The sequence below is a fragment of the Gorilla gorilla genome, chromosome 1, assembly GCF_029281585.2.
Source record: "Gorilla gorilla gorilla isolate KB3781 chromosome 1, NHGRI_mGorGor1-v2.1_pri, whole genome shotgun sequence".
Classification (NCBI taxonomy): Eukaryota; Metazoa; Chordata; class Mammalia; order Primates; family Hominidae; genus Gorilla; species Gorilla gorilla.
Genome location: NC_073224.2, coordinates 90,598,838 through 90,743,016, shown reverse-complemented (window position 1 = coordinate 90,743,016; position 144,179 = coordinate 90,598,838). Strand labels below are relative to the sequence as shown.

General features: G+C 45.1%; 1 protein-coding gene across 2 annotated transcripts; it reads right to left on the bottom strand.

The window, feature by feature from the left end:
- Positions 1-25,534: 25,534 nt before the first annotated feature.
- On the bottom strand, positions 25,535-138,012 carry FAM78B (family with sequence similarity 78 member B). 2 transcript variants are annotated; one of them, XM_031011927.3, is made up of 2 exons: positions 136,997-138,012; positions 25,535-32,193 (listed from the first exon to the last, which is right to left on the bottom strand). In XM_031011927.3, the coding sequence occupies exons 1-2, from the start codon at positions 137,257-137,259 to the stop codon at positions 32,139-32,141; spliced, it is 318 nt and encodes a 105-aa protein (XP_030867787.1). In that variant the 5' UTR covers positions 137,260-138,012; the 3' UTR covers positions 25,535-32,138. The 2 variants fall into 2 exon arrangements, with proteins under 2 accessions (XP_030867787.1, XP_004027877.1); XM_004027828.5 differs by lacking the exon at positions 25,535-32,193 and adding an exon at positions 41,492-42,240.
- Between the last annotated feature and the right edge of the window lie 6,167 nt (positions 138,013-144,179).

Below are 144,179 nucleotides of genomic sequence, written 5' to 3'. Positions count from 1 at the left end.
CAGAGCTGGAGGGAAGTCTTTGAGAACAACCTGTCCTTGGAGGAAGGTAGATGTTGTTAGCAATGAGCTGGAGCCACAGGGTCAAAGGATACTAGAGCTAACTGGAACCTCAACAGACAACACGACTCTAACTCCCCCACTTTCCAGGAAAGAAAATGAGCTGGGGGAGAATGAACATTTCCCCCAAATCACTGAGCTATGTCATGGCAGAGCTAGAACCAGTGTTTTGGGCTGCTTATTTCCAGGGAGGCAGAATACGTGGGAGAAATAGCCAGAGCTTTGAAGGCAGGCAGGTCAGGATTCAAATCCTTGTTCTGCATTTCCTAGCTGTGGAATTGGGCAGGCTTTTCAATTGTATATATTTTGTGCCTTCGTTTATTCATCTGTGAAGTGGGCCTGGTAAATGAGATAATGTACGTGAGTCCCTGTGGCACAGCAGGGACTCAATTAATATTTCTTTCCCTACTCAGGACCCAATCTTTTTATTGACTGTATTCGTTAATGTACAAATCACACCAAAACGTAGTGACTTGAAACAACAATGATCATTTACTTTCTCTAACAATTGCTGTCGGTCAGGAATTTGGGAGGGGCTTGGTTGGGTGGTTCTGGCTTGAGAGTCTCTCATGAGGTTGCAGTCAGATATCAGCTGTGACTTGACTGAAGAGGGAACATTCAACATTAAGAAGTCTCACTCCTTAATGGCAAATTGGTGCTGGCTGTTGGCAGTGGGGCAGCGGGGTGGAGGGAGGTGTCTCAGCTCTTGTCACATGGGCCTCTCTATAGGACTGCCTGAGTAACCTCACAACATGGTGTCTGAATTCCCCTGGAGTGAGTGATCCAAGAGACCAAGGTGAAATCTGCAATGCCATTTGTGATTTATCCTTGACATTCACATACTTCTGCTATATTCTATTGGCCACACAGGGCCAATCCTGATTCACAGGGTGAAGGGACCATACAGGGCACAAATATCAGGAGAAGAGGATCACTGGTGGCCAGCTGACATACTACCCCACAAATGAGGGCCTATTCCTCAACTCACAATCATGCAAGGGTGTTATGTCCCCACTTGACTTTCTGTGTCTTGAGTGTTGTTAATATTTTCAAAAGTCACCCATAGATCCTCAAGGAAGACAAAGGACTGTACCCTCCTGAGCGTGTTCTGGAGTTCTGGGAACACTGCTTATAATTAGCCAAGCAATAATTCCCACTACTGAGCTGACTCCAAGGCTCATCTGCTTGCTTCTCTGGAGGTTTTTAAATAGACAGGGATGTGTTAGTGACACAGTACATTATCTGTCTGTTACCATTTTGGCAGGCAACGTAGAAACGTGACTTTTTAAAGGAAGAGTTAATCAGTGTTAAGGCAGCTCCAAAGGCACAGGCATGCAGCAGTGCTACAGCCTGCCTGGGGAGGCTGGGGCTGCAGAACACCAGGGCCCTAACGTCATGCCCTTTGACTGTCCCCTGGGCATGACCTGGAAGCAGAGCTGGATGAGACACTGCTGGAGCTCCTGGTGCCCTGGCTCAGCTGGGCTCATTACTACTGACATCTTCCCACTTCCTCTTCACTTGGAAAGCATTGAATCTGCTCCCAGATTCAGCATCATTCCCAAGGACGAAGCCTGTGAAGTGCGATTCTTGCTTATTTGCTGATGACTTTCAAATCTGTATGTCTACTCCGCCCCCCCCCCCACCAAATCTATCTCTTGAGCTCTAAACTACTCACTGCTCATTTTCATTTGGATGTCCTACAAGCATGTTGAAAGCTGAACTCATAATTTTCTTCTCACCCAAATTTCCAAATCCTCCTGTGTTTTCTACCTCAGTAAATGACACCACCATTCTTTCCGTTGCCTAAGCCAGAAACCTAAATTGTATGACATGATGATTAAGAGGGAAGGATAAGAGGATTGGAGCTTTTGTGCCTGTACTGAATCTCAGCTCTGCCATTTATAAACTGGTGGTCTTTGGAAATTTGCTTCGCTTAATGTCTCAATTTCTTCTTTTGTGGAAATGGAGATAATAATAGAAATAATCAAAGAAAATGGTTAGGAGAATTAAAAAAGAAAGGTGCTTGGCATATAGCAGGAACTCAAAAAGTGCTCTACAAATCATTAGACTCTTTGGATTCTATCTCCTAAATATTTCCTGAATTCACTCACTTCCTTATATTTGCCATCCCCAGCCTCAGGCACCATCATTGCTCAGCTGTACAATTGCTTGTTGATAAGAAGAATCTGCAGCCAAAGAGATAGTTCAAAAGTACAGACATGGGAGATGTTACATCCCAGCTCAGCTCCCACATGCCCTTTTTCTTAGGATTTGAAACAAATTCTTCACATGGCCCAAAGGGCTCTGTGGGCTTTGACCCTACTTCCTCTCCAGCCTCACACCCTTTCCTTTTACTGACCTTCTTTCATTTCCTCTGATGGAGAATGCTGGCTCTTACCTTCAGGCCTCACACTAGCTCTTTCCTCTTCAAAGAAAAATTCCCCCTGTTAAGCCCTTTCTCAGCATTCACTGTAGATCTTATTGTTGAGAAAGAAAGGGAGAGGCAGGTAGAGGTGAATCAGATAAAGATGTTTATTGCTTCCTTTCACACTACTCCTAGGCCTTCTTAGTTGATTTTTGACTCTTAGGTTTCTCAGTTGTCTGAACGGCTGTGGATGGAGGATTCCTTAGGTCCGATCTTGGGTTTTCCTGGATGTACCCTGTGACACCTCTGACCCTGCCCCCTCTGCCCGGCTCTCATTCCTTTTCATCCTTTAATCTCGGCTAAAGATCACCTTTTGGGAAACAGGTTCAGATCTGCTGGTCTTGGCCAGGCTCCTCTCATCTCCTACCTCAGTCTTGCTGGTTATTCTTTCCTCACCTCCTCCCTCAGTCTTGCTGGCTATCCTCTCCTTACCTCTTCCCTCAGTCTTGCTGGCTATCCTCTCCTCGCCTCCTCCCTCAGTCTTGCTGTTTATTCTCTTCTCAACTCCTCCCTTAGTCTTGTGACTAATCTTCACTCACCTCCTCCCTCAGTCTTGCTGTTTATTCTCCACTCATCTTCTCCTTCAATCAATAAGGCTTTGCTGAAATGACTTGGTCATCCACAGCTCAGGCTTACCTCTATGTCCTCTGTGGCTATGTAGTGACTGGTGCTTAATAAACATGTGTTGAATTAATACATGAATGGGTTGCTACAACTTTTCAAGTCTATGTGCTATGAATATCCAAAGGGCTACCAACGCTGCCTCTTTCTAATATTTTACTCTTATTTAAGAAGTGGGTACACAAATCAAATTCTTAGCTTGAGTGTGTTTGACAATTCCCTGAAAAAAAAATGACATCCAGAATTCCTGTTTTTCACCCAGCAAATATTTTTTGAGCATTTCATATGTACCAGGAGATACTGAAGATGTAAAGTTGAATATGACATAGTCTCAGGCTTCCTTTTGTCACAGAGTTTTCAGTCAATAATTAAATGAGGTATTGGGCAAACATTTGTTGAATGAATGAATAAATGATGAATAAAAGTATTTAATCTTAAAAACAAAACATTTTAACTTTATAATTGTTTAAAGACAACTGAATGTGTGTTGCTATTGTGCAGTTGGAAACCTATATTCAAATTCATTCATTCATTTATTCATTCATTCAAATTATAGTTATTGAGCATCTGTTACATTTTGAGTACATGAATATCTACTGGTTTCTGGATTTGAGCCATTAACCCCGCCCAAACTGGAAAAATATTATGGGCCCTTCAAGACCAAATGAAATGTCAACAAAAAAGAGCTATTTGCAATGCAAATGTGAAGTCACCAGTCTTTGTAATAAACAGGCTGAGGAAAAAAAAAACCCTGCAAGCTTCTTGGGAGATCAGGCTTAGTAGTTTTGATGAATTACAAAAGCAGTGAAAATCTGGGAACTTCTAATTTGTTTGTCTTCATATCTAAGGTCAACAGCATCAATCTGTACTTGGGCAGGCCTGCCAGATCATTAGGCCTATCTGTAAACCAACCAGTTTCTGCCTGTAGGTCAGTGATTCTTAGCCTTTTATAGGACACACACCGTTTGGAGGATCTGCTGAAAGCAACAAATCCTCTCCCAGGAAAATGTAGGCTCTTATTGTCTCAAGAGCTGGAAATCTCCATTTGCGTCACCTTTAATCACAGCCCTTCTCTCTGCAGGAACCTGGTACAGTTTCCTCAAGGGGCTGAGCTAGAAGTTAATTTGAGGGATTCTCCATTCGCACTGACTCCATCTTACCATAGGTTCTTTCCTCAGTGGTGTTAAGAGAACTTGCAGTATGCATTTCCTCCAGTTCTTTGGTGGGGGAGGACTGTCTTAGAATGACGTGGTTAGATGTCAGTCCACCCTATATGGTCATTGTCTTAATCAAATCAACCAAACCCTAGCTGTCCCACCCTTCATCCTAGACAGATACTGTGGATGTGCCAGGAATGGGTCAGAGGCACACAGGCATGTCATTGTTTATTAAAAACCCTGATTGCTCTGTGCCTGATTTGTATCTGAGCCCTCCTGATGTCTTCTGTCCCTGAAATCCCTAGGAATTTTCCGGCCTGACTCAAAATGCACAGTAGCTTCGGTGACATGCTGTTCCTGGCAGACACTCTGACACCTCACTCCAGGTGGGAGGACCTCAGGCCAGGGCTGGCAAAGAGCCACTACCAGCTGGAGCTGCCAAGGTCAAGGCCTGTGAACATGCCCACCCGAACTCTGCCAGCCCTAGGCTTTCACAATTCACCATTTTAGCTCCCCAGGGTTTGACAAAAACCCAGCTTTTACACTGCAAGCGTTGCATGAAACTGCCTGTTTGAAATATATTAGCAGCTGCTGTCATATCCAGCTGGCAGGGTGCCAGAGAAGGAAATTAAACTGCACTTCCCCAGCCTTCCCTACCTCCTGTTAACCAATCGATTCTGTTCAGTGTGCGCCTGAGAGTGCTAAGTCTTGCCACTTGCCAGGACCATGGTGCTTGGAGTTCTCGGTGAATTCAGATGCCCATTGAGCCTCTGCCAACTCACTGATGGGCCCAGAGAGTCTAACATTATCCCATGGAGAAGGATCCTAGCCTGCCCAGTGTTGGACCCTGAAGTGAGAGGGGCCTATGGAGAGAAAAAGAAGGGATGTGGTTGCCCACATCCCAACTGGACTTTTCAATGACAGGGAGGAAATAATTTATAAAAGTCAGAGAAGTGATATGTAATATATGCCAACAGCTTAAAGTGAGTAAAAAATTATGGTTCTATCTATTCTATAACAATAAAACTAAAATCTTTCATTGAGAGAAAAATAACAAGTATATTAAATGTCTTCTTATGGAGACTCCTACTACTACCATGCCCAAGGAATCCGTCCCTCTTTTCCCAACCATTTTACCCAGGTCTGCTGGAGGCCACAGTGGCATGGAAGGCCCCTCCTGGCCACTAGTTTACCATCCGCTAGGGGAGACAGCAGCCATACACATTATGCCTGCAACACAGAATGTGATAAACACTTGCTTAAGAGAAGAAGTATTTACACTGAACACAGGGGCACAGCTCACACCCATCCATTTGTCCAGCAGACTTTTACTGAGCTCTTACCATGTTCCCAGAACGATTATTGCATTTGGGATTCAAAGATGAAAACAAACACGTAGTCTCTACCCTCAAGGAATTTATAGTTAGTATGGAGATAAGAAAAGAATACAACTTTTGTAGAGAAAGACTTGGGTTCAAGTCCAAGCTATGCTTTTTAGCAGCTGAATAACCTTGGGCAAGTCACTTTTTTATTCTCACCCTCCATTTCCTCATTAACAAAATGGAGGAGTATGAGAAAAACCTCAAAGGGGTGGTGAGGATGAAATGAGATTAGGCATGTGTGAGGTTTTGTAAGAAAGTGGTAAAGCACTGGATAAATAGGAGTTATCTTGGCCCTCCGGTGGGTTGAGAGCTTGGCAGGCTGATGGAGGTCTCCTGGCTTGGACATCTCTCTCTGTAAGACCTGACTACTTCCTCTGCTGGGATCTGGGGATCCTGCAATCTCAGGGCTGCAGGGAGAAAGCCTGGGCATACCACCCATTTCTCTGCCTGCTGGACATGCCTTTTGGGGAATAGGACCTCCTATCTATACAGCCAACCTAATTCTCCTTGTTAAAACATCTAGAACCCTGGGAGGGTCCTACCAAGATGTGGTGTAAAACCTGCTGAGAATCTGGCCTCTTACTTATTTATTATTTTTAACTTTTATTCTGGAAAATTTCAAATATATACAAAGGTAGAGAAAATAGTGTAATGAACTCCTATGTACCCATCCTGTAATGCCAACAATTATCAATACATATGAAAAATTGTTTCACCCATAACCCCACTACTTGTTCTGTACCTTGGATTATTTTAAAAGAAAGCATTTTAGAAAACATAATTACATAAGAGTGTTATTGCACCTAAAATTAAAAAAATTCTTTATACTATCAAATATTTTGTCAGAGTTTACTTTTCCCTGATTGTCTTATAAATGGTTTTATGAGGTATATTTAAAAAAATCAGAACATGAATAAGGTCCACACAATGTATTTTGTTGCTATTTTGGCATGTGTGTACGCTGATGGAATGACCTGGTAGGGAGGAGAAAGCTGTAGATGCAGGAAAGTGAGAGGATAATTCAGGATTAAAGTGCTCTTGAATATGCCAGGTCCAGAGCACAAGTGGAGAAGCTGACTTTAGAGACGAGTGGAGATACTTTTCCAACTAAACAAAGGAGGAGACAGGGTATGCAGCTTTAGAGGCAGGCAGATGGGAAGGTGGGGCAATTCTTATCTGATGGCTTTTATTTTCTCAATAAAGTATGATGAGAATAAGAGAATTGATTTGACCTGACAAGAGTGAGAGGACTACTCAGAACCATCTTCATTTGATAAATAAAGAAAGCAAGGGCCAGAGAAAAGATCTGCCCAAGGTTCCAGAGCTCGTTAAGGACAGCCAGAACCTAGGTCTCCTGTTCCCATGGCTGCGTTCTTTTTACTAACCCTGTTTTTTTTGTTTTTTTTGTTTTTTTTTGTTTTTGTTTTTTTTTAAGATGGAGTCTCACTCTGTTACCCAGGCTGGAGTGCAATGGTGCCATCTCGGCTCACTGCAACCTCCACCTCCTGGCTTCAAGTGATTCTCCTGCCTCAGACTCGCGAGTATCTGGGATTACAGGTGTGTGCTTCCACGCCCAGCTAATTTTTGTATTTTTAGTAGAGACAGGGTTTCATCATGATGGCCAGGCTGGTCTTGAACTCCTGACCTTAGATGATTCACCCTAACTGCTAATAAATAGGAAAGCACATGGTTCTCTGGCCTTCCTCTAGTGATGGGTGGCTAGGCTGTGGTGGACCAACAGGGGGGGGCATGTCCCTGAAGATTGTCATTTATATTCCCAGGATTGGCTTGGGTGAGTCCAGACATTGAGTAGCATAAATGCAAGAGCTTGGTCAAGGATGGGGCTTGGAATTACAGAATTTCAGACTTAAAGAGAAATCTGAGATCCATGCTTGCTGCTAGAATGTCCCCTTCAATCCTCTTAAAGGAAAATAGCATCCTTTGATCCTCTGTAAAGGAAAATAAAAAAATCTCAGGACCCCCCAAACTCTTTATGCAAAAGGGAAGGCTAAGCCTGGAGACTGAGTCATGCAACACCCTCCTCCAAATGAATAGCTATTACTAGCATTATGCATCAGCAGGCGACTCCCAAGACCCATGCTCCTGGCCAGAATGTTCCTTACAACATGCTCCAATCCTCCAATGAGTGGCCCTCCAGCTACTGTTTGAGCATGCACAGTGCCCGGGCACTCACCACCTCTCAAATGGTGTACCCTACTGTGAGACATCTCTAATGGCGAAAAAACATCAGGCTAATGTTGTATTGAAATCAGCTTCCCTATAATTTCTACCCACAGAGCCTAATTCTGCCTCTGAAGCTACACAGCGAGACTCATTTCTCTTCCTCCTGACAGCCCTCCAGTGACTCGAAGCTGCCTCTCAGGTCCTCCTGCTGAGATGTGACACAGCTTCTGAGCCTTGAGAGAGAGGCTGTCCCCAGGACAGAGACTTCTCAGTTTTTGCTACTTGCTCTGTGGATTCCAGGCAATACCCTCTGCTGTCTGTTCCATTTTCTATTTCTTAAAAGTGCTTTCTCTTTTCATTTCAGTACCTTGGGACCCAATCAAAGTTCCCTACTACATCCTGCTTCTCTTCCAAGTATCTTGCCTGTTTTCCCTTATGTGCCCCAGGCACACCCCAGGGCCTGCTAGAAAGAGACATGCTTCTTCTTTCTACGTTAGAGCCCCACAAGGAGCTCCAGAGTGCCAGTCAGGAGGCTCCTACTCCCCTGACTCATGACAATCAGGAGTCCTTGGCTTAGGAAATGCCCCTCAACGCAGCAGACACAGAAGTGCAATCTTGACTGGAATCCTTACAATTACTCCTCGCAATTCAAATCCTCCCCACACGTCAAGGTTTAACCTCTGGTCCTCTGCATCTGAGAAGCCTTACCAACTACGCTAATCTATGCTAACTTCCTCTTCTTTGGCAATCTTATTCTTAACGTGAGAGGTATATGAGGAGAGAGAGGGTGCCGCAGGGCTTCTGTTCCTGTGAGGAGGAATATTTTATCACAGATAATAAGAGTTGTAAAAATGGTGATAAGAAAAAGCAGACCTCCACTGAGTCACCCTATTGTTTCTAAATCCTCAGTGCACACTGTACCCCCTTATTGTGTGCACTGGGAGGGATGGGTGCTCCAGTGCACCCACCTGCTTGGCACACCATGGCTTCACAGTGACTCACAGCTTGCCATGTGGTTTCTGCAACTGTTTCATGTGCCTTAGTTTTCTTCCCCTAGTGAGGGATAAGTCACTGATGGCTGGGATGAGTCTTATAGTTTTTACCCGCTCCTTCTGAGCCTGGCCCAATCCTGGGTTCACAATCGCCACTTAACAGAGAATTGCCTGATTTCATGAGTTAATAATTAGAGTGATCCTCCTTTCCCAGCAATTCCACAGCAGTGCTCTTCCCTTGAAGTCATCCCTCCTGATCAGCTTTGAGGAGAGGGATTGGAGTGTGTGTGTGTGTGTGTGTGTGTGTGGATAGTGAAGGAAGAGGGGTCATGTGCGTGAGTCGCACCTGCACACCCACTGCTCCTGACTGTAGGAGGAGACAGAAATGGGCTGTTATCTGGCAGGCTGGGTCTGCACCTACCCAGAATTCCACAATCTAATAAGGGCAGGAATTTGATTTTGTTCCTCTTCTCTCATCCTTTCCCCTTCTCACCCCAACCTTCCTTTCCTAATTACTTTGATGGGATTTCAAAGACCAGAGCATCCCTTGCCTGACCTCAGCAGTCCCTTTGATTTCATTTTGATTTTGCTTTGATGGGGCTTTTAACCTGTTGTAATTATTTTCCCAAAATGCCTGCAGTCCCCAGTGCTCACAAGCTAATTATCTGCAGAGCATGTATGGAGTGATCTGTCAGCTGCTGATGGATCTGGGACTCTGCAGGCCCTTGTCTATTGGTTAGGTACTAGGGGCTCTGGCTGAACAGCTTTGCATCACTCATTCAGGGTTTTGGCCTGTGGGAGGTTTGGTAAGGGCCTCATCCCTTACTAAGGCTGGTTGTCTATGAGCAACACCCAATAATCAAGAGTAAGCTCTTCTTGGATATTCATTCCAACCACATGGTGGTTAGTCTGCTTCCTGGGAATGAGGCCATGATGGGAAATAATTTAATTCATGTATTTACTCAATTCATTCCTTCATCTATTCAACATCTTTTGACTGCCTACTATGTGCTAGGCTATGTGTCTGACATAAAAATGAATGACAAACAGCTTCTGTCCTCAGGAAACTTGGTCTGGTTGAGGAAATGACAAGCACACAAGAAAATTATATATAAGGGAGGCATAGATAAAATGCTACAGGAGTTCATAGATAAGAGGGGAAATTTACTTTTCAATAGGGGAGCAGGATAGTCTTCTTGAGACAGGACATGTTTAAGCTGGGCCTGAAGAATGGGTTTAATCTGGACACAGGGAGGCAGGGGCAGAAGAAGCCCTTTGCATACACGAGTCTGAGGACTCTCCTGAAGGCCAATCAGTGGATCTGGCTTCTTCAAGCCCAGCTGCAGGGTCTCTCCAGAAAACTTTGCTAACTTCCTGTCTGCCACCCAAGTCCTCACTCCCTCCCTACTGGAGCAATGCTCTTCCAAAAGCTGATGCTCAAGGTCAAGGTCATGGCGTGTCATAGGCCCGTGGTTCCACATTCTTCTCTTTTCTAGCCCAGCTCACAAAAACTGAGGAAATGCCTTATTTCCAAATCCCACCCGCTTACTTCCCACCATGCCCTCCACAGGGACTGGATGGGTTGCTCTGACATTTCAGCGATGTTGCCACCACAGACTGAGGGCCTGCAGCACACCCACCCATGCCCCGCCCCTGCTCCTGGGCCAGGCCCTGACCAGTGCTACTTCTCAGCTTTGTTCCTTTGCTTAGCCTCTCACTCCTTTTGACAGCTGACTCCTTACATCCTTCAACACTCAGCTCCAGTGCTGCTCTGCTTAGGGATTCTTCGCCCTCAACCCAGGCTGGTTTACGTGGCCCTCTTAGGGTTCCCATAGACACCATCATTGCCCAGAGCTGCAACATGTTCAGATGATCGGCTTGTGCTGGTCCCTCTGTACTGTCAGGTCTCTGAGGCCAGGAACTCTGTATGTTTGCATTCCTGGTGGATACACAGTAAGTGCTTAATCCGTGTACGTTGGATGAAGAAATGCAGGTAGGACCCTCTAAAGCAGGTGCCTCTATAATATATGCACAACATTCTGGGATTAGGCATTGAAGAGAAGGACTTTCAAATTTTTCTTCAAGTTTTCATGATATTCAACAGATGTCTCTGCTCCGGCCATATTCTGGCCGGTCAGAGGGCCCTGGGAACAAGCTCAAAAGTGAGAAAGGCTTCCTGGTTGTGATAAGAGGCAATGGTGAATAGTGGCCTATAGGCCTGGGGGCTGGGAGACCTGCATTCTCATTGAACTCATCCCTTACCCAGATGTGTGGACCTGGGTCTCAAGAGACTTCAGGAGGGTGATAAACTAGTTCAGTGGTTCTCAAAGTGCAGTCTCCATATCTCAAAGTGCTGTCTCCAGACCAGCAGCATCAGCACTGACTCAGAACTTGTTGGAAATGCAAATTCTCAGACCCCACCCTAGACCTTCTGGATCTGAAACTCTACAGGTGGGGCCTGGCAATCTGTGTTTTAACAAGTTGTCTAGGTAACGCTGATACACACACACATTAAAGTCTGAAAACCATGGGACTAGCTCAGTGCTCCTGAAACTGTAACGTGTATAAGAATTATTCAGGGAGCCTATTTAAATGAAGATCCTTGGACCCTACCCCAGAAATTCTAGTTTGGAAAGTCAGACGAAAGCCCAGGAATCTGCACCTTGAACAGATTTGCCCTGGGAGATTCAGAAGCAGGTCTACAGATGGTATTTTCATCACTGATGTAGGAGATGACCTCTGGGTCACTATGACCCCTGTCACAGTGATGGTCTCTGGTACTGATTGGCCAGGAGCTGTGGGTACAATGAGCAGCAGAAAGGCAGGCCTGGGGGCGGATGCTCAACCTGCCTTCCAATTGCTTGGGAGAGGCCCTCAGTCATAACAATGGGGACTGCGTGCCATGAGACAGGACTACCTGAAATGAGGCAGTCTTTCCCAAAAATAGCAGAGTGGTACCAAAGGGAAGGGTGTAGGACTTCCGCCCCTTTAAACACCCTTGTAATTTACATTTAAAAATAGAAAAAGCTCATGAATAATTTGTGAGTCATGAGCAAGCCCCTTCAAAATACAGTCATGAATAAAATATCCCGCTTTGCCTCCTCTAATGGCACTGGCCTTTGATGTTTTATTGATGGATTCCTTGCCCTGAGTGCTAGAAGGCTCCTGGATTTATTCAAGGCACTGGGGCCCTCCCACCTGGAAGGTCCGTGGGCTTGCCCTTCCTGGCTTTCTGGCTTGCTTACACATAAATACACCACCTTGTTTCAGGCAATTCAAAGGAGTGGCCTCAGATTCCTTTGGAACAGAAAGCATAATTACAGGGATGTGGGAACCCCCGACCTGGGCCCACTGAGAGGGTGGGAACCAAGTCACCAGCCTTTGTTTAAAGCCAGGTGAATTTTTAGAGCAGCTGCAAGTGTATCTCCCATTTTATTGCTTCTTGAGAGGCTAGGAATGGAAAGCAGATATTAAAAAGCTGTAAATAACAATCTCCTATAGGCAGAGCAATGCCCCAGAGACACAGGCCCCATCTAAACAGAGGCTTCTGCCTGCTCTGAGAGGCTTTTGTGTGAAACAAAGGCAGAAACCCCAAGAAAGAGCTATTAAAGACAGTCCCTAATGAAGGAGGGTGTAGAGGGAGGTGTGGCTCTGTATCCACCTAGGGAGTCTGTAGACCCAGGCTGCTGCCAGAGCCCGTTTATAGGCAAAGCCCGAAGGCTAGAGTAAATGTGGTCTGCACAGGTGTAGGAAAGAGTGTGGGAGAGGAGGAGGGGACAACCTCATGCCTTTCTTTATTAAAAACACATCAAATAAACCTTATAAAATGAAAAAGTTCCATGGATAAAAAAGGATAGTGAGAATGAAAGACTCAAAGGCACTGGATGTAGGTGTCTTGACTGAGATGTTACCCTACCTTCCCAGAAGATGACCTCGATGCACTGGGAATTCATCTGAGGCAACAGGGAGCTGAGGTGCCTTGGGTCTGTCCTGGGACTCTGAGTGATTATTGGAGGGTTGGATAGTTTTGGAGTGGGCACCCTACAAATGCCTGTAATGTAGGATCTTGGGTCATGTCTTGAGTTTTTTAAGAAAGGAAGCTATAAGAATCAAGGAAGTGGGGAGTGGGCAGAGAGAAAAGAGAGAGAGAGACAGAGAAAAAGCAAGTGTACAAAGCCACCATTCTGGGAACCCTACAATGGGAGTTGTAACAGATGGAGACAGCCCTTCAGAAGCTTGGCCATGTCAGTGTTGATAACTCTGGTCATCACTGTGGTTCTGAAGGGGACAACACCAAATCTAGTGGTGATGAGAAGAGCCAAGGGATCCCAAGTGCATGGCAGAAGCCACTAAAGGCAATCAGGCTGGGGCATGAGATCGCCTGGACCTCCAGAGGACTGTGGTGGTCAAAAGGAGACTGTGTTGGTCAAAAGCTCCCTTGGACCTGCTGAGAAGAGAGGAGGTTTGGAGGTTTTGCATTACTGGGATTCACCTGGTGGGACCTAGAGCCAGTGCTTTTTCTGCTACCATTTATGTGGCAGGGGGAGGGTTAGCCACAGCCCTCGGTTGTTTATGGGAAGGCTTGTCTAGCCTGGTGAATTGAGGGTCAGGCAGGGTGTACAGTCCCTGGACACATACAGGCATCTTCACTCTCTCAGGTTAAGCTTTTTGCCCGCTGGGCATTCAGGGATAAGCAGGGGCACTCTCCATTTAACACCTTAATCCCAATGCCCTGAGGCCACCATTAAGTCAAATGCCCCTGTAATCTGCAGGTTTGTAGGCACTGTTCCTGGGCCAGGCTTCCTTAATGGGTGTCAGTTCAAGGTAAGGAGAAGAGGCCCTTAGCACCAGAAGGCGTTGAATAGTAGTCGCACTGCTCCATAGTTTGATCCAGGGTCTTTCAAAGGTCCCTGGAAGGGAAAAGGGGTTCTGGAGAGAGATGAGGACTGTTTTACACCTGTTTCTCACTTTAGCATCTGAATTCTGTCAACACACCTGGAATGTTTGCTCCTTCTAGGATTCTTTAAAAGTCATCAGGGCCCTCAGTCTACAGCCATACCTCCCTGAATGCTCCTGATCTCAGAAGCTAAGCAGTCAGGTGTGGTTAGTACACAGATGGGAGACCACCTGGGAATACCTGGTGTTTTAGGCTGAAAAAAAGAAGTCATTAGAATCTAGGTGGTCAAAGAAAGACAAACTGTGAGTATTAGAACAAGCCTAGCTTAAGGTAAAACTGTAAAGGTGTCAAAGATTTTTTTACTCCTCTGTTCTTCTTTTTTCTTTTTTTGAGACAAAATCTTGCTTTGTCACCCAGGCTACAGTGTAGTGGCATGATTTTGGCTCACTGCAGCCTTGACCTCCTGGGCTCAAGCCATCCCCCCACCTCAGCCCCTTAAGTAGCTGAGACTACAGGCATGCACCACCATGCCTGGCTAATTTTTTTTTTTTTTTTTTTTTTGTATTTTGTGTAGACATGGTGTTTTGCCATGCTGCCCAGCCTTGTCTCAAACTCCTGAGCTCAAGTGATCCACCCACCTTGGCCTCCCAAAGTGCTAGGATTACAGGCATGAGCCACTGTGCCCAGACCCCTCCATTCTTCTTTAGAACTTGCTTTGCCCACTTTCCTGGCCATCAGAGCTTCTGGGTACCCCAGTTCCTGAAGCTGCCCACAGGTCTGCAAACCTCACATGCAGTGCCCAGACCTCTCACCAACCCTCCTTTTCCATCAAAACTGATATGTCCCTTTGCCTCCTGACCTTTATCTCTGTTAGAGAGAATCCAGTAAATAGTTCTAGTGAACAAGTTATTGATTGAGTCACACCTACAGCCCCTGCTTATTGCCTGTGCTTTGTGCTCTGAGACACCAGTTCCCTGACTTCTCTGGTGGTGAGGGGGTTCACCTGATCTAAGGGCAGCCACTATTGGCTAGCCTACCATCACTGACATGCATCAGCCAATCAGACAGGCTTCTCCCAGCAAATCAAAAGGGAAATACAGAGGGCAGGTGGCAATCAGGAGTGGGAGCTGAAGCAGAAAGGTCATGAGGGAACCAAAGGAGAGGGACCAGAGAGGTCACGTAGTCAATGGGCAGATTGAAACTAAAGGAGCAGACACACTCAGCAGGAGAGAGAACAGAGTACACCCTTGAAAAGAAGAGAGAGGCCATGAAAGAAAAATATTAAGTAGCCCATGAAAGAGGTAAAGTAGGCAGTTCCCAGAGCTTCTGCAGAGCAAAAGAAATAATCAACCGGGTGAACAGACAACCTATAGAATGGGAGGAAATATTTGCAAATGATGCATTTGACATGGGACTAATACCCGTAATCTACAAGGAATTCCAACAACTCAACAAGAAAAAGCAAATAATCCCATTAAAAAGTGGGCAAAGGACATGAACAGTCATTTTTCAAATGAAAACATACAAATGGCTAGCAAGCATAAGAAAAAATGCTCAATATCAGTAATCATCAGAGAAATGCAAATTAAAACCATAATGTTACCATCTCACACCAGTCAGAATGGCCATCATGAAAAAGTAAAAAAAAACAAAAAAAAAAAAAACCAAAAACAGATAATGGCAAAGATGTGGAGAAAAAGAAACTCATACACTGTTGATGGGAATGTAAATTAATATAACCTCTATGGAAAACAGTATGGAGATTTCTCAAAGAACTAAAAATAGAACTACCATTTGATCCAGCAATCCCACTATGGAGTATTTATCCAAAGGAAAATAACTCATTATATCAAAAAGATACCTGCACTCATATGTTTATTGCAGCTCTGTTCACAATCACAAAGACATGGAATCAACCTAAGTGTCTGTCAATGAATGACTGAATAAAGAGAGTGTGATTATACATACCATGGAATACTACTTGGCCACAAAAAAGAATGAAATCACGTCTTTTGCAGCAACATGGATAGAATTGGAGGCTACTATCTTTTATCTTTTTTTTGGGGGGGGATGGAGTCTCACTCTGTCACCCAGCCTGGTGCAGTGGTGCGATCTCAGTTCACTGCAACCTCTGCCTCCGAAGTTTAAGCAGTTCTCCTGCCTCAGCCTCCTGAGTAGCTGTGATTACAGGCGCGAACCACCATGCCCGGCTAATTTTTGTATTTTTAGTAGAGACAGGGTTTCACCATGTTAGTCAGGCTGGTCTTGAACTCCTGACCTTGTGATCTGCCTGCCTCGGCCTCCCAAAGTGCTGCAATTACAGGCGTGAGCCATGGCACCCAGCTTGGAGGCTATTATCTTAATTGAAATAACTCAGAAAGTCAAATACCATATGTTCTCACTTATAAGTGGAAGCTAAATAATGCAGACACATGGACATAGAGTGTAGAATAATAGACATCAAAGTCTCAGAAAGGTAGTTGGGTGGGAGTGGGGTGAGGGATGAGAAATTACCTAATGAGAATAATGTATAATATTTGGGTAATTGCTACACTAAAAGTCCAGATGTCACCACTCTGTAATATATCCATGTAACAAAACTGCACTTGTACCCCCTAAGTCTATAAAATAACTTAAAAAAATAAACGTAGGCAGCCCCCATGGCTAACTTGGTCCCTGAGATGTTTCTAGTTCTAATTTTGGTTCCCATTCATATGGCTCCTTATTGTAAACTCTTCCTTATTTGAGGCTACTTGAGCAAATCTCTGCTGTAACTGAGGGAGGGAGGTCTCAACAAAATAGTGGCATAGTGTGGATAACAGCTCCAGTCTGTCCTTTGTCCTCTGCTCACAGCTGGAACACCCTGAGGAAATGCTTATCCTCTTTCTCATCCATTCAACTATCATTTTTTGAGTACCCACCCTCAGGCATTGATCTAGGTGCTTGGAATACTGAGTGAAAAAAACAGAGAAAGACTTTCTTACAGAACTCCCCTGCTACTGGGATGGGGATGGAGATGGAGATACAGGACAATAACAATAAACAAATTATCTGTAAGTTAGAGATGATGGGGGCCATGGGGGAAAGTGGAGCAACGTGCTGAGGATGAAGAGTGGTGATTATACTTTTAGTGAGACTGGTCAGGGCCAGTCCCATTGAGAAGGTAACATTTGACCAAAGACTTGAAGGGGAGGAAGTGAGCCATGCTGGGATTTGGGCTGTCCAATCAGAAGGAACAGTAGGGGCAACAGGAGAAATGATTGTTATGTCTTCATTTCTGTAGGAGGGGATAAAGATAGCATATGCCATGAAGACTGAATGAGGTCACCTATCAAAACCTTCTGCTTAGAGCTGGGTGAATGTTAACAACAATTAGATTAAAAGCCAGTTAACATTAGTGTCCCTGTTTCCAACATAACATTTAGATTTGATGCCTTAACCCAAAGGCATGAGCAGGGGGAGAATTCTGGGCCCTCTGGTGAGGCAGGAGTGAGATGCTTTGGTGCCTTGAAGCCTTTCAGGCCTGTGTCTACTCTCCATCCACACAGGCCAGAGAGACGCTTTCCAATAGAAGTGGGGCTGAGGGCTATGGGGAGCTTTTCAAAATGCATGGGCCTGGTTCCTCTCCTCCTGTGTCGGTGGGAAATTTAAGTGAGGGGTCCCAGCTTTGAGTATTTTGAAATACTCCTCTTCCTCCTCCTCCCCCTCCATGATTCTGATACATTCCCATGTCCTTCTCCAATCCCTGCTCACTCTGAGTGAGAAGTCCTGGGCTAGCGTCCCCAGGCAAGGTCTCCTAGAGAGAGTTCAACCCTGGCTCCAGTTACAGTGCGGAAAGACGACATCACACCCAAAGTCATATTCCTGTGCTCGTAGACCTAATTACACACTCATGGTTTCATCTTAGGAGCCCCATGACTTATAGAGGAAATGCAGGCTCCATGAACCTTGTCTGCCCCATTCTCTTCAGAAACCCCTGAAGAAAGAAGAGAATGGGGCAGACAAGGTTCATGGTGCCTGCATTCCCTGTATAAGTCAAGGCAGCAAAGGGTCAGGATAAAGTGGATTCTGTCCTGTTGGGGGTGAGCAACACCAGTGCTAGACCTTTGCCATCTGCCATAAAATTGTCACAAAATATACAAATCAATAATAATTACAATGTAAATGGCACCCTTAGAGTTGTGTGGTATACGGACTGCAGAACCAGGCATGCAGCTTGAGTGGTGGTGGGAAAGGGGCTGTCTTGCTATGGCATCAGGCTGTCCTTCCAGGGGGAAGTACATTCTAACACGATCAAAGCCTCAAGCAAAAGGAAATCCTGGCATTGCCCACTGAGAGTAGTTTCTTGGGGGATAGTTGTGCTGGAAGTAGCATTTTCTGGGGCTCCTAAGATGAGACCATGAGTGTATCATTAGGTCCATGAACACAGGAATATGGCCTTGGGTATGCAGGGCTTCACTATGACTCCAACTCATTCATTCTGCCCCTACCTATCCTACCTATACTTGGGCAAATGGTTCATTCCAGTCTCTAGGCCTTAGTGCAGGGCCAATATTCTGGTGTAAGAGTGTTGGTTTGACAGTTTTGAAAGTTGATGCAGAACGTGTGTGTGTGTGTGTGTGTGTGTGAGAGAGAGAGGGGGGGGGGCGGTAAGGATCATGGATATAGGCTTGAATTATGAAACAGTTAACACTCACAGGTGAGAAGAGCTCATTGCTGTCTTGACCAGGGTCTGAGAGACAATGCAGCATTAGGTATTGCTGAGACTCGGGAGGAAACAAACACCAGAAGGGAAATGGCAGATGGGGAAAAGGGAAGTGTTATTTCCAAGACAGAGGAGGGAGGAGAGGGTTTGATTTCATCTTCATGCCTCTCAGTCAGTATAAACAGAGCATCCTTTCTCTGGAACCTTCCTCCTAATCGAATCCACACCTCCTTGGTTCAGGGTATAAACAGAAGTCAAGAACAAGGTCCAATATGGGCTTTGCAGTGTGATGACCTGGATTTTAAGTACAATACTGCCACTTACCTAGTGCATTGGAGTGAGTTAATGTCAGTGAGCCTCAGTTTCTTCACCTATAAAACCTATGGTCATTCCATTCCCTTGCAGGGTTTTCATGAAGATGAACTGAGGAAGGTTGAAGCAGTTGGCACTTAGTAAGCTCAGTAAGTGTAGTGTTTGCTGCTTCTTGAACGGGAAATACACAGGAGCAGTATAAATACCCATATCAAACGTGGGAAAGGGTGTATATAGTCATAGGATGAGTTAAAACTTTTTGAAAAGTTATTACACATACACAGAAACAATTCAAATACGGAAAAAAGGCATCTATAAAAAATGGATCTCCTTCTTACCCATCCTCCTAGTTCCCAAGCCCCCTCTCTCAAAAGATAATAAGGTTAGTCCCTCCTGTTTGAAGAGCTACATTGCAGAATCTCCTTTATTTCATTCTTGTGCTTTAATCATCTCAACCTCCAAAATTTTTTATGTTGCTTTCTCTTGCCTGAGAGCCAGTTTTACAGAAAACATGATTTGAAACAAATAAAGAAGCATTTCCCACATTTGTTCTACAAAGGATTTGTTTTCTCACACCCTGATGCCCCAGACAATTACATCTGCCTTGCTAGCACCTTGAGTGGCTGCTGGTGTGCTTCTGTGTGATACTGAGAGGCAGAAGCCGGAGCTGCGAGTTATGAGGTGTGAAAGGTGCCATGTTGAGGTGGGCTTCCGTGGGCATTTGAGGAGGCTGTCACTGCACCTGCCCCACTGCCTTTTCTCACTCAAGTGTGACTTACCCTGGTAATTGGCTCCTGCAAAACAGCCTTTAGTGACAGGGGCATTTGAGAGCAAGCCTCTGGACCCTTGGGGTAGCAAATGTCACAGCTGAAATCTCTGGCAAAAGATAAGCAGCCAAATCCAAGGAACATTTCCTCTGGGTCCCTAAAAATGCCATTGATGTAGCTTCCTGCTTGGGTTCATCTTACGGGGACTTAGTACCAGTGATGGGACCCTTTCCTCCTTCCCCAGGAAAGGCTCAGCCACATGACTCCTGCAAGGTCCTCATGAAGACAAGGAGCTTGGTTGTGTCCAGTTGATTCCAGCCATGGGAAGGTGTTGCTCCACTGCAAGCGTTTCAAGTCCCAACCTACAGGGAACGGGACTGACTGACTGTTTCAAGGGCCCTATGCCAGCCTTGTCTGTCAACTCACAGAGCCGATGAGAAGGAAAAGTAACTCCAAAAAGGAACTGTTTTGCCTTGTGTAGATGCTTCCTCCACGCGACTGCAACAATTGCCCTGACAGCACAGGTTCTAGGCTCTTGATTCTAGAATCTCATTTCCATTTGCTCAATGGACATCTCTTCTGAAGTCCAGGGGATATAGTATTGCTCCTGGCCTCAGGAACTGTAGCAAACTGCAGAACAGTTACATGAGTGCAGAGGTATGTGTGAGTAGACGGAATGGCTGAGCCCTGCAGCATGAGCTGGGGCAAGGGGAGGAAGGGGCATCCACAGAGGGCACAGCTTGTGCAAAGGCCTGACGAGAACAGCACAGCATGTGCACAGAACTTAGTTCTGTCTACACATCCACAGTCTTTCCAATATTCTGAGTGTCCTATAATTACTTTTCCTTATTTTTTCCCTTCCTTCCTTTCTTGAATAAGAGTTCTGAACTCATTACCTCCATTGAAGACCTAGGAACTACTAGTTTGAAGTATCTTCATGGGGAAATTGGCTATCCAGCCAGAACATCCCCGCTTCTGAAGAAAACCTGTGGGATGTGTCATTTCAAACTCAGAAGGGCACTCAAATGAGCCCCTGGCAAGCTGAACCTTAAGGATAAGGCCTATTCCACTCCAGCCACACTGAGCCTCTACAGCTCTTGATGAGATCAGGCTCGATCCAGCCTCAGGTCCTTTGCAGGGCTCATTTCCTCTTCCTGGTAAGTGCCTTCTCTAGGTATCTGCATGACTCTTCATCTAAGTCTGTGTTTCATCTGCTACCTTCTCTTACCACCCTATTTTAAGCTCCTCAACAAACTGCATTCTTATTTCCTGCCTTATTTTCCTTCACAGCACTTACACTAACACGACATATAGTTTATGTACTAATATTCTTTATCACTCCCCAACTCCCAATTAGAATGCTAGCTCCTGAAGGTTTTGTTTGCTTTGTTCACTCCTGTGTCCTCTGCACCTAGAGCAGTGCCTGTCACATAAGTGTTACATAGGTGTGCCCTACGTAGGTGTATGTGTATATGTAGGTGTGCCTTATATATTTGTTGAATAAATAGTAAATGAATATTTATGAGGGCTGAATAATGGAAATGAAGAGAGGTAATTGGGCCCATTCTTCACGTCTACTTGGTTGTGGATCACAAGAGAAATTACTGGGAAACTCCTCAGCTTGGTTTTCAAGTCCCTGCTCCGTCGACTCTAAGACCCACTCTCCTCTTTCCTAGAGGCCTCATGTCCCTCTACCAGACTTAGGTCACAGGCATCTTCACAGAGTCATTCGGGAGCCTTGGGGCTGGGAAGGCAATGCTGTGTTCCTCTTTGCATCCCCTGTATAGTAGATGATATAGTTTGAATGTGTCCCCATCCAACCTCATGTTGAAATGTAATCTCCAGTGTTGGAGGTGGGGCCTGGTGGGAGGTGTTTGGATCCTGGGGTAGGATCCCTCATGTACTGGTGCTGTCCTTACCACAGTGACTGAGTTCTCACGAGATCTGGTTGTAGTAAAGAGTGGCACAAACCCCACTTCTTGCTCCTGCTCTGCCATGTAAGATGCCTGGTCCCGCTTCACTTTCTGTCATAAGTAAAAGCTCCTTGTGGCCTCCCCCTAAGCAGAGCAGATGCCAGTACCATGCTTCCTGTACAGTCTGCAGAACTATGAGCCAATTAAACCTCTTTTCTTTATAAATTACCTAGTCTCAGGGATTTCTTTATAGCAATGCAACAACAGCCTAACACAGTAGATGTTTGTTATACTGAATCTCTGAGGGGCTGCCTTCCTTTCCAAGTTCCTGCCTCCTAGTGTGATTTGGTAACAAAGGAGCTAAACAGAGATACAGGAATTTCCCTGTTCATAGCTTCTGGTTTCTGCCTAAGTGAGCTCACCAGCAGAAAAATCTTTCATTCAGGAGGGAAGGAGGCAATACTGATCTGGAGCCCTCTGTCAGCTTTCATGCTATTTTTCCTGCGACTTTGGTAGGAGCCTCCCTGCCTCTAAGATCCCAGGATGAGTGGTCACTAAGTAACTCAGCACTTGGACTCACTGTGCATGCACAGGCAATCACTTTGCAATGAGCTTCAGCCCATCCATCCTGAGACCTCCTGGTGTCTTTTCCATCTTTAGGGGAGATGGGACTGTGTGATAGAATAACACAGTAAGTAGCAAACTGTCAGGGGAAAGCCTGGGAAAGAAAAGAACACAGGGCCAGCTGGGATTAGGTCTGGGATTGGACCTCTTTTCCAAAATGTGTTTCTTCATAGAGCATGTGAATCAGCCTAGAATTCTCTTGAAATCAACCTTCCTAGAATTGGCCCAGGTGAGGGGGATTTCCTCAGGGCTGGGGATGGGAGGTGCCCCTCAGTCTTTTCCAGACCTTAGCAGGGCTTCTGGACACTGTGAAGGATCCCTGACACAGCTACCTCAGCACCTACTTCCCAAGGCAGCAGGAGCCTTCAGCTAGAGAGGCGTGTGGTGAGGGGCCCAGTTTTTGACTGAGCTGGTAGGTGGATGAATTGGTGTATCAGTGGACTATCACTGATACTCCCTGGGGCTTCAATGGTATTTAGAAAGAGGGAAACATAGGGGTCTCACATCCTAAAGGGAAGTGGTTTTCTGGGGCACTCCCATTTCTGTGGTACCTTTTGGCATGGAATTGAGGCCACACATGAAATAGGTGACTTACTGTTACTGCCCAGAAGCCCCTCAGCCCTTCCATGCCCCTGGCATGGGTTCACAGCTAGGATTGTAGCTAGGATTCAGAGCTAGGATTGTAGCTGTGTGGCAGGTTCTTATGTTGGAGGCTCACACTGCCTGGAGGGCTTATCTCTGCTGGAAGCAGAACAGATGGAGGCACAAAACCCAGTGGAATAAGTTGGAGCATTCCCTGCCTCTCTCCCACCTGAAAGGGGAGGGAGAAGCTTGGGCTGAAACTCACCCCACCCTCAGTCCTCTCTCAAGGGCCTTTCCTTGGGGTGGCAGCCTCTCCATCCCTGAGTCAGCAAGACCCCAGCTAGCTAACAGCAGGGGCAGAGGATGTCTCTCTTTGCTGAGCTCAGGACAAGCTATGTGGCTAAGCTAGTGGACTTATTTGTTGGACCTTAGTGTTCTTCTCTGAAAAATGGCATGGCTACATAATATGCAGGCTTCTTTCTCAGCTTTAAACTTCCACACCAGAGCCATGAAAAGCACACCGGATAGACAAGATTGGGAAACTTCAACTCAAGCCCCAGCTCTGACATTTATGAGACTGTTTTTCCATATGTAAATCAGGGCTAGTAACACCTACAGGGTTGTTGATAGGATGAAGTGAAGTACCACTACATGTGTCAAAACTTGGTAAGCCATGAGGCTTTATACAATTGAGAGGGCGTAGGAATCTCTGAATCTGAGAAAGAGAGATGCATGGAAGTCAGGGGACATATTGGATCTTAACTCTTGGGGAGCTAGGCCTGTTCACTTTTCTTTTAAACTAAATTGCTTAGCTCTACAAGTGGATGGCAGCCTCATGGCTGCTATTTATTTGACATTGAGGAGATATTTGTGTATCATTAAACACTCAAGAGAATCAGACTGCAGGCCATCTCTTGATAAACTTGAAATGTAGCCTGGTCATGGGCGCCCTAAGTTCTCCTACTTCCCACTGAGGGGCACTGCTCCTCTAGGGGTTGGGATCTCTGGAAGAAGTATGATTTGGGGGATCATTTCTGCCATCAGTTTAATATTTTGGAATTCAGAAGTGGAGAGTCAACTCAGAATTGCCCAGGGATGAACTCTTCACCCTGCTGCATTTGCCACTGACTTAATGGACTCCTCTGTTCCGAGTGGGAAAGAGATGTCAGGAACAGAAAAAACTCAAAATTCTCCACCAGGTACCATTTTTTTCCATCCTCTCAGAATCTTAACAAAGGGTCCCTAGGGCTTCAGTTGGAGCCCATTTATCTTTCCTCAGTGATGGGAAATAACTGGTTCCCCTCATCTTCAATGTAGATAGTCTTACGAGGGTGAAAAATTACCACGGACTAGCTGTTGAGCTGAAACAAAGACACATTCTAGAATTTGGGGGATAGATTTGATTTAAACTATTTTATGTCTTGATCAGGCTAGGGACAGACATTTTTGGTTTGGAAACTACGATCATCATGATTTTAGCATCCTCATATCTTTTTTTTTTTTTCCTTCAGAGATGGGGTCTTGCTCTGTTGTCCAGGCTGGAGTGCAGTGGCAAGATCATAGCTCACTGCAGCCTTAAACTCCTGGGCTTGAGCAATCCCCCTATTTCTGCCTCCCAAATAGCTAGAACTAGAGGCATGTGTCACCATCCCTGGTTTTTAATTTTTTTGGTAGAGATTTCCATATATTACCCAGGCTGGTCCCAAACTCCTGGGCTCAGGTTATCTTCCCACCTCAGCTGCCTACAGTGTTGAGATTATGGGCGTGAGCCACCACACCTGACCTTCATCTCCTTTTTATTTACTCCTGAAGTTACTCCATTTCTATCTTGGTTCATTCTCTATCTTTCCTCCTGAAAATGAGACTTCCTCACTCCCTTCATTTTGAACCTAGGCTCATCAAGATATCTTTGTTTTGGGGGGTTTAATCCAATTTCTCTTGGAATCTTGGTGAGGAGCCTCAGAGGCAGGGATAGGATAGTTTTCCACATCCCCAGGCTGGGTGGATGGCTGAGGAGCTACCAGTCTTTCCTTGTTCTAAAGTCTCCCACTCTGACCATGGGTTCAGAGCTACAATTGTAGCTAGGATTCAGAGCCAGGATTGTAGCTGTGTGGCAGGGGAGAAGACAGAAGGCGACATTTGCAGCTCTCTGAAGGTACACTTTTATTTTTGTAGTTATTTATTTTTTTTTTTTGAGGGCAAGAACCTTCCCTTTGTAGAAGCACAGGGATTGGGCAGCTAAGCTTCAGAAGCTTTTCAGAAAGTAGAGTATGCCTCTCCTCTTATAGTTTGTACCTCCTAAGATCTCCCTTCTAAGATCTGCTAAGCAGAATTCAATTTTATTTACTGGCTTAGACTGATGGACTCGGTACCAGCTGCCTTGCAGGCCAATGCGACACTTTTTTCTGTTCACTGGTGGGCATTCTCCAATGACTAGGATAACAAAGAGGAAGAGGCCTGAAACAGGAATAAATCCAACTGGTTGTTCACAGCCACCTCTACACCCCTGGGAACCATCACATGCTTGGCCATTTCTCCACACTTGCACTGTGTACAGTGAGTGCTCAGAGGCTGGTCACAAAGGCCACGTGTTGGTGCTTCTTCAATACACTTACTGTAATTATGCACATGCTTTTAGAGAAAACCTTAGAAGTGGGCTTGCTTTGAATCCATTTGAATCAGATAATTAGTTTACAGACAGAAAATATATACTGTTTTAATTTTTCCAACTTGAGTAAGGATCGCTTTGGGAGTTGTGTGCAGTGTGTTATAAAAATAACTTTTAATTATATTTATTTACTTAATGAATCACACAGATGATAGGTGAGTGGAGTTTGGAAACAGCCTGCAGAGTTGCCCCAAAGCCTCACATTTGTACTGTGCCTTATGATTTATAATGTAATTTCACATCCAGTCTTTTGTTTTTTTTTTGAGATGAGTCTCACTCTGTCACCCAGGCTGGAGTGCAGTGGTGCTATCTTGGCTCACTGCAGCCTCCGCCTCCTGGGTTCAAGAGATTCTCCTGCCTCAGCCTCCCGAGTAGCTGGGATTACAGGCATATGCCACTATGCCCAGCTATTTTTTTGTATTTTTAGTAGAGATGGGGTTTCACCATGTTGGCCAGGCTGGTATCGAACTCCTGACCTCAAGTGATCTGCCTGTCTTGACCTCCCAAAGTGCTGGGATTACAGGCGTAAGCCACCATACCCGGTCACATCCAGTCTTACGTTTGCAGGGAACATTTCAAGGTTTTGTATACCTAGTAAGAGGCAATGCTGGGTCTCTATTTTAGATGTTCCAGCTTCATGTTTTGTGCTTTTTACAAGTGCATTGAGAAAATCATACGATGAAGTCAAAAGAGCCATACTGGGATCCTCATCCTAATATTTAACAGCTGTGTGAACTTGAGAACGTCATTTTATTTTTCAAAGCTGCAGTAAATGGACTCTCCATGGATTATGGTAAAAACAGTAGACGATAAACCTGATTCTGCTCTGAAATGTATAAAGCATAGATGTGAAGCCTCTAATGGAATAGGATGCCTGTTAATGCATAAAGGAGGTGCCTGGAGAGGTAAAAAATTATCTTTATTAAATGTAATAATTGATAGTTGCTTCTTGATATAGCCCAAACATAAAGGAAACAACTCTGTCCTCTTGGTTCCCCTCATCTGTTCTTGTTTTTTCCTTCTCCCATAATATTTCTCACTGCCTAACATACAAATTTATTTATTTATTATGTCTACAGTCTATCTTTCCTCTCACTAGAATGGAAGTTCTAGGAGGGATGGATTTTTGTCTGTCTGGTTTGCTGAGGAGTTCCTAGCATCTAAAAGTCTGGCACATGGCAGTCACATAATAAGTGCTTGCTGAAATAGTACATCCTTTTGCTCTGCAGATCACTCCAGTGATCTTTAGCTATGAAAATATAGGGTTTCAGGGAGAAGAAGGGCACGGAGGACGTGGAAAAATTCATTAGAAGCTGGAACTTTCTGCAAGGCAAGAACTGACAGCTCAGCCCCTCTTCATCAAGGTTTGAAACAGGGATTCCCATGGGAGCTCCAAGGGGGCCCACACCTGGGCTGGCAGCCGAAGAAAATTGGCAGGTCACCAACTTGGGGAGGACAGTGGTTTAGGTTGTTGACTTGGGTGTAATGAACACACTTAAGAGATTTGTGAGGGAGTCTGTTTCAGCACAACTTAGGAATGATTCTGGACAGGCCTCCAGTACTGGCCCCTTGGCGTCATTCTGCTTTGAGAATAATGACTTGGTATGCCAGAAGCTATACCAAGGTGATAACTTGTGTCCTGGGCTTCCTGGCTGCAATGAACTGCCATCTTCCTTTACGCAGTGGGCAGGGAAGGCAGGAACAGGTTAGTATGCCCGGCTTCTGCTTGGGGTTTTGAATCTCTTGGGACTGAGTTCAGGATCCAGGGTTTTTGAGAAATTGGAATTAGATGGGCTGGGAAAACCTTAAAAAGGGATTACTGTGCTCTCTGTTAACAAAACATAAGATGGTTCAGGTAATTAATTTCAAAAATAAAAGAAATGTGACCATATATGTAACATGGCAGGCTACACCATTTCTTCATGTAGGTAACAATAAATATATAGTTTTGTTTGAATATTGTTTTTGCTCCCCCAAGTAACTTCGTTAAATATATGACAATTTGGTTTTCAAAAAATCAGACACATCCCTGTTCCCTTTTCCAAGTTAACATGGAACTTAGTTTTCTTTAAGTGAGAAAGAAATACCACTTGTATTTTCAGTTTGCCTCAACTGTCACTATATTCTACCAACCCTCACTCATACATTTGTGCTGTATATATACACACATACATACTGCAGTGTGTTCAGCAATTGCCAGTTCCTTATTTATTTCTTGAAATGAATGAACTAAGAAAAAAGTGCCAATTGTTCTTTCCAGAGATCATGCATTCTGATAGAGAAGATGCAGGAATCCCTTTTCTAAAATGTGTCTGCAAAGCTGCTTGCTCCAGAGTTGAGCATGTGCTGCTCAGGCCACCTGGTGAGGGTAGAGGGGTCTTAGGTTAGACATATGTATATTTAAAAATACTCCCTCACCCGATGACATGCATGACAGAGGCCCTTTTCTTAAATTTTTTTTCCAGGAGTGATAACCACTATTTACCACTTTTTATTTCAATATCTGGGTCTCCTTGCTCTCCCTCTTTTGACTGGTGTGTGTGTGTGTGTGTAGAGAGAGAGAATATGAATGAATGAATTAATGTGAATTAGTGACTTTCAGCCCTCTTAAAACTGTGGACCCCACAGAAGGGTCATATATCTTGTGGAAAGATCAGAGTGCAGGTGGTGGGGACCGGCAGGAGGAGGGCTCTGATAGGCTAGGTCTTCAGTCCTGTCAACCTCCATAGTTTTCAGAATCCAAGTACACCTCAAGACCTCTCTTCCAACCCTGCAGTTCCCACTCTTGCCTGGATGAGTCTGACCATTTACATATACCAACACTCAGGGAGAGAAGGCAACATTCCAGAAACCTAACTGCCTCAGGAACTCAAACTTTAAGATGACCTGTTTTGATCAGATCCTAGGTGGCAAACATTAAGCTAAAGTAAAATAATTTAGCAAAAGCAAAGCAGAATCTGGTCAAGGGTGTTCCAGGAAGAAATGGTAGTACGAAAGAGATGGAAGGGCAAACTTTATCCTCTGATTCTAGAATGTTCTCTTTCTCCCAATTTCACAGCACTGAATCATAGATGAGGAGAGTGCTATGTTCCAATATTTGTATCCCCCACAAATTCATGTTGAAATCCTAACCCCCATGGTGATAGTATTAGGGGGTGGGGTTTTTGGGAGGTGATTAGGTCATGAAGACAGACCTCTTGTAAGAGAGGCCCAGGGAAGCTCATTTGTCCTTTGCACCATGTGAGGGCACAGCTGGAAGGTGCCAAGTATGAACTAGAAAGCAGGGCCTCCCCAGTCATCGAATCTGCCACAGCCTTGATCGTGGACTTCCCAGCTTCCAGAACAGTGAGAAATACATTTCTGTTGTTCATAGGCCACCCAACTTAGGATTGGTTATAGCAGCCCCAAAAGACTAAGCCCAAAGCGTGTCATTAGGGAGAAGGGTGAGGATCCCTTTCTTTCCCTTACAGTTGTCCATGCTTTTTCCCATCTTAGAATTGTCTTTTGGACCAAATTTGATGGCAACATTATGCCTTAGCCTGCCAGAGCTTTCCTGGCTGGGCAGGATTCCTGCATCTGCCCTCTGTATGTTCCAGAGCTTGCTTGTTCCTGGGGCCATCCCCAGGTTTTGTAGAAAACCAGGCACTGCATCTTTGAGGACCAAATTAAAGAGAAAACATATTTTGTTGTTGTTGTTGAATACACACTGTATTTAACTTTTTTTAATCCCAGAGAAGTGAAATGCAACATCTGTTTGAGTTTATGTAACATCTGAAGACCGACAACTCAGAATTTCCTAATTAAAGTCATTTTTAAGGCACTCTGCAGAGCCAGCTTTCATTTCTTCCTTCATTGGGTTTTTCTCCAAACTGTAGCAGAATACCTGGTTTCTCTTTCTTCAAAGTGATACACACATGCTCATGCCTTAACCTGCTCTTCTGTCCTCCAGGACAACAAAACACAGCACAATTCCAAGGAGGAAATGGTAAAGGAAGGAAATACATGGTGTAGGGGAGCAGGGTAAGGAGACAGCAGAGAGGACACGTACAAGTAAATTAACTGATATAGTCGGTCATAGCTGAAAAGATAAAGAGCAGAAGGGAAATTGAACAGGGTGGGGTGGGCCAGATGGCTGGCAGCCGGTGAAAAAATAGGCTACGTTTCCCAGTGAGATCTAAATTAATTTAGCTAGTTCCCTGTTTTGTTTTTGTTTTTTGTTGGGTTTTTTTTTTCATTTTTAAAGATAGGGCCAATGCAAGGGAGGTATCTCAAAATTATGGAGGGTATAATGTAGGTAAGTGTGCTTGCTTGTGCTCATGCACTTATGAAGGGCTGCGCTTACAGACAGGTATGACTCGGGGGCTCTAAAATGCCCTCCTGATATAAAATAATCTCCCTTACTGGCCCACTTCTGTGCCTGAAATTCCCACCACTACAGCCACTCTTTCTGATTAAGGCATTATCTGTAGCCCCTATTAAAACGTAAATGTCACCTGGGAAGGGTAACACTCGACTCTTTAGCACCCACTGACTGAACTGTCACCTATCAGAGAGTAGGACCCTGAGAGATGGGACATGGGGCAGGGACATTTGGACTGATGGGGAAAGAAGGCTTGGTGGTATGGGACGCTGGAGAGGGAATGGCTGGGCAGCTGAGGGGAGTGTGTGAAACAATGCTTGCCCCGGGAAATTACTTAGATGGAGGAGATGGGATGGCAAAATGAACTTACCCACATCACAGGTTTCCCTAGGCTTTCTGCGTGTGTGTGTGTGTGTGTGTGTGTAGTGTGTCTAACAGTTTGTATATATTATACATTCTATGTATATACCTGATATGGAGTTCACTGGGGCCCATCATGAACATAACACAGTGAAACTCCATCAAGTGAAAGATAACGAAAGCCCTCAACTGTTTTCATGTAAAATGTAATCACATGTAAAGTGAAGCCTGGCATCTCTATAGATCTAGATGGTTTGTATGTAGACAGTGTGTGCACATGTACGTGTACACGCACTCACACACACATTTACTCATACCCAGCAGTGGAGATCTTGTAGATGTGAAGGGTGAGATGCCTCTTCTCAGCCATCTAGGATTTGAATGCACAGTAGCTGCTGCATTGTGGATCCAAATCCTAGATGGCTGAGGAGGTTGGTTGTTGGAAAAAGGACTTGCTGGGGGAGCACTGTGACCCCTTTCTCTGTTAACAGTAGATCCTCATTCAACTCAGATGGCTCTGCAGAAATGGCCAAGGCTTGGGTTATAAGACTTACATGGGCCATACCATCAAGACTGGGGCTTGGAGACAGAAATGTCGCCAAAGTGCCCTTTAAACTTTTGGAGTTTGGGAACCTGGAGAAGGTGCAGGTGAACAGAGAATCTGCAGAGAGTAGGTTTCTGCTCCTAGAAAAGCTGGAAATTGTTTGGGAGCAGCCCCCAGGCTGGATGCAGGAACCAGCCTCAGAGTACCACTCATGGGACCTGCCCCCTCTCCAGGGATCTGCTATGGTTGGCTGAGCTGATGGGGAAGGTGCAGAGAGGAGAAGGGGCTGGAGGAACGGGAAGAGGACTCCAGAGAAAGCTTGGGAAGTAGAGATGAAAGAATCTGGATGGGGAGGGGCAAGGGAGAGGTGATACTAGAACTTTCCAACCCTATTTTCACATTAGAGTCATCTGGGTAACTTAAAAAACTCCGATGCCCAGGATCTACCCTTCGATGCTATAACTGGTTTGGGCAGGGGACCAGGCATGTATATTTTTTAAGCTCCTCAGATGATTCTAACGTGCATCTGATGTTAGAATACTACATCAGAGCAGAATGAGAAATTTTGTTCTGCACTGTTAGGCTGAAGATGGCTGGTCAATCCCCACCTGAGTAAAGGAGAATGAGAGGACTGGTGCAAGGTGGTTGGGGCGGAGGCCGGATTCTGAGGGCTATCTAGACAGTCAAGCCTCTGCTGATTTGTGTGACTTTACAGCCTTGTTAGCTGGTGATTTCTAATCCCATGTCTGGTTGAAAATGTGGCTGAGGTGGAGGTGTTTGGGCGTAAGGAGAAAAATTTCCCTCTCTATTCTGAAGCTTCAAAGAGAAATAATTCACTGTGCTCTATGGGCCCAGGAAGACAAATTCTGGGGCTGATGCTTAAAAAAATGGAAATGGATTTTGTGTTGTATAATAAGTATAAATAAATACATCAGTAAGCAAGCCAATAAATCAATAAATAAACCAATGCACACCATTTTTTCCCTCTTAAGGTGGTTTTCCCCTCACCCCATTGATCCTGGTGACTTACACTCTGCCCCTGGTCACCTGAAGGCACCCAGCCTGGCCGTGGAAGGGGGAACAAGATGACTGCCTTGGCTCTGGCTCTCCAAGGATCAGAGAACACAGAGAAACCTAGAGAGGCCACCCACATGGAGAAGGAGGAGGAAGGGAGATACAAATCCCCCGTTTCTCACCCAAAAGCATAGGGAGGGAAGGCAGGGTTTGGGAACCAAGGCTGGGCCACATTAGGTATTTAAAGTCCAGGCTGACCAGCTCTTCATCCCTAGGAGGCTTCACTTTGAGGGTTGGGGAAAGGACTTGGGATCTGAATGAACCCCATCTTTCCACACACAAAAAGATACAGCAGGCACAACTCTCACTTCAACACAGCTCCCCATGGGCCAAGCAGGCAGCCCAGTCAGCCCAGGGCAAATGCCACATGGCTCGTGGAGGGTGGGTAGGAGGGACTGGTCACGGGACGGGAGGAAGGCGAGGAGGTAGGCAGGATGGCACACATTTTAATGGGAAATCAGCTGTCCAGGGATTCAGCTTCTGGAACCGCCAGCCATTGCTCACTTCCTCCTTCTCAGTCTCTGCCATGTGGTTGTGCTTGCTGGGCTTTCCTTGTCCTACTAGGAGACCTGTATGTGGACATGGAAACATGTAAATAAAGCGGGCATTAAGACAGTGATCAAAGAAATGTCATTCCCTAAAAGCAGATGGTCATGATCTGGGCTCCATTATTAGATTTCAAGGGGAGATGACCCTGAAATTTTACAAAAAATTTTTGGTATTTATTTTCATATGCACTTCTCTATAAAGAGAATATATAACTTTCATATGGTTATTTTAAAAAGATTAAAAACTAAAATAATATTAAAGGTTTACAGGTCATTTATATGTGTAACCCATTAGCAAGTCACCAGGCAATCCTCAGAAATGGGGGGGAAGTTGAGACCCCCAATGGCATTGTTTTTTAGCATCCAAAGCACAAAGGGACTTGCAAGAATCACTGAGTGACCAGAGCTCTGTAGCTCACCCAACATTCCTGTGCAAGGGGGTCACACCACGACTGAGCTAAAACTTACTGTTTTATTCCAGAGTCCAAATCACATGAGATAAAACTTACTTCTTGAATATGCAACATTAGAGAAAACTGAAGTTATTCAGTTATTCAACCTGAAGTTCTCATGTAATAGTTGTGGCCATAACAAAGTGGGTGAATTAAAGTTTTAAAATTAGAAAAAAGCAGTCTTGAACATATGAAGAGAGTTGCTCTAGGGTAAAGCCAAGCATCAGGCATCCTTCTCTTTTTTTTTCTTGATCATTCTTCTGTTTGGTATCTTTGAATTTTTGATATGCTCTGTCTGCTTACAGGGATGTACTGCTATAATGACACAAATTTTATGATTATAAATTAATTAACATGTTGCCTTTTCAGATTGTATGCATGGTTTCAATTTTAGGAGAAAACCAAACCTCAAATTCTTAGGTAGATGGTAAAAAAAACTTGTTCCAATTGTTTGAAGTCGGTAGACAACGCCATTACATATATAATTGGGGACTTAACAGCCTAGAAGACAATGCACCATTACATATATAATTGGGGACGTAACAGCCTAGAAGCCATTCTAGAAAGTGTTCCTCTGCATTCCCTGTGCTGTGGAATAGCTGCCATGCTCTTTGGTGCCACTTCCCCTTCCTGCAATAATGAGATTGGTTAGAATTGGTCAGAGGCACTGACTGTGCTAGGCTTTGCCAGCCCTCAATACCTTGTGTGACATAGAATGACAGACACAGCAGGGATAGAGGGGAATGAGTGGGGCACAATGTGGTTGCACGTGTGCAGAGGCCTTGAGACACCCTGAGTCTGCCTGCTGCTCCTGGACCATACTGGAGAGATGCCTGTGTGCCAGTCACATCACCACAATGACTGCTTTATGTCATCATTATTTCACTATATTATTTCTGTTATATTTATTATACCATAAGGGTGTCTCTGGGTGAGGAAAATTTTTCTCCAGAAAATATTTTAAATGCATGTTTGGATTCTATCAGTTTTCTCTAAGGCAAGGCATGGAGGCTCAGAGCTCTCCATCAAATGTGCTCTCACAAGCCTAAAAACTTTGAGGGTGAATATGGCACTGAGATTGGCCTTCTTCCCATTTCACAGATGGAAAAGTTAAGATCCCAAAGATGGCCTGCATCAGACCACCATCAAGCCAAAATCAGGCCTCAGGGGTCTCAGGTCTTCTGGTCCATGAGACCACCCTGTGCCAATGAACACTGCATTTGATACAGAAATCAGGCTTGGAAAGATCTAATTTTACTGAAGAGAAAAAGACAGGATCATGTCAAGCTGCAGAAGGTTTGGAATCCAACTGAGTTTAAAGCTGCTTACTCTTTCACAGCAAATGCCGTATTTCCCTTCTGATGAACGTGCCTGAAGAAGGCGTTTTCCTTTGTTTGATTTTGTGAGTGGCTCCTGGGAACAGATGCTTTCTTGCTATTTCAGAAGACTTAGGAAATTTTTCAGGTGAGACAGATGAGTCTTTAGTTCCCTGATGCGTGTGCATGTGCCTGTACAAAGAGGTGGGTGGCATAGCCTCTCAGTCCCTGCTCATCTGATATGCATGTGCAGCGTCTTTCTTTCCTAATTAGAAGTAATAGCTTTCCATAGTTTCTGGTACGTGAGGGAGTGAAGTGGGAAATAATTTAATTGGCTGTCTTGCTTTCAAAGCCCAGTTTAATGAAATAGTTCTCAGCCTGAAGTGCATGTATTATCTTTCCTGTTATTTTTCCAATTAACATTTCATTGGATCACGTCTGTGTGGAATATTCTAATTGAAGGGCGGGGTGAAGGGACAAGAGCAGATGGAGAGATAACCAGCTGTTTCTTTCATCCCCAGTGTCTGTGCACATACTGACATGGCTGTAGGTTTTTCCTAGCGCCTTTCCTTCAAAGGGCTCAAAGTGCTCGAGAGAAGTCCTCCCCTGTCAACCTCACCCATCCTCACGGAGCCCCTGGGCCAGGAAGGCAATATCTCCTTACAGGCACACTGGCTGATGCACTGGATAGAGAGAACTAAGCAGGCATTTCCCCAGGTTCTGGGCTCCCTTCTGATGGATGAGCCCAAGGGGGAAAATGGGCAGCTCCCAAAACTTCCTGTTGGCATTGTCTCCCTGATGGCAGAACTCTGTTTAGCCTGACACATAGAAGACACTCACTACAGACTTGTTGACAGAACAAGTATTCAGAGGGATACCACAACATCCTCCCTGCTTGATCTTCTTGTGAAGAGAGGAGTGAGTTGGAGGTGGGCATGAAGCAGGGCTGGGACTAGGGGAGGCAAGCCAGGTGCCTAGGATAAACACTGAAGGAGGCTCGCTTGCACAGGGGCAGGTGGGTACAGCATCCAGTATTTAAGAAGGGACTTACTCCCAGGCCTGTGCATGGCCTGACAGTGAGTGCCTTCTTAAACACTGGATCTTATGAGACCAGCCTGGACAATATAGCAAGACTCCAGCTCTGTGAAAAAATAATAATAAAAATATTCTGGATCCTAGTGCCTGCTTGGCTCACCCAGTCCCAGGACTGGCATGAAGCAAACAATCTCTCCTCCTTTATATTTCCTCTCTGTTCCTAGTAATGCTGGCCCTAGGCTCAGCGATCTCACTATCCAAATACTTCATGGCACTGGCTGTATTCCTCATAGTCCCCAGTTAGGTCCATGTGGCGCTGGGTCGTGCTCTGTGTCTCTGGCCTCTCCCATCATTGCTGTAATTCTAATGTGTTTTCCCTTCTCCCGGGCATTTCTGACCCAGCACTCAGCTGTTTTGAGGATCAACCTGTTTTCTGGGTTAGCCAAGGACATATGTGGGCCTGGAGGCAGAGGATGGGCTCCTATGCTTGGCCACATGGCTTGCTGCCCAGAGGCCTGGCTTCACATTTTTCCTGGTGAGAAGAGCTGGTTAGGCCCCCTTACATTCCCAGGCCCAGCTGGGAGAGGCACAGTTTGGGGTATGGGGACACGGAGCCCTTGGGAAGCAGCCCTGAGGTGAACTGTGTGGCTGGTCCATGTGGGGCCATGGGGAATGGGGCTGCCTGGGGCAGGTGCAGAGAGAGGCCATCATCATATATGCCTCCAGTGTGGTGAGACAGCCTGGGGACTGTAGGGTACAAATAAGTTATTTCTTCATTTTATTTGCACCCACATGGCCAAATCTGAAATAACACCGTTAAACTGTGGGGTCCCAGCCAAGATCTGGGACATCAAAAACTGTGTAGAGACCCACATAAAACTTTGAATATATATATATTTTCCTCTGAATCTCTTGTCTGAGACCGTAACAGGAAAAATGCAGCTGTTCCTGGCTGGCTTCTCTAGGTTTAAACTAGGCAAATTGGGCTGGGATTTCGAGTCTGGCCTAGACTTGACATTCCAGCCTCCTTTCCTTTCCAAAAGGCCGCTTGGAGTTCCAGCTACACATTCTTTCTAGAGCTGCTTCCTGGAGTGCTATGCAAAAATCTTTCTTTCCTTGACCACCAGGGTTCACGCCTCCCTGAACAAACAAGGTGGCTGGGGGAAATGGGACCCACTCTCCGCAGGGGCCAGGCCTCACTTGGCAGTAAGAGTGAGTTCTCCTGAGATGGTTTTGGGCTTCCAAGTAGAAGAGGCCAGAGGGCCTGCTTCAGGCCCTGTGATTCTACTCAAGTCACAATATCTTACATGAGGCAGCACATTAGGCAATTTGGACTATTTTCAGACGCTGTCCTACTTTGTCTTTCTGATCGTGATGTTGGCTGGGCTGTATTAATATCTCAGGTAACAGAGAAGGAAACCAAGTCTCAGAAAAGTTAAATGATTTGTTCAAGTCCAGCTACCAGCAGGACCTCCAAGATCTCAAGTAATGCTGATGTCCCAGGTTCTGGCCTTCTACCTCAGAGCACCCAAGTGGGTCTCCCTTCTAATGTGGGATAGGAGAGAAATCACTTGAAGGCACAGCCTGGGCCACCTGAACCCTGACTCCTCAGTGGAGCTTATTCTGTCTGGTTAAAGTGCATCCAGAGATCAATTAGGGCACTCTTTCCTAGTCAGCCCTGCCTGAGAAAAAGTAGTGGCTGGACAAGTGGAGGAGGGTGCCTGCATTTAACCAGGGAGAGAATGTTCTGTGACAATGGAGTAAAGGTCTGGGGTAAAAATATCTGTGTGCAGAGGGCTCAAGTTCTTAGTGCACCACTAATTTAGTGTGACCTTGGACAAGTCACTTGAGCTTTCTGCTTCAAACTCCTCATAAAGTGGTGATATAATGCCAAAATATTACAGGATTGTTGAGGATAAAATGGCAAAATATTTGTGTCTGTACTATGTAAACTGTAACATACTAATCAGATGGGTGTTGTTACTATTAATAACGACAGATCAGGCCAATACTAAGACTTTCCATCTTAAACAGAGATGCCTCTCGTTCTACACAAAGGAAATGAAAAACTCTTCATAAACTGTAAAGCACTTATACATAAAGGGAATTTTAGGACCCTAAGGTTGGTGATGGGCTCTGTCATGGGCAGGTGCACCGCTGACCTGGGTGGGGATGACACTCCATCTCCCCAGATGCCTTCCTGTCATCTGGCAACTGGCAACTCTTCTGATGGCCTTCCATAGGCAGATGTCCTACCAGGGAAACTGGAACCAGATGTACTCAAGATCTCAAAAGAAATTAATGGCAATAAGACTCTGGGGTAAAAATATCTGTGTGCACAGAGCTTGCTCACGCAGCTCCCTTTCTATCTAAGGATCATTTAGGCTTAATTATAGAGTTCAGGCATTCATTGGGTTTTTGATTAATTTTCTTTTCAGTTTGAAGAGTATGTGAGTGTGGTAGGTCTCTGTATGTGTCTGTGTTTACATCTTTCTTTGCAACTCAGTTGGGAGCTGGCTCTTGCAATGTTTAATTGTGCCCTCAGTTCTAACAAGCACATTCAATGTGCTAACCAGGGCTTGGAAAGCCATTGTTTCCACTGCTCACACCCCAAAGACTGCTCCTGCCATGTTGAGGGACGGCGGGTGGCAGGGCCTTGTTCAGCTGGGACCTCAGTTGCAGGATGTATGCTTTCCTTCCCCTTTTTGGCCTTGTGGTGCTTAAGGGATTCTGAGGCCAGGAGAGCAGATTTCCTACTCCAATTACCAAGTACTCTGCTAAGAGCTGCTGAGTGACAGCTAGCTCACCCACACTGCAGCCCCTGTCAGGCATTATATTCTGGGATAACCTCCCAAAGGGTTTCTTTGCATAAGAAAGCAGTGTTTGTTCTCATATGTTTAGTATGTCCATTTAATAGATTGGGAGAGACTACATGACAGTGTAGATGAAAGGGACTTTCTCCTTTCCTTCCTTTTCTTTTGTGCCCTCTAGGCAGGGATGAACAGGAGAGGCAGAACAGGATAGTGGAAGGGCATGGAAGTTGCAGCCAAAAGGCCCCATTTCAATCCTGGCTCCTGACATTTTGTTTGTGTACTCATGGATATGCCACTTAACCTCTTTGGTCTCAATTTATTATCTGAAAATGGGGATAATAATACTCCTTATGAGTATTACACTTATAAGACTGGGGATGAGAAAATGCATGTGGAAGGCTTTTGTAAAAATACTCTATAAATCATAGTTCTTTTATTTTACTGATCAGAATTGCTGCTTAGTACATATCATTCCAGCACCAGGAAACAGGGAGTTGTAAAAAGGTCCACGGAATGGGAGGTGGGTAGGGGACTAGTCTCCAACCTTCTCATGTGCCCCCATCTCATGTGAGATGAGATTCGGGAGATGTGCTTGGCTCTTCAGTTGGCTAGGTATGTGAGCTACAGCAATGACCCAGGAATGTAAACTGCATGCAGCGAAGGGCCCAGATTAAGGGTTCAACCTCAAAACAGCTGTCACAGATAAAGGGAATCTGGAACATTCAAATTTTCTTTTACGTAATAGTAACAAGGATTTCCTCTTGTTCTTTAAAGGACGGATCCAATTGTCTCTAGTTTTAGACTCATTGGTTTGTGGGTGAATGGATTAGGGATGATGATAATGTTTTGACTGGAGACAAGAGGCTGTGAGTTCTAGCTAAGTGTGACCATGTTGTGAGATGAAATTTGGGAGATGGGGCCTTCTCTTGGCTCTTCGGCTGGCTAGGTATACCATTCTGAATAGACGACCTCATTTAACGAGGCCTCAATTTCCTTTGGGATCATGGACTAAAAGATCTCAAAGGACCTGATTAAGAAAACTTAAGACCTGATGAAATGCTTTTTCCTACGTAATTCAAAACTCTAGTGCCACCAAGAAGCCATGCGTTGTGTGTGTGTCTAAGTCCTGAGACCACCCAACTAAAACTTAATCAAGGCACTAAATGAGCCCCTTTAAACTGATGGCATCTGGCGTCAGGCCCAGGCACTTTGAGGGGAAGGAGGGCTGGATGGGAGGGCAGAGGTGACCTCAACAGAGATTTCAAGGTTAATTCTCTCTTGTACAAGAGACTTTCATTTGGCAATATCCTGACTAAGCTGAAAGATAATGATCCACAAATCACAGGAAGAAAACGGGTCATTTCCTTGTAAAACAACAGTAACTTGAAAATAATTGGCTAAAGGGCAATAGAGCATTCTGCCAGGCTGACTTCAGAGCTGAGACATCCAACTGTAGAGTTCACAATGGTATCAATAACAATAATCACAATGTATACAGTGCTTTTAACTTTCATAAGCACTTTCCCATTTTTTTCATTTTGTCATTATACAACTTCCCAGAAAACTGCTGTGGGGGTAATTTCTTTTAAAACTCTGAAAAACTGTGATTTTTTGTGGGAAACAAGTCTAGCTAAGTATGCTACACCTTGCTTTAGATATATAGATATGCTTCTGAAAAAGTTATTTGTAAATATAGTTGTGTAAGTCATATCTTATTTTAATGCACTAGGCGAATTTGCAAACATAAATCTTGTATAGCATTTTGTAATGTAAATTCTAATTAATCTGTTGTTTGTTACAACTTTGGAGTTTAAAATACCAGGTTTTCTTAAAGTGGGGCCACATGGATTAGAGTCTAGGGTCAGTATCCACTCCCCAGGATCCCATAGGGGTGGAGTCTAATTCAGTCTGGGGGAGAGAGTGCTGCCTGTGGTGTCAGCATGGAAAATAAGCTGCGTTGTACTTTAGCCATGGAGCTCTCTGGGGCTGCCTTTCCCAAATAAAACAAGGAAACATGGGAAGGGACAGAGAATTCCAAACGTAACAGCTGAATTATTTCTAAATGAATGTCTCCAGGTCCTCTGTGAGCCACTGATGTATTATTAATGTGTTGTTATAAATAACTTGCCATCAATAACTAATCTATAACAGAGTAGTTGATGTTGGGGTGTGAGGTTAACACTACATAATTTGGAGTAGATCTGTTAGCACTCTTACGTAAGTAAGTACCATCCCCTGGGACTAGAATCTGAAATAAATTAGACTAAATTGAATTTTTAATAAAAGTAATAAACCCTCCTGCTTTTTATTCTCTATCCACAAACTCTAGTAGAAGACAGCTCTTTGGAGCCAACCATGAGATTGTAAAACTGCTTTGAACTTCAACTTTCTCCCTCTGAAATTAAGCTAGCAGTGTCTACTTATTAAATCCACAATGACAATGTGAAAGTTTTATAATTAGTTTGCATGGAAGGGGGTGGTGAACAAAAAAATATATATACAACCATATATATGGTTGAATTATTGAGAATAAAGGGAAAAGCTCTTTTTTGAGGTGGGGGAGGAAGGGTGATTCAAGCTAGAACTGCAAAAATCCTGACTTAAAGACTGGAAACCATCAAAAAGAAGTTGTATATTGGCCTGACTAAAGGAAACCTGGCCTCTCATCTTTACTGGTTAAATCTTAGCAATACATGCTTGCTTAACATGAGTAGCTTAGATTTTCTTTAAAGAGCTCTAAAGTTAAGCCTTAGGAAGTAGTTTCTCACAAATGTTCAAGTTTGAGCTTCTGTGAAATAGAGCTAATAGATATAAAAATATACAGCGTATGTACATAGAAAGGCTACAGGTAGATATGTAGGCACTGGTGGCAAATATGTTAGTAATTATGCTATATGCATCCTTCATGTGTGCATGCGTGCATGTGTGTGTGTGTCTATGCATACGTGTGTCCATTCTATATGTTCAGATCATTCAGAAACTCAAAAGAAACAGAATGAAAATGCTGTTCTTATTTGCTGAAATGTTCTTGAATCTTACATGGATTCATGGCTTACAACTTTTTAAATATAAATTTAGGGCTAATCATGGGAACAGAATAAGCAGCTGTAAACAAAATCAAGTTAGGATTTCACTAAAACATGGACAGGGCCCCAAATATCATAACTACTGCAGAATATGGGAATTACAAAGCCAAATACTGTGATTAAAAATACTCTGAATAAGCAATCTTTTTGGAAAGAGGTGGGTAGACGGAACTAATGAAGTGTTTCCGTTAGTTCACATCAGCACCTTGGACAGTTCCAAGGAGGCTTTGTCCCTCAGGAAGGAGCAAATATCAGTATTTGTCTAGTTTTCTAAGCATTCATTCCATTGAGTGTGTCGATCTGATTATCAACTAATAAATGCAGAAGTATTAATGTGTCATAAAACCTTATTCTTTCCTCTCCCCATCACCCATTCTTTCACCACCCATTTCCCCAGCACCCTCCAGTCAGACAGCAGGAGTCTGTCTTACGACCACCTGGTGTGGATGTTTTCACTCCTACTTCTAATTGGTTGGGAAGCAGCATTTGCCACAGGCACTGTTTAATTTCGTTTCCATCCCCTGCATCTCACAGGAAAGAAATGGTCAATAGTTCAGATAAAAGAATCATCCTGGTCAGCTCCAAAATATGGCTACTTGCATGGTAATCACAGCAAGTCTGTCAAATCAGTGATTTCTTTATTCCTAAGAGGAAGGGATTTTTCCTAAGGATTATGGTTCTACCACCCAAGGAGCAGCCCTACTCTTCAAAAGTGGCTGCAAAGGCTGGCAAACCGAGAGGTCTGCTTTGGCTCAGAAACTCTGTTTGGCTCCTGCCACCCCTGGCACCCTCACTGCATGTCTCAGAGGCATGTGATCCACACACAGTCAGGCCAGTCTGCTTCTACTTAGGAGGGATCACAACCAGAGGTGGCCCCCGCTTGGGCCTCCACATGAGGACCTGGGCATCATTGGCATTGGGTTTCACTAGTGCATTAGGGGGGATGGGTTCCATCCGGCTCAGGATCCGGGGCTGCTCCTGCTGAGTCCTGCCCACCAGCCGGGCCCGCTGTCCCAAGAGCTGAAGAGGGTCCACTTCAATGTCCACCCTCATCCTCCACTTGATGGTCTGCAGAATGATCTTCTCCTTTGTGGTGGTGTTCATGGCCACCAGCCAGGTCGTGAAACTTTGGTCTCTCTTGATTCTTGTGAGCAGTGGCACATTGCTGTCGCTCACAGGCACTGCCCATGTCACACTGGGGTAGAAGTTGTCATTCATGCTGACGGAGAACCTGGAGATCTTGTTGGTGGGGCCAACCAGGGTCACAGTTTCTGTGGTGTTCCCGTACCAAGGGTAGCTCACCCCATCTGAGTCACTGATGGCTTTTACTCTCCCTTCCCTCAAGTCAGGCAGTTCCCAGCTTGACCTGGCAAAGCAGAAGACATGCACAAGAAAAGAAGAGGCTGAATGAATTTTTCAAAAGCTGGAGAGGTGCTCACTGCTTACTAACATAGTCAACTTGGGCAAAATGGGAAGTTCACAGGGGGAATTCAGGGCAAAAAGTTCTATGCTGTGCTGTTTCAGGATTAAATGAGAACAAACCAAAATAAAAATAACAAAGCCATGCCAAAACAAGTTAAATACAACCATGGCTGACCCAATTGAGAACAGGAAGCTCAAAAAGGCAGTTGTGGACCACAAAGAGACATCAACTAGTTAGATGATGGTAATCAGCAGTTTAGAGGAAATCCATTATAAGAACCACTTTCTTGGAAATATGAATGTGAATAAGGTTTGCTTTTTGGGAAGAAATGATGGTTGAAATTCGATGTACTTGGAAGGCAGTATCTGGTGGAAAGAAGGGCAAAAGGAGGCAAAGTTAAAGGTTATATTAATTTCTTAGGAAATCATAGTAATAGAATTTCTACTTAACAAAGAGGGTTGTTTAAATTCTAGGCATCAGCCAATTTTATCACTTAGGCATAGAAAATCATAACATGAGAAAATCATGGTCATCTTCTGGAAACCATCTGAATGTGAAAGTTGTTCTACAGGCTGGCATACACTCTAATGCACTGCTCTCCCATTGCCTTCCAGTCCAGCCTGGAAGCCTCACAGCTTAGTTTGGCAAACTTGCCATTCTGGCACCTACCTACTCCTCCTGGCTGTCTCTGACCTTGTACAGGAGGAGAAGGAGGAACCAATGTCTCTACCCCCTGCTGTAGACTGTTGCTAATAATAATTGCTGATACTTACTGAGTATTACTCTATTACAACCATTGTGCTAAGTACATTATCTCAGTCAATATTCAAAATTCTCCACAAGATAAATACATTTTTATTTCCATTTTACACACGAGGGGATGAAGGCTTAAAGATGTTAAGGTACATGACAAAGGTCCCAAAGATTGCAAGAGGTGAAGCTGAGAGTTGTCTGACTTCAAAGTCCCTGGTTTTGGCCACTGTATCATACTGCCTCCCAAAGTACCCTTACACAGCGCTGGAGGGAGTTAGAGTGGAGAGGACTCAGGCCGTCTAATGAGTTAGCAGCTCCAAGACCAGTCATGGAGAACTCGACTGGACCCCAATAAGGGCAGAAGTCTAGTCAGCAGAGTGTTGATACATTCTCCATATTTTCGCTCCGGGTACCAGGGATGATGCTTGGTAATAATGCACTAGAATTTAATAATTAAAGAAATGAGACTGCTTTATTCATCAGCTAAGAGGCAGTGGTCTTCTTTGACATAAAGTTCTTCCTCCTATGAAGTGACAGAAGATCCTGCAGGGTTTTACACAAGTTGTCTTAAAGGGAATTGCATTGTCAAGCTAGTGCTGATTAACATCTCAGCACCCTTACTGTCACATGGGGACATGGAGACACTAACCACTGCCTCCTACTGACCCCCCACAGTACCTCCTAGGCCAGTCAGCCCCAGCCTGAAGTGAAGGGAGGGCTTGGCTGCCTGGGGAGGAGGTGACCCCACAGCTGCAAGAGCCTTTTTTCTTGTCATGTCCTTGGTAACTGCTGGGAATAGCTGCAGTGTATCATGGTTGGCAGACACTAAGTAAGGAATTGACCTGATGCAGAAAGTCAGAGAGAGCTCATTTTGCTACATATGCTTTTGCAGCTGGGGGGTAGTAGCTCCCAGGTAATTCTATGCCATTTCTTACTGTACAAAAGGGAGTACATGTTCTTTGAGTGGGTCAGAGGTTGTGCAGAGACCCAATCTGCTCATTGGGTTCATGAAATAACCATGCTGGAGTCGGTTTCATGCCCCCAAGCAAAGGGCTAAGACAATTCTTCAGTCACAATACATCTATTTTCTGTGTTGCCTAAATCTTGTTTTACACATTTTGGTTGTGACCAGTCCCTGCTGGCCTTTGAGTTCCTTCTTAGAATTGGAGGGCAGGTATTCCCAGCAGTGGCAGACTGTTCTTGCTCTCCCCCGCTACACACTGGGCTTACTGTGGCGTATTGCCTGGGGAATTTGGTTTTGAGTGGATGTACTTTTTATTCTGTTACAACATAGTCCTTTTCAGGCTATCTTGCTTTGTCTATAGAGTCTTTATAGTTCTCATATTTTTGCCTCCCATCTTCCTGCCCAGAGCTGTGTGAGCAGAGACTTGGGCCCAGGGTCTGCAAGTCAGCCTTGTAAGACAAATCATAAAACTTAGTTTGGTCCTAGGTTTTTTGAAAAACAACAACAACAACAAACAGAGATAATGCAATAAAGACACACTCTTGTGGCTATCTCAGGAGGGAAGGAAAATACCCTTTTCTTGGAGGAGTTTCTGGAACAGAGAAGTACAACAGGCTTCTTAATCATCACATCAGAACAAACACATCTGGCCACATGTAGTCATTGGGAATAGTGACATTGGAGGTTACACTTTAGTTCCATCCACACTGTTGTTACTTCTGCAACTGTGCTTTTGGGAATTCCTCAGGTCAGAGGCATGTTCTCTTCCATAGCCCTAGGGAATTAGGACTACATCATTAAGGGATGGTTTGATTTTGGAAACAGCCAAAATTCATTACGATTTAAGTCTAGTGAATACGGAGTTGCTTTCTATTTGAAAAATATCAAATTTTTCCTTTATGAAAAATAGATACTAATGTACACCCCAAGGCAGTGACCTTCCCTTCTTCCCTCTCTCTATCTCTCGCTCCCTTCCTTTCTCTTTCTCTCTCTCTTTTTTTTTTTTCCAAAAAGAGAGTTGTGTCTATAAAATGCATGACTGGTTTATGTAGCTGATAAAATGTCTTTGGTAATGGTTTTTTGAGAAGTCTCTGAAAAGTTCCAAGAACAGTAGCACTATTTGAGTCACTCAATGACCATTTAAGGGGATTACTTTGAATGGAATGCCAGAGGCATTTCAAACTCCATATGGCTCAAACTGAACTCATCATTTCCACCATAAACCAAGCCGTCTTCCCCTGTCTCTGCTGCAAGGGGTGGCCCACTGCTCACCCAATCTTCAAGGTCAGAAGTAAGGGCCATCTTTGGCTCTTTCCACACCCTCCCCTAGGCTGCCACAGTGACTGTATCACTGCATCCTGTGAATTTTGCCCCATAAGTGATACTTGAATTTATCTCCTTTTCCCCACCCAACTCTTACTGTCTTCACTTAATCCAAGCCCTCAGCATCTCTTACCTGGTCTACTGGAATGGCACATAATTTGTCTCTCTGCATCCAACTCTGGTCTCTCTCAAATCCATCTTTTAGGTTGTCCAAGTGTTCAAACATGCAAATCTGATCATGCTCTTTCTATACATAAAATCCTTCCAAGGCTTTTCTATATGGACATCGTTGGCATCACCCACAGGGTAAAATTCAAGTTCCTTAACAGGACATACATGGCTCTCCATCATCTGGCCTCCCCATCTCCACACACCATGCCTTTCTCACCTCCACTGCTGTGCCCTCTGCCTATGCTGTTCCTCTTCCTATTCAATTTCCACTGTATCGAACTACTACTCATCCTCTGAGAATCACCATATGTATCACCTCCTCCAGGAAGCCTTCTCTTCCATGCACCCATAGATATATCTACAACTACAGGTGTCAGATTATATTATAAAGATCTGTATGTCTTTCTCATTAGATTACAGGTTTCTTGAGGCTTGGAATTATGACTTATTTTTGAATCATTAGTGTCTTGCACATGGCTGGCACATAAAACTTAATAACTATTTATTAAAAGAATAAATACTTTATTTGAATTATTTTCATGACTGTATTCCTGGAGCTTGGTAGAACTTGTATACGACAAAGTGTTTTATTACAGTTTTATACTTTATATATTTACTCACCTTTAAAAAAATCTAACATCTATTCATTTAGAATCTATTATTAGAATAGTATCATGCCTTGCACGGAAAGTTGCTTATCCTTAAAAGGAGGAGGCACATTTAAATGAAAGTGAATGAAGTAGTGAATATGAATGAATTTTAGTGACTACTCGTGCCATCATATACCTACATACAAAAATGAGTGTCAGAGACTCCAAGTGATACAGCAATTTGGAGACACAGACAACCATGCAGGCTACAGCAGGGGAAAAGCTTTGTGAAGGAAATGGCATATGAACACTTTGGAATAGAGATAGGCATTCCAGGTGGGAGTCTGTGTCATAGGCTAAAGTGTGATACCAAGCATGGATGTGGAGTGTCTAGGAAACAGAGAACACTGGGAAGAGTGAAGACACTGCTGGCGGGGCAGGGTAGTATCGGTTTGTGGAGCACCTTCAATAATGGGTTTAGGCACCTGGGCTGCATCCTAGAGGTGGTGAGACTTTTGCTCAGGAGAGTTAACTGCGAGGAAGAAGAGTAATGAAAAAAGTAGGATTAGAGGGTTAAAGGGAGGGAACGAGGATGTTTAGGAGCTTCTGCAACACTGCAGGTGATCTTTAATGAGGGCTTCATCTAGACTGGTGGCTGAGAAAATGGACAGGAGGTGTCACATATAAGAGATATTACAAAGGTAGATTCTTCAAGGTTTGGTAACCAATTGCCTGTTAGAGACAAAAGAATAAATAAACAAAAAGAATCACTCAGAAGAGGCAAGTATGGCTGATTGTGTGTGTGTGTGTAATCATTCACAGAAGTAACAAGGTTGTGGTCTCACTGTCCCTGATATTTTACACCCATCCCTGAACCAATCACAATGGTATTTCAAGGTGTAGTACCTGACTGCTGCATTAGAGCATGAGGATGGTGAGGACGGGGTTGTGTTTGTCTTTGCATCCTTTGTCTGGAGCATGGTGTCTGGCACATGATGCATACTTACTAATCTTGTTTCTCTTTATATCTCATTATTTATTTCTCAGTGTCCTTTGCTAGTTCTGCCTCATCTTTCAACCTTTTAACATTGGAGGGCCCCAGGGCTTAGGCTTTGGTCTTCTTCTCTTTTCTGTCTATTTGCATTTCCTTGGTGATCTCATCTGGTCTCATGATTTTAAGTACCATCTGCACTGTGACAACTTCCAAATTTGTATCTCTAGGCTGGATTGCTCCCTTGAGCTCCAAATCCATATATTCACCTGCCCACTTGCCAAAAACTTTGGAGTCACTCTTGGCCACTCTCTCACATTCCACATGCTACCTATCAGCAAATCCTGTGGATGCAATCAAAATATATCTAGAATTCAACTCCTTTCCACTACCCCCATCACCATGACACCGGTCCAAGCTAGAGTTGTCTCTCTTAGATTACTGCAGTGGCCTTCTAACTGGTCTCCTTGCTAATTACTCAACTTTGCGTCCCTGTTCTATTGTCAACATGGCAGCCACAGTGATCTTGTTAAATATTTGTAAAATCGTGTCACTTTCTTGCTCAAAATGTTTCCATGCCTCCTAAAGCACTCAGGAAAAGCTCAGCTACTTAAAATGGCTCATGTGGCCCTACATGATCCGGTTCCCTATTTCCTCTCTGATTGTATCTCCTTTTCTCTCCCTCTTGCCCATTCTGGCCTCTGTGCTGTTCATTGAACATGCCAAATAAACTCCCACCTGAGGGCCTTTGCACTTACTGTTCATTTTGCCTGGAACAATATTCCTTTGGATATCTGAAAGGCTTGCTCACTTGCCTCCCTTATTCTTGGCCCAAATACCACGTTCTCACTGCAATCTTTCCTAACAACCATATTTAAAATTGCAACCTCCTGCCCCAGTGCTCCCCATCCCACATCTCTGCTTTATTTTTTCTCCACAGCACCTTCTAATACACTATAACTTACTTATTTTGCTAACGGTCTGTCTCCCCTCACCCCACTCTCCAAATATAATCCCTAAGGCAAATTTTGCTAACGGTCTGTCTCCCCTCACCCCACTCTCCAAATATAATCCCTAAGGCAAGGATTTTTATATATTTTATTCACTGCTATATCTCCAGTACCTAGAACAGTGCTGGGAAAATAGGAGTTCAAAATCATTTCTTGAATAAATATCAAATTGATCTGAAGTGAAAGATGAGTGGAGACCATGAATTTCAATTTGGACACTGCTGCATTTGCGGAACTGACTAAATAGGCGGACACTGTGTCTGAGTTAATTGCAAAGTTGGGTCCAGAGCTTAGAAGAAAGTCAGGGCTAGGGATGTAAATTTGGCAACCATCTGCATGGAGAGGATCAGGTGCTGGGTGAGCTCTTTGAGGATGACAGACCTGTCACATGGCCAGAGACAAAGAAGAGTATAAAAAGCAAAGGAATAGCCAGCAAAAAAGGAGAACTAATTTCCAAAGTTGAGAATTTCAGGGAGTCAGCAGTGTCAAAAGCCACAGAAATTGAAGAGAAAAAGCCATTCAACTTGTTAATTCTCAAGACAGCAGTAAAGATATACTGGTGGAAGCCATTCTGCAAGGGAATTAACAAGCACAAGAAAAAAACGAGAAGAAGTTGGGCAACAAAGGGGAGAAGAGAGATGAAGTAGAGAGCTGGTCCAGCATCATGGCTGAAAGCAGCATTCTGGAGCCAGACTGCTTAGGCCTGTAAACCTAGTGCTACTACTTACTAGTTGTGTGAACTTTCTGTACCTGTTTCCTCATCTAAGAAATAAGGAATAAAGATAATAACAGTACTTACTTGATGTACTTGGTATGAGAATTAAATGAGATAATGAATGGGAAGTACTTAGCACAGCTAAATACTTTCATGTGTAAAACAGGAAGAAAAATAACTCCAGATCTCCCTACATCTCAGAACTATTACAGAAATCAAATGAAGTGATGATGTAGGAGCAAATGCTTTGTAAACTACAGCACACAATGTCTCTCTCTCTCTCTCTCTAATTTATATATATAAAATACATATAATTATATATATTTATATACAAATTATATATAATAAATACATATAATTATATATTTATAAATTATATATAATACATATAATTATATATTTATATATAAATTATATATAATAAATACATATAATTATATATTTATATATAAATTATATATAATACATATAATTACATATATTTATATATAAATTATAAATACATATAATTATATATGTAGATTATATATAAATATATATAATTTATATATATAATTATATATAATATATATTTATTATATATATTATATATAATAAATATATATACATAATAAAATATATCTATATATATTTTTGAGATGGAGTCTCCCTCCGTTTCCAGGCTGGAGTGCAGCGGTATGATCTTGGCTCACTGCAACCTCCGCCTCTTGGGTTCAAGCAATTATTCTGCCTCAGACTCCCGAGTAGCTGGGACTACAGGCATGTGCCACCACACCCAACTAATTTTTGTATTTTTAGTAGAGACAGGGTTTCACCATGTTAGCCAGGATGGTCTCATCTCCTGACCTGGTGATCCGCCTGCCTCGACCTCCCAAAGTGCTGGGATTACAGGCGTGAGCCACCGCGCCTGGCCGTCAATATTAGTTAGTATCTAATTCCCTTCCTTCTCTTACAACCCTTCTCCTCACTGTGATAAACAGTGTTTTTGCTTTAGATAATCAGCTATTGACCCAAAGCTCACAGCTAATGGACTTGCCAATGGGCCTAATAATGAAAACATTGATTATGGCAACCTTCATGCTTTCTGCATCCCATTTTTAGAAGAAAGAGGTAAATTTCAATCAAACATCATGTTAAGCATTGCATTCAAATAAGCAGTCCATGGGTTAAGGTCAAGACTCCACTCAGACCCAACAAATTCTCCCACTGCCTTTGAGGGGCAGAGCAACTTCTCTGAAAAGAACCCCACTTTGCTGCCCCTGAAGCCCTGCAGTCACTGGGGAGTCTGGGGAGAGGCTGGCAGCAACATTCTTGGAGGCAGGGAGTGGGCAGTTGTGCAGGGACTCTACTGATACTAATGTCCCCTGATGCGGTGTGGGTTAGGAGTCAGGGGGAACCACACATGGAGGACTGACGGTTTCAAGCCTGGAGAGCTTCTAGGGCAGGCTTTGAAATCTGCGGCAGTACTACCCTTAGACTCAGGTGAGAGGAGCCCTGGCCTGGCCTTACATATTTTTTTTTTTTTTCTTTAGAGATGGGGTCTCACTCTGTCACCCAGGCTAGAGCACAGTGGCACAATCATAGCTCACTGCAGCCTTGAACTCCTGGGCTCAAGTGATCCTCCCGCCTCAGCCTCTGGAGTAGCTGGGACTACAGGCAAGCACCACCATGCCCAGCTAATTTTAAAACATTTTAAAAGAGATGGAGTCTTGCTATGTTACCCAGGTTGGTCTTGACTTCCTGGCCTCCAGGGATCCTCCTGCCTCCGCCCCGCAAGTTGCTGGGATTACAGGCATGAACCACTGTGTCTGGCTGGCCTTACCCTTTTAAGAGACCCACTCTGGTATCTTCTGGCCATGCTCTTTCACACTGGGTAAGAAGTCTGTGGGGCTGAGAGGGTGTGCCCCTCCTTCGAGAACACTCTCTGGGTACCTAGGATCTCAATATTTCCAGCTCAAATGTCCCTAAACATACCTCCAGAGTCTATTCAGGCCTTTTCACTGTCCTGTCTTTCCAAGGGCAGTCCACTCCACTGTGTATGCACTTTTGTGCCCATGGGGTGGCCAGAGGGTGGCTGTTTGTTGGGGGTATGCATGGAGTTTGGGACCATGTGTTGGGTGCCCACATGCATATGTGTGATGGAACATCTTTTTCAATGTGGTACAGAGCCAGGGGTGGGAGGGGAAGTAGGTGGAGCTAGGGGCTGAGGGTCACTTGTTCCTATGCTGCTAGGTTCTGGCACAAAACTTTGAGGAGTCCAAGAATCCTAAATGTAAACATAGCCTTCAGGTTTTTACAAAGGTATACTTGTCTAGGTAGGAGGATAGAACTTACTTGATTCAGCCCTCTGTTAGTCTGACCTATAACTTATAAATATTGAGAAATATGGCACTCAGGCCTTTGTATTCATACTCCGAAGCCTCAAATGTTAGGGACGGGCAGAGCTGGGAGATCTAGATGCACAGTTCTGGAACCCAGGACAGTTCCAATCTGGAATGTTTTCCTTTTGTTATGTGTGGTTTCACTGCTGCTTGTTTAGTCTTAACATGCACAAAGCACCCTTACAACCAGTGTTGCATCTACTTTGTACATCAATTGCATGAGGTGGGCATCTTACTATTTTCCAGTATGCAGTAGGGAACTTGCTCGAGATCTTTCCGCTAGTGAGGGGCAGAATCAAACTGTGAACCCAAGGTCTGATTCTAAACACATGCTTTCTCATGATGCCTCCCTAGTACAAAATTAAGAGTCCAAAAGCTCTGAAAAATAATAAAAGTCATGAATGAGATTAGCTGATGCACACTGCTATGACCATGCCAGTTGTTAAAATATTCAAACATTTTTGGAACAATTGCTAAACGACCCCTCTCCCTCCCTGTAATGCCTTCTCTTTGGCCACCCAGGTTCCTCCTCAGCTACCCACCACCATGTCTCCAAAAATTAATCAACTAAAGTGTTTACACAGGCACAGCAGGGGATCTCCAAGACAGGCTCTGGTTCTAAAGCTGAGTATATTAATAGTTCTGATAACATCATCTTGATCATAGCTCACACTTAACCCGAATGCCAGGCACTGTCCTGAGAGTCTGTGGTCTAACCGCTATGTTCAGCCTACTCTTTAAAGGAATCCTGACTGCTGCGTTAACTTTACTGCACTTAGAGGGTGGGAAAAGAGGCTTCTGCCTTTTCTCTTCATCTTCATGGCTGGAACCTAAGGTTCTACTATTTGGGTATGTGGAAAGTTTAGTTAAAGAGAACACCACACCCTGAGCATTGAGGCTTTTCATCTAACGTGAAGGAGAGCAATGTGCTCCCAGTCACGTGAGTCTCATGTTCCGTGTCATTGCTGACTTTGCAGCAACTTTCTCCTCCCAACCCCTCCACAGGAGGAGCTGGAAATAACAGTGCATGGTGGGACAGTGAAGAGAGAGGAGGCACGGAGGTGGAGTCTGGCACAAGGCTGGGGTCAGAGGGGAGCCAGGCCAGGTGCCTGTCACCTGGGCAGCCACCTGGCCCCTGAGACCAATTTCCAGCCCTGCCTCTGAGAATCAGGCAGAGGTCCTGATTCTCAGATGCTTTGCAACAATGATTACAGAGTAAGTGTTAAAATTAGGATTTTCCTCATTCCGCACTGTTTATATCAGACTCCAAGCAGCCTGTAAATACTCCCCTCCCACTTTCCCCTCCGCCCACTTCCTTTCTGACCACATCCTTTTCTTTTTGGCGCACAGGGAGGCATTTTTCCTATTGCAGAAAAGATCATTTGCAGTGTTTTTCAAGAGTCATCAGTGCGGAGACAGGCTTCATGTTTGTTACCACTCTTGCGTCCTGTTTAGAGTGAGTTCTTCCAGCATTAGAGACATCTTCTCACTGTGTATTTAACCTTCACCACGTGGAGGTCAGGTTACCTTGTGCCCTCTAAGTAAGTTGCCCCAGCTGGGTTCTCAGAGTCCTCTGCTGACTTGTTTCAATTTGACGGCCCTGAGGTCTGGGGTCGTTGGCCAGTTTTCTAGGTCACATCTGAAAATGGTTGACTTCCGACTCCAATTCTGAGTTTCTTGGAGCAAAGCGCCTTATCCCACACAGAGAAGCAGTGTTCTCTAATGCCTGCAGAGCGCCGTGCAGGCCCAGGCTGTGTCCCTTACAAGGGTCGTGTCCCCTGGCCACACAGCAAGCCCTTTTGGCTCCTTACCAGTCACTGGGACTTGTGCCAGGCTCAGTGGCGTTTGTTCTCCATCCCGAAGGTCACAGCCCACCCAAGGTGACAGGTCAGATGCCTTCCCACAGGAGTAAGGCCCTGCTTATGCCAGGCTCTGGGGGTGCCAAGAGGAAGCAGAGGAAACTGGGGCTGGAGGTAGAGGTCAGCAGGCCTCCTAGGGGAAATGGGGCTGCAGTGGGACCCCAAAAGATGAGGGGGAATCGATGTGGGCAGCATTCCAGGTGGCGAGCACAGAGACCTGCCTGTCCCTCACCATGCCCCAATCCTCACCTGCTCTTAGACCAACATGTTTCTCCACTATGCCTCTACAATATGGCCAGAATTTGTCTCTTCTCTCTAACCCCATGGCCGCCACCCTGCTCCAAGCCATTTCTCCTCTATCCGGGACCATGCAGGTCCTCTCCTCACTGGGACACTGCTTCCAAGCTTGTGCTGCCCCTGCAAGCCACGAATATGGTTTTTATAAAATGTACATCAGGCCATGTCTCATCTCTGAAAAATCCTATGATGGTTTTCTACTGCACTCAAATGTCCATGTTTCCTTATTTGCCCCACCAGTTCTCCAGCCTCATTCATCCTCACCCCCTCCCTTCTGGCTCTCTAGACTTCAGCAACTTCAACTTTTCTCACTTTTCAACAAGATAAGCTTCCTCCCACTGGACTTGCTGGGCCTTTGGATTTGCTGTTCCCTTTGCCCAGGACCATTTTCTTTCAGTTCTTTACATCCTGGACTCCTTTTCTTTTTCTGAAAATAGAGATGGGGTCTCACTACCTTTCCCAGGCTGGTCTTGAACTCCTAGGCTCAAATGATCTTCCTGCCTCAACCCCCACAAAGTGTTGGGATTATGGGCATAAGCCACCATCCTTGGCTCCCTTTCATCCTCAACTTGCAGCTCCAGGCCACCTTCTGAGAGTGGCTTCCAATTGCATATGCATTTCAGTGTGCTGATTTGCTTGTGTCTATGACAGTTTTCTACTAGACTGCATGCGTCCTGAGGACAGGCTTTGCTGCATCTTCAGTACCTCCAGAAAAGCCCAGAACAGGTGCTTCCTTCAAGCAGCGCAATGAATGGGGCAAGTGTTTCTGGAAGAGCAGGCAGGGCTGGCTGTGAGGTGAGTTCAAGGGAGCTGCAGAGGGAGTAAGACGGGGAAGGCTCTTCTGGAGTCTAGGGGAGAGTCCCACGTGACAACCGAAGGGATGGGAAGGGACTGAATGCAGACACATCGGAACGAGTGTCCCTGGGGCTCCTGGCAAGGTACTGAGTGCCTTTCCTCTGACAGCTTGCATTAAATAGGAGCCCAGCTAAGCTGGGAGAGGATGTAGGGGCTGGGTGGTGGCGTTGAGGGGCATGGGGGTGCAACACACATTCAATCCAGCCCATGGCAGTAGACTGTATCCTCTACTTCCAGCCCTTGAAGCCAGACAAATGGCAGGTAGAGGAGATGGGGAGTGGATGTGTGTTTTTTTCCTTCTTATTTTGGAATTCTGCTATTATAGGCAAACCTTAGTTAACCTGAGAAAAGACATTATTGGGTGGATACACCAAAATGTGAAAAGTGCTTATCTATAGTTGTGGGACTATAGGAGTTTTCTCTTTATTTTGTGAATATTCTCATTAAAAAAATTAATTTGTCTTTATTCTGTAATAAAAAGGAATGAGTTACCTCACAGAATTACATAGAATGAATATGAAGCATTTCAGGGAAAGAGAGAGAAGGGGTAGGGGAAGAGTGCGGGGTGGGACTCCCAAGACCTGCATGCAAATCTGGATGTTATCACCTGCTACCATGTGGCCTTGGACAAATCACTAAGCCTCTTTGGGCTTTCATTTCTTATGTGAATGGGGATAATAACAAAACCCACGCTGTAGGTTTTTCCTTTTTTTTGAAATGGAGTTTTGCTCTGTCACCCAGGCTGGAGTGCAGTGGCGTGAGCTCAGCTCACTGCAACCTCTGCCTCTTGGGTTCAAGTGCTTCTCCTGCCTCAGCCTCCCGAGTAGCTAGGACTACACGCGCGTGCCATGACGCCCAGCTGATTTTTGTAGTTTTAGTAGAGACGGGTTTCACCATGTTGGCCAGGATGGTCTCGATCTCTTGACCTCATGATCCATCTGCCTCGGCCTCCCAAAGTGCTGGGATTACAGGCGTGAGCCACGCACCCAGCCATTTTTTTTTTTTTTTTATGAGAACCCTATGAAAACTAATCTATATCATGCCTGCCTGGCACATAACAGCTCACAAATGAGAACTATTATTATGGGTATTGCTCATTCAAAAAGGATGTTGGCTGGCTGGGACCTGAGCTGCTTCAAAGGGTAGGACTCATTTCCTCCCTTTATGCAAGTAAGAACTGAGTATTTCCCTTCCATCTTGACAAGGTAACAGGAGGGTAGATGGCCACACTTTATTTACATAATAAGGACACTGAAGTAGAGAAATGATTCATTCATGGCATGCACCAAGAAAGACGCACATCCACAGATAGTATTCTTTTCACAAAGAGCACCTACTTTGTTCTTAACATTGTGTTAGACTTTGTGGATAACACAGAGGATGTAGAAACCACACACACACACACACACACACACACACACTCTCTCTCTCTCTCTCTTTGCATATAATTTCATCTGGTGAGGGTCTCAAGTCTAAAAATATCTGCTCTGGAAGCTACCAGCCTAGATGCCCTTTCTGGGATGACTTTTGGACTCCAATGTGAGCCCTTTCACCTTCAGTTTCCTCATCTATAAAACAGAGAGTAGAATAAACAACCTCATGGATAAGGATATGTCCAGCTCCTATAATCTCTGACCAACGACCTCAGTCCTTGTGCTGATGGCGAGTGCGATTTTCAGGGCCACAAGGGAAGAGTTATGGTTTCAGAAAAGAGAAATATAGTGGTTATTCCCAAGGGATGAGTTGCTCCTCCCAGAATACAGGACACCACACTGTAAGGCTGTAAGGCTCCCAGGGATTCAGAGTGGCTTCCCTGCACCTGGGTCCACGTCTACTCTCCTATCAGGGTTCTAGCTCCTCCTGATTGAGTCTCCTGTGACACCTGCAGCTGGGAGGACTACAGCTCTTGAGCCCTGCTGGATGTCTCTGACTTGCTGCTTGTCAGGCTTGCCACCTGCGCATCAGGTGGTGGAAGTGGGGCACCACTCCTGCCTGCACATGGCCTGGATCCCAGCCCCAAAGCCTGGCTTACCTTGGTGCCTGTACCTGGAGTCTACAATCCTGCAGGTCCTGTGGCTATAAAAGGCCTTAACACCGTGAACACCTAATGCCTTTCTTTTTATTTTTTTCCCTTTGTGCCTGGGCATTGACAGAGAAGGTGTGGTGCACTTATTTCTTTTTACCTTATTTGTCAAGTAAGATTCCTAGTATGGAACCTTCTGGTGGATCCCTGGAAGAGAAGCTCTTGGGGCCCTCCGCCATTTACCCTGTCTTGGTTAACTGGCACAGTTTGGCAATGCATCCTCATCTCATGGACTGTTTTAGCATCCCATGGACTGTTTTAGCACAGAACATCTGCAGTTTTAACTGTTACTTGTAAAGACACGACTAGTTTTTTTGTGGCTGAATCTAATGGCAGCATATGCATCTGATGGAGATGATGAACACTGAGCATAGTTGGCTGGGGACCCTGGGCAGCTCAGGGGAAGGGGGGCCACTGTACCATCCCTTCCCATCTGGACCTAAAGCTGATGCGCTAGCTTCGGAGGGTGGGGTCAGAACTCAAGATCTCTTCAGATCTTTTGGCCTAGACAGCACTTCCTGCAATTTATTCCCATCTGATTTGGGAATCATTAAGGAGAACAAATGTTCAAGGTCAAGGAGACACTGATAAAGACATGGTTGTCAAATCTTCTCCAAGATCAATCAGGAGTTACTAGATACTTATCAGCTGAATGAATGAATGAACGAACCAGGGCAGGTCTGCTGGGCACAGCGTGTGAGCAGAAGTGCAGGGCACTATCAGCCCTTCTATCAGACAGCATTCTTGCCTTTCTCCTGCCTCCCTGGTTAGAGGCCTCAGTGACCCCATGACAAGTGACCATGACCAGAAAGAACATAACTGACAGGGTCTGGGTACCTGGGAGTCAATGCCAAGTCTGGGCTGGGGGCTCCTTGGCCTCAGTGGTCTGGAAACCAGGAAATCCAAAGTCTGGAAACCAGGAAATAAAGAGATGTGTTTACTGGGGCAAGAACAAGGCCAGGAGAGTCACACAGCAAAACATCTGTGGTGACAAAGTTGAGAAGATCAAGACAGGCTAGAGGCAGAAATCTCAAATGTCAGGTATTATTAATACTGCTACTACAGGTAAGAGGAGCTAATATTTACTGAAGGCTTCCAGGCAGTCTACTAAATTCTTGCTATAGTAACCTTCAAAGTAGGTACTATGTTACCTTTTTTTTTTTTTTTTTGCATAAAAGAGCTGAGGCTCAGGCTAAATGACTCGCCATTGTCACAAAGCAAATAAGTGGCAGAGATGGGACAAAGTTAACTCTGGCCTCTGGCTCTCCAGTACCTTTGACCCCTCTTCCTGGTCAAAACCAAAGGCTTTTGCAGCCAGTACTGACCCAGGTCCTCTAACCTGATTCTCCCTCCCCCACCATCCCCACAGCACAGGGTTTCCTCATAGGTGACACTAGAGCAGAGGAATGTCCCCAGAGAAAGCACAGTGGCAGAAGGGCAGGACTCTGCTGCTGGAGCAGTCATTTCTCTCATTTCTCTCACTGGCGCTGGGCAGGGTAAAGGTGGGAAGATGGAAGGGGCTTCCCAGTTTCCACCAAATAATGCTTAAGGTGTAGGGGGAAGGGTCAAGGTCATGAAAGCTGGGCAGAGGGAGGCAGACACAGGAAAACAGAAGGGGAGAGGCTGAGGATGGAGTGCTCTAGCAGCACAGACTTTAAAATCAGAGTTTATTGTTTTCATTAACTTTCCACTTTGTGTTCTTTGCATGCCACATTTCACTGCATGCTGAGTAGGGCAGCAGATGTGGGGAGTTTCCGGCAGCAGCTGAGCTGGGGCAGGAGATATAAGGATGCTGGCAGCTGAGTGTGTACCCTGGTGACAGGACCATAGAAATGTCTTACTAGGCAGATGCCAGCTTAGCACACAAAAGGGGTGCCAGTCTGCAGTTGGCAGAGGTGGGGCCACACTGTCCACACGTGTGGACAGAGGAATTCACATGGGTATTATCAAACTAGAGGGGCAGAGAGACTGCAAAATTTCTAGGGATGCCTAAATGTTCCCCCAGTGTGGCTACATGCAGTGTGGCCCAGGTGAGATGTCTGTCTCAGTGATTGTGGATGAAAGTGGTACACACACTGGCTTTCATTTAATCTGCAACAACACTACTGGGCGGCTATTATGATTACCATCTCCATTTTTTTTTTTTTTTTTTAGATGGAGTTTCACTCTTTCACCCAGGCTGGAGTGCAATGGCACGATCTCGGCTCACTGCAGCCTCTGCCTTCCAGTTTCAAGCGATTCTCCTGACTCAGCCTCCCAAGTAGCTGGGATTACAGGCGCCCACCACCACGCCAGCTAATTTTTGTATTTTTAGTACAGACGGGGTTTCACCATGTTGTCCAGGCTGGTCTTGAACTCCTGACCTTGTGATCCACCTGCCTTGGCCCCCCAAAATGCTAGGATTACAAGCAAGAGCCACCGTGCCCAGCCCACCATCTCCATTTTGCAAAGGAGGAAACTGAGACACAGTGACACCAAGGATGACAACTGGAGTAAACCATGGAGGCAGGATTCTCACCCTAACAGATACCTCAACAGGCCAAATTTAAGTACTTGTGGAAGGAAAACTACCATGTCTTGAGCACCTAGCGTACTTCAGGCACCATGCTAGGTACTTTGTATGGGTTAACTAATTTGGTCATCATAAGTCCTTGTGAAGGGGGCACTGTAAGTCCTGTGTTACAAATGCAACAACTTAGATGGAGAGAAGTAAAGTAACGTGTCTCTCTTTGCCCAGCTTGTAAGTGGCAGAGCTGGGACTTAAACCCAGAGGAGACATACACATGACTGTGTTGTGTTGTCAATTTTTAAAAGTTACATTACTTAATTGATTGGTTAATTCTTCTAACGTGTGATGTTTGTTTGAAATGTGTAGGCATCTAAGACAGTACGTGGGTGGGGGGTGGGTGGGGAGACACACAAAGATGACTCTGACCTGGCTACTAGCAGGCATAAGCCGTAAGTAAATGACTACAGTGCAAGGAGGAATGGGAGGAGTGCCACTCAGGCTGGAGAGCATTCTGAGGTGCTGGGGATGGCAGAGGGTACTTGTGTCTGCTGCTTTTACCTTCTGCACCCTGGGGAGGGTGGTTCAGAAGTCAGCCTGCCCCAACGCAAAGCCCAGGCTGCAGATGCTTTGACCCAATTCTGCTCAAGCTGTTGGTCATCTCCTTCCAACACTCAAGAGACTGGCTTTTGTCCCTGGATGGATCATCTCTGCTCTGATGATTCTGGCATCCATGTGAGAACCAGCAGGGGAACTGCCATGCAACAGAGGCCTCTGGAACCTCACGCTCTTTAGATGTTAAATTGAAATCAGGCGCTTTATGACTCTTCTGTATTCAGGAGCCCATCAATGCTGCATGGGAACTGCTGTGGATTCAAAAGGAACACCAGTGTCATCCCTGCATGGCCCTTTACTCCACTGTGCTCCATGTTCTCCTCACTCCCTCCCAAGGGAGTTTTCTCCCATCTGCAGACCCTGCTGGGTGGGGCAGAAAGAGCACTGGGTTTGGACTCAGAAGATCCAGGCCCACTATCTGGTCTGTCACTCAGCAGCATGACTGTCACGAAGGCTCTCCTAGGCCTCAGTCTTCTAAGCGGTAAAATGGGATAATGATGCCTTCTTGCAAAGCTGCCATGTGGGTTACATGAGAAGTATGTGGAACGGTAGGTGTCACACTTACTGCAATTTCCAGGCCTCACCGACTGGCATCCAGCTATGGCCAAGTCATTCCCACCCTTCAATCCTCTGTGAAGGGCTTCTTGACTGTTCCAGCCTGCCTGACTTCTGGAGGGATGTAGGACTAACCCGGAGTATTTGGCCAACCAGGGGGAGGGGCAGAGGGGGCAGACACTGGGTGAATCTGGGCTTTGGGCTGTGTGAGGCTAGTGGGCTCCTCCAGTGTACAATTCTTGAGAGGCTTCCCAGTACTGGTAGAATACCACCCAAACCCCTAATGTGCTCCACACAGTCCTGCATCCTCTGGCCTCTGACTCCCCAGCTTCATCTCACACCACACTCCCCCATGCTCTCAGTGTTCCACTGCAAACAGCTTTCCACCCCCAATAGCTTTCCTTATGGTCCTGCAACATGCCAGGCTCTTCCCTGCCTCAGAGCCTCGGCAGATGCTGTCTGGAAGGTACTTTTTCCCACTGCTCCCTTGGGCAACTGAGTAATCCTTAGGTCTAAACCCAAGTGTCACTTCCTCTGGGATATCTCCCCTGATCCATGCACCACCTCCTCCCACGCTGAACGAAACTAGGTCTCTGCTATAGAACTGCATCTTCTCCTGATTCACAGAACTTATCACCATTTGTAATTGTATACATGTGAACCTATTTATGATTTAATGTGTCTCTCTTCGTGTGGATTGGAACACCTTAACTGATCACTACTACTGACGAGGATCCACCACAGCCTGGGATATAGTGGTATTCCATCAGCGTGTATGAAGAGTGAATGTCTACAGGAAACAGGTAGCAACAAGGGGCAAGAGGATGGAGGAGAGTGAGAAGGGAGTGGTGGCAGTGATGTGCCTGAGAGGTACCACGGTGGGCAGCAGGGAAAAAGCAGAGGGCTCTAGGAAGTGAAAGAATGGGTCAGGAGGAAGACCTGAGAGTGGGCTGTTTGCATTTAAGATTTCAGAGGGGCAGCCATGAAGCATGGCCTGTTTTGAGGCTCCTAGGAAGGGGAAGATGCAGCCTTGTGATGGAGTTTTGTGCAGTTAGGGCATCCAGAGTGCCCTGGGAGCTGGGAACTGGCAAGGAAGTAAGAGAGAGCTCTGGAATTGGGGGGTGAGGGGGAGGGTACCGATGGTGCCTATGTCCCTGTTATGGGGTGGCCCTGCACTCCAGATGTCACCAGTATCCCTTGGACTCAGTAGGAGGGAGCTCTCTCTGGGGAAAAGGGAACTCTGTTAACATAACCGCAGTGGGGGTTAAAGAGCAGCTTTCCCTCAGTGGTACAGAGCCCTGTGGCTGGCAATGCTGCACAGACTCCCCGAGACTCAGCTCCCACTGTCCCTGAGCCACACTGGGGCTCTTCGCCCTCCTGGCAGCAATTATAAAGTTGAACAGCAGAGGCAGGGGAGGATCGAAAGCCAAACAGGAAGCCAATAATTGCCTCTTGCAGAAATAGCTCTTTCAAAATAAAAGTGAGGTCCTGAGGTTCCTACCCAGGTCAGTTATACAATGCTGCTCCTGTCCCTCCCAGAGCCCTGTAATCTTCTTCCCAGTGTCTACTTTCTGGCCCTGAACTCCAGTACAGGTCAAAAGATGTCCATGTGAAAACTAAGAAATGAAAAGTCCAATCCCCCACGCAACACTTTTTAGGGCTTCTGAGCACGTAAACACAAACAAACATACAACATTTTCTAAGCCTGGTCATCACAATCATCTGTCCACACACTGACACATGAACCTTCTCAGGTCCCGGACAGGCAGAGCAATGCCTCACTGAAACTGAACCCTTACTCAACAGAAAGACTAGGCTGAAAAAAACAAAACAGGGGAAGTAGGTGTCAGGAACCAAAGGAGGAGGCCACTCCAAGGACAATGGAATGAGAGCTCTCCAAGGTCACAGGCTATTAACTCGGTCCTTTCATGGGTAAAACTAACCCCTTTGAAGGGAATGCAGTCCCAATCAAAGTCAGTAATAAAAGCCAACTCAGAGATATGGCTCATGAGCCATCAGTTCGAATGATTTCTTCACCACTTGCCATGTGCTTGGTACTGTCCTAGGTGCAGGGGACAACAAGACTCATGAAATAGTGTCCCTGCCCTAATTCTGGGACAGAATTAGAGCACATCACTTCAATACAATGTGGGATATTTGGGGACAGAGACATGTCATCAGGGGCAGCAGCAAAAGCCATCTGGCCATCTGGGAAGAGGTGGATGATGGTGACCATAATGATGGCTAGTGTTTATTGAGGGCCTACTGTGTGCAGGTATTGCTCATGGCACTTCACATGCACCAACTGATCAATCCTCACAACAACCCAGTGAAGCTGCTACTAACTTTATTTCCATTTTAAAGTTGGGGTGGGGGTGCGACTGAGGTTTGGGGAGGTGAAGAAACTGGCCTAGGGCAACACAGGATTTGAACGTAGGCTGACTGGCTCCTGAGCAGCATCCTGGGTGAAGGATGAGCAGCAGAGGAGGAAGCAGCATGAGCAATGGCCTCAAGGTGTGGCACGGGCAGGAAGGGTAGAACTAGTTGTTTCTATATTTCTTAAACACAATGTTGGGCCAAGAGTGAGGGAAGTCAAGGCTGAAAGGGAGGTGGTGGCCTTGACAGCTCCCCCATGAAAGTCTGGTTGGGTTGGTGCAAGAAGGATGGTGATATGGTTTGGCTGTGTCCCCACCCAAATCTCATCTTGAATTCCTACATATTGGGGGAGGGACTCGGTGGGAGGTAATTAAATCAGGGGGGCAGGTCTTTCTCTTGCTGTTCTCATGATAGTGAATAAGTCTCACGAGATCTGATGGTTTTAAAAAGGGGGAGTTCCCCTGCACAAGCTCTTTTTGCCTGCTGCCATCCATCTAAGACGTGATTAGCTGCTCCTTGCCTTCCACCATGATTGTGAAGCCTGTCCAGCCATGTGGAACTCTAAGTCCAATAAACCTCTGTCTTTTGTAAATTGTCCAGTCTCAGGTGTATCTATCTTTACCAGCAGCATGAGGACAGACTAATACAGATGGTATCTCAAGCCTAATTCTTTACTGGTCCTGCCACCTGACACTGCCACGGAGATCCTCCATAAGGATTTGGAGGCTGAATTCATGGGAAAGTAACCATAACCAGATATGGACTTAGTACCTTACATTTCACAAAACAATCCCCATATAAATGATCTCATTTAATCTTCACAATAATGCTATGAAATAGGTATTATGTCCTCTACCTTAAAAACAAGGAAACCAGAGCTCAGAAAGGTTACGTAATTTTCTCAAAGTCCAACAGTTCATAAGTGATGGAGACAGAGGTCTTAATCCTACATCCACATTCTGTTACGTTTTCTACCACACTACCCCTGCTTCTCAATGAAGCAAGACAGCAGGAGAACCTGGACAGACACTGTGTGGTTAACATGATTGAGCCATCATTTTTTTTTTTGCAAAACAAAAAGTGGGGGAAGCTTATGTATCAAAAGTCTATCTTTCTGAGGAATTTTCCAGAACTTAGCTCTCAGCAGGATGATCTGCCCAAAATACCTGTAGTATACTTGGTAAACATGAGCCAGAAATAATTAGCTAATGAGCTACCATCAATGTTTGTTAATTATCTGTGCCAATGGAAGCGAGCACTGATGTGGAGAATAAAAAGTGTGGCAGTATCCCTTGGATGGCAGAGCCACAGCCCTCCTCCTTCCAGTGGGGGATGCTGAGTTGTCCTGCCCTATGTGCAGCCTGCACCCCCAACCCTCCCTGGCATTGCTAACCACACCTGCCCACCAGGGGCTTGTTCAAACGGGCCCCTCCAAGTGGTCAACACCTCCTCTACCTCCTTCCACCCCTAGTTAGTCCTACCCTACCTCTTCTCTTCTGTAGGCCCCTTGCTGTGGATTCAGTTTTGGTCTCTGCCTATTCTATGCCTACTGGGCTTTAAGCCTCAAGCTTCCTTAAGCCTGATCTTGTCATGAAGGTTGCAGACTCTGATTCCCCTTTATCCCATGCTCCTCAGCTGCAAGCTGGCTGTGCCCACCCAGAACTCCAGTCCTGACCCCTGTGACCTGAGGGCGTGGGCTCCCCAATATGAATTTTGTGTATACAGCACAGCTTTCATTTTAGGTCCAACCTTCCCAAACATACTCTTTAAATTTGATGACATCTGTCTAGTTAGTTATTTTTGTGTGATACAGTGAGAGTAAAAGAGGCCTTCAGAAATGCCATTCTAATACACATTTTTGATGAATGAAGGAATAAGTCACTTGTTAAATCCTCCCAACAATGTTGGTTAGGTGGATATGATCATCATCAGACAAGCTTACTGGATCTCAGAGACATTCTAACTTGTCGTTAAGTGGCCGGGCTGAAATCAAACCTGGGTCTGAGCCCCAAACCTACACTCACACAAATCCACTTATAACAACAATATTAGTTAAGAATATATTTAAAAAAATAATAAAATATACTTGGGTAGCTACTCCTCAAAGGAGCCCTGAGAGAAGTATTGTTTGGAATAGAAAACGCTTTATGTAATATGTAAATAAACACCTATTAAATTTTCCTATTTTATGTTTTTTCAAATATATATCTCTCCAGCTTCTCAAAGTGAGGCATGCAGTTTGTGAGAAATGGTCCAGAACAGATATTCGGCAGAAAGGTGGGAAGAAGACATGGCCACGTCATGTCTACATTCCAGGTGTGAACAATGGTTGTAATCAGCAGGAAAATGATAAAAATGATTTTAAATCCTCATCTCCAAGCAGAGGTTCCAAGTTCCTGCCCTTCCCATTGCTCCCACCAGGAAACAAGAGGCCAACAGGGCATTTGTCTCCTTTTATTTCCTTTTCTCCTGGGTCAAAGACAGAAGAGAAGAAACAGAAACATTACTGCCCTGACATGTTTGGCCCTATAGGACCATGGATCCCCATTTTAAAGCCAGGGGCTTGCCTTCTTTTACATAAAATATCTTTCTATTCCTTCTCACATGTAAAGGCACTAAGAGACTGAACCTTTGCCAAATTAATTGAGGACAAACTCATGAGAGAAAAGTATTTCAGGGCAATTCTTTGCAGAATAAAAGAATTCTGATCAGCCGAGGCTTCTCCAGGGCCTGTAAATGGCAGACAAGCAGGTCACATGGGAAACACTTTTTTTTTTTTTAAAGAAAGCAATAAAATTAGCAGTTGTAGATTGGGCTGTGGTGGTAAGGCAAGCATTGATTTTCTTAGGAAAGATTTGAATTATACCTTGATGTGTCCTGATTGGCTAGGATGATACAGAATAGGGCTGCTGCAGAGGGACTTGCATAGGCCCAGGATCAATGACGGTGCACGGGGAGAGAGGAGCAGGGTGGGGGTATGGGGGACAGGGAAGAGGGGTACACAGGGCTTGCGAATGACTGTGTGTGTGTGTGTGTGTGTGTGTGGTGTTCTTGAATCTCTGCTTTATTGAGCCAGTGGTGCAGCAGGGGAAGGAAGCAGGACGTTGGGATGCAGGGCTGATCCCAAACAGGAAGCACCGAATGCAACCCCAGAGCAGAAGCCATCAGAACAGATAGCACTTAGGAACATGCCCACGCCTATAGCCAAGGGAAAAATGATGGCAAGCGAGGAGCAGGAACAGAGGTGGCAGGAATGACTGTAGGCAAGTGGGCCCTGATGGAGCAGGAGGCTGCAGTCTGGAGACAGAAGCAGAAGGCTACCACCCTGCTTTGGGACAGCTATAAAGAGAATCTGTGTCCTGTGCTCCATGTAGGGCTCAGTCTCATGCCATGGCGGGGCTCTCCACTGTGAAGTGTGCATGCAATGCTGACACCTGCTCTTTGACAGAGAGCTGCAGTGGGCATTTCCCAATCACTATGGACCCAGAACTGCCTGTGGCCAGGCTGCACTGGGTGGTGATGAGTCTGTAAATTTGTGCTGTTGTGATCTGTCAGGGCAGATGTTCCTTGACTTCCAACAGTCTGCAATTTTCTTAGAAGACTGATAATGCAGGAGTGCCCTATAGATGTGGAGACAGAATGTGCCTTAATGTTTCTGCAGTGAATATTCTGACCCTATATGGATGCTCCCATGAATCAAAATGGCCACATATTCTGGACGGAGCCCTGAAAAGATAAAGAGGACATCTGGATACCAAGTGAGGTTAAGACATGCCGGCAGGGACAAGACAGAACTTCCTTGGTCGTGACAGCAATAACAGTGCTAGTAACACTTACTGAGGTTTATACACCTATTGAATGCTGGAGGGTTTAGAGCATGCTACATAAATTTCTTTGTTTCACCTTCAGAATGACCCTTCTGCCTAGTAGATATTATTAGATTGGTTCTGTCTATAAGAAAATAAGTTTAGGGAGCTGAAGAGACTTGTCTAAGGTGACCAAATCAGCAGGTGGCTGAGCTGACAGGTCTGATGCTCAGGACACTTCTGCCTTCATCATTAGACCTGGTCTAATGATGACTCTGTCTGTCCATACCAGTCCTTGCAGAGTCATCACCATCCTTGCAGAAGCAAGTCTGCTGACAACCCTGCCCTCAGAGGCTTGGAAGGTCCGTCCTCAGGGTGGCTGCATTTCCCCGTTCCCAAAGGGCTTGCGCATGCCCTGTGTGCGGAGTGGGCTCCCTTCCCTTGAGCATGGCATACTCGATGCAGCAGCCCCGCAAGAGCAGCCGGAGTGCAGGTGGCAGCAGAAGAGTGCAAAGCTATCACGGGTGAGAACAGAGGTGTGCTGAACAGTCTGGACAGGTTTAAAGATGGCAGAGGGGAGGGTAGAGTGGTCAGTACAGCCAGTGGGCCAGGAACCAGGACAGGCAGACAGGAATGCTGATGAGGCTCAAATAGGCCTGGTGCTGCCCAGAGGTTCAGGTGCCTTTGGGGGCATGTGTACTCTTCCTAGCCAATGCTGGGCATGGGCAGGGGAAGGGAGATTAGGAACTTCATACTGTTTTTAATAGGAGCGTTATGGCCAGCCCCTCCACCTCTGCCCCAGTCATTGTGAGCCCGCAGGAACCCCAGGCCTCCTCAGAGTCCCCTCTCCTCATCCTGCCAAAAAGGGGGCAGGAGGAAAAGGGCAGGGAATTGCTTATGTGATAGATAGTAAGTGCTACACAGACCACCCCCAACCCCAACCCAGGTAGGTCTCTGGGACCTGAGTAGATGAACAATTCAGGAACTGTTCTGTGTGTGTGTGTTGGGGTGGTGACGAGTAGGGGGGCAACACTCCAGTGGCACAGAGGAGTAAGGTGCTGGCTCCCAGGATCAGTGAAAGATTAAACACAGAGAAAATCAAATACTAAATGCAGGAAGCTGCAGACAGAAATGTAATTCCCCAGCTGGAAATGGCAGCACCTAAAAATACTGAGCTATGGTTCTCACAGGAATGCTCAATGCCCCACATTCAATCTAGAATGGCTTCTGGATTATGGGTTAGAGTAAATAAAAAAGATCATCTAAGCAACGTAACCATAGGTTTTTAGCTTAAGATGACATCTGGTATCAACATATTATCTGTCTCTAAGAAACTCAAATTGCCAGTCGTCCCACAAACCTCTGCTGTTCTCAGCAAATTTTCATCTTGACTTGCTTTGACTGCTGGGGAGAATAAGTTTGGATTTCAGCTCTCCCTTGGGTCTTGGAGTTCTACTATTACCCAGGAGCCACTGTTGAGGGCAGGCTGGTCACTGGTCAGCACATGGCCTGGCCACTCTGGCATAACACAGTGAGCTTGGGCTGCTTACATTTGTGGATGGGTAGCTCACTTCACTGGCCAACCCAAACAGCCCCATGCATAGATCACTCTACATCCATCTCTTCTCCAAGAAAAACGACTTTATGTGCACAACCTCTCGATGGTTGGTCAGTGGTAGCATTTTGTTGTTGTTGTTAAGAAGGAAAACTTGCTGCATAATAGATCTCATTCCTGGTTCTGCGAAGTCCTAGCTATGTGACCTAGGGCGAGTCACTTGGCTGCTTTGTGCCTCAGTTTCCTCATCTGTAAAGTAGAACGAGAGTATCTCCAACTGTCCTGATGTAGTGAGAGAGGCCTGCCTCAATGTTCTTGTCCTCCTCTCCTTACCCAGTTGGTCTTCCTCCCTGAATACCTACTATGGCAGCTATGCCTGCATCCCACCCTAGGCTGACCTTTGACTCCAGAAACCAGCCTGGAGTCCTACGATCCAGAGAAGATGAAGAGTTGTCTTCAAAAGAAAAAGAATGGGGCGAGGGGAGAGAGATCGTGGTGGATGGGAGGCAAGACTAGATTGCAGCTCTGGACAGAGCAGCGGGCGGCGGCTCACACTGTAAGCTGTAGGTCCAGAACGACTGCAAGAACAAACCAGCAATCCTGAGAGGACCCACAGACCCTCTGAAGGAAGCGGACTGCTCCTGCATGACCCAGGAGACCACCCCCCAAAACTGTGAGTGCCCCAACTGCAGAAGCAGGAAAGGGAGACGCTCCTCTCTTGAACACACACCCCTGCTGGAGAAGCTGAAGGTCTGTTTGTGGGAGAAGTTTCCGACTTTACCTGGAGCTGAGTCAGTCTGGAGAGCTGAGAGAAATACAGGAGTAGAGGAAGCAGCAGAAAGGCCCTGGGAGCTTGCTGGGTCCCCTTGCAGGCCATTCCTGCCTGGCACCACAGGGATCCAACGGGAGAGGAGCAGTGGGTAAAACTCCACAGGGGGAAGGAATTCTCTAGCTTAACTCTGCAACAACTTGAATAGGGCGAGAAGCCTCCTGGCCAGAACTCAGGGGAGGGTGCAAATCCAGCATGCAGACTGCACAGGCAAGCGGAAGAACCAAGCCCCTTTTCTTTTGCAGCTGAGAGGCAGATAGCCAGGGGCAGGATTTCAAGCCCATATGGCTCTCCAACTGGAAAGGGTCTGGGGACTGTTGCGGGGAGCATGGTGGGAGTGAGACCAGCCCTTTGGGGACTGAGACCAGCCCTTTGGGTTGCGTGGGAGCTGGGTAAGGCCTGTGACTGCTGGCTTTCTCCAACTTCCTGACAACCTATATGACTCTACAGAGGGAGCCATAATCCTCCTAGGTATACAACTCCAGTGACCTGGGAATCTTACCCCCATCCCCACAGCAGCTGCAGGAAGACCAGCTCAAGGAGAGTCTGAACTCAGACATGCCCAGCCCCGCCCCCACCTGATGGTCCTTCCCTACACACCCTGGTAACAGAAGACAAAGGGCATATAATCTTGGGAGTTACACGGTCCTGCCCACCACCAGTTCCTCCCCATAATACCAGAGCTGATGCTCTCTGGAAAGCGCCACGTCCTGGCAGGAAGCCAACCAGCACAAAAATAGAGAATTAAACCACCAAAGCCAAGGACCCTCACGGAGTCCACTACACCCCTTTGCCACCTCCAACAGAACAGGTACTGGTATCCATGGCTGAGAGAACCATAGACCCACATCACAGGACTCTGTGTAGACAACTCCCAGTACCAACCTGGAGCCGGGTAGACTCGCTGGGTGGCTAGACCCAGAAGAGAGACAACAATCACTGCAGTTTGGGTAATAGGAAGCCACATCCATAGGAAAAGGGGGAGAGTACTACATCAAGGGAACACATGTGGGACAAAAGAATCTGAACAATGGCCTTCAACCCTAGACCTTCCCTTTGACAGAGACTACCCAAATGAGAAGGAATCAGAAAACCAACTCTGGTAATATGACCAAAAAAGGCTCTTCAACAGCCCTGCCCCGCCGCCTCCAAAATCACACTAGTTCATCAGCAATTGATCCAAACGAAGAAGAAACCCCTGATTTACCTGAGAAAGAATTCAGAAGGTTAGTTATTAAGCTAATCAGGGAGGGACCAGAGAAAGGTGAAGCCCAGTGCAAGGAAATCCAAAATATGACACAAAAAGTGAAGGGAGAAATATTCAAGGAAATAGACAGCTTAAAGAAAAAACAATAAAAAATTCAAGAAACTTTGGACACACTTTCAGAAATGTGAAATGCTCTGGAAAGTCTCAGCAACAGAATTGAACAAGCAGAAGAAAGAAATTCAGAGCTCAAAGACAAAGTCTTCGAATTAACCCAATCCAACAAAGACAAAGAAAAAAGAATAAAATATGAACAAAGCCTGCAAGAAGTCTGGGATTATGTTAAATGACCAAATCTTAGAATAATCAGTGTTCCTGAGGAAGAAGATAATTCTAAAAGCTTGGAAAACATATTTGGAGGAATAATCAAGGAAAACTTCCCTGGTTTTGCTAGAGTTAAGACCTAGACATCCAAATACAAGAAGCACAAAGAACACCTGGGAAATTCATCACGAAAAGATCTTTGCCTAGACACACTGTCATCAGGTTATCCAAAGTTAAGATGAAGGAAAGAATCTTAAGAGCTGTGAGACAGAAGCATCAGGTAACTTATAAAGGAAAACCTATTAGATTAACAGCAGATTTCTCAGCAGAAACCCTACAAGCTAGAAGGGATTGGGGCCCTATCTTTAGCCTCCTCTAACAAAACAATTATCAGCCAAGAATTTTGTATCCAGAGAAACCAAGCACCACATATGAAGGAAAGATACAGTTGTTTTCAGACAAACAAATGATAAGAGAATTCTCCACTAGCAAACCACCACTGTAAGAACTGCTAAAAGGAGCTCTAAATCTTGAAACAAATTCTAGAAAGACATCAAAACAGAACCTCTTTAAGGCATAAATTGCACAGGACCTATAAGACAAAAATACAAGTTAAAAAGCAAAAACAAACAAACAAACAAACAAAACGAAGTACACAGGCAACAAAGAGCATGATGAATGCAACTAGTACCTCACAAATCAATACTAACATTGAACGTAAATGGTCTAAATGCTGCACTTAAAAGATGCAGAACCCACAGAATGGATAAAAACTCACCAACTAACTATCTGCTGCCTTCAGGAGACTCACCTAGCACATAAAGACTCATATAAAGTTAAATTAAAGGGGTGGAAAAAGCCATTTCATGCAAATGGGGTAGCAGCGAGCAGGGGTAGGTAGCTATTCTTATATCAGACAAAACAAACTTTAAAGCAACAGCAGTTAAAACAGACAAAGAGGGACATTATATAATGGTAAAAGGCCTCGTCCAAAAGGAAAATATCACAATTCTAAACTATATGTACCTAACACTGAAGCTTGCAAATTTATAAAACAATTACTAATTGACCTAAGAAATGAGACAGACAACAACACAATAATGGTAGGGGACTTGAATATTCCATTGACAGCACTAGACAGGTCATTAAGACAGAAAGTCAACAAAGAAACCATGGATTTAAACTATACCTTGGAAAAAACGGAATTAACAGATATACAACAGCCGCAGAATACAGATTCTATTCAACAGTGCATGGAACTTTCTCCAAGACAGACCATATGATAGGCCATAAAACGAGCCTCAATAAATTTAAGACAAGTGAAATTATATCAAGCACTCTTTCAGATCACAGTGGAATAAAACTGGAAATCAACTCCAAAAGGAACCTTCAAAACCATCCAAATACATAGAAATTAAATAACCTGGTCCTGAATGAGCATTGAGTCAAAAACAAAATCAAGATGGAAATTTAAAAATTCTTTGAGGAGGCAGTTCCAAGATGGCCAAATAGGAACAGCTCCAGTCTACAGCTCCCAGCGTGAGCGATGCAGAAGACGGATGATTTCTGCATTTCCAACTGAGGTACTGGGTTCATCTCACTGGGGATTGTCAGACAGTGGGTGCGGGACAGTAGGTGCAGTGCACCTAGCATGAGCCGAAGCAGGGCAAGGCATTGCCTCACCCAGGAAGCGCAAGGAGTCAGGGATTTCCCTTTCCTAGCCAAGGAAAGAGGTGACAGATGGCACCTGGAAAATTGGGTCACTCCCACCCTAATACTGTGCTTTTCCGATGGTCTTAGCAAACAGCACACCAGGAGATTATATCCCATGCATGGCTCGGAGGGCCCTATGCCCACAGAGCCTTGCTGATTGCTAGCACAGCAGTCTGAGATCAAACTGCAAGGTGGCAGCAAGGCTGGGGGAGGGGCGCCTGCCATTGCTGAGGCTTGAGCAGGTAAACAAAGCAGCTGGAAAGCTCGAACTGGGTGAAGCCCACCACAGCTCAAGGAGGCCTGCCTGCCTCTGTAGATTCCACCTCTGGGAGCAGGGCATAGCCAAACAAAAGGCAGCAGAAACCTCTGCAGACTTAAATGTCCCTGTCTGACAGATTGGAAGACAGTAGTGGTTCTCCCAGCATGCAGCTTGAGATCTGAGAACGGACAGACTGCCTCCTCAAGTGGGTCCCTAACCCCCTGAGTAGCCTAACTGGGAGGCACCCCCAGTAGGGGCAAACTGACACCTCACATGGCCAGGTACCACTCTGAGACAAAACTTCCAGAGGAATGATCAGGCAGCAACATTTGCTGTTCACCAATATCTGCTCTTCTGCAGCCTCCGCTGCTGATACCCAGGCAAACAGGGTCTGGAGTGGGCCTCTGGCAAACTCCAACAGACCTGCAACTGAGGGTCCCGACTGTTAGAAGGAAAACTAACAAACAGAAACGACATCCACACCAAAACCCCATCTGTACATCACCATCATCAAAGACAAAAGGTAGATAAAACCACAAAGATGGGGAAAAAACAGAGCAGAAAAATTGAAAATTCTAAAAATCAGAGCACCTCTTCTCGAAAGGAATGCAGCTCCTCACCAGCAATGGAACAAAGCTAGACAGAGAATAACTTTGAGGAGTTGAGAGAAGAAGGCTTCAGACAATCAAACTTCTCCGAGCTAAAGGAGGAAGTTTGAACCCATGGCGAGGAAGTTCAAACCCATGGCAAAGAAGTTAAAAACCTTGAAAAAAAATTAGATGAATGGCTAACTAGAATAACCAATGCAGAGAAGTCCTTAAAGGACCTGATGGAGCTGAAAACCATACCACAAGAACTATGTGACGAATGTGCAAGCTTCAGTAGCCGATTCGATCAACTGGAAGAAAGGGTATCAGTGATTGAAGATCAAACGAATGAAATGAAGTGAGAAGGAAGTTTAGAGAAAAAAGAATAAAAAGAAACGAACAAAGCCTCCAAGAAATATGGGACTATGTGAAAAGACCAAATCTACGTCTGATTGGTGTACCTGAAAGTGACGGGGAGAATGGAACCAAGTTGGAAAACACTCTGCAGGATATTATCCAGGAGAACTTCCCAAGTCTAGTAAGGCAGGCCAACATTCAAATTCAGGAAATACAGAGAACACCACAAAGATACTCCTCGAGAAGAGCAACTCCAAGACACATAATTGTCAGATTCACCAAAGTTGAAATGAAGGAAAAAATGTTAAGGGCAGCCAGAGAGAAAGGTCGGGTTACCCACAGAGGGAAGCCCATCAGACTAACAGCTGAACTCTCGGCAGAAACTCTACAAGCCAGAAGAGAGTGGGGGCCAATATTCAACATTCTTAAGGAAAATAATTTTCAACCCAGAATTTCATATCCAGCCAAACTAAGCTTCATAACCAAAGGAGAAATAAAATACTTTACAGACAAGCAAATGCTGAGAGATTTTGTCACCACCAGGCCTGCCCTAAAAGAGCTCCTGAAGGAAGCACTAAACATGAAAGGAACAACTGGTACCAGCCACTGCAAAAACATGCCAAATTGTAAAGACCATTGAGGCTAGGAAGAAACTGCATCAACTAACGAGCAAAATAACCAGCTAACATCATCATGACAGGATTAAATTCACACATAACAATATTAATGTAAATGTAAATGGGCTAAATGCTTCAATTAAAAGACACAGACTGGCAAATTGGATAAAGAGTCAAGACCCATCAGTGTGCTGTATTCAGGAAACCTGTATCATCTGCAGAGACAAACATAGGCTCAAAATAAAGGGATGGAGGAAGATCTACCAAGCAAATGGAAAACAAAAAAAGGCAGGGGTTGCAATCCTAGTCTCTGATAAAACAGACTTTAAACCAACAAAGATCAAAAGAGACAAAGAAGGCCATTACATAATGGTAAAGGGATCAATTAAACAAGAAGAGCTAACTATCCTAAATATATATGCGCCCAATACAGGAGCACCCAGATTCATAAAGCAAGTCCTTAGAGACCTACAAAGAGACTTAGACTCCCACACAATAATAATGGGAGACATTAACATCCCACTGTCAACATTAGACAGATCAATGAGACAGAAAGTTAACAAGGATATCCAGGAATTGAACTCAGCTCTGCACCAAGCGGACCTAATAGACATCTACAGAACTCTCCACCCCAAATCAACAGAATATACATTCTTTTCAGCACGACACCACACCTATTCCAAAATTGACCACATAGTTGGAAGTAAAGCACTCCTCAGCAAATGTAAAAGAACAGAAATTATAACAGTCTCTCAGACCACAGTGCAATCAAACTAGAACTCAGGATCAAGAAACTCACTCAAAACTGCTCAACTACATGGAAACTGAACAACCTGCTCCTGAATGACTATTGGGTACATAACGAAAGGAAGGCAGAAATAAAGATGTTCTTTGAAACCAATGGGAACAAAGATACAACATACCAGAATCTCTGGGACACATTTAAAGCAGTGTGTAGAGGGAAATTTATAGCACTAAATGCCCACAAGAGAAAGCAGGAAAGATCTAAAATTGACACCCTAACATCACAATTAAAAGAACTAGAGAAGCAAGGGCAAACACATTCAAAAGCTAGCAGAAGGCAAGAAATAACTAAGATCAGAGCAGAACTGAAGGAAATAGAGACACAAAAAACCCTTCAAAAAAATCAATGAATCCAGGAGCTGGTTTTTTGAAAAGATCAACAAAATTAATAGACCGTTAGCAAGACTAATAAAGAAGAAGAGAGAGGAGAATCAAATAGACACAATAAAAAATGATAAGGGGGATATCACCAACGATCCCACAGAAATACAAACTACCGTCAGAGAATACTATAAACACCTCTATGCAAATAAACTAGAAAATCTAGAAGAAATGGATAAATTCCTCGACACATACACCTTCCCAAGACTAAACCAGGACGAAGTTGAATCTCTGAATAGACCAATAATAGACTCTGAAATTGAGGCAATAATTAATAGCTTACAAACCAAAAAAAGTCCAGGACCAGATGGATTCACAGCCGAATTCTACCAGAGGTTCAAGGAGGAACTGGTACCATTCCTTCTGAAACTATTCCAATCAACAGAAAAAGAGGGTATCCTCCTTAACTCATTTTATGAGGCCAGCATCATCCTGATACCAAAGCCTGGCAGAGACACAAAAATAAAAGAGAATTTTAGACCAATATCCCTGAGGAACATTGATGCAAAAATCCTCAATAAAATACTGGCAAACCGAATCCAGCAACACATCCAAAAGCTTATCCACCATGATCAAGTGGGCTTCATCCCTGGGATGCAAGGCTGGTTCAACATATGCAAATCAATAAACGTAATCCAGCATATAAAGAGAACCAACGACAAAAACCACATGATTATCTCAATAGATGCAGAAAAGGCCTTTGACAAAATTCAACAGCCCTTCATGCTAAAAACTCTCAATAAATTAGGTATTGATGGGACGTATCTCAAAATAATAAGAGCTATTTATGACAAACCCACAGCCAATATCATATTGATTGGGCAAAAACTAGAAGCATTCCCTTTGAAAACTGGCACAAGACAGGGATGCCCTCTCTCACCACTCCTATTCAACATAGTGTTGGAAGTTCTGGCCAGGGCAATCAAGCAGGAGAAGGAAATAAAGGGTATTCAATTAGGAAAAGAGGAAGTCAAATTGTCCCTGTTTGCAGGTGACATGATTGTATATCTAGAAAACCCCATCATCTCAGCCCAAAATCTCCTTAAGCTGATAAGCAACTTTAGCAAAGTCTCAGGAAACAAAATCAATGTGCAAAAATCACAAGCATTCTTATACACCAATAACAGACAAACAGAGAGCCAAATCATGAGTGAACTCCCATTCACAATTGCTTCAAAGAGAATCAAATACCTAGGAATCCAACTTACAAGGGACGTGAAGGACCTCTTCAAGGAGCACTACAAACCACTGCTCAACAAAATAAAAGAGGACACAAACAAATGGAAGAACATTCCATGCTCATGGGTAGGAAGAATCAATATTGTGAAAATGGCCATACTGCCCAAGGTAATTTATAGATTTAATGCCATCCCCATCAAGCTACCAATGACTTTCTTCACAGAATTGGAGAAAACTACTTTAAAGTTCATATGGAACCAAAAAAGAGCCCGCATTGCCAAGTCAATCCTAAGCCAAAAGAACAAAGCCAGAGGCATCACGCTACCTGACTTCAAACTATACTACAAGGGTAGAGTAACCAAAACAGCATGGTACTGGTACCTAAACAGACATATAGACCAATGGAACAGAACAGGGCCCTCAGAAATAATGCCACATATCCACAACTATCTGATCTTTGACAAACCTGACAAAAAACAAGAAATGGGGAAAGGATCCCCTATTTAATAAATGGTGCTGGGAAAACTGGCTAGCCATATGTAGAAAGCTGAAACTGGATCCCTTCCTTACACCTTATACAAAAATTAATTCAAGATGGATTAAAGACTTAAATGTTAGACCTAAAACCATAAAAACCCTAGAATAAAACCTAGGCAATACCATTGAGGACACAGGCATGGGCAAGGACTTCATGTCTAAAACACCAAAAGCAATGGCAACAAAAGCCAAAATTGACAAACGGGATCTAATTAAACTAAAGAGCTTCTGCACAGCAAAAGAAACTACCATCAGAGTGAATAGGCAACCTACAGAATGGGAGAAAATTTTTGCAATCTACTCATCTGACAAAGGGCTAATATCCAGAATCTACAATGAACTCAAACAAATTTACAAGAAAAAAGCAAACAACCCCATCAACAAGTAGGCGAAGGATATGAACAGACACTTCTCAAAAGAAGACATGTATGCAGCCAACAGACACATGAAAAAATGCTCATCATCACTGGCCATCAGAGAAATGCAAATCAAAACCACAATGAGACACTATCTCACACCAGTTAGAATGGCTATCATTAAAAAGTCAGGAAACAACAGGTGCTGGAGAGGATGTGGAGAAATAGGAACACTTTTACACTGTTGGTGGGACTGTAAACTAGTTCAACCATTGTGGAAGTCAGTGTGGCGATTCCTCAGGGATCTAGAACTAGAAATACCATTTGACCCAGCCATCCCATTACTGGTATATACCCAAAGGACTATAAATCATGCTGCTATAAAGACACATGCACACGTATGTTTATTGCGGCACTATTCACAATAGCAAAGACTTGGAACCAACCCAAATGTCCAACAATGATAGACTGGATTAAGAAAATGTGGCACATATACACCATGGAATACTATGCAGCCATAAAAAATGATGAGTTCATGTCCTTTGTAGGGACATGGGTGAAGATGGAAACCATCATTCTCAGCAAACTAGCACAAGGACAAAAAACCAGACACCGTATGTTCTCACTCACAGGTGGGAATTGAACAATGAGAACACATGGACACAGGAAGGGGAACATTGCACACCGGGGCCTGTTGTGGGGTGGGGGGAGGTGGGAGGGATAGCATTAGGAGATATACCTAATGTAAATGATGAGTTAATGGGTGCAGCACACCAACATGGCACATGTATACATATGTAACAAACCTGCACGTTGTGCACATGTACCCTAAAACTTAAATTAAAAAAAAAGAAAATATAGTACACATACACCATGGAATACTATACAATATACAAAAGAATGAAATCATGTCCATTGCAGCAACACAGATGCAGCTGGAGGTCATTGTCATATAGTGAGCATTTAAGTGAATTTAAGAGCATTTAAGGGCATTTAAGTGAATTAACACAGGAACAGAAAACCAAATACTGCATGTTCTCACTGCTAAGTAGGAGCTAAACATTGGGTACTCATGGACAAAAAGATGGCAACATCAGACTGTGGGGACTACTTGGAGGGGGAGAGAGGGAGGGAAGGAAGCAAGAGTTGAAAAACTAACAATTGGGTATTATGCTCATTACCTGGGTGATGGGATCACTTATACCCGAAACCTCACCATTACACAATATACCATGTAACAAACTTGCACATGTACCCCCTGAATGTAAAATAAAAGTTGAAGTTATATCAAAAAACTTTCATCAATAAAAACAAATACAAAAGTAAAAAAAAAAAAATCTTTGAACTGAAGAACAATAATGACACAACCTACCGAAATCTCTGGGATACAACAAAGACGGTGCTAAGAGGAAAGTTCCTAGCCCTAAATGCCTACATCAAAAAGACTGAAAGAGCACAAACTGACCCTCTAAGGTCACACCTCAAGGAACTACAGAAACAAGAATAAACCAAACCAAAACCCAGTAGAAGAAAGAAAATAACCAACATCAGAGCAGAACTAAATAAAATTGAAACAAACAAAAAATACAATAGATAAATGAAATGAAAAGCTGGTTCTTTGAAAAGATAAATAAAATTGATAGACCATGGGAAAGATTAACCAAGAAAAGAAGAGAGAAAATCCAAATAACCTCACTAAGAAACAAAACAGGAGATATTACAACTGACACCACTGAAATACAAAAGATTATTCAGGGCTCTTATGAATACCTTTGTGCACATAAACTAGAAAATCTGGAAGAGATAGAAAAATTCCTGGAAAAACACAACCCTCCTAGCTTAAATCAGGAAGAATTAGATACCCTGAACAGACCAATAACAAGCAGATTGAAATGGTAATTTAAAAATTACCAACAAAAAAAGTCCAGGACCAGACAGATTAATATAAGAATTCTATCAGACATTCAAAGAAGCATTGGTACCAGTCCTTTTGATACTATTCCACAAGATAGAGAAGGAACCTTCCCTAATTCATTCTATGAAGCCAGTATCACCCTAATACCAAAACCAGAAAAGGATATAACCAAAAAAGAAAACTACAGACTGATATCCTTGGTGAACATAGACGCTAAAATCTTCAACAAAATACTTGCTTACTGAATCCAACAACATATCAAAGAGATAATCCATGATCATCAAGTGGGTTTCATACCACGGATGCAGGGATGGTTTAACATACACAAGACAATAAATGTGATACACCACATAAACAGAATTAAAAACGAAAATCACATGATCATTTCAACAGCTGCAGAAAAAGCATTTGACAAAATCCAGCATCACTTTATGATTAAAACTCTCAGCAAAATAGGCATACAAGGGACATACCTTAATGTAATAAAAACCATCTATGACAAACCCACAGCCAACATAATACGGAATAGGGAAAGGTCGAAAGCATTCCCTCTGAGAACTGGAACAAGACAAGGATGCCCACCCTCACCACTTCTCTTCAATATAGTACTGGAAGTCCTAGTCAGAGCAATCAGACAAGAGAAAGAAATAAAGGGCATCCAAATCGGTAAAGAGGAAGTCAAACTGTCACTGTTTGCTGACAATATGATTGTTTACCTTGAAAACCCTAAGGACTCCTCCAGAAAGCTCCTAGAACTGATAAAAGAATTCAGCAAAATTTCCAGGTACAAGATTAATGTACACAAATCAGTAGCTCTTCTATACACCAACAGTGACCAAGCGAAGAATCAAATCAAGAACTCAACCCCTTTTACAATAGCTACAAAAATAAATAAATAAAAAATAAGTATAATACTTAGGAATATACCTAATTAAGGAGTCAAAAGACCTCTACAAGGAAAACTACAAAACACTGCTGAAAGAGATCATAGATGACATGAACAAATGGAAACACATCCCACGCTTATGGATGGGTCGAATCAATATTGTGAAAATGACCATACTGCCAAAAGCAATCTACAAATTCAATGCAATTCCCATCAAAATACTACTATCATTCTTCACAGAACTAGAAAAAAAATCCTAAAATTCATACGGAAACAAAAAAGAGCATGCATCGCCAAAGCAAGACTAAGCAAAAAGAACAAATCTGGAGGCATCACACTACCTGATTTCAAACTGTACTATAAGGCCATATTCACCAAAACAGCATGGTACTGGTACAAAAATAGGCACATAGACCAATGGAACAGAATAGAGAACCCAGAAATAAATCCAAATACTTACAGCCAACTGATCTTTGACAAAGCAAATAAAAACATCCAGTGGGGGAAAGGACACCCTTGTCAACAAATGGTGCTGAGATAATTGACTAGCCACATGCAGAATGAAACTGGATCCTTATTTCTCACCTTACACAAAAATCAACTCAAGATGAATTAAGGACCTAAACCTAAGACCCAAAACTATAAAAATTCTAGAAGATAACACTGGAAAAACCCTTCTAGACATTGGCGTAGGCAAGGATTTCATGACCAAGAACCCAAAAGCAAATGTGACAAAAACAAAGATAAATAGCTGAGACCTAATTAAACTAAAGAACTTTTGCACAGCAAAAAGAACAGTCAGCAGAGTAAACAGACAACCCACAGAGTGGAGAAAATCTTTACCACCTATACATCTGACAAAGGACTAATATCCAGAATCTATAATGAACTCAAACAAATCAGTAAGAAAAAAACAAACAATCCAATCAAAAAGTGGGCTAAGGACATGAATAGAAAATTCTCAAAAGAGGATATACAAATGGCCAACAAACATATCAAAAAATGCTCAACATCACTAATGATCAGGGAAATGCAAATCAGAACCACAATGTGGTATCACCTTACTCCTGCAAGAATGGCCATAAATGAAAAATCAAAAAACAGTAGATGGTGGCGTGGATGCGGTGAAGAGAGAACACTTCTACACTGCTGTTGGGAATGTAAACTCGTACAGCCTGCTATGGAAAACAGTGTGGAGATTCCTTAAAGAACTAAAAGTAGAACTACCATTTGATCCACCAGTCACACTATTGAGTATCTACCCAGAGGAAAAGAGTCATTATTTGAAAAATATACTTGTACACACGTTTATAGCAGCACAATTCACAATTGCAAAATTGTGGAACCAACCCAAATGCCCATCAATCAATGAGTGGATAAAGAAACTGTGATATATATATATAATGGAATACTATGCAGACATAAAAAGGAATGAATTAACAGCATTTGCAGTGACCTGGATGAGACTGGAGACTGTTATTGTAAGTAAAGTAACTCAGGAATGGAAAACCAAACATCGTATGTTCTCACTGATATGTGGGAGCTAAGGTATGAGGACACAAAGGCATAAGAATGATGCAATGGACTTTGGGGACTTGGGGGGAAGTAGAGGAGAGAGGGATAGAAGACTATAAATATGGTGCAGTGAATACTGCTCGGGTGATGGGTGCACCAAAATCTCACAAATCACCACTTAAGAACTTACTCATGTAACCCAATACCACCTGTACCCCAATAACTTAAGAAAAAAATATTAAAAAAAAGAAAGAGAATGGGGATTTATCACTGGCTCTGATCCTGCTATTCCCTGGGTATCATGAAATCCCAACCTCAGATCCTCCCTCTGCAGAGCTGGGCATCTTTGAGGAGTCAGGCAGTAAGAGACAGCAAGTGAGCTTTCACTTCTGCTGTTTTGGACATTACTCATTATTATTATTATTCTTTTTCCCTGTGGCTGAGGCCAACACAAGTGGTAAGCAATCAATGTCTTTTTCTCCCATGTGGTAGTACCCAAAGCCAGCTGAGAGTTAACTTCACCACTGCTTTCTTGCTTGCCTGTCATGGAAACAGTGACTATATCACCTGTGCACACTGGCTAGTGGCTTGGTGTGCAACAGTGACTTAAGACGGTATCCAGCTTTGAATGGAGCCACACAGGGAGACCTGATGAGTCTCTGCTTTTAGAGAGTAGAGCCTATGCCCCCAACTATTAGAGACTCAGCTTGTGATACCTTCCCAGAGCATCTGGCAGAGCTCTGTGCAACTGAGCATATTTAGACTTGTGAGGAGTGAGGCAGTAGGTATAATGAGATAAAAAGGTATTAGGACAGGCTGTGAATTAAGAAGTTACAAGTGTGAGCATATATTGGCACCATATAATCAAGCTTTGGAAAGTCTGTGTCCCTATAAATGTATATAGAAATGACAGAAACCTGAAATGTCCCTGCTGGGCAAATATGAAGGAGGACACAGGAGTTGGGGTGAATAAAATGACCAATATGAACTATCATCTTGGATAACCCAGCTTGGAGCATGGAAAGTGTAAGGTCTCTGTGTGAAGATAAGCTGATGGGGCCACTGTAGATAGGTGTCTCCTGACCATCCCACAAACACTAGCATAGACTTGGCCCTTCTCTTTCATATCTCCTCTGGGTCAAGCAACCATGATGTCCAGGTGGCTAGGATCCGTCCGGATTAGTGCTGCTTTCTGCAACAAGGACACTCCAAATGTACGAAGTTGTCAGAAATAGGAACTCTCTCCAGGACTGATGGGCAGGGATAGGAAGGGTAAGGTTATATTGAATTTCATATTTGCTCTCTGCACTCCCACCAATGGGCCTCTGCTTTCAGAGCTGGGTTATCAAGTTGAGAGGCCTAATACACAAGTGTAGAGAACAAGTTAGAAATCTCAGATAAGTCCAGGGCTACCTGTTACAGAGGCTGGAGCAGCTGTCTACAGCAGTAACACATTGACTGTGATTCACAGACAGTGTCCTTGCTGTGCCTATAGTCTATTTTGGAAATATAAAAAGTATCTTGCTTTAGTTACAAGTTAACTGGGAATATCACTTCCTTTTGGTCACCTGAAGTGGGGGAAAAGTCAAACTCCCAAGGTCAAAGTCTACGTCTTTATAACAGAAAACTGTCAAGTGGTTAAGTGGACTGGGATGCCCTCTGCATGGGGGTTTTTCAGGGGATCCAACGAATGCAGGTCATCGAAGTTCACAGCATAGTTCTTGGCACATAATAAGCACTCAGCAAATGTGCATTATTATCTAATTTCCTCTAACATTTAAAAAACAACTAGCCATAGAGCAGCGTCCCTGGCTTCCCAGAGGCTATACTTCATTGCCTGTTCCATTCTTATTGCTCTCTGGCTAAATTTCCATCCAGGTCATAGAGATTTTGGCTAAGAGAATATAAGTTGAGTTCAGTTAAGTTGTGTGATCCAGGCTCTCGAAGTCACGTTTTCTTTATTTTAACATCAGAAGACATGACTCAGTGCTGTGTCCTTCCCTGGCTATAATTCTGCAGTTTCATCTCCAGAAGCAGCCTAGCCTCTCTGGCATCACTGCCCCTGCCTAAATTCTTGGGGTATATCTGTCCACTGCTCTGCAATTCTCTTCTGGCTTGGTCATTCCCATCTTCAAAACAGATTTACCAGGGATTAGCCTTCTTACTTATTTACCACATTTCTATTATAATTGTGCTCACAACCCTGGTCCTTGGATGGACAGACACAAAACAGATTAAGGATGAAGAAAATAAAGGTGTGAGCCCAAAGCAAAACAGAATTCTATGAAGCCCAGCCGATTTCATTTCTTGTGATCTTCACCTCAATTCACCCTGTTTATTAAAAAGTACTAATCAGGTTTTTTAGGTCAACAGTCTGAATTAGTCTAGGAGTGAAGTCTCTGGAGTTTGAAAGGGCACCTTCCCAAAGAATCTGCCTCCAAATGCTGCAAGACCAAGTGCTCTCATGGGTCGGCCTCGGGGAAGGCCTTGAAAAAAAGATACTAATTCTTGGATTCTAATGATGACAAAAGGAGTACACACTAACGTCCCACTCCAGCTGCTCCTTTCTGAGGAGCCTTATTATTCAAGGAGTGGCTAGAATATGCTGGTGCTCCATCACTCCATAAGGCAGGCATTATCCACACCCCTGCTCTCAAACCAATAACAGATGGAGATATGGCAGCAAGGCTATGGTCCACCTAGGATTCTGTGAGCACTTCCTACATGCCAGGCCCTGTGTAAATACTACATAGTCAACTTGTCTTCCCAACAATCCTATGAGGTACATACTAGCATTACTCCCATTTTACAGATGTGGAAACCCAGGTCCAGAGAGGTTATATAATTTGCCATAGTCATATCACTAATAATTGCCAGAGTTGAGAAATACACTCATGTCTATATTATTGGGAAATCCACTTAAAGTGCATTGTTCTATTATCTAAGTTAGAGAGATGAGGGATTTTAAAAAATCTGTTTTATAATTAAAAAAATAAAAACACAGAAACTTATTGTAGGGAAAGAGGCTCAGCTGTGCTGTCTGATGGTCACTCAGTCGAAAGATGCTCAATGGCCCCAGACCCTGCACACGCTGTCCTGGTCAAGGTGAGGAGATGAGCAAACCGACTCTCAACACAGCCTCTGGACCAGGTTTGTTGGCCTTGGCCAGGACCCTCCTTTGGTGGGTCCTGCGAATCCCCTAGTCAGGGTTCTGCCTCCTTACAGACTTCCTGGGAGAAAAAGACTTACTTTCCAGGCGGATAATGTTGGGTTTGAAATCCCAACTCTGTTCCTTGCAGATGCATGTTCAGATTACTTCACTGCTCCAGCTCTGGTTTCCTCATCTGTTAAACAGGGCTAATAGCTACTTCACAGAACTATGAAGATTAAATTAAATGTGTGATGAGACAGCACGTGTGAAAGCCTTACAAACATTAGCGACTAAGCATACAACTAAATTTATTTTCACTGGGGTGTGAATGCCCATTAGGATTTACCCTCCAAGGATATCTGCAAACAAATGATGCTCAAATTAGTGGGATGTGTATGTGGCATCAGAAGTTAAGGAATCCTGAAAATTCCTCCAGCTGGCTGGAAGGACTGGAGCCACACCTGCCACCCTTCTGCAAGGCATGTCCTGCCATAGTGTCCCAGCTGGCTTTCCCTGAACTCTCTTAAGTATTTTGCCTTAAGCAGCCCTGGGCAGCAATGAAAGGGTGTTTCCTGGGACAGAAGGGAGGCTGAACAGGCATAGGAGATGGGCCAGTGTGCAGATGGGTGTACCTCTGAGACCACCAGGCCTCTATTCAGCTCTCTCCTCAGTGGGGAATGGAGAACAGAAGAAGATGCCATCTTCGCAGGGGCAGTGTCAGGGTCCAAACTGGTGAAAACCAGTGAAGGTCAAACACAGGTCAAAAGAAAGCAGCCCATCAGAACCCTTAGCACTGCCCACCACATTAGGGCCCACTAACCTGAAGACACCTGTTAGACATGCAAATCCTTTACAAAACAAGACACGGGACAATAAATAAATCACATAGACACCAATTATCCTTTCACTGTTCAGCCAAAGGCCTCCTCTGTGCACACTCTATGCTGGGCACACCTTTGGGTGCATGATGATAAAAATACATTTCCATTGCACATTTAATTTTTAAGGTGCTAACACATGCATGATCCAACTAAATTCTTGACACAAACCTGTGCAGAACATAGTCTAATGCCCATTTAGAGGTTGGGAAACTGAGGCTCAGGGAAGGAGGGTGCCCTGGGTCATAGTTATTAAATGACAAGAGCTTGTGCTGAAGCCGACTGGTTCATTCATTCATTCATAAAATGGTTCAAATTTTTCAGAATTAATTTTGATCCAGTTTGGAATAGATGTGCCACCTTTTGGAAAGACTGGCATTTAGAAAGTTCTGTGTGAATACTGAATACTACACTTCCCCCCAGGATGGGGTTTATAATAGAGACAAATTCTCCGGAACCAATTTTCAAGGAGAAAAGAAGAAATGCACTGCAAGCAAGAAAATTGGGTGTCTGGGAAGGTTTCCAGCCAGGAGATTTCCAGCAGGACTTGAAAAGACTTGGTCCATCCTGCATTAGAACAGATAGTGGGAGTAGGGAGGAGGTGGCCTTTACTCATTCCTCCCTGTGCTAGTTACCTCAGAGGACACGGGAGGGGAAGATGAGGAGCCTTCCCAGAAGAGAATACCAATGTGGAATCTTTATTTTAAAAGAGACAACAATATAGCATATTTTTTTGTTGTTGTTCTCTTTTTCCTTCCCAAACTCAGAAACCATGGCCACCCTGGCAAACAGCTTAGAGTTAGACTACCTCTGATGCATGTGTATCCTGGGGCCTCCTCACTCCCAGGGAGATAGTCTGGTCTTCTGGAACAAGTTCCCTTTAGCCTTCTCCATTGATAGCATAGAGGTGGTGATTCTCAAATTTTAGAGGGGAAAGGGTGAGAGAGTTTTGGGAGGAGCATGTGGTATGACTGTCCTCTCAAGATGTGACAGAAAACACCTTTGGCTGCCTGAACATGAAACAGCATGGTTTGTTCGTTCATCTGACAAAAGTCTACTGAGTGCCAGAGACCGCTCCAAGCTCTGGGCTCACAGCAGTAAACGAAACAAAGCTCCCACTTCTCAGGGAGCTTACATACTGGCCGGAGAAAGAGACGATACACAAACAAGATAAAGGTAATGAGAGATGGGGCCGCTTTTTAAGACAGAAGGCAGAGATGGCCTCTTTGAGAATGTTGTCACATTGTCATTTTAAGCAAACACCCAAATGGAGCGAGGGAGAGCATGCATGGTTATCTGGAGGCAGAGTGTTCCAAGCAGAGGGGACAAGCAAGGGGAAAGGCCCTGGGGTGACCAGAAAGTGCTTTGTGCAACTGTGCTCCACTTGGGAAGGTAGGTAGGGGTGAGGTCAAAGAGGTAGCAGCCCAGTGGTGGGACAGATCCTATGGGCCCTGGAAGCCATGCTGAGAGGACCCTGGGTACTTATTGTGTAGCATCTGTGTGCCGGGGATGTCCTAGGGCCTGAGGGCAGAGAAAAACATGTCATGATCCCTGCCTTCGCCGGGGCAGCTTATGATCTATCAAAGGTTGACAAAGAAAGAGCTGAGTCCAGGACACCGTTGTAAGTGCTGAAAGGCATTTGGAGGGGCTGAGGGCTCAAGAAAGGGCTTCCAGAGGAGATGACACCAAAGCTGGAAGGAACAGTTGTGAAATAAGCCAGAAGTCAGCTATGTTCTGGAGCCACTTTTGCCCATTTCCCATCTCAGTCAAATCCTTGGATGTTTCTGAACTTCAACTTCCTTGTGTAAGAAATGGAAATAACAATACCTGTTCTCTAAACAGAAAACAAGGTCAAAGGTGTGAAGGTCTTTTCAAGACTGTAATGTTCTAGAGAGATGTAAAATACTCCTACTATCTCACCACAGTGCTTTCTCTTCCTACAGACCTGTGACTGTGTGTGAGTGCACACAGCTAAGTGCATAGGCCCCTAGCACCTCTCCTTGCACCCACCAAAGCTGGTCAGTTTATAAAGCCAGGCTTCTTGGCCCAAGGCCTGGTTGCATTCTGCAGCTTTCATGTGTCCTGTGGCTCTTGGTGGGGCTGCTGGAGGCAACATCCCTGTGGCATTTTCTCCGCTGTTTAACTGGGATTGCTCAGACATGTGTGCAGACTCCTGTTGGCTTCTGGGCTCTTCATTCTCTCTGACCAGAACCAGAGATGGGATCCTGCCCCTGCTTTCCACGCCCCAGAGAAGAGGTGGCCACTAGGCTGCAGGTGCTTGGTCACCCTGCATTGCTGTTTGTCTGTATTCAGGAGGGGGATGCTGTTCCCACATAGGCCAGGTTTGGCTCTGTCCAGGGCAACATTTCTCTGTAGTGATAGGCGCTCAGCCAGGGAAAGAGAAGCGTCTGCCCTCTCTATCAAGAAGGTACTTTGGGGGAGTAAATTTCCATCAGCAGATTGGCAAGGTTATGGTTTAAAATCAAACAACCCCCAACAATGAAAGCCAGATTGCAGCATGATCCACCTGCCCTCTCTGGGGTTAAAAAGTTCTTTTTCTCTAGGACCCTTCAGAAAGAAGAGTCTATTTTCACCAACCCCGAGGCTTTAATGTATCTCATCTTCCAGTGTATTTTTTCCAATCAGAGTTGTCCTACAGTAATCTTACCCTCTTCAGCTGAAAAATCCCCTTTCAACTTATGGGAAAACACTGGCTGGGTTCAAGTTTTGGCTCTGCTCTGTGACCTTGAGCACCCTTTTGGCCTCAACAACTATCTGTAAAATGGGAGGATTAAGAACAGGTGACTCTTAAGGTTCCTTCCAGCTCCAGCCTTCTAGGATCCCATGACGCTTTGTCTCTAATGGCAGCACCCTGCCATCTGTCTTGGCTAAGGGGTCACCACATCCCTTGATGTTGACCTTGACTTCTGCCTTTTAAAGTAATAAATGAAACCTATAAATGCTAAATAAAATATGTGGTATTCCCCTACTTTGACAACTATATCCTCATATCTGGAAGAGCAAATTCAAATTCAGAATTTTCAGACCCCCCAGAACTCTGTGTTGCACTATGGTCTCCTTCTGCTGTTTTCCCCCTTAGTTTAAGGAGACATATGATCTCCCCGAGTAGAATTCTTGTTGAATTCCAGTAGAATTCAAGAATCCTACTCAACAATCCCTGAGTAGGATACTTACCTATTTTGCATTTTGTATCCTGTGGGACATGTAGTTTGCTGTTGCTGTAAATACAACAGCAGATTAACAGACTTCCAAATAGCACACTTTTTCTCTTTTTTTCTTTTATTATTTTTTTTTTGTAAGGGGATGAGTATCAGTTGTGAGGCACATTTTCCTTTCTTAATTTAGACAACCAGCTTTTAGTCTTAGCACCCCATATCACATTTCCTCATCAGCAGAAGCTGCTATTTCTCCTATCCATTAATTCCCATGTGAAAAGTGCAGCTTCTGGGGCCCCCATTTCATTGCAGTCTTAATGGCACTTATTTTTCTATGGATATGTGCTTTGTTAGCATAGGTTTCCATCAAGAAGGCAGTTAGTTGTTTTATTCAAGGCAGGAATGGCAGACCTATGGGTTTTATAGGTACGTGGAAGGCACTGGAGGTCTCACTGGTCTGAAAGAATGCACTTTAAATATCTAAAGGGTTATGGTATATTCTAAACCTTTTTCCTAAATGAATTGGGACCTAGGGGCTGGACACAGCAGGGCTTCTGGGTGTCTGGGAAGAGCACAGAGGTTGAGTCAAGTGGGTTCTAAAAGACAGAGTCAGGAGCACAGCTGGAATGGAAAGCCAAGCAGACAGTCCCACAGAATTGCTCACCTTAAAAATCTGGGCAAGGGTGAGCAAACCCGACATGAGGCAATTGGGAGGGGCAGGGGTGCTGGGCCCAGAGTCAGGTTCAGACTGGAGAGAAGGAGGCAGAACTGAGGTGGTCCTTTGAAGCAAACCTCATGGACTCTGTAAGAGAACCACAGCTCCACTCCTGGAGACAAAGGTAGAAAGAAAATGTGGAATGAAGGAGCAGGCATAACTAGGACCACTGGGAGAAAGTTACAGGGAAGCAGATTCTGCCTTCACTAAGAACCTGCTCACAGACAGGAGCTTGGATGTAGTGGGTTGCCTCCTTAGATGACAGGCTCTTTGCAGAACACAGATAACCAGGAGTTAGGAACTTGTCGAGGAGCTTTCAGCATGAAGGGTGCCGTGGGACTCTATGATTGCTAAAATCTCTTTGGGCTCTAAGGGTCTGAAATTCCATGAGATTTTAAAAAAGTCTATACCAAGATACCTATCTAATGTATACTTTCAGTTAATCACATAGCAAATAAAAGAACCAATAATTTCACACACTAATAGGTTTTGTCTTCACAAGATAAAACATATAGCTTTATTGCTAGAAATAACCTTAAGTGTCATTTAATCCAGCACTTGACAAACTATGGCCTACTGCTTGTTTTTATATGAATAAATGAAGTTTTATTCAAACACAGCCATGCTCATTCATTTATATATTCTCTTTGACTGTTTTCGGGCTATCACGGCAGAGCTGAGTGGTTGCAAAAGAGACCTTACAGCTCACTAAGCCTAAGATACTTATTCTCTGGCCCTTCAGAGAAAATGTTTGCGACCCTTTGATGTAATCTAATCCTCCATTATACAGATAAGAAAACTGAGGCCTTCAAAGTAAAGGGCTTACTTCAAGGGAGCTAGGTGGTGACTGAGTTGTGGCAAGAACCATGACACATGACTCCCAGGCCTTTGTTTCTCCACTTCTGCTCCCAGTGTCCCATCCCCAGCTCCTCTGCTGATGTGCACCTCTTCATGCCATTCCATTTTGTCATTTTGCAGACACCAGGACGGAGGGGCAGAAGTGAAGTGACTGGCCCAGGGTCACTATGCCTGTCTGCCGGCCACAGGACAGGCCTCACACTTCCAAGTTCTGAACCTACAGAACCGGCTTCAAACTGCTACTCCAAGTAGGAGTAGGAGAGAGAGAGAGAGGAGTGGAAGGCAGAGAGAGCTTCTAAGAGCTTTGAAGACAAGAACTCATTTGGCTCCCCAAGTCCCTCTCAGCATTAGCATTCACCTTCTGTTTTCCAACAAAAGGACACATTTACAACTGTCTCGAGTTCAACTTGAAAACCCTTTTCACAGGTTTCCAGGGAAATTACTCCAAGCAGCCTTGTTGGACTAAAATGATTTTAACACACCCAGTTGTCTTCAATTCCTTCAGTGGCATCTGCTACAAACACCAAAACATATGAGTACCTGATATTTACCTTTCTTTGACATGAGAGATTCCAAAGGAGACGACGCACACGGTAAAAAACAAGCCCTATCTACCCACAATCACATTTAAAGAACAAACAGCCAATCTGAGGCCCACATCGGGCCTCCGCTTTCTGTGTGGGAGATTTCCCAGAGCGACAAGAATCAATCAGCCCATTAGCATGCTCTACATTTGTCCAGGAGAGTATCAGTTGAAAGCCGACCCCACTTTAACCCTTCTTCCAGCTGCCTCCCTAAGAGAGCTGTTTTCCTCCTCTTTGCCATTTACAAGCCTTTACAGTTTCTGCATTTCCACTTCTATTACACATCTCTCTTGGACAGACAGGAATGAATATTCATCCAAGAGATTAAAGCGCATCAGCAGTTCTAACATAAGTGGTCAAAAGAATAAAGGACGCGTGTCGTAAGTGGCCACACGAGACTCCCTGAAGCCTTGCCAAGGCAATACACTGAACGTGTGCATGGTTCCCCAGGCCCACAGAGCTTCTGCCCAGCTCAGACGCACGCCTGATTTTCAAGGGTGACATTTCCAGCCACAAGAGGGAAGCTAAGCATGAAAGAGAAGATGCGTCAAGAAAGGCAGCTCTGTTTGGGGCTCAGCCTGTGGATCTACTGTTCCTTGTGCCTCTGAATTCAGCCCACTCCCTCCCATAAAGTCAGCTCCTCACAGCTGAAAGGTGAAAACCAGCAAGGATTGTGTGAGGCATTGGGTGGGCTGCCGAGAATCAAAGATAAATAAAGTCCTTGTCTTTATATTTATTGAGAATCTATCTGTGCCAGGTGCTGTGCTGGGGGCTTTACATATGCCATTTCTTTAAATCCTCACGCAGCCATAAGGTCAGCATTATTTTCCTCATTTTATACACATAGAACCCGCAACTCAAGAGAAGTTAAGTAACTGGTCCAAAGACACACAGCAAGTTAGTGGTGGAGCCAGGCATTCAAACTCACATGTGTGCCTGTGTGCTTTCCATCACACTGCACCATATCCAAAGCCTGGAGGCTTTCTTTCATCACAGTTGCGGGCTGACCGTGCCACGCCTACTTAGCAGAGTGCCCAGCAACTGCGGGAACATGGGTCGGGGCTCAGGTGCATTCAGTGTGCTGTACATCATGTTGAAACGAGAGCAGGTTGACCTGAAGATCATTTGGAGAGCAAAGGCAGAAGAGTGAAATGAGAGAACAAACCCAATTTGTGTGGAAATACAAGATGTACAGACAACAGTGCTCATTTGGATAATAGGGGTCCTGAAGAGGGGTCCCTGTGGACCACTGCAAGGGAGGCTGAATATAGCAAAAACACAAGCTTCCAGCAGAATCTGAAGTGAGGTGGGTGGACAAAAACAGGAGGAGCTAAGAGCTGTCCCCAAGAGCAGGAGCACGTGGTGAGCAGAGGACATCCACAGTGAACTCACAGTTAACCAGGGGCAATGGATAAATGTGCTAGGCAGGAGACTCCAGAACCCTGGCCATATCCGCAAACACCATTTGTCTTGTTCTTTACAGCTAAGTTTCCAACACTTTCCCCTTCATCCACTTGGCCAAAGTGGAGAAGTGTGAACATAAGTCAATACACTAATGCTATCACTTCTGGATGTTGTCACCAGAGCTTCAACTCAGAGCGACCTTTCTTGATCTCATTCTTTACTAGCAAGATTATTGTCACCAGGTGCACTCTTTAAATTTGTAAAGCCTCGGGCAATTTTTTTTAAAAGCCCGCTTATCATATGACTAAATATTTAAAAGTTACAAATCAAGCCTACAAATGCTAAATCAAAGACATGTTGCACTATGGTGGCAAGGGATGGAACACACATCGGTGTGGACACCATCAAGGTCCACAAGGGGCCACATGCATATGGTCCTGGGGACGTCAGCATCCCACCACAGGTGTGTAGCTGTGGTGGGATACTGAGGTCCTCAGGACCAGGCTCTGTCTACACCCTCACCTCGGTCACTCTTGGACCTCTGAGGGTTCACAGGGTAGTGGAGCCCATCCTGAGGAAGCAGACCCAGGGAAAGTGTCCACACAGGTTCTGGGAGCTCTAGACTGTCTAAGCAGGGAATTCCAGGGTCCTGGCTACCACTGAAGAATGGTCTAGAAGGAAGGTTATGGGCCTGTGTTCTTGGCCCTTCAGAACTCCATACCCTGTGGAAAGGGACTTAAGAAAGGGCCAGAGCAGGGCCCTCTAAAGCATGGGTCCCAGGGCAAGGGGCTCTGAGTGGTAATGACCTTTGATAGCCCCATGTACTAATAATGCTTCTAATAATTAGCACCATGTGCCAAGGTTTAGCTGTCCCAAGCATTTTACATGTGCTAACTTGTTTAATCCTCCTAACAACTCTATGAGGTAGCTACTATTACTACCGTCATTCTACAGATGAGGAACCTGAGACAGAGAGCAGGTAAGTAACTTGCCCAAAGTCGTAAGTGATGGAGCCAGGTCATCTGGCTGCAGGTCCTCACTCCTACTGACTACATCATATCCCCTGTACACACAGCAGGGCCCACCTTTGAGGCACATACTGGCTTACAGGGCAGCCTCCCACAGCTCAGCCCTGAAGGCAACTCCCAACCAGGCACTACGGAGTACCCACTGTGTACTCATGGCCTATATTCATGAACATTTGGGACAACTCTTCATCACATCTCCACACCTCTGACTGCTTTGCGGAATCACAGATTAATTCCCAGATCTGTCCAGTAGGTTTGCTGAAGCACCATTTTGGAAAGTTGGAAGTGAGTCAGGAGATGGCTTTTTTTCCTTGCCTCAGCCAGGATAAGGAACGATATCATCCCTAGGGGAGGAGATAAGCATAGTCTGAGGGCATCGGTGGTTTGATGCCACAGCTGATAATCAGGAGAAGGCTGCTCTGCCTGAAAGCAGGAGAGATGGAAAACACCCCAGATGAGTGGGGTTTCTAACAGCCAGTGATGATAGCTGCCCTTGAATTGGGAGAAAGTACAAGCCAAAGAAAAGAGATCTCAGTTCTCTTGAAAGCTTAAGCCACCTCTATCTAAATTGGGTAACAAATCAAATGCCAAGGAAAACACCATCAGCTTGATATTTATACATGTTTATAAAGCTTATTATCCAACATTATATAAGCCAACTCATATCTCAGATATTAATAGGCCTCAGAATAGAGATTTGCTACAACCTACTCACAAATGCTTAAAGAAATCTTTCTAAATGTGGAAAGGGCATTGTGTGAATCACCCTGAATCTGGGTTCAAATCCTCATTCTCTCTCTTAGCATCTGTGTGTCGTTCTATATGTTATTTGATCTCTCTGAACCTTGGCTTCTTAGCTGCCAAAGGGGATGGAAAATATCTAACATGATTATTGCGAGAATTCAATGAAATAACATGTAAATGTTCTGGTATATAAAATATGCTTTAAAAATGTTATTTTTCCCCCTTCTTTGGCCATTTCCACCTTCTCCTCCTCCCTCCTGGAAGCCTCTGTTCTCAGGTTCTCTTTAGGATCCCATAGAGTGGATTATTCACAGCTATCTGAGGCCCCTCTTTTATATGAGGGAAACGTGGTCCGGCTGAGAGCTCCAGGATGAAGGTATAAACACAGCAGAGGGCAGAGCCTGATTTCAATCAGGGGCTACTCTAAGAAAGGCAGGAAACTAGATAAATACATTTAAAAGAAATTCCTCAGTGGCAGGGACAGCAGAGCAGCAGGGGGTAGATCCCGACACGGACAGGTAACAGTGTGATGTGGTAGAAAGGCTTTGGTTGCAAGTGGAGAACAGATGTCTCTGGCTGCCTCTGGCAGCTGCCTCCTTCTGGGCCTTGACTTTTCAAAGCCAGGCCAGGCCTCCCCCACCCTGGACCACCTGTAGCTGGTTCAGAACCCCAGGCTGGGCTTCATAGGTGAAGACACAGCTGACTCAGTCTCTGGCTCTGTCGGCTCTTGGCCACCTTGCCGCTCCCATAACGGTGTTTCTCAGGTCAACCCCTCTTCTCCATTCCTACTTCAATGACCTCAGGTCAGGCCCTTGCCACTTCTCTCCTGGACAAAGATGACAGCCCTTCACTGGTGTCGTCTCCAACCTAATTTATCCTCCACAGTGCTGTCACAGTGACATCTCTAAAACACACAATGACCCCAATTTAATATTCTTCAATGGCTTCTGAGGATGAAATCCAAGCTCCTTAGTCTACTAGTCAGGACTTTTTCATTTGCAAATATCAGAAACCAACTTGAAGAAGCTCAGATTAATAAACAATGAAAGGATTTATTGGTAGGTTACTGTGAAAGTTCCTAGCAGAAAAGAACCATAAGAACTGGGCAGTTCCTGGGATCTCAGGGGTCAGGACAGGGGCCTTCTCCATGGGGTGAGGAAGAGGTGTTTAGAGACCCACAACCACACTCCTCCAGCAACATGCCATGAGGGGCAAGCTGAATTCTTCCACCCCAGCTCCAGCAAAAATCCTGGGCAAACATTATGATCGGCCAGCTTGGGTCACATGCCCATCGCTTGATAATTATTGCGGCCAGTAGAATGGGGAATGTGATTGGTACCCGGGTCCCAGGCCCAGGCCTAGTCCAAAGTGGGAAGAGGAGTGGGATCTGGGCTGCAGAAGCCAGGAGAAGGTGCTGAACTGATGAGGACAAAAGCCCCTCATGATCTGACCCTGCTTTGGCCTCATCACTCACTATGCCCCACCCCGAGGCTGCCCCCATAGCAACACCAATCTCCTTGTAGTTTCCAGCACACACCAGTCTGCTTTATGCTTCTATGTCTGGCTCATGGGTTTCAACACCCTTTTCCTGGAACATCCTTTGCACCTTCTTTGGTTGGGTAATGCACAGTCATCCTTCCAGATTCAATTCACAGTTGCTTCTCCCCAGAATCCTTCCCAGAGCTCTCAGACTAGATTGCTTCTTTCTGGGCTCTCAGCACACCTGTGTGTCTTTATTGTAGTTACTACAGAATAACACTGAACAATGATGATAACAACAAAAACAAACACACGTAGCACTTACTATATGCCAGGAACTGTTCTAGGCATTTGGTATATTTTAATTCACTTGCTCCCATAACAACCCTATGAGGTGGGTACTACTAATAGCAAGTGGAGCTTGCTTTATTGAAGCAAGGAAACTGAGGCACAGATAATTTATGTCACTTGCCTGAGATCACAGAGTTATAAGTAGCAGAGCCAAGTTCAAACCCAGGAAGTGTAGCTCTGAGCTCTGCTTTAGAAATAATTTAACAGGCTTCAGTTTACCTGGCTAGGCTGTGAGCCCTCCAGGGCAGATACTGTGACAGCCATCCTTGCACTGCTGGTATTGGCTGAGTCCCTCATGAAATACTGTCTGACAGAACTGAACGGCACCTCCTCTGTTGGGCAGCAGCAGGAGGAAGAGAGAAGTAGAAAAGGCCACTTGGGCCCTTGGAAGCGGGATCATAGAGGGCTGTGGAAGGAATGGAGTCACTGGAGTCAGTCCCAGGTTGGCTGCATCCTGGCAGACCTGGTGTGGGAGAAGGGACACAGACACCCAGCAAGCTGGTCAGTACCCTACACCCACCAGGTCACCTCTGAGAAATGTCTCTTCCCAACTCAGCTATACTTTCTCTCTCCAACTTGTTTCCTATTCTTTAAGCAAATTTGGCTTCTCCTATGGTCAACTGAGACCTGCCAGCATTGAGCTCTCACAATTGCAGTACTTTTCCATGCATAACTTGATAAGGCCTATGTTGGGGTATGCAGGTTCTGGAGTGGTTTTCATTCAGAGCTGATTTTCACCCATTAACTAAATTGAGCTAATCCCTCAGTTTAGCTTCTTTTTCCTATGGTTGTGGGACCAAGCGCCAGGCAGGTCTCTGACTCACTGTCTTTCCTTAAATAAGCCATTGGATGCCCCCTGACTCGGTTTCTCCAGTTGCATATTGAGGCTGAGTCTAATAACCTGCCTCAATGGGCCTTGGAGCTCAGTATGAGGGCCTATTTGTCTCCACTGGGAAAGCTAGTGGTAAGAGGGAGGGACTGCAATCATTATGGTCAGTCATTAAACACGGTCCATCTTCCCTGCCAGTGGGACCTGAAACTTAACTACAACCTGACAGCAAATTTATCAATGTCAAAGTCAGATATGATGAGAGAAGCCTTTTATTGAGTCCTTCCTATGGGTCAGGCATTGAGCTAAACTATTAACAAATACAACTGTTCCTCTCTGTCTGTGGTGGATTGGTTTTATGACCAATTCAAATACCAAATACCCAAATCTGCAGATGCACAAATCCCATATATAAAATGGCACAGTATCTGCATATAACCTATGCACATCCTCCTGTATACTCTCAATCATCTCTACATTACCTATAACACTGAATACGATGTAAACGCTATGTAAATAATTGCAACATTATATTGCATTTTGAATTTCTGTTATTATTGTATTGCTACTTTGAATTTTTTTTTTTTTTTTTTTGAGACTGTGTCTTGCTCTGTCGCCAGGCTGGAGTGCAGTGGCGCGATCTCGGCTCACTGCAACCTCCGCCTCCCAGGTTCAAGCGATTCTCCTGCCTCATCCTCCCAAGTAGCTGGGACTACAGGCATGTACTACCATGCCCAGCTAATTCTTGTATTTTTAGTAGAGACAGGGTTTCACCATGTTGGTTGGCCAGGATGGTTTCAATCTCTTGGCCTGGTGATCTGCCCACCTCAGCCTCCCAAAGTGCTGGGATTACAGGTGTGAGCCACTGTGCCCAGCCTATTACTTTCAATTTTTTTATTTTCTGAATATATTCAATCCATGGTTGGCTGACTCCTTGGATGCAGAACCAATGGATACAGAGGGCTGACTGTCCTAATTTAATCTTCACAAGTCTGTGTTAATCCTTTTGACAGTTATGATTAAGTACCTGTAGATGCCAGGATCTATACTGGACACTTGGGAAACAGCATGAATAAAACAAAGATCTCTGACTTGTATATGGACAAGCAATAAACACAATAAACGAGTAGTAAACTACAAGGTAAACCATGTAGTAGGTTAGGGAGAAATAGTATGGATGAAATAGTAGAGCAGGTAAAAGAGACTGGGAGTGCCAGGGAATGGTCCAGGTAGGCCTCATTGAGAAGACGATAACTGAGCAAAAATTTGATGGAGGTGAGGGAGTTGGCCATCTGGGGGAGGGGCATTCTGGGCAAAGGTCTAAAAGTGGGAGCATGCTGGGGTGCTCAGGGAGTGGTAAGAGGGCACATGAGGCTGGGAAGGAGTGATGATGGAGGAGATGAGGATGACAGACAATGAGGAGCCACATCATATGGGGTGTGATATACACAATAATACATGATAATTATTGCATTATGTAGGCTACAATATTGAGTACCAATATTAGTCCCATTTTATAGATGAGGAAACTGAGGCAAAGGAATATTACATATCTTGTCCAAGGTGACATAACCAAGTATTGGAGCTGGGAATGCACCCAGGTGGTCTCAGTTCAGAGCTTATGTATGCATCCTAATGCTAGCTAACACATGGAAACCAAGATGTTTCATGATATCTTCCCCTGTCAACCAACTTAGGCACAGTAGGACCTAAGACTCAGATATTTGTGATCTGGAAGGAATCTGAGAGATTTCACCTGATTCTGTTATGGTAGAAGGAATAAAAGATTTTGAGGCTGAAGGCTGGGTCTTTCTCTCTCTTACTGGGTGACATATAATGTTAACCTTTCTGAATGTCAGTATCCTCACCTGAACAATGGAGAAAATCACTCCTGCTTTACAGGGTTGTGAAGATTGAAATGTATGCATGTCCAAGGGCTTTGAAAAGTGCTTGCAGTTCCTCTTTCATTTCCTACCACTTCCCCAGCTTTTGGCAGCTGCAATCACTGACAATCCATCTCCAAGTTCAATTCTGCCCTAGACAGAGACTGCATATATATTGGCTGCCTCCACCCCAATCACCACCAGTCCAGGAGGGAGCTTGGAATTAAGTCTTTCTCCAGACTTTGAGCAGAAGGGTTTACCTACGATTGTGGAAGACCACCTCCCTTTTTGTCTCTATTACATGGAGAGTCCAACTTCCTTCCAGGGGACTCAGGATCTGGTGCTTGAGGAGTCTCTAACCTTGAGACTCTGCAGTCCCTTTTCTACCAACTGGGGCCTACTGTATGTGCTCACAGCTCTGTTTAAAGTGCTAGGCACATATTAGGTGCTCAATAAATAGCTGTTATTGATAATAGTACTAGTAGAAATTGAATTTGTTGCTACCAAAAATGTATTGCCAGTTTGAACAGATGTTGGTAAAGGAAAAGTTGGTGATGAAAAGAGAAAGACAAATTTAGTTCAAAAATGTGTCTGACTGTTACTGTGTGTCTGTGGCAGGCGGAGTGGGTGGATGCAGTGAAACAAACACACCAAGGTCAAAGAGCACACAGACCACTGCTGAGGTTAACCCAAAGGCTAAGGATGGTACCAAGATCACACCTCACCTGCAATAGCCCTGGTCCATCAGGTGGCAAATGGATCCACACATAATTACTTGGCACATACTGACGATTATTTTAGAAGTAGCAGATATAAAACATAGAGCCACCACGTCAGACAAGATATTTTGCTACTTGATAAAAACCACCTATGAAATTGGCCTCAGTAGTATAAGCTTTATTGTAGGAACACTGGAAAACTTATAGTAAATAAAAGCCTAAAACATAGGAAGTGAAGGAAATGTGGAAACTGAGAAATAGGAGAGCTAAGCCAACAAAAGTAATTCGGACACCCTATTACCTATAGGAGCTAAACTTTTCTTCTTTGCAGTTCATCTCCTTTTATTCCTCTTTTATTTATTCATTCATTCATTTTATACTTTCCTCATTAATTTTATACATTTATTTCATTCCTCCTTTATTTATTCCTCACTCTACAAAGGCCATAATGAGCACTCAATGGACTGGAGGAAGCCTGCAGCAAGAGAAAGAAGAGATGCAAAGGGCCATGGCAGAAGTCAGCAGGTGGACAGAGCCTGGGCTGGCAGTCAGACACCTGGGGTCTGGTCCTTGCACTGGCACTGAATCACATCCCTCCCTCTCTGCACTCTGTCCCTTATAAAGTAGGCAGTTAACACCTGCATTAGTTTTCACTGTGACAACTGAATGCGCTAATGTTGGTGAAAATGCCTAATTGTGAAAGGCTATCCCCATGTAAATCACTGTTCTTTGGTTGTAAGTCAGAAAATAGAGGAGAGAAGGTTTCACAGCTGGATACCACTGCTAACATTCACAAGCTGAAGCCAAGGGAGGTCTGGTCTTCCAGCATCTCTTTCCACTTTCCCACTGGGAGAGAACATGGCATTGAGTCTGTGAGAGACAGTGGGTGAGGCAGTATGACTTGGTTCCCTATGGCAGACCCACTGACACATGGAGCATCTCTTTGGCTGGTTAGTAGATAAATATTAATGACTAAATATGTATGCAGGGTAGAAGATAGATGAGTGTCCTGGGAGCCATTACTTTGATTGTCCCTTCTTAGATGCATTTAAGGATCTCAATATCTTAATTGTATAGAGTGCTCGAATGAAATAATAGAAAGCATGGGAGGAGGTGAAGCAAGGTTCATGGGAGGAAAAACAGACCAAAGTTGGGTCACCTGCTGGGGGGCCAAGATGCAAATGTGATTGAGTTGTCCCTGAGAACATAAATGTGGGGACCCTGCTCACACCCTCAAGAGTCCAGGCTATGCTTCTCTGTCTGGGTGTGTGAGCAGTGGCAGAAGGCCCAGCTGTGCCAATTCAGTGCCCAGAGCCCCTGCTGTGGGCGCACTCCTGTGTATATAGATTTAGAGCATCCCAGTGTATTGTTAGAATATTAGGAAAAAGCAGCATATGGCATGTGCTCCGCATGCAATTCTGCTCCTGCTGTTAACTTAGTTAAATCCAAAGTCTGATTCTTTCTGCTTATAAAAAGTGCGCACAGGAACGAAAGCCCCAGGCTGAGTTGCTTTTCTTTTCTTTTTTTCTTACTGTTATTTGTTGAGGGCCATATAAATAGTCCTTAAACGATAAATGGATTCAAGAAGCCCATCTCTGCAATGAACAAAGCATCAAGCAAACACTCATGTGCCTTTTCTCCCAGGAAGTGTGTGAGACCTTTTCAGGCATGGGTGTGGATGAATTTAGGAAATCCTCAATTTTAATGTTTTACCTTGGCCCGTCTCCAGTGCTCGAACTTCCTGATTCCTGGTTCCTCCTCTTGTCTTCTCCTGTTCTATTCTGGGAAACCCTTTTCTCTGAGCTCCAGAGTCAAAATTGTAGTCCTCTCCTCCTCTTCCCTTTCTTCACCTTCACAGACCCTGCTGCTGCTTCTCCTGCACTTTCTCTTCCATTAACCTCATCCTCCCTTCTCCTACCACAATCACTCTATTCAGGTCCCCGAGCCACCTTGTGCTGGACTCTCCTTACTCTAATCCATTGCCACATGACCCTCTTCAACACAGCTATGGCCATGCCATGTCACTGCTAAATTAGGGACAATGAACACATTTGGCATTCCAAGCCTCCGTAGACTGATCACAAGGTCTTATCTCTTGCTACCTTCTTATCTAATCCTACGTGCTTTCTACCCTGGGTCACTGCTCCCTCTGATTCAAGCCCCTTCAGGCTATACCAGCCTATCTCTGTCTACTGAAACCCAAACATCACCTCCTCTGTGAAGTGCTTCCTCTCTGACACCTGAGCATGCCTTTCTGGTCTTAGTCATTTCTGTGCTTAAATATTCCTCCCATGAGAATGTGTCATCCATGAAAACAGGCACTGCTACTCACCTCTGTGGCTCTTCACACACAGTAAATATCAAGCCCATTAGAAAAGGACAAACTTACCTGAATCGCATGATGTGAAAGCATGGACATAACAAGTCACTTGCTGGACCACATAGGGATGTGGATAGAATATGCTGTTTCTTCTTTCTGCTTCTACGTAAGTATAGACAATCAGAGAAGACTGGAATGCCAGAGAAGGAGGAAGACAACCATGATGTCTTGTATTTTCACACAGTTATTTAATGTATCCTGCTAATCCTATGAGTTAATGCAGTGGTTCTCAACTGGGGACAATTCTGCCCTTCAGAGGACACCTGGCTATGTCTGGGAACACTTTTGGTTGTCACAGCTGGAAGGTACTACTGGCATTTAGTGGGTAGAGGCTAGGTATGCTGCTAACATCCTACAATACAGAGGACAGCCCTCTGCTGCCACTCCAACAAAGAACTAACCAGGCCAAAATGTCAATAGTACTGCTATTGAGAAACCCTGAATACTTATTAATTAAAATAAGTATTATTAATCAAGTTGAAAAAACTGACACACAAACAAGTGAGGTGGATTGCCCAAGATAGAACAACTATTTAAGTGGGAGATACAGGCCTAAGCCCCGGTTCCCTGACTCCCAGACCTGTGCTCTTTCTCCTGCACTGTGTGCACATCTGCACAGCCAGACACTGTGGCAGAACTGAGAAGAAACAGAACCAACAAAGAATGCTGCCATTACTAAGCTTGGCCGATGTCACAAGGCTGTGGGCCCAGGAGGTAGAATAGCTTGGTGTATCTGCATCTCCCCAGGTGCTTTTTTTTTTTTTTTTTTTTTTTGACACAGGAGTCTCGTTCAACATGTTGCCCAGGCTAGAGTGCAGTGGTGCAATCTTGGCTCACTGCAACCTCCAATTCCCAGGTTTAAGCAATTCTCCTGCCTCAGCCTCCTGAGTAGCTGGGACTACAGGTGCGTGCCACCACACCCGGCTAATTTTTGTATTTTTAGTAGAGATGGGGTTTCGCCATGTTGGCCAGGCTGGTCTGGAACTCCTGACCCCAAGTGATCTGCCCGCCTCAGCCTCCCAAAGCACTGGGATTACAGGAGTGAGCCACGAGAGTGAGCCACAGTGCCCAGCCCCCTAGGTGCTTTTTAATAGTGTCTCCAAATTATGTAAGACAGTGAGAGGCAATGTCAGAAGCCCAGCAGGCAGCTAAGGCCCATCCCAGTACACCAGGCAAAACTGCTCCAGAGTTAAAGCAACTCCACTGTTCCACGTTACAGAGGGGGTTAAAGGAGAGCAAACTACCTCACAGTAGTGGGCAGCTGAACCCTCCAACAGACAGTGACTTTACTGAGACCAAGCAACAGCAACGTTAGTTTTCCTGGTTCAAAGAGCTGCGATGAAGTCTGGGAAGCAGCCCAAGGAGAGCAGATATCTTTGTGATGGGAATAACATGCTGGGAAATCTAACACCAACCCTTCCTTGGTTACTGAATTCCTTGACTCAAGAGAGCAGAGAGGTAGCACGCTGGCATGGAGGAGGAGGAGCTTAACAGACACAGACCACAGATGCCATTTTTCCTAAGCATTTAGGCCGGTGTCCTAAAACCTATCACCTGCATGAGAGTGGTGGGTTGGAGGGCTGGGGAGGACCGATGTGGGCAGGAGAACTTGGGGGGGGGGTGGGCACAAGCACATTTTGAAGTCTGCAAGGTGGCTACGTGTGTCTGTGAGAAGACCTATCTTAGGGGGCTCTGCTGGGTAGAACTGGGCTGCATGAAGAATAAAATTTGACCGATTTGGGCTCAATATGAAGAAGACTGGGGAGAACTATCTAAAATGGCACAAAGTTCCATGTCATTGGGGTTCAGGACACTGAGTGTCCCTTAGAAGAAAATAGTAAACATATTTTTACTATGTTTTATGAAAAAAAAGTAAGGTTACGTGGCTATGCACTAGTTGGAGGGCCTGAACTGAAGACCCCAGCGGCCGGGCTGTCTAGGGGTGGGAGATGGAACCTGAAAAAATCCTGCCCTCACATGGCAGAAAATAGTCAGCTGGGGGCAGAAGACCCAGGTCTTAAATTGCAGTGACAGTGGTGTACATGCATTGCTCTCCCTCTGATGAAAGCTGTTGACTTCAGTTGAGAGAGACTTCTGCTGCAATCTGAGGCTGAATGTCAGGAAGGCCATATAAAAGGCAAGGCCTAAGTACAATTTTCTCCAATTTTAAAAACTTGTCAGCAGATACCTCTACAGTAAGAGCAACAGGCTATGAAGACTGGAAACATATTAGCTGTCATCATAAAATAAAGTAAATATGACATGTTTGGTGATGTCCTATCATTACTATTGTGTAACACCAGAATTAAGCAGTTCACATAATAGCTGAAAGGATATGTTTTGGTTTTTCTGTCCTCTCTTTGCTACCCAGAAGAGTGGTTCCAAACCTCCCCTCTCCCCTAACCCTCGCGGTGTGAAGAACATGACACACTGGACTTGACTAGCAAAATCTAGCTTGCAATTTAACGGTGTGATCCTGGGCAAGTCATGTAATTTTTATTTTGCAGTTTCCTTATCTGCAAAATGGGGATAATATTACTGCTTACCTTTATTGGGTAATTGTTGAGGATTAAGTGAGATGTTTGTGAAGTGCAAAAAAACCCAGGTGTGTGCAAAGTAAGTGGCTTGTGAATGTCAACCATTATGACAAAGGGCTTTACCATATGCCATCTCCCTTCTTGTACAGCAGTGGGAGATTCCCTCCATCCTCCCAATGAATGAATCTCCGCCTAAGTATTGCTCTCTTTTGCCAAATCATTCCACCTAATTAGACAAAAATTTTCATGTTAGGATGAAGTCACCAACTTCAAAAGCCACTTGCCTCTAGTTGTTTTCTGTGAGGAAACCACTATAAAGATAATACTACATCAGCTAAGCGTACCAGAAAGGCCAACTTTGTTATTTTATGCCCCATATTGTTAGATAAACAGTGACTTGAGTTACAGTACCAGCTTATGAGTGTGACAAAACTGCTTCATAGTATCTGCTGGTTTCTCAAGATGAACCATGATTAAAATGATAAGCGCAGTTTGTAGCGGTGTAACTGCCATATTTATGCCCTCTGGGATATGAGAACAATCTCTGGGGCTGGTCTAAGGTTATCAGCAGCACTGAGACTTTGTTGAGGAATTGGAGCTTTCAACAACGAGGAAAGGTATGAGTTGTTCATTAAACTGGTAGGATCTTGGCAGGGCAAGGAGTTTGCTGACTCTGAGAATAGGAGAGTGGCCCTGCTTTTCTCTTTGAGCACATTATTTCTGCTAGAGGTTAGACCCCAGTGTTTTTCTACTGGCTTCCTGGAGGAGGAATAAGGGCTGAGCTGTACACAGCTGCATATCCTGACCTAGCAGCTTCATGGTAGTACCAGAAACTCCTCACAAGGTCCACTCTGGTCTTCCTCAAGAGCTGGTTATGGGAATTCTCAGGAGAAGAGAGGATACCTGCTATTGTGTAACTTTAGGTTTAGAGTTACATTTTCCTAAAGACAGATGTATGTTAGAGGTAGAATTTCTTAGACAAAACCAAACCTGCAATTTGCATATTCTGCCAGCAGGTGAATGATATGAACAAAACAGCGATATGAACCAAAAAAACACAAGATGTCTTTGCTTCATGTGGGGATCTTTCTGCAAATCCCACAAATGTGTAACTGTTAATTTCAATGATTTATTAAAATATTTGCAACTTTTAAATAATATTAATCTGTAAAGTTGAGCAATCTTAAAAAAAAAAGAACCGTAAATATAATGTGAAATAGTGAATCTGATTTTTGGTGGTTAGAAATTTATTTCAGTGCTAATCTTATGCCTAATTAATTAGAGCAGGCCTTTGCACACCTGTGGGCTTCAGGCTATGGCCTTTCTCAGGCTGTCTGCTTCAATTGCACTGGCTTCTCCTTCTCTGATGGCCACTCATGAGGTGCTTACCATTATAATTGCCGTGTTTTGGAACTCCCATCTCCTTTCTCTAAACATTATTATTTATTGAGCCCTTACTTTATACGAGGAACTAAGTGAGATAACTTCATGCCACTTGTCTCATTCCATCCTCATCACCCCAAAGGTTACATGTACTTACCTCCATTTTACCAACGGGAGACTGAGAGTCAGTGAGTGACTGAGCCCAGACCTGCCTAACTCCCACCCTATGTTCTCCCCACTATCTACCTCCTCAGGTTCAGAGAAAAGAAAGTTTGGGGGGTTTCCCCATGCTGTCAGGGGTTTTTCTGCACTGTCCCTACAACATTCATTTTCTCCTGTCAGAAGGGAGAAATGCTCTACTTTATCCTTTTTGGAAAATAAGGCAAAGCAGTCCCCCATCCCACCCCCGACCCCACTATTCTTTTATTCTAGGGACTCCCTGAATGAGCGTGTATATAATATTTATTTACTGATCCACAGTATTTTGCTGCCAATGGGGCCTTGGAAGGCATTTAATCCAACTCCCTTTCTTTGCAGAAAAATGAAGCAGAAGTGCAGTGTTGCCCCTAGTCAAGCAACTAGATAGTGGCAGGGGCAGGACTGCAGCTCAGGTTTCCCATCTTATGGTTGGGCTGAGTACCCCCAAGCTTTTCCAAATCATTTGAGAGAGTTCTGAAGAAGTGGCCATTTGAAAGACACCAGAACATTAAAGTAATAATAATAATAATAATAATAATAATAATAAGTATAAGGTTAAACTGACCTAAAAAGACTGGAGCATAAATAGGTAAAAAGGTTAAACTGGCTTAAAAATTTTGACTGGAGCATACAAATTTAATAATACCTCAGTAGGTCAGACCAGCATTCATCCATCTAACATTCTGTTCCTGATTGTGGTGTCACAAGGCTCACCGGAGAATATGGGGGATCCATTCGTAACGATAACTTAAAACGATTAGAAAATGCTCTCTAATGTCCCTTTAACTACTCAATTTATATCTGTCATCCATGACGCTCTCTAAAGGTTCGTGTCTAGAATCTATTGATAATTTCAACACATACTGTTTCTAGGAGTAATGATTTTCACACATGTACTACCTACAGGGTAAAGTACTGCTTCCTTTTATTTGTCCTAATACTATCAAGCTCTTTGGCTCTGCTCAGCAGGGCAGGATGAGAAGCCTTTAACATCTTTCACCTGAAGAATTATTTTTAAAGAAGCTAATTAAATGTACAATGAAAACAGGTATGTTACTATGCAAACACATTAATTAGGTCAGTTGTGAGGTCCCTACACGTTCCCTGAAAAAGTTCAGTCCACCTACAGAGGTTAATTTTCCCCAGATGACTTCCAGTTAGAACTACTTCCATAGGAATTTTCTCTAAACAGCTGTATCAACACGGCTTATAACTGCCTCAGAAGAAAAAGTGAAAAAAAAAAAAGCAAGACCAGTGGGCAGGAATGTATAAACTATAAAGTATAACAGCAATGACATCTTGAAAGCACATTCTTTTGTTTTCAAAGTCCAAAACTCTGAGAACAATTCCTCTTTGGACAAAGGGTACATTGGTAATGGTTAACCAACTCCAGCATCTAAAGCTAAAGCTTGGAGATGGCATAGCAGGAAGCATCATCCTGATGATGATTCACATGGCACTACCTGAATCCTTCCACATCAGGATTTACAATGAAAGTGTGTATCATGTATTGCTCCTTGTCTGTTTCACTAGCAATAAGTAACAAGATTCTATTGCTCTTCTACTCAGTCCAGTAGCATGAGACATGTTGGGTGAAGACATTCTCCTTGAAGATTCAAAGAAGGGACATAGATAGATAGCACCCTGAGTATTCTTTTGCAGGTGGGGAAAAGGAGAAAGAACCAAACTAGAGAGAATTCCAAATGGAGCTGTTTCCACCATGGTCTCAGGGTTCTGGACTACCTGCCCCAAACAACACAGGAGCAGCCATAGCACTTTTAACTCAACACCATGACTTTTTCAACTACGGAGGGGAGGTCTATGCCGAAAGAATTTTTCTTCCTCTGAATAGTCACATTCTGTGTGTGTTCTGCAAAGATGGTGCAAAAGTTAACAATCCAAGGTATTTTAGAATCAGTACAGACCAGACTTATTTTCCAGAAGTTGGTTTTTGACATATTAACAAGAGATCCAGTCTCCTAAGACCTAGAATATCCCCAGGGGTTCCTGCATTCTCAACATGAAGCAGAAGGGACATTGCAAGCCTCAATGCTAACTTTTTTCAAACAGTTCTTTTAAAGGGGACTTGTCACTCATGAGTATTCTAGGTGGGCTAAGTACAGTGTCTTAAACAAACCTGCCAGTAATTTGCTTGTCTGTGGGACCAGCTGGGAACTAGCAAAGGACACTGAGGATGTAACAGAACAAGGCTGTAAGAATTCTGATGCATGGAGGGTGTCAGAGATTTAATAAGAGTTCAATCTTTTAGCCATGCCTGAATTCACAGCATGGCTTTTTCCAAGAAGTGCCAAGTGCTTTAAAGATGACACACTAATCTTCACAGAGCCTGGGTAATGGAAAGCCTGAGCCTGCAGGGACAGGGTGTGAGGGTTGGGGAAGCTGACTTCTAGCTGTGTGCTGGCCCCCGTGAGCGGATCAGTGATGTAGGTAACAGAGCAGCCATCTCCAGATGCCTTATCTCTCTGCCCTCGCAGCTGCTGCTGTCTCTGCCAACTCTCACTCCAGTGTTATTATGAACCAGGATCCCTTCCTCTTCCCCTCTTTACAACAGCATAACTTTACCGATAAGTAATGGCAAAAAAATAAAGGCACCAAAGAGCAGATAAACAAGTAAATGAAAACAGGATGATCTACCAAAAAGAAAAAGCAAGGAACTCCTGGAAGGTAACGTTATGAGATGAAAAAATCCACCTCTACCTGAGGCTCCAGGCTACCTTGCCCCTAACTGGGCCGGTGACTCTGATTTAGAGCAGCTGCAGCAACACAGCTTGCCTGGATGGTCAATAGTCTAGGCTCCTGCTCAGTTCCTGAGAGGGAAGAGGGTCTAGAAGATGCCTGATGGGGAGCTCAAGTTGCTGTGTGTTAGCATAATGCCTGGCACACAGTTGTCAAGCACTGACGTCTGCTAACTGAATGCACTCGTATGGCTCATAACTATCATGTGAGGTAGGTGTTATTACATTCTGTGAGGATACTAAGCTCCTAATGGAAAGAGAAGGGGCCTGAACCTAGATCTTATTTTAGTCCTTTACTTTTCCTACAGATCTATAGAAAAGGAGTGTTCCAGGATGACGTGATGTAGAGAGCATGAGGTTGGAAGGGAGGAGACCAGTTTTCTATGCCCAGAATGCTAGACTGGAAAAAAACTTGGAGAGCTAGTTGAGGAATGGCAAGCAATTTCCTTTTATGTGCTAACCCTGATTTTCAGCAGTGGTTGCTGGCTCCCAGGAGCCCTGTACTGAGGACTCTGGGCTGCATCTGGCTCAGCAGGACAGTGAGCTATGATCAATTAGCCATGTCTGCCACAGGCATGCAAAGGACTGAAAGGACTAAAGATGTCCACCATCTGCCATATTTTCTTTTTCTAGTCCAACCTATTTATTTTATAGATAATAAAATTAAGCATCAGAAAACAGAGGTATTCTAAGTTACATAGCTGGACAGTAGCTGATATGTGAACCCAGGATTCTTGACTGTAAGTCCAGTACTTTTTTTTTTTTTTTAACTATGTTGGCTATCCTTGTCCTAATACTAGTTATACTATAGCTCCACAAGTATGGATAAATGTGCTCCCTGTGACTGAGTTTCCTCACCTGCAGATCAGAGGAAATAATTCCTATTTTATCTATCTCACAGAAATACTGACAATCAAATAAAATATTAGAATTCCAGAACTTTGAGTTCTGAGGCCATGTTCTTGCTGTTGTACCATGATGTTATTAGTAAATAGATGTGGAAACACTGAAAAGCATAAGCAGCACTACAAAATGCAGAATAGTACTATGGGAAGTAAGGAGTCTGGGCTCTATCTAGACTCTGCTTCAATTGCTCCATACCTGCAGGCTTCCTGTCTACATCCCCACATGCAGGAATACAGGAGGGAACCAAGGTTAACAGCAGAAACAGACCCTGGTCCCCCTGTAGGCAGCTGGTCTCAGGTATGTCTCAGAACAGAGTGGGTGGCTGGAGGCAAAAACTCCTGGCAGGGCAGGGCTTCTGCCCTCTTAGATCTCTCCAGCCCTCCTTCCTGCTCTCACAGTGGGCGTGCCACTAGTCAATGAGTATGAACTTGTGTTTGGAACCTGGGACACTGCACCTAGACTTTCATCTTTACAGAAAGAGGATGATGGCAGTAGGACCTAGAGAGGACGGAGGCTGGGTTTCTGGGACTTCAGTTGGTGGTTTCCTCATGTCTGTCTCCTACTTCTGCCCCTCCTCACTCCCCTCATCAAAGGCTTCATCCCCAACTCTCCCGCTCTCTGTCTCCTCCTTCTCTTCCTCATGACTCACTCTCTCTGGTCCTTCAAGGAAGTTGCCCACCCCCTGTGTTTCTCTTTCTTCATCCTCAATATCACAGGGATCTCAAGAAAAAGCAACCCCTCCACCCAGACCCCCACCACAATGCATGTTTCTAAAGTACTATTTTTTAGGTGCCTTTTCATAAGAACAGCCCGCTGCATCTACCTTCTCTCTCTTTTTAGAGTGACAGTTACCATTGAGAGGAGGTCATGATTTGGCTTAGTGGTGTTAGAATAGAGAGATCACACATCTTCGCTAGCCTTAGATTCATGGGATTGCTGGGCTAAAAAAGCCTAACAAGGTCATTTAGTCTAAGCAGCCACTGGAAGCAGATTTCTAAGTACTAAACGTATTCCCGAACACAAAGAGCTCAATAGTTCACAGGCAGCTCGTTTTGAGGGTCCAAGAAGCTCCTCTCCATTGTGTTTGTTTTTGAATTGTTTCTGTTCACTAGAATGCCAACTCCATAAAGGCAACAAGATTTTTGTCTGTTGTATTCATTACTGCATCACTATTGCTTAGAATAGTGCCTTGCACATGGCAGGTACTCAAATATTTGTTGAATGAATTAATAATTGGTCTTATTTATAACCTGTGGGGCCTTTCAAGATAATCTAATCCTTTTCATCTTCTACATGACAACCCCTCAAATAATTCCAGACAGCTGTCATGTTCCCTGAGTTGTCTCCCTCCCTGAATATTTTATGAAGAATTTCCAGATCCTTTGTCATGTTGGGGTGTTCTCCGAACGTACTCCAGAATTACAAAGCAGCAAGGGGGACACCAGAAATTTTTCTAGCTAGCCCACACTCTCATTTTACAGACAGGAAAATGGAGGTCCATAAAGGTATAGCAGCTTTGTTAGAAGGGGAAGCCTAGACTCAGGGTTTTATCTAGTTGGAGATGAGCCAACATAAGAAACTTTGTAGGCAAAACAAATCCCAGACCAATACATTTCCCATCATCTTGATGCTGTCCATATCAGTAGAAGAATTCCAAAACAAGTGTCTCCAAGACCAAACCACTGTAGTTTTACATGCAAGCAGACTCTTTACTCATTCAACAGGCATTGAGAGTACTGTATGTGCTATGAACTATGCTGAATTTTGGGGATACAGAGTTGAAACAAAAGTCTCTACACGCTTGATACTTACAGTCTAGTGGAGACACCCGAGACAATAATTAAAATTCTATAAAATGGCCATAGTGATAGAGGGGCAGAGTTGAGAGGGAACAGAGAAGGAGCCCATAAGGCAGCCTTGGGGAGGTGGCGAAGTCTTCCTGGAGGAGGAGGTGGCATTTGAACATCAACAAGACCACACGCATCTGCAATGGGTTTGCGACTGGCTTCAGCACCAACTCTAGCACATAGTTCTATAGCTGGCAGAGGAGGCTGCAGGGCTGGTCTTAACCAGACTAATGAATCCCAAAGGCTGTTCTTCCTGTGGACACGATCAACCAGGTCTGTGCTGCCCCAGAAACAGCACAGTATGGTCTTTTAACCAGAGAGCTGAACCAGAGAGCTCATAAGAGTCTCCCCGTTGCTGTTGCTTCCTCATGAAAAAATCCAAGTTTGGCTGTCCTGCTGTGAGGGTGGAGGGAAGAGGCTGGGCTTTCCCACATGCAAAGCCAGGTGGCAGCCTCCCTACTACCACCACCAGAGGAACCTTGGAGGAAGGATGTGACAAAGGCCACGCAGGATGAGGGAGCGGGTAAAGGCAGGTTTCTGCAGACCTTTTCAGAAGACTGCTTTAAATGAGCAGGAACGAGCTTAGAGCACACGTTTCTGAAGCCTGCAGCAGGGCTAGACTCTTCTAAGGAATAAGATGGCCTTTCTAACAGTGGCCTGGACATTCCAGGAGCAGTAGCGTTGTTCTCTACCCCAGCAAGGCTTCAAATGTGCAGGCTACACATTCACTCTTTCCCGTAGCACAATCCACCACCAACATGCGGCTTCTAAGCGTCCTGGAGAATGAAGGCTGACTTGCCAGAAAAAGTGAGCCCACAAATGGATGAGGAATCAGCCCCAGCTTGATTGCTGCCTGGGAGGATTTGGATTGGACGGTGGAAGTGAATATGTAAACCGAACTCCAGATATTGTTAGGGGCCAGAAACCATGGTCATAAATCTGGGAAGCCAGACAACAGCATTACAGGGCTTTGGGCCTTCAGGAAACGATAGTTAGGATGACCAATAAATCAGACTTGACTTCTTAACTGAGCCAGAGCAGCGAGAAAGGCACCACCATCTCTGCTTAAGGGAAAGATGATAAAGCTAATCCAAAGGAGACTTCTGTCTTTTGTGAGGCTGCTGATGCTGAATAAGCCATCAAGGCGTGCCTCAGTTTTCCTTACTGCAAATGGTGGGATAAGTGGCTGATTACTAGAAAATAGTGTGGTTTGTTGAGGTTCTCTAAGAAAACACATGAGGTAAAATACAACAAAGAAGCCTTTTTTGGGGGTATGATTTGTATCCTCCCTGATCACTGGTCCACCATTGATCTGTACTATGGAGAGGAAGTGACTTGAAGTTTACAAAATGGTTTTCCATAATTCTGGGGCATGGGGCAGCAGCAGAAGCTGCTCTCAAAACAACCCTGTGAGGCAGGTAATATTATCATTAGTGCTCAGAGGAACCAGGCAACTTACTTGGAGTTCATAGCCAGCCAACAGCAGAGCTTTGACTGCAATCCGGTCTTTAAACACCAAAGCCAGGCTGCTGCACTGCCTATGTAAACGAATGCAGCACAATTAGAGGGGCATTAATATATCAGAAATGCTCCCCTGACATTAAAGGCCAGGCCAGTAGGCAGGTGGAACCGTCACAAAGGGCTCACCTGCCATAGTCCAGGAAATATATATGAAGTGCGTACTGGGGCAAGGTGCTGTGCTAGGTACTGGGGACAGCAACGTGCAATGTACATAGGTCTGATCTCTGCCCTCATGGTCTCTAGTGAAAGACATAGACAAGATGCAAGTACAGTGAGACAAATGGTTGAGAGGGCAGGTGCCAACCCTGACCACATCAGAGGTTTGGGGACATAGAAATCTAAGTGGGTTTTACTCCAGTTATCACACAAGATATTCCTCTCCCTGAACATCTTTGTCATAGAGATCATTAAACAACTGAAAAAACAGCTTGGACTACTACTTCTTGTATATTCTTCACAGTTTTGAAACTCCTTTGTCTAAGACAGATTTTCTTAAAGCTTTTGTAACTGAGTGTTTACTATGTGCTGGTAGCTAGGCCCATAATAGGTACTGAACAGTTGTTAAACTAGTAAATGCAGAATCTTCAAAAAAGCTCTGCAAAGGAGGCATGTTCATACCCATTTTACAGATGAGTAAAGTGTATTCCAGCTTGGAGGTGATGGGAGGTACGTATCTATGTGAGGCCTGTCAAAGGCTGACTGATAGATAAGCGGCAGCTACCTCTGGTGGCTACCCAATGCACAGTCCATCACAGCTTGCATTGGCTTTTGCATGGACACTGACAGATGCAAAGCTGTATGTGAGAAGAACAGACTAAGAGTGCCCTGGAACTGAAGTAGGGACAGTGCTCTGGGATGGATGACCATTCATCCATATCATCCAATGCTGGATGAGTACTCATCCATATCATATTGATATGGAGAAAGGGAGGAGGCAGGCTGAGAGATGCTGGTCCTGCAAAGTTGTGGTGTTCTCTCCTGGTCTTGGAAGGGCATGCCACCTGTGAGAGGTCCCAGGTGTCCTTGCCCTGAGCACAGCTCCTCAATGATCAGACTGGCTGTGAAGGTGAGTGGCATGGTGACCAGCCCTGCTCTGACTTGGGACAGTCTGCATGGAAGGGACAGCTGCCTTGTGGAGAGCTATACCCAGGCAGGTCACTAGGGGACATTATGCAATGGAAAACCATTATTGGGGAGTGGAGGGTTAGAGTGCACTTAAAGGAGGTTCTAGTGTCTTGAACCACTAGGGTCTGTTGCAGCTTGAGACTCTGCACCCAAAAATCTACTTCCAACCTAGACTCTCCCTGTGCCCTAAGTCTTCTGGGTGACTGCTACCACCCAGGCCTGGGAAGACTGCACAGCTGAGGCTAGGACACGGGGCAGCAGCAGAAGCCTGAAGTCCACAGACAGAGTCAATGGTGCATTAGCACCAGCACTTACTGAGCACTGGGCATTGACATATGTATGGTACACAATGGGATTCCTCCCCTCAAGGATCTTGAGGTCTAAGTGGGAAAAGAGGGAGACTATTTTTATTTGAGGATTGACCACAAAACAAAGAAACTGGTTTCATTTGTGATTTGAGGAATCATTTTCATTACTTCAGGTTTGGGTATAACCTTTATCTCTTCAACCAAATTATAAGTTCCTCAAGGGTGGAACCTTGTCTTCTAAGTCTCTTACCCTTACCACTGTAGCACATAAAAGGCCCTCTAGGCACTTTTTAAATGAAATGATGTACGGGTAATGGGTTGTAAAAAGTGGGCTAGTCTTAAATCTATTGAATACCACAGGCCTAGAAGGATGAATGGGTTGAAGGGTTAATTAAGAAGGAATTGTGCTCTTGCCCTGTGTCAGGGCACAGGGTGCAAACATGAGCAGCACATGGTTTCTTAGTTCAGGGAGCTCAGTCCAGAGAGGGCCATGGTTTGGTCAATGGTACAGTAGTGTAAGAGGCCATAGAGCCCAGTGGTTATGAGTGTAGACTCTGGAGCCAGATCATTTGGGTTCAAATCTCAGCTCTTAGGAGCTGTGAGATGTTGGGCAAATTAGGTAATTTCTCTATGTCTCAATTTCCTCATCTTTAAGTAGCCATAATAATGACAGTATGCAATATAGGGTTGTTGTGAGGATTAAATGAGTTAAAACATAAAATATTTGCAAATGTATTAACTATTAATATATAGTAGAGGCTGGGACAGTGGCAGGGAAGAGGCCTAATTCAGACTAGGGGAAGGGTGCCAGGGAGGGCTCTGGGGAGATGCACAGGTGTCTTCTAGGAGAGGAGAGGGTAAGCCTGGCTGGGGAACAGCATATTCAAAAGTCTAGAGGTATCACGGCTGGGAGCTACATGCCATGTGGTGTAGCTCTGCCCTAGTGCCAAGGAGAGACTGGCAGATGAAGACAGGCCAGAGATGTTTCTGGTTCCCTATCTAGGAAAGGTCAGGCCAACAGAGGCTTGGCATTACTTGCTAAGGCGTGTAAATTTCATCTTGAAGGGAATGGGGAACCTTAGGAGGCTTTTAAATAGGAGAGGGTGATATTATCAGCTTTCTATTCTGAGTTGCCTACTCAGGCTGTGGTGCAGAGGACAGGTGGTGGAGGGGAAGCATGTGGAGCCAGGAGGAAGAGGGGCCTGACGGGAGGCCATGGCAGTAATGAAGGTGAGAGGCAGTGAGGGTTGCTCTGAGGAAGTGGGGTGGAGAGGGAAGCAGAGATCTGAGAACGATCAAGAGGTTAAACAACAGAACTGCATATACTAAAACACCATAACTGACAATACATTGAGCCCTTAACCACATCAGCCCCTGTGCCAAACACTTCACATGGAGCAACTCTTTTAGTCTTTACCCAAACCCTATGAACCACAGTGTGTGTGAGGGTTGGGGGCAGGATGGGGAGGGAATGTCCCTCCTCCAGAATGTCCTTAGGAGCTGAAGGACAGATGAGATACAAACTGCTAACTCACATCTGATGACAATAAAAAAGGAGGGTGGTTTTATTAAGGTGTAAGTAATGATGACGCATCCAAAACAGCTGACAAAAGGCACCAGAGAACTCCTGGGCCCAAATTAATGGGGGTCCAGTAACCAGGGTTCCCAGGGATGAAGGGCTTGGTGGGTGCCCACTTCAATTATTTAGGAGATGAACACCAAACTCTAAATTTCCTGTCAGTCTGTTGTGTGTGTGTTAGCGTTTTCACAGATCCCTGCTCAGGCATTTGGACTGGGGAGAGCTGTGAGTAAGGCTGGGGAGTCGGCGGGGGGGGGTGGTCTAGAAATGGGCCTGATTTTCCTTATGAATGATCTTGATGTGGGTGTCACAGGAATGAAATCAACAGATGGCAATACATTTGTAGGAAATGAAAGAGACAGATTTAAATCCAGAATCACAGGAACCCTTAAACTGCTTCTATGCAAGGAAGGCATATGAACATTAAATATTTTTGAAAGGATTAGCTCAACTCTGATCTGTCTCTGTCCAAAGGTGGGAGACAGGGATGGGGAGAAAGAGGTTGGTTGTTGTCCTCATGATGGAGCAGGAAGGATCAGAGAGTAACAGGGTGGGCGGAAAGGGGGGCAGAGTGAGGTCCCCATTCATCTTAAACTGTACTGGCTCTTGACAGACAGAGAGTGGGTGGCTGTTTATCTCTCAAACCTCAGCTATTTTCTCCAGCAACAAGGTGTAAACTAACTTTCCTCAAGGCAAAATCTTCAGCTGCAAGAGGGGAAAAGCACATCAAAGGTATAGAGCCCACAAAAGAAGAGACCTGCCACTTCTTCATGGGAGAAACCCCCTTTCTTTTCTTTACCATGGCACCTCACCCAGGGGTTTTGCTGTGAACCCATCAATCTTTCCATAAAAAGGCAACCCATTCCTCTGATTTCCTGTCCATGGAAGGGAGAAGTTTGGGGTTTCTTTGGAAAAGACAGAGATGGGGTGAGGGTTGGGAGGACTCACCACCACCTACCAGACTTGACTATCATTTTAAAGGATACATCAGTCCCCAGTTCTTTGAATCTCAAACCACACCAAAGAAGACAGGTGGGAGGATGGGGGAAATGCCCTCAACTTGGGTCAGGTCTATTCCAGTCATGGTAAAGATTGTACCAACTGGTTGGCCCTGGGACAAAAAAGCTGAACCCCTCAGCTTCTGATATCCACAAACTAAGGATGCCAAGCACTGCAGGAATCACCATCCCTGCCTCAGACTTCCACCTCTTCCATCAAAGCTGCTTCCATCAAGTTTATCTTTGCAAGTCAAAGGTGCCTCCTAAACATGGTACCAAAGCAAGATTTTACATGTTGGGTGTGCTTCCACCTGTCTCACTTCCCTGCCTGAAGCCTACCTTCCCAGGGTGCATTAGGGCATCCTGTAGGTTGGCACCAGGTGCCATCATGTCAGCAGCACGTTGCCCATGCTTTCAAAGGGAAAGAGGGCGTTTTGATGGGCAAAGAGGAGGATGGAAGGGCCTGCAAGGTACAGGATATTTGCCTGCCTCTCAGTTGCATGGAGGAGGGGAAGGGATGAGTCAGATGTTTTCCAAAATTCTCTTCCAGCTGCTTTAGGACTCTAAGACAGGCCACAATGCATTATCTTAGCAAAAATCCAGCAAAACATCTAGTCTTGGATCTGTAACTTATCAAAGACAATCTCAAGTCAGACACATTTTTGGCATCAAATGAAGCCCATCCATGCAAGCTTTCCAAATGAAAGGTGACTAACACTTTTTCTTGGTTGGCTGCACATTAAACTGATGCTAAATTCACAACCTGAAGGCTAGTAGGGTGGTAAAGTAAACAAATACTGGATAATGAGTCAGAAGATACTGTTTTAGTCTTTTGTCTCCTCCTTCTGGCTTTGGACAATAAATATATTAAGGGGTAAGTTATTGGTCTAAAATTCCCTTTTTTTTTTGTTGTGTCTCTGCCAGGCTTTGCCCCTTAAGTCTCAGTCTTAGTTCTTTTCATTTGCGAAAGAGAGATGGTAGCTTCTCTGCTTCCTCTCACAGCTACTGTGAGGAGCAAAAGAAATGTGAATGAGAGCACTCTGTAAACTTCTACTACCTGTATGAAGGATGAAGGATGGTTATTATTAACATTGCTCGAAAGGTCCAGAATCTTCCCTGAGGACAATTCAGGGGGATGCTTTAAAATATTAGTTCAATGGACTCATGTCTCACAGGGCCACTCTCATTCTGTTGAAAAGACTTCTGACCCAATGACCAATTTCTATTTTCTTCACTCAGGGTTTTACGGCATCTGGGATCACAAAGCATTGTTTATTTAGGATACTGTCTGAGACATTTCTTCTATGTTGAATCAAACTGATTGATTTTCATAGTCCTCTCATGCCAAGTACAGTGCTTGCTATAAAGCTGGTACTTGATAAAATAATAAATAAAGGCTGCTGACTGGACAGGTAGGATGATGCAGTCCTACAGAAATGAAGATGGACAGAAACTTGCTCTTGTTTACCAGTTTTAGGAGGAGAGTTCTATAACCTAACTGGGCTAAAAGCACTCCAAGGTCAGAGCTCTACTAGGCCAAGGGCAAGGGGGGTCTGAGGTTGCCCATGGTAGTCTCCCCACATTCAAAAAAAGGAGGTTGAGAAGTTGCGAATATACAATGAGTCAAGGGTGGCACATTAAGCTGATGCTCAAATTCAGAAGGCAGAGGGGAAGTGGGATGTTAAAAGTAGACAAATCATAGATAATGAGTCTTAGGGAACATCTCAATCAACCTCTCAACAATAGTAGAAATGGCCTTCTGAGCATCGGCATTCATTCCATTTGTGCTGGCAGGAGTTATCCTGAGCTTCCTCTTTGCAAGCTTCAGATCATTCACTTCCCTCTGTATTGAATGTGCAGGCTCGGTTCACCACTTTGTGAGACTAACCTACGATCTCTCCTTGCAGGTCTGATCCTCACATCACCAAGCACACACACAGAGCTGTAAGGTTCCTAGACATTCTAAGCTCATAACCTCATCCCAGAGCTTTGAGTTCTGGGTCTGGTACTCACTTGACTGGAGTTCATGAGAGACCTGATCTAGGAGGAGATAATCAGAAAGAGCCTTACCCTAGGAGAGGTGGTCAGGAAAGAACAAAGTTCAGCTTAGTAAGTGCAGCAGTGGACACAGGGAGGGGAAACTTGCTCAACACCAGGACAGGAAAGGCTGGTTGTGTGTGTGGTGAGCACAGTCAGAAAAGTCCTAGGGGTTGTTGAAGGTAACAGTCAGCCTCTCTTACTGGCCTGCTGTGGTTTCAGAGACAAAAAGCAGGCAATGCCAGGATGATAACGCCTAAATGAGCATCAGTGGGCAGGAGGCCCAGGGATGTCCTCTCATGGCTGCAGCCAGCTCAGGCCAGACCTTCTTGGGGAACTGAGTCCAAAGGATGAATAAGTTAGAACCCATAAGGATGCTTTAGAGAACTGGCACAAGTCTGCCTGGAGAAGGCTGGATGGGAAATTACGGTATTGTCAAGGTGTTTTTATGGGTCTACTGCATTCCCCCTGCTCAGACAGTTAATGTGCCTGAAATCACACGGCTAGTAAATGGTGCAAGCAGGATTTGAACTCACATACTAAGGTTCCAGAGACCATGCTTTTTTTTTTTTTTTTGAGACAGGATCTCACTCTGTCACCCATGCTGGAGTGGAGCAGTGCAATCATAGCTCACTGCAGCCTTGACCTCCTGGGCTCAAGCAATCCTCCCACCTCAGCCTCCTGAGTGGCTGGGACTTCAGGTGCACACCACCATACCCCAGGCTAATTTTTGTATTTTTTGTAGAGATGGGGTCTTGCGCTTTGTTGCCTGCGCTGGTCTTGAACTCCTGGGCTCAAGTGATCCTCCCACTTCAGCCTCCCAAAGTGCTGGGATTACAGGCATGAGCCACTTCCTTGACCCAAAGTCTGTGCTTTTTAATGTTGCCTGCAATCAAAGAGGGGTTAAAGGAAATTAATTCTTGGTGACGGGTGGCTTCTGAATCTCATACTCCTCTCCATTGTGGTACACTCTTCCTGTTAATCTAACACTTCAACTTTAACAACAATGAATCTCTCACTTTTTGTAGAAACCCATGTAGAAACAGATGAATGCAAAGTAAGATATGAGGGGTCTAGAGAGCTGGTAACGCAAATAATTCAACTCTAATCAGATGTTTTAAGGAGTGTCTTATGGCTAAAAGACAAATCTTGAAATACTTTCGGTACAGTAATTTGGCAAGAGTGATTGCAATAGTTTTGCCATGGTATGTTCAAATTATTTGCTGTGCCCAACTTTCCCAAGCCCTGCTCAGAATCTGAGGTTCCTTTTTCTCTTTCAGGTGAAGCATCTATATAAGCATGATGGTAGGCAGAGGCCTAGCTTTGGAATTCTTCTAACCTGGTGTTATATTCTGATTCTGGCACTGAAAGTTTGGGCAACTTACGTGGTCTTTCATGAGCCATAGTTTCATTATATGTGAAACAGAGATAATGTGAATAAGTGTTAAATGAGATATCATTTGTGTAAACGCCTAGCACCTCATGTTCATCTGTGCCCATTAGGTGATGAATCAATGATGAAAATCTGCATTAGAAAAGGATCTGCCCAATGGCAGGCGGGCAGCTGGGATGCAGCTCAGACTTCTAATGGGAACTCAACGGAAATGAGAGAGGAGACAACCTGTGCTGTCCCTTTGAGCCAGGAAGATCAGATGACAAAGGGAGCTCATATCCTTTTCTCCCAATGCAGTTGTCCATTCAGCTAGGTTATTCCTGTAGACTGTCATCCCACCACAGAGTGGGTTTCTCAGATAAGTGACAAGCATTCATAAAAATTACATTCACCGAATTGAACTGTTATAGAAAACAGATATCTTAAATAAACTCCATCCTTTGAGGATCTCTTAGCTTTTTGTATGAGCTTGGGCAATTCCTTTTTACCTCTTTTTACATGTCTTCTCACCTGTAAAGTCAAGGAAGAAGACTGGGATCTCCAAGGTCTTTTCAGCTTCAGAAGTTCTATCACTTTCCCCTTTTCCAGTATCAGCTACTTAAAGGGAGTAATCAGTTTGGAATTGGATGGCAAGTGTGGCCACCTCCTAACCACGTAAACCTGCTGAATCAGTTCAGCTTGCAGAGCCTTGGTTTTCTCTCATTACATGGAGAACAATAATACCATCTCTAAAAGTGAGTGTGAGGCTCAATAGGAGTAACATACATGGAAGCATTTTTGTAAACATTAAAGTTCAAGCCTAGCCTTTTTCATTACATTCAAGGTTTATATGGCCCCAACCACCTTGAGCTCCATATCGTAGAATACCTCCACACAGGGAATCCCCATGCTCCATCCCCACCTCTGGAGAGTGTCAGCCTGCTGAGTGCAGGGTGATACTAGGCATGTGTGCCTTCTTGGGGGTTGCTGGCTGCACCTTCCAAATGACATTGCATTGCCTCTTGGTCTCCTCTCCCACCTCCCTTCCCTTTGCTGGTCCTTCCTAGAGCCACCTGGAAGAGAAGAAAGCAACAAGCTTCCTGCCTGCCAGAAGCCAAATGCTAGTGCAAAGTGAGCCTTGGGGTTAAGGTCAGGGAACAGGTGCAGAGAAACCTGGAGCTAGCTACTTCGGACTCTGATACTGCATAGGGACAGTGAGGATGGCTGTGCCTCAGGGGGGTTTGTGATGTCTGAGGAATGCATCTCAGAGAAACTGGGTCTGCTGAGGCAGCAGTATACCCCAGGTGGTTGTGCCTAGTGCACAGTGGGACCAACGTACTGGACTCTCTTGTCCTTGGCCTTAGACCCAAACCCTCCCAGTGCCTTGGCTCCCCCTTCACCCCTAACAGTGGAGTGCTAAGTAAAAAGAAACCTCAGTTCTTTTTATCAAAGAGCCTTGCCTAGATAGGCAGCTTGCTTTGAAAGACAGTCATTCAAACCAGAAAAAGGAGACATGAAAAGCTTACTTTTCTCTATAATTGAGGAACAGAAGAATATAGTAAGTAAATCATAATAGACTAAATCTCCTGAAAAACTCCTACATTCCAAGTTTCTTCTTGAATACACAGTTGAATTTGCAAAAATAAATTCCTAGGGGTCAAAAATGAAGAGGAAGCCCACAACTCAAGAAGTAAGCAGCCTCATCCTCAAAATGTACAAAGTAAAATGTGAAAAAACTGCAAAAAGAGTTACGACCACACTAGCATACACAAATTTCAACAAAAATTTCATACACAAATTTCTATCATTCTTCTCAAATGATAGATCAAACATAAAAATTACCAAGAATATAGAACATTTGTACAATACAACTAGCAAATGGGATCTTACGGACAACAAGAAATACACATTCTTTTAAAGTATACATAGAAGCAGGCTGGGTGCAGGGGCTCATGCCTGTAATGCCAGCACTCTGGGAGGCTGAGGCAGGATTACTTGAGCCCAGGAGTTTGAGACTAGCCTGAGCAACACAGTGAGAACTTGTCTCTACCTATATTTAAAAAATAAAAAAAATTAAAATGTATAATAGAGGTAAATCAGAAATGTTTAGAAGTTGGATGGTATGACCCAGAACTGGGGTTTTAATCTGGTATAGAAGTTGATTTTTGCCAAGGAGCTTGCAGGGAGATTCACCTCAGTTCTGTGCTGGGTTATAGAGGATGGCATCAGAGAAGAATTTGAACACTTGAGACTGGAAACAAATGCATGTAGACTTGTAATAGCTCAACAGTTCATGCTACCCTGTAAATTGGCCTGTGCTTTTGAAACGTCTCAATGAAGACTATCTGACTGTCTCGTCCACTTCTTTCTCTCTGGTTACTCTGCTTCAGTTTAACCAGGTGCATTTCTGATAGAACATTTTTTCAATGTTTTTGCTTTTTGAGGATGACATGAAAACATTCCAAGATTTTCCTTTTAGTGGAAAGTCGTAAGTACTACGGTATAATTCTAGATTCTAATTCTGGTGACCAGACATTTCAGGAAGCACCAGATGTTGAAGGTAAATCTTGAAAAAACCCTCCCAGCATCCAAGGAAGACTCTCCCTCTTAGAATAAAGCCCTAAACATTCCTGGGTTCTGATCCAGAAGCATCCTGCTTTTCTTGGCTCAGCAGTGAGTTTGTCCAATTGTTGGCCTAGGATCCCTCAATCTGAAGTCATTGATACAGCCACAGAAACCATGGCCAGATGTAAGTGGACAAGAAACCATCTTAGCTTCCAGGTGTTCACAAATACTCCTCAGTAGGAGCTGTACCCAAATGTCTCTGCTTCAAGTGCCAGACCTACTCAACTGTTCAACCATTTGGCTAAAGAGAATTAGCTGCTTCATGAAAAAGTAACTATGTACAGATCCCAAGGTTAAAGTTCAACAGATAGGGTTTCTGCAAAAACTTTATCATGTAGACAAATGCCACCTCTCCCCTTCTGTTCAACTTTGAGGGCCTGGTAGAAGGAATGAGCCCATTAGCACTAAATCCATACCAGTACTTAACTTTACCCCGGGCCCAACTCTCAGCCTAATTATATAACAGTCCCATCTCTGAAAGACTTTTCAATTGTGATTACGCAACCCCACAGGTACCCAGATTATCTAGAGTCTCTGTCAGATACAGGTTCTGAAAAGACAAATTTTCTCAAAGACATTTGAGAATCCCAGCAGCCCAGGCACTGGCCAGGGAGGAGGATGTCCACCATGGCTCTAAAGGACCCTTCAGTGTTCCTAGCTCCTCCCCTCTCTGGAATCTTCTAGCTAAAGCCATCTGCTCAGCCATCCAGCTGGAGATGTTACCCCAGGGAGCTTTGCAGCAGAGAAGCCCGTGGTGGCGGTTGTTCTCAGGTGTCAGGGATAGGGATGGGAGCAGCTGCTAACCTTGCCCGGGCCTTTCAGTTCCATGCTGGCGGGACACGGCAGGACCAAAGGTCAAGAATTTGTCTGGTCTTGTCGTGAGAAACTAGGCCCACCATAGCTTCCCTTGGCCCTGTCTGCACCCCATTAATTGTTCTCTTTTCCATATTTTAGGATCTACTCTTGATATCCAGGCCTTTAAGATGCTTGCCCAGAGGACAACCATGTTCTTAAGCTTCTTTCATACTCCCTCTCTGCTGCAGACTTGCTGTGGATGAACTGGCCCCGGACACTTGTTGAATCAATCCCCTTTTAACCTGTGCCCTCTCCCTGGATTCCAAACCCCACATGCTCAGGGGAAGTTCTTGGTACTCTGGATTTATTTATTTATTTATTATTTTTTTTAGATGGAATCTCGCTCTGTCACCAGGCTGGAGTGCAGTGGCGTGATCTCTGCTCACTGCAACCTCCACCTCCTGGGTTCAAGAGATTCTCCTGCCTCAGCCTCCCAAGTAGCTGGAACTACAGGTGCACGCCACCACACCCAGCTAATTTTTGTATTTTTAGTACAGACGAGGTTTCATCATGTTGGCCAGGATGGTCTCGATTTCTTGACCTCATGATCTGCCTGCCTTGGCCTCCCAAAGTGCTGGGATTACAGGCGTGAGTGCGCCCAGCTGGTACTCTGGTTTTAACTGTTCCCAGCTTCCTCACCAGACATCCAGAAGTCTAGCTGAGTTGCCCCTTTAGATCACACGTAATTTTCTTTATAAAGATCATCCATGGTTTTTGGAAACCCACTCATGAGATGAAAGTAGACGCCCAGCCAGGCTTGGAGGCAACGTGGAAGACAGAGTGACTCATGGGCTCCCAAGAGAACGGTGAACGGTTCTGCTCCAAGGGTGGAGAACAGCTTTGCTCTTCCAGCTGTGGCTCCTTCCATATTTATCTCTCCAGAGGGAGAGGGGGAGCACAAGTCAGGGAGTCAATGAGAAGTGGGGGGATCCAGGGGTCTGGGGAAGGGCATCTGGCTAAAGCCCTGCAGCTTGAAAGAGTGACTATCCCAAGACAAGCAGAGGGTCAGAAACCAAGCCGGTAGAACTTGGGATGGACACAAAGATGAACAAGTAGTTCAAAGGCAGGCAGGAACCTGGCAACAAATACTGAGAATCAGGCAGCAGAGCCAATCGATCAGACAGGCAGGAGCCCTGTGAGTTATAGGACTTGGAACAGGCCATGCCAGGGAGGCAGGACAACAGTGAAGGGTCCACACAGCCCAATAAACATGAGGATGCCTCCTCCTCTACGGAGGTCTCCAGGGAGGGTAGAAGCCTGGTCCCAGTGCAAGCTTAGAAAAGGAGGGCCAGGCTGCAACAGGATTATGTAAGGGGGAGGTGGACCACATGACATCACCCTGGATTCCCAGAGTCCTCATGACAGGCAGTGTGGAGTGGTACAGAAACTACAGCTTTAGAGTAAGCCAGCCGGGCAGTGATGGCAGGATGCTCGGAGGTATATACTCGTTTCCCTCTGCAGTCCTCCCTCTATACCCCCCTTAGATCCCAACAAGGGCAAAGCAAAATGGGGTGTTGCCTAGACCTGTTCCCTCCCATTCTTCCCCAACCCCACCTCCTTTAGGGTGAGCAGACACAGCACCATTTGATCATGCCCCTATGCTGAAATGCCTCAATAAAACAAAACAATGACTAAGGAATTGACTAAAACCAACTAAAAGCCACAACAGAGACAGGGTCTCCAGGCTGCTAGGATATCCCTCTCAGACTTCTCCCATCTGTTATGCTCCACAGAGGCCTCCCAGCTGAGCCCTGCTGTCAGGGGAGGGCCCCTGGCCCCCTCACAATCTGTCATCTTTGACGCTACTTGGATCTTATTTCTTCTAGAGCTGCCAGGGGCTAGAAAGATACCTTGCCTGTGTGTGGGTAGGGGCCAGGAGGGCCATGCATGCCATCAGCACCAGGGCTAGGGTAAGGGGGGTATTGAGGGGTGGAAGAAAGGGATTCTGGGTTGTTGGGAATCCCAGCTAAATCTCAATTTCTCCATACTTTCCCCTTCCCTTGGGCTGCCAAGCCCTCCCATCTCCTGCCATCTGTGACAGGTGTCTCTGGGGAGACCCTCTTCTTTCTTGCTTGCTAATCACTGCATACAGACACTGAAAACAGGCTGGACTCTCTGCTCCTGGCAACTGTGTAGACATCCCTTGGGCTGATGTGAGTTCCTCTCTGTGCTGCCAAGGGATGGATTCTTCCTGCACCCTGTGCACTTTCCTTTCCTGGGCAGGTGGCCATCTCTGCCTGAAGACCTGGACCCTCAGCAAACCTGGTTGGGGGGCAGGGGCAGGCAGTGATGAAAAAACAGGGGGTGGTGACCACTGACTGCTGCTTTGAAGACTAGGTGTGCTGGGTGCCTCCAGCCCTGACCCACAGAGTTAGCCAGTGATCCAGGCCCATGGACCTGAGTCTGAGTCCTGGTTCTGTCCCTCACTAGTTGTGGCACTGCTCTTTTCTGGGCTTCAGCGTCCCCATCTGTAGAAGAAGCAAATGAGCTAGATGATTTCCCGCACCATCCTAACACCCTGTAAGTTAAGGATGATTCTGTTGATCTACCACTTGCATTCTTCTGGCCATTTCTCTACTCTTTAATCAAGACCCTGCTGTGACTGGTAGCTGGTAACAGTCACCTGTGAGGTAGCTGAAAGGACAGAGGACTGCCTCTGGTGCTGGGATGGTCCCCTGGGTCTGATCCCAAGACCCTGGTTTCATTACTATCACATCCTGAGCAGCTGAGTGAACCAGGCAGCTGGGAGGCGAGGAGACTAGTCATTTCCAATTTGATTTAAACCTTTTGTTTCCCAAGTCTCCTCAGCAAGGACGAAAGCAAACACTCAAGCAATATCCTGAATACTTCCTGATCATTCATTCATTTGGACATTCATTCGTTCAACCCTTATGAGGCAGTACAACATCATAAGGAGTCACAGGAATTAGTTTGACCTGCTTTCTAAATCTGGCTCTGGCACTACTTAGCTGAGTAATGCTGGGCATGTTATCCAACCGCTGTAGGCCTCCGTTTCATCTCTAATATGAGGAAAATAATGGTGCTACCTACTTTACAGACAGTGCATCTAAAGCATCTGGCACACACTAGTTGTTATCATCATCAAGTTGAGTAAGTTGCTCATGGTTTCATGGGGAGACAGATGATGAGCACATAGCTGCCCATCACTCAGTGTGTGCAGGTTTCTTAGCAAAAGACAGGCTCCTTGGTTCTGAACGTCAAGAAAATAACTTCAACAGGAGGTTGGGGGTTAGTTTGTGGCACAATCACTCATCCTTCCTAAAGAAAGTGAAGATGGTTCCTGGAAGCTTGAAACAGATTCTCAAATCATTAAGTGATAACAAAAAATCTATTCTTGAATTGATTTGCCCAGCTCAGGTGTGGGGACTGCCATTTTGGAATGGAGGCTCAGCATGTGTGGTCTCGGGAGAGGGAATAGAAGGTAAGTAAGATCCTGCTCTCACAGAACGGGCATGTCTGATTCCCTTCACACCTCTCTTCCCCTAAATATCCCAGCCTGAGCCCCCATGCAGAGGGCAAAGCAACATCTAATTTGCCTGTTTCTGGCAGCTCTTGGACTTGCCAAAGCCTGTACCTGCCGCCATGCATGCCCCAGAAGCCTCTGCCTGCTCCTTCAGGATGCTGCAGAAAGTGCTGACTGCGGATGCCGATTTACCGCTTCCCATTAGCCAGGCCTCTAACAGCCTCCGAGAGCCTGTGCCGGACACAGGCCCACCAGCCAGCTCTGAAAGGTCAGGCCCCAGGAGCAGGAGCCAGCCAGAGGCTTTGCGAGGCAGGCCTCGCACAGTGACCCTGTTGATGTGCCATCCTTTATTTTGTTTTAATAACAAAATGGCCTTATTTATCTTGTTTTAATCTGACAGCCTGAAAATTTCTCTTTGCGCTTGTCGAAGACATTTAGGTGGTCCTGTTTACCCTCTCTTGTCTTCAGACATCATAAATGATGCCCCTAAAAGTGTCCACATGCTGGCTGAGCCAGAGGTGCCCAATGCACATGGCTCTGAGGATGACCTCTCCCATCCCCGACTCCCATTCTTGGTTGGCTGATCACGGACTCAGTATGGAGGGCACTGGGAGAGGAGGTGGGATGCTTGAGCATCAGGCCTGAGTCTACCAGTGCTTGCCAGGATGACCTTGGACACATAATTTAATCTCCTTAGGCCTCAGCTTGCTTATCTGAAATAGGAATAACTGTTGTCCTACATGTTTCATGATTATTGTGAGGTTAATTATGAGAGGTCCCCTTATAAAGAAAACAAAAATCATGAAAGGGACCTGCAAAGAATAAAGTACCTTAAAAATAGCTTTGGACACAAATGATTTCAGGTGTTGGTCTCACTGTCCCCCTAAGCTGGAAACTGCACAACCTTCCTGAGCATGAACAGCATGGCTCACATGCTCCAGCATCACCCCACCCTCAAGTCCTTGGCTTGGACAAACTGTAGCTCCTTCCCCCAGCCTGAGTGATACTGTTACCAAAGAAGGGCTCAGGGATGGGACAGGAAGTCCCCACAAGGATGTGGCTAGGCTGCAGGCATCATGCCTAGGGATTAGGAGCAGCCAGGGTCCCGGAGGCTTCCCAAAGTCTACAGCTTAGAGGAGAACAAGGAGGGTGACTTCTGAGTGACATGACGTCAAGGGGAGGGGGGGACTCCAATGCCTTCCTCTGAGTTTGAACAGAAAACAGCCCTGGCTCCAGATGTACAGAGCAAGCCTTTCTCCTCCCCTCTATCTTTGAGTGGGTTTGTAGGGGAGGTTTGTATAGCTGACATGCCAGAGACCCCTCTCCAGAGTCTGAATGCTTCTCTGTCCAGGGAAGTTGCAGGGCCACAGCCACAACCTCCCTGTTCCTTAAGGCTGATCCACAGTCATCCTCTAGCAATAATAACGAGCATGCTCTGTAATAACAAAAATCACAAGTGTTGATTCCTAATCCCTATGGCATTAGGATAGGGGAGATCTTATTAACTGTCCATTTATGTACAGGCAAACTAGATGCTGGCTTGTTAAGGGACCTGCCAAAGGTCATGCAGCTGGCACTGGGACCCAGATCTTCTGACCGGAACCCTGTGCTGGGGAACCAGCAGCTAAATCTTCCACTGGCACAGTGAAGAGTTCCAACTGGCATGTACCCCAGAACCTAATGAGGGAGCAGGGTCCACATGGGCCTTGAGAAAAGGAACATCGTGCAGGAATTCTTGGGAGCCAGAGGTATGTCCAATGAACTGATGACAGAGCCAGGGGTCCCTTCCACCACCAGAAGGGAATCCTTGTTCTCCTCCTCTTCCTAATCATCCACCCGAACAGCAACTGCCCGGGGAGTCTGAGGGATGAACAGATCTCCATATCCAGTACCTGGGTAGTCTGGGTGACTGTCTGCTGGGGCCCAGGGCTGCCCATTAGGGCCTGAAGGTGTAGGCACATGGCTAAAAGCTACAGCCCAGACCAACCAGCTTGCAGCCCAAGAACTGAAGATGTCGTCCCCCTGCTCCCAAGGAATGTGCTCCTCAGCATGAAAGGAGCTTATTCCCTGCTGTCTTTACTCCTGGCCCCTCATAAAGATATGGTTCTTACAGCTAACCACCAATGCCATTCTCAAGGGGAATGCGAGGAGGTTCACACACATGATCTCAGAGCAACTTACTCTGTTTCCAAAGGAGTGAGGAAATACAGAAATCAGAGAAAACCAATAAAGCTAGGTCCATTATCACTATTTTGCAAAGCAAGTTCAGAGAACCCCCTTCCTGGGAGATAAGGCCATCATCTATTAGAAACAGAATACTAGTCAGGTGTGGTGGTACATGACTGTGGTCCCAACTACTCGGGAGGCTGAGGTGGGAGAATCACTTGGGCCCAGGGGATCCAGGCTGCAATGAGCTGTGATTGTGCCACTGCACTCCAGCCTGGGTAACAGAGCAAGACTTATCTCAGATAGACGGATAAATAAATAAATAATTTTTAAAAAGAACCAGAGTAGTCAGAGCACATGAGCTAGACTCCTGGCACGGCTCCTTGCTGGCCATGAGGCCTTGAGCTAGCTACTGAGCATCCCTGGACCTCACAATAGGATAACTTCCCTCACTGGGTAAGATTTCAATGAGGCCATGCATGGAAAGCACCCTGCACAGTGCCGGGCACATAGACCTTTCACGTGTGTTATTTCCCTTCTCTTTCTTTTCCTTCCCAAACAGCATCTCCAGACGTTCCTCCATCTGGACAACTCTCCTGGCACAGGCACACTCACACCTTCTTTACTAAAACCCAAAACAACAACAACAACTCTAGAACCATCCTTAAATACCACACTGATTTGCATTAGTGAGAATAAGAGGCAACTTGCCTGATGACTCTGCCTCTGTGGGGGAATATCCCACTCTGTGGGCAGCTCTGCTGTTGGTGTGCAGGCAGGCACCAATCCCTTTCAGGGACCCTCAGCACCACGAGGACTCTGCTTCTTTGTAAGTATTCACCAGGATGCTCTGCTACTGCTAATTTCCTGTTATTTATCTTCTCAAAGGAGTCCATAATAACCAACTTATAAATGACAGCCACTTCTTGTGGCCTGCTTGGTGTTAACACAACAGAAGTTGTGGCCCCTCTGTTATCTGTGACAACTTTTTCTTATCAGTAGACCAAAGTGGTCCAGGGAAGGAAGCTGGGTAAGAAGAAAGCCATGCTATCAACTACTTGGAGCCTTTGGGCAACCCTAGGCTTCCTTGGAAGAACCTTTGAGGAAAAGAGCTAGGTGCATGATGACAGTAACAGCGGCCATAACTACTAACTTTTCTTGTGCTGATATGAATGGAGGGCTGATCTGTCCCCCTCACAGGCCAAACTGTGGCAGTATATAGAAAGCCAGGACACAGGGTCAGAAGACATGGCTTGCAGTCTCAGCTCGGCCACTTACTTGATGTATGGCCTCAGGCAGGTTACCCAACCCCCTGAGACTCAGTTTCCTCATCAGTAAGATCAGCATGACAATAGTACCTAGTTCCCAAGAACCAGGGGGATCAGATGAGAGGGTCAGATGAGGGGGTCAGATGAGATCAGAATGCAGTATGAATTAGAAGGAAGGGATATTTGGGACTGCACACCCCACACCAGACTTTGCATTTCCCTTTCACTTGCCAGTCTGCATCCTTAACCTGGAACATGATGCCTCTGCAGACCTGCCCCTAAAACAGCATTTGTCCCTGCTGCCTGTGGAAGGTCACTGATACTTTGCAGTCTGATGCCCTCACAGTCCATCTCCTGTCCTTGCTTTCCCCAACCCATCCAGTGCCCTGGAATGCAGATTAATATCCCAGGCTACACAAGCCACATTTTGTTAACTTCCCATTTGTTTCTCCCCCTCTACATCTTTCCCTAATCATTTGTTTCCTCCCCTATCTCTCCAACTCCTCCTTTGACTCCAGAGTTGTGCTTTATCTCCAGTGAGCTTAATGCTTCCCTGATAAGACCAGTTAATCCTCTGCTGCTCCTCTTTTGCAGAGATGGAGGAGATTAGAGGCAAAGGGTCATCTCCCCTCCAAGGGCACTCAGGACTTTAATAAAGGAACTGGATCCTGCTTTCCCATCTGATGCTCTAGATTGGCATCCCCAGTGTTTCTGCTGAGCAGTTCTGGTTATTTCCAGACCGTGAGCCTCCTGATTGGAATGAAATGGAAATGGTGGGGGGAGAATGGGTATTGGTCAAGTGGCCTGGAGACTCATCAGGCTCCCTGGACAGATGGGCTTATCTGGTCCTCGAGAGCAAAATGCCCAACTGTGTGACCATCTCTATGGTCACCAATGAAGGCCACACTTAAAGCCACACTGGGCATGTAGCAGCGTGTAACTGGTAACAAAAAGGGGAGCTCTAGCTTGGGGGACATAACTGTACTAGCCAAGGTCTTTAGCCTTCTCCTCCACAAGTCCGGGATTAATGGGTTAGTGATGCAGGTGGAACAGTGCCACAACAAGGTCTCCTTGGGTACACACTGAATGCCACTTTACAGCACGTAGGTGATATGAGAGCAAGGCTTCGGTGTTTGCTGAACACCACTCCCAGTGTACAGAACACCTCAGGGAGACAGAGGAAGTGACAGAAGTAAGCCCTGTGCTGAGAAACAAACCATCTGGTGGGGTAACACAGGACAAATAACGCAAAAGCACAGCGGAGTTAAACTATACATTAGTGCTAAGTAACTGCTGGAGTGCCTTGGGTTCAAGATCTTTGTGGGTTCAGGCTTAGGTTTAACATGAAAAGCTAACTTTGAAGAGACATTATTTGTTGAAGAGGACATAGACTATTTGAGGTCAGAAAAATACTTCATTCGTTTATTTTGTATCAAATGTTTCTTGAACATCTGCTATGGGCCATGCACTGTTCATAAACAAGATGGACATGACATCTGCTTTCATGAAATTTACGCTGTAGTGGACAAGTCAGAAATTAAGTAAACAATTATATTCTCACTAATTATATTCTTAGTAATGGTAACCAGTATAAGAACCGCGCATCTTGAAGGAAAAGAACAGGAGGATCCTAATTTCAGCTGTGAGACCAGGGATAGCCTCAGAGGAGATAGCGGCTGAGACCGGAATGAGGGGCAGGAAGTAGCTAGAGCAGTGCAGGGAGGAAGCACATTTCAGATGGAGAGCAGCATATGGAAACGTTCTGAGTTGGGATAAAGTTGGTTCTTTTGAAAGACTGGAAGAAGGCTGACATGGCTTAAGAACAGAAAATCAGAGAACAGAAAGAGATTTTCTTTCTTTTTTTTTTTTTTTGAAACAGAGTCTCGCTCTGTCAGCCAGGCTGGAGTGTGCGATCTTGGTTCACTGCAACCTCCACCTACCAGGCTCAAGCAATTCTCATGCCTCAGCCACCAGAGTAAATGGGTTTACAGGCGTGCGCCACCATGCCCAGCTACTTTTTGGAATTTTTAGTAGAGATGGGGTTTCACCATCTTGGTCAGGCTGGTCTTGAACTCCTGGGCTCAAGTGATCCACCTGCCTCAGCCTCCCATGCAAGAGATTTTCCTATTTTATTCCAGTTGCAATGGTAAGTTATTAAAAGGTTTAAGCAAGAAACTAATAACATCTACATTTTTAATATATCACTCTGGCTGCTATGTGGGAGGCAGACTGGAGGGGGACAAGAATGGTGGTGACAGGTTCAGTTAGAAAGTCTCTACAAGAACAGGTGACAGTTAATGGTGACATGTCCTGAGATGGTAGCAGTAGACAGAAAGAGTGGTGGCTGGATTACACACATATTCTGGAGATGGGATCAGTAGGATTTAATGATGGGCTGGATGTGTGGGGAAATATCTAGGGTGACATACAGATGGTTTCGCTTGAGCAACTCAAAGAGTGGAGGTGTTGTTTACTAAGATGAAGAATGGCAAAGGTGCAGATTTAGAGTGGGAGCTATAGTGGGGATCGAGAGTTCAGGTCTGGATACCCTAAGCTTGAGATGTCTTTCATTGTGTCATGTCATCATTGTGCGAAGACACACACACATCTGGACTGGAGGTGACTGTGTATCATAGAGGTTATCTCTCACCATTAGGATGGATGAAATTACCCAAGGAAGGCATAGAACAAGAAGAAAAAAGTCCCATTAACTGTACTTTGAGGTAAGATGGAGTTAGAGGAACAGTGGAAAAATAGCATAGAAGCTAAAAGATGGGAGTAGTTCCACACAGAGAAGCCCGTCTACAAGGAATGCTGCTGAAACGGTGAGTCTCTCAAAAGTGTCTGAGGGATTCGGCAACATGGAAATCACAGACGAACTTAGCAAGAGTAGTTTCAGAATGGATAGAAATCAGCTTGGACTAAACTGAACAGGCAACAGAGGTGAGCAGGTACAGCCAAATCCTCAATAATCTTGATTCTGAAGGAGGAGTAGAGGGACAGGCAGGAGCTGTCTCTTGAAGCTATGACTGAGCTATGACTTCCTAAAGTTTCACACAGGCCAAAGTTTTCCAAATTGGCAGTGGAGATGGTTTCTATACTATCAGCCCAGCCTGACCATGGAGAGTTCCCTTATAGCCCCAGAAGACTCAAAAAGAATGAGAAGGGCCTTTAGCTATTGCTGGTTTTCCCTGACCTTGTCTTCATCTCATTCATCCCTGGCACAAGAGCCCCATTCCTTGCTCAAATCTTACTCAGGAAACCTCTTCAGTGTTGTACTCCAGCATTCAAAACTGTTCCATTATAAACGTCTTCCACTTCTGTTGGAAAGCTTCTGCATACTCAAGAGGTATAAAGAAGATAGGAAGAGCTTCCTGACATCCTCTGTCTGGTCAAGATCTGACTTTAATCTTTTCCTTTTCCAGACTGTGTTATTCTGGGCCCACCCAACAGACCCCAAGCTACCTTTCAAACGTCATCTCCTACTGTTCTCCTTCTTGAACACTCCACTCTAGCCCACTTATGCCCCCTTAAAACACCTTCTATTTTCCTACCTCCATATCTTTGCTGGTCTTCCCCTTTGGAATTAGTCCCTCCTCCTTGCCTATCTGAATATTACCCATACCTCAGAGTTCACCTTGAGTCCATTCACCTCTAGCACACCCTGCTTGGCCCCCCAGCTCTCTCAGGCATTTCTTCCACACCACCAAAGAGCGCTGCTTTTCTCTGCATGTGTCGTCTTATAAGCAGAAGCAGTGAAAACTGCCTGCATATTCCTTTTTCTTTGGTGCTGCTGCCTGCACAGCAGAAGCATTTGGTAAATGTTTGTGTATTGACAGGTTGATTGAGAGAGTCAGGAGCCCTTCCTCCCCGAGGGATGAAGACTTGCAGCAGTCTGTTCAAGGCTGCACTAGCAAGATTCACCAGGGCCAAATGAGAAATAAATATGTGCCACAACTCTTCACCAGCCTGGTTTCTATAGAATCATTCGAGGAAGTGCCATGGCAATGAGTTCAAGTTCAAATTAAGCTCTGGCCATCATAGCCATCAACTATTTCAAATGTTCTTTTAGAAGTCTACCCCTTCTTGGAAAAGTTTACAATTTAAACCACAAAACCTCAGGCTTTCTTTCAATCCTGTAAACAGAAGTTTCTTGCCATTTTATGTTGTGGATTTCCTCTGGCACAATCCTTTTCAAAATACTGAAAAGGCAGTTTTCTAATCCAAACCCTTTCACCATATTGTGGTTCATGTAACAGAACACTGCACAGGGGTGAAAAATCACTCCATGCTATTTTTTACAATCCAGATATTGGCTAAAGTAGACATAATAACTAATAGACTGCAGCAACTTTCATGCAATATGAATTCCCATTAAAAAGTTTACACTAGCAAAATTTTCCAGGCATAAATATCTTGTGGAAATTGGTTCATTCAAATTTGGGCTCCAAAGTGGCCTTAAACACATAGCAATTATTGCAACCATGAAGAAACAGGTAGACTGTGGACACAAATCTATAATAATATGCTTTATGATTTATTGGGGGTCTATTTTTGCTCTCCTACATCTACATGAAAACCAAGAATCTTAAAATATCAAAAGTGGCAGTTTAAAAACAAAACCACTTTCCAAATCCCAAATGCAAGGATTCAGTGGGGAAGGGTCAGGAATCCTGGCACTGATTCATATCCATTGAAGTTGGTTCCAGTGAGGACATACCTTCCCTATAGATTCCAGGAAGTTCAACTATCATGTCTGTTTATATCTCAACTTGACTTCTCCTAAGGTAAAGTAAATTTTATGGAAATAATTCTGTATTTATATATTTGCTTTTACTTATTCATAAGAGATTTGAGGCAACAGAGAGTTCCGCTGTGCAGTCTTGGGAAAAGTGAGGCTGCTTCTGCACAGTCACTCCTGGCTTCCTCTACCAGGGGCCCCAGGCTGTTGTGGGGAGCACTTGCTGTCCTCCAGCAACCCACTGCCATCAGGGTGAGGCCAGGGAAATGAGAGGGAGGGCTCTTGCCCTGCCTGTGGCTTTCTCTGACTTGGCTGGAAACAATGGATTTATTTTAAAAAGCAGTTTTAAGAGACACATGTGTTCACATATAATCATTCTTTTGAGGGTATGTCAGTTTTCAAATGGCATGATTCGCCCCAAATAAAATATCCCCCATTTCTCACGTCTAGCTGTCTTCCAGAAAGAAGAATACAGTGTGCTGAGGCATATTGGAAACTGGGCCTCACATTTCTTCACTAGGAATTGAGTTTTCTCTAGCATTAAGCTTTTGTGCTTAAAGAGAAAAGTGCAAAATCTTTGGGAGGAAAAAAGGAAACAACGACCTGTCAAAAATTCTTTTAGCGCCTATGACTAGTGTTAACTGACATGCTCTCAGAGTGCAATAAAAAGCCTGCAAACTGCTGCTAAAAAGATGGTTTGACCTTTTAAAATGGGAACTCCCCCACCCCATATCCATATTAAATAGACGAACCTTGGGAGCTCTAGAGTTTTAGATTAATAAGTGAAATGAGGTTGAATTTCCAGAAAAAGGGTTTCCCTGTAGGCTGCAGACTGGCTAATTAGGGTGTTCTAGACCTACATTGTAACAGCAGGTAGAAGGCAGGCCCTAAACCTTTTAGCTATTGTCGTTGCCACCTGCTCAGAGTCTAGTTCTGAAAGGAGGCGGGTGCGGAGTTATGAAAATTTGGTAAATATAAAAGTCCCGGACGCGACCGCCCGTAGCCTGCGGCCCCTGGCGGTTGAGGAGCCGCGGCGATCCTTGGTCTTCACCGCAGCAGCCAAGCCCGGCGCGCACCAACTGGCGCTGCTGAAAGTTGGAGAGCTCCCAGCTCGCCGATAGAATTCGGCGGTGGGCGCCAGGGGAATCCCTTCCAGTGCCGCAATTAGGAAAGTTTTAAAAAGTAAGGACCCTAGACAGACAAGAGATCCATCCTTTCCTTTAGCATAAGAAACACCCCGCGCCGCGCCAGCCGAACGCTGCTCGCACAAGGCTATCCGCCCTTCTTGGCCGGGACGCACCCGGTGCCTTCCAGCTCCCCACCAGAACTGGTCCAGGGGGCGCGGAAACAGAGAGGCAACTATGTCCGGCTTGTGGTTCCAGACGGAAACGCCTCCGGGCTCCCTGGCCGGGGGGACAAGGGTTCGACTTCAACAGTCGCGAGGGCAAGGACAGAACTACCAACTCCCGCTCGGATGCCCGAGACCTGCTCTTCCAAGCCCGCTCCGGTTTCTCCAAAGGACGCGCGGCACAGCCCATGCGCCCACGGCACTCCACTCCACTCCTCTATGGTTTCCCCCAAACTCTTCCCGGGGAGCCCCAGAAAGCACAGACGGCGCCCTGAAACTCGCCAGGCACTCGCCAGCCATCCCCACCTCCGCCTCTCGAACCCTCCTTGTCGCGTTCTTCCCGCCCCGCACCGTTCTCCTCGCGTTTCTGGGAAGTCAGAAGCAAACCACGAGAAAATGCCTTCGCAAGGAGCCTCCCTACACCCGCCCTGTCACTGAAACAAAAGCGTAGGGAGGAGGGAGGTGGGAGAGGAGGCGGGAGGAAGGTTTAGAAAGACGATGGGGACAGCAGTAGGAAGGAGCTGGGGAGGGGGGTCAAGGTGGCAAGCAGAGCTGGGGGCCCAGAGTCCGCTCCCGTGCGGCGCGGCGAGTCGCTTACATGCCCAGGTCGCTGTAGGTGTTGAAGAACTCCATCTGGTTGCACGCCTGAATCCAGCCCACCACCCAGGTCTCGTGGCGGGGGATGGGGGGCATGACCACGCGGGCGGAGGCTTTGAAGTAGGGGGTCTTGTAGCGCAGGACGATGGGCGAGGTCTCCTCGATGCGCGTGGGGCACTGGTCGATGGTGGCGCACACATCGTACACCACGATGTTCTCGCGCCGGATCCGCGCCTTGCAGGTGATGCTTTGGATACAGCCCATCCTGCAGCCCGGTGCCGGCACGGCGCGGCGTGGGGCAGCGCGGGGGCCCGCGCGGGCAGCCGGGGGCGCCCGTCACGCCGGCATGGCGACGCGCCGCTCGCTCCCGGTCAGACTCAGCTCGCACCTAGGAGCGGGGAGCCGCCGGGCATCCTTGGGGAAGCCCCCTCCTCTTGCTGCCGCGCGGGGTCCCCGCTGCCCCGACGCCCGCCCACGCCCGCCCCCTCGCTCCGGCAGGGCGCGCGGAGGGTGCACTCCTAGGAGGCGGCGGGTGCCCTCGCCGGCTCCAGCGCCCGGGCGGAGGGCAGGGAGGGGAGCGGCGCTGCGAGGAATGGTGCCCACCCCGGGCCGGAGCCCCCCGCCCCTCGCCGGAGAGGAGGAGGCGGCAGCGGCGGCGGCATGGAGCCGGGGGAGGGCGGCGGTGGCAGCGCCCGGTCTGTCTGCCTCCGCGGCGGCAGCAACAGCAGCCGCCGCCGCCGCCGCCGCTGCATGAACCTCTGCACCGCGGCTGCCCCCCGCGTGCAGCGCACCCAGCGGCGGGCGAGCGGGCGGCCCGAGAGGCAGGCGGAGGCAGCAGCGGCGGCGGCGGCGACCGGAGCTCCCGCCGGCCCCGCCCCGTAGCCGGACCACACCGACACTCCTCGGCCCGGCTGCCCCGGCCCGGGGGGCGCCAGGAGGCTGTGGTCCGCGGTGCAGAGCCCCAACGGCTGGGGCACCACAGGACGTTCTCCGCGGAGGAAACTGGCTGTACGCCATGAGTTTTGTCCCTATCCGGCTGCCGTCCGGGTGGGGGGGTAATGTGTAAGGGTGGGGGTGTTTAAAGGGCCGCTAGCGCCGGGGTGGGGCCCCGCACGTGGGGCTGAGGCGGGGCGGGGCCCTGGTAGGTGGTGCCCTGGGGTGGGGGTGGGGGACTAGGGCGGGCCCAAGCGCCACCGGGTGGGTGAGGCCGAGCAGGGCGCGGCGCTGTCCAGAGTCCAGTGGGGAACCCAGTAGCCCAGTAGGGGCTGTAGGGTGAGTGTTTCGGGCAGCAGAAGGGTTAGGGGAACAGCTTTATCAGAGATTGGTCGTTATTCAGAATATAGCTTGTTGGATTAGATTTAGGCTTGAGCCCTTTTAGTATCTTACCTTCAGGAAGGGTGAAGGGCGGGCTCCAGCAGCGTTACTAAATGCAGTGTATTTGCCTCTTTGCCTGACTGGGTTTGTTCTGGAAGCTCTTCTTTCCACCACTGTGTGTAGTGGGGATACCGGAAGAATCCCTCCGTACTCCAACACTAAGTCTCTCATATGCCAGAGTTTTGGCAGACATTGGGCATTGTGTACAGTATGACCACGGTCATGTGTCTGATACTGCAGTCTAATGTGCCAAACAGGAAAAATATTTAGCAGATGCTTTTACTAGGCATCTTCTTACATTTTTATTTTCAAAGCCAATAGCTTATTTCTAAGTATTTCTTCTCTGATCATTGAACATTTGCTGGATCTGCTGCCCAAGTGTGAAATACTGACTAACAGGCCGCAGGAGGTGCTAGAGTTAGTCTTTAGCTAGGACAGGTGTGAAGAGTAATTTAAAAATTGATTGAGATCTAAAAGCACTCTTCATCCTTGTTTTAACTGTTCTGACACCTTGGTTCACTTTATAGTTAACAAAAAAGCAGTTTTTCCCTTTGATGACTCGTCTCTCTCATTTTACCATGTAGCCACAGACCTCAATCACTGGTCCTTTCATTCAGCAAAGGCTGACTGCCTGCCTGGCAGGAGCCAAACATAGTGCTAGGTACTAGGGATTCAGAGTTGAAAAAGAGCACATGGATCACTGGAGAAAATAAACCTGTTAACAAGTTATTATAGTAAACTGTGACACCTGCTTTAGTGGGGCTGTGTATCCAGTGCCGTGGAAGGCCAGACATGTAAATCTCTGGCCACATGTAAATCCCTCAGTGGTCAGAGAGCCACTCAGTGGCTCTCTGGCCACTGAGAGATTTACATGTGACTTTGCTCAAGTAGTGACATTTAAATTGAATACTGACAGACTGTAGAGTCTCACTGAAAAGAGAAAGGTGAATGAGTAGTACAGGACCAGCATTTGGCAAATGCAAAATGCATAGAGATATGAAAGAACTCATCTTGTACTGAGGGGGAGAAACAACTCACAGTCAAGGCGTTTCTCAAGGTGTTATGTGTCGACCATGGGCATCAGAATCACTGTCCAAGAATCAATTGGTTGTTGATAGACTATATCTTTTTTCTTTTTAAAATTAAGACTACAGACTTTGATTTTACTAGTTTTTCCACTAATGTCTTTTTTTCTCTAGAATCTAATCCAAGATATGATGTTGCATTTAGTTATTACATCTCCTTATTCTTCTCAATCTGTGACAGCTTCTCAGTCTTTGTCTGTTTTTCATGACCTTGACATTTTTAAAGAGGACTGGTCAGATATTCTGTAGAATTGTTCCTCATTTGCATTTATCTGATGTTTCCTCATGATTAGACCAGGGTTTTGGATTTGGGGGATGAATACCATGAAGATGAAGTGCCTTCTCATTGCATTATGTCAGGGGTACATGATAGCAATATGACTTTTTACTGGTGTTATTAACCTTGATCACTGGGTTTGGTGAATAATTTTTTTAACTTTTAGGTTCAGAGGTACATGTGCAGGTTTTTTATATAGGTAAATTGCATGTCATAGGGGTTTGTTGGACAGATTATTTTATCACCCTGGTAATGAGGATAGTACCCAATAGGTATTTTTTTTTATCCTCTGCCTCCTCCTATCGTTCACCCTCTAGTAGGGCCCAGTGTCTTCTCTTGATAGGACCTTATCTTAAACTTCAGTGGAAGCCAATGAAGGCAAGCCATGCATTTTGAGAAAAATTGCTCTGCATCCATATAGAGAATAGAGGAGGCAGAGTTTCAGAATATTGTGATGACAGATACTTTGACCCTCAGCTAGCTTGGGGCAGTGCTGTGGGGCTGGAGAGGCCTGGCTGCATTTGCATTTAAGAATCACTTAGGGCCAGGCGCGGTGGCTCACGCCTGTAATCCCAGCACTTTGGGAGGCCGAGGCGGGTGGATCACGAGGTCAGGAGATCGAGACCATCCTGGCTAACACGGTGAAACCCCGTCTCTACTAAAAATACTAAAAATTAGCCGGGCGTGGTGGCGGGCGCCTGTAGTCCCAGCTACTCGGGAGGCTGAGGCAGGAGAATGGCGTGAACCCAGGAGGCAGAGCTTGCAGTGAGCCGAGATCGCGCCACTGCACTCCAGCCTGGGCGACAGAGTGAGACTCCGTCTCAAAAAAAAAAAAAAAAAAAAAAAAGAATCACTTAGGAGGTAAATGTATTTAGTTGGTAACTGAACAAGGCGATAGAAGGGGAAGCAGCTTGGGACTGTGGGTGATGTCATGTTAAGTTCGAGGTTCTTGGAGGTATTTGGGGGGTAGGGTGGGGTCAGAGTTTGAGTCTCAGTGGTTATTAGGTTCCAGGCAATAGACCAAAAGGAAAGCATTTCATTGGGGAATGTAGTTATGTTTCTTAATTTGAGTTGCTTGTCAGGCTGCAGTTTTGTGGATAAATAACTCCTTTGTCTTCTGGTGACACATGTTAAACCTTCATAAACGGGAAGGGGAATGGCAGCCTTTCCCAAAATATAGGGAAATCACATAAGGAAGAATATCTTATTTTTCAAACTTAAAATAAGGTTTTGTTATATTTAGTAAAGCCAATAAAATGTAACATTATTCATGGACTTGGACCCTTGACATTCTCAGAGGGTTCATCCATGACCTTGGTGAGTCTCCAGAATCATGAATGTCATCATGGCATATAATTTGCACCATAAAGTACAGTAAAGTGTAGCTGAAAAATGTAAAGAATCTTTTTAGACTCTTAACGGTTCTATGAATATGGGGCCAAAGTAATTTCTAAAGCTACTTAAATAAATTTTGCCATTAAAATAAACTTCTTACATCATTACCTTATATCTTTACCTTATTAACGCCCTATTTCCCTGACTCTGTGAAGAAAAAATTGATCACAGTATGAGAATTATTGTGCGGATGTCGATGAGAAAGTAAGGAGAGCTAAGTGGTACTGGGACACAAATGCCAGTGTTAGGAGTGGTCATTCACTAGCTGAGTGGCTGGCAAGTACACTCTGGCCTCCTGGCAGCCCCATTCAAATTTGTGTCTCAGCAAATTACCTCATGACAGGGACCTTTTGGATTACTCACTGGGGGTTTTTATCATTCATGCATATTCAGTCTGCAAATGCCAATGCAGGGCTATCTGTAGCTCAAATGAAATCCCCAGAATTTGCAACAGTTTCTCTGTGCTGCTCTTCTAAGTTTCTCTTTCTGTCTCCTCATGGTAAGTCCCTTGCTTCTATTAACACCTTTAAAGCTGTTTCACAGTTCCTTGCTCACACTTGTCTCTCCCAATAAGCTGTTCACTCCTCAAGAGAATGCACCATCGTGCCCTGTTGCCCAGCCTAGTGTGTGGCACCTAGGTGCTGCTCAATAAACATTTGAATGACTAAAAGTATTCTTAAAAATCCAATAAAACATTATTTCCCATACATCATATTTAGTAGAATGCCAATAAAATGTAACATGATTCACAGACATGGACCCTTGACATTCCCTATAAGCTTCCCTATAAGTTCTGTCTCAATACCTGCAGCAAGCATATGTTTTTATTCTAATTCTTTCTGCACTGTACCTCTTTGTCCCCCCACTCTTTTCTTAATGTGGCTCCTAGATGTTAAGTGATGCCCTTTGTCTTCGAGCACTATACATGATCTCAAGGGTTATCAGTTCTAGACACCACGAAAATGGGAAAACTCCAATGACAAGACCTTGACAACAATCATTCCTTGTGAATAACTTCATTGGAGTTCATTCTCAGGGCACAGAACAAATGATCCTTTGTACTTCAAGCTTCTGATGTTCTTGGGCATGACAGAGCTCCTCAGTTCCCCGAGTTAGAGCTGTGCTGTGCACTCTCCAGGATGTTGGCCTCTGTGTCCCCTTTACAATCCACTCCTTTAGCTGTAGATGACTCGGTCCTTCCAGAAGCGGGGTGATCTCTGACTTTATTTTTCCTCTTGATTGACTCATTACTCAATTTGTCAAGTGAGCTTTTTAGAAACTCAGGGTCACAAGGGCCTATTTTCTAGTTGACCTTGGCAAGGGTTTTCAGAAACTATAGAACAGACTACCAAGAGATGTTGAGGAATTGCCTCTGGAGCTGTTAAAAACAGAGATGGATTTCTGTCTCACTTAGATGGCCCAATGACAGGCGAGAGGTTAGCCTCAGGCCCAAGACTGCAGGATTAAGGAAACAGCTCCTTCTTGATTGTGAGCTCTCCCTACCACTACTTCAGAGCCAGGGTTACTAATTTCTCTTCTAGAACAGGCTAAGAAACTCAACATGGAGTGGAATATGGCAAGGGACTCAGGCACTTTGCAGAAGTCATTCAGCCCAAGATGTGGCAGCTATTGTGTGGTTCAAGTAGTCAATATTTATCAAGCTTTTTCCACTAGCCTTGCATTAGATTAGGCCACAGAAACTATGAAGAAGGATACCTTGGTTCCTCAGCTATTCTGTTGTAGGTCTGCTGTGCCTATCTCTGCTGCTTTCAAAGTCCTTTTCTCTGTCCTGATCTGTCAGATTTGGCACTCTTGAAAGAAAACTACTTTTAATCCCGTGATTCTGCAAATCCTGATTCTTCTCTTAGCTTCTCTGACTCCTCTTGCTTTCCTCATTTTCCAGGGTCATACTTCCTAAGGGTCTCCCCTCTTCTTCCTGAACTCCCTCAGGGTATTTATCCATGTTTTAACTGGTATTTTTCATGGATGTCTTCCAAGTTTGTCTTGCCAGCCCAGCATTTCTCCTGAACTCAAGGTCAGCAGGCCCATCTGCCTGCTAGATGTTTTCATTTGGATGTACTGCTGTATCCTCCTCCATCACAATGAGTTTTGATACCTCTCTTTCTGTGAGCCATTGTCTCTTCCAGACTACCCTGTTCCTGGCTGAAGGCGCCAGTGTCTTCCTACTCTTAAAGTCCAGAACCATCTTGGGCTCCTCCCTCTTCATCTTTGCTACTCTCAATCTAACACATCAAGTCAGAGCAAATTTTGATCATGTATTTCCCTACTGTGGAAACCTTCTGTGTTTTCTTGTTACTATTAAATTCATCACAAATCCCTCAGGTTGGTATTGAAGTGCTGCACCATGATGGGACCCCAACCAACCTGCGTTTCTAGCCTTCTTTCCCTCTATTTCCTACCCACCCTGGGCCTCAGGTCAAGCAGATGACTCACCAGTCCTTCAGCAGTTTCCTATTCTTTGTTTTGGTTAGGCCATGTCCTCTGACTGTATGTTTAAGCCCCACCCTGTTCCATGACAATTATAATAACCATGTGTATCTCGTTTATTCCTGGCATAAGTCTATATCATTATCCTCTTTTACATATAAAGGTACAGTGGAAAAGAGAGTAAGGAACTTCCCCAAGGTCACAACTGGCAACTGGCCAGGCTAGGACTCAGACCTCCATCTGACCACACATTAATGACCCTCTAGCTCCTGTGAGAACTTCTGGGAGCACTTCAGCTATATAAGATCTTTCCCACCCTAGAGTCCTGCTAAGAACATGTATAACTGATGCCTGTAGACACTGAGTAACTGATGCCTGAATGAATAAAATAACAAGGTTTTGTAATAGATTTATAGAAAGATCAAAGGAGAAGGAAGAATCAAGGATAAATCCAAGAGGCTAATAGCTTAAAGGACAGTAATACCATTGTCAAAGTGAATCACGTGAGACAAAGAGAGTTTAGTGGGTTGAGAACTACAATGATCTTGATGTTAAAGTATCCAAGTGTTCAAGTGAAGATACCCTGAAGTCACTAATGAACACAT

Excerpts from the sequence above, each read along its gene's own strand:
- FAM78B (XM_004027828.5), bottom strand. The coding sequence starts at position 137,259 with ATGGGCTGTATCCAAAGCATCACCTGCAAGGCGCGGATCCGGCGCGAG. Across the intron at positions 42,241-136,996 it reads ACCTACAGCGACCTGGGCAT|GTCAAGCTGGGAACTGCCTG; the intron begins GTAAGCGACTCG and ends CTGCTTTGCCAG.